Source organism: Phacochoerus africanus, chromosome 4 (assembly GCF_016906955.1).
Source record: "Phacochoerus africanus isolate WHEZ1 chromosome 4, ROS_Pafr_v1, whole genome shotgun sequence".
Lineage (NCBI taxonomy): Eukaryota > Metazoa > Chordata > Mammalia > Artiodactyla > Suidae > Phacochoerus > Phacochoerus africanus.
The window spans coordinates 9,958,344-10,084,987 of NC_062547.1; the positions used below are offsets into that span (position 1 = coordinate 9,958,344).

General features: G+C 56.6%; 3 protein-coding genes and 1 non-coding gene across 9 annotated transcripts; 1 reads left to right on the forward strand and 3 right to left on the reverse strand.

The window, feature by feature from the left end:
• Positions 1-2,577: 2,577 nt before the first annotated feature.
• On the forward strand, positions 2,578-66,055 carry SYT7 (synaptotagmin 7). 4 transcript variants are annotated; one of them, XM_047775567.1, is made up of 13 exons: positions 2,578-2,950; positions 28,735-28,838; positions 33,145-33,224; positions 37,649-37,780; positions 38,701-38,925; positions 42,337-42,705; positions 46,618-46,740; positions 51,601-51,736; positions 56,036-56,306; positions 60,573-60,742; positions 61,283-61,397; positions 61,867-62,066; positions 64,604-66,055. In XM_047775567.1, the coding sequence occupies exons 1-13, from the start codon at positions 2,920-2,922 to the stop codon at positions 64,706-64,708; spliced, it is 2,061 nt and encodes a 686-aa protein (XP_047631523.1). In that variant the 5' UTR covers positions 2,578-2,919; the 3' UTR covers positions 64,709-66,055. The 4 variants fall into 4 exon arrangements, with proteins under 4 accessions (XP_047631523.1, XP_047631524.1, XP_047631525.1 ...); XM_047775568.1 differs by lacking the exons at positions 42,337-42,705; positions 46,618-46,740 and having other exon boundaries at positions 2,762-2,950; XM_047775569.1 differs by lacking the exons at positions 38,701-38,925; positions 42,337-42,705; positions 46,618-46,740 and having other exon boundaries at positions 2,764-2,950.
• Positions 66,056-71,522: 5,467 nt separating this feature from the next.
• LRRC10B (leucine rich repeat containing 10B) lies at positions 71,523-73,775 on the reverse strand. Its single transcript, XM_047775571.1, has one exon. The coding sequence runs from the start codon at positions 73,572-73,574 to the stop codon at positions 72,696-72,698; it is 879 nt and encodes a 292-aa protein (XP_047631527.1). The 5' UTR covers positions 73,575-73,775; the 3' UTR covers positions 71,523-72,695.
• Positions 73,776-93,398: 19,623 nt separating this feature from the next.
• PPP1R32 (protein phosphatase 1 regulatory subunit 32) lies at positions 93,399-104,416 on the reverse strand. 3 transcript variants are annotated; one of them, XM_047775572.1, is made up of 14 exons: positions 104,349-104,415; positions 102,413-102,549; positions 102,128-102,245; positions 101,690-101,843; positions 100,609-100,737; positions 98,689-98,752; positions 98,130-98,242; positions 97,664-97,723; positions 97,437-97,523; positions 97,003-97,119; positions 96,817-96,911; positions 94,224-94,388; positions 93,721-93,812; positions 93,399-93,504 (listed from the first exon to the last, which is right to left on the reverse strand). In XM_047775572.1, the coding sequence occupies exons 1-13, from the start codon at positions 104,360-104,362 to the stop codon at positions 93,734-93,736; spliced, it is 1,332 nt and encodes a 443-aa protein (XP_047631528.1). In that variant the 5' UTR covers positions 104,363-104,415; the 3' UTR covers positions 93,399-93,504; positions 93,721-93,733. The 3 variants fall into 3 exon arrangements, with proteins under 3 accessions (XP_047631528.1, XP_047631529.1, XP_047631530.1); XM_047775573.1 differs by lacking the exon at positions 104,349-104,415 and adding an exon at positions 103,097-103,175; XM_047775574.1 differs by lacking the exon at positions 97,437-97,523 and having other exon boundaries at positions 104,349-104,416.
• Positions 104,417-112,292: 7,876 nt separating this feature from the next.
• Positions 112,293-112,364, reverse strand: TRNAE-UUC (transfer RNA glutamic acid (anticodon UUC)). Its single transcript has one exon. It is a non-coding gene; the product is annotated as a tRNA-Glu (tRNA).
• Between the last annotated feature and the right edge of the window lie 14,280 nt (positions 112,365-126,644).

Genomic DNA, 126,644 nt, shown 5'->3' on the forward strand with positions numbered 1-126,644 from the left:
ACGTGGCTCAGGTCCCATGTTACTGCGGCTGTGGCCTAGGCCGGCAGCTATAGCTCTGATTCAACCCCTAGCCTGAGAACTTCTATATTCCATGGGTGTGGCCCTTAAAAAAAAAAAAAAAAAGCTGTACTCTTTCCTCTTTCCAAGGACTCTGTACATCCTAGACAGAGTAACTGTCAGTAACTGAGGCCAGGAAAAGGGTGTCTGCAGAGCCTTTCCTGTGCCAGTGATGCAGGCAGGAAATAAAAACCCACCCGGAATTCCCAGTGCGCCAGAGCCTCAGATTCCACAACTGTTATCTCCTGGGGTTTAGCTAGTATGTCTGAGGGTCTCTTTGGCTCTAACATTCTGGCACAATGGTTGTCTAATGCCTGCTGGCAATGAATGAGATAGGAGCTTTTATTTCTATAATCGACAGTCCATAAGCTCTCAGAGGGGTCTTCTTGCGAATCTTGTGGTGCTGGGCAAAAGGCCAGGCGTCAGGACCAAGAATTCTACCCGTGGTTCTCTCACCAGCTCCCTGGGCTGTTAGCTCTGGGCTATTAACTTCCCCTCTAGAGGCCTCATCTTCACCATCTGTCACCTGAGGTGTGGCCTGGGTCATCTCTCAGAGGTCCTCTCTCCACCAACTCTGGAAAAACGCCACCATCCTAGATGCTTAAAAAGGTCTGTTGCGTTGCAGTGACAAATTCTGCATTCCTCCTTCTGGATTCTCAGGTTGATGGGTAGGGAGACTCCTGAACCGGGAGCCTTTCTGAGTGGTACCCATTGATGACAGGGGTGGAGGCAAGGGGGTGGAAGGGGTGGGGCTGGGAAGGGGCGAGCTATTTGCTCTTTACTAGGATGGTGAGAGAGGCAGCCGGGGGATGACAGCCAGAGCAAGCCAAGCCTGGAGATGCTGGAGTCCCAGCCTGTTGGCTTTCTGGGGTCTGCCAAAAAAGGGTGTGTGGATAGCGCCTGAATTCTTGGCCGCAGGTGAGTGAGGATGGCCACAGAGTGTGTGAAATATAATGGCCCCTGACCGGGGGATGAGGAGCTGAGTTTTCTGGCCACTAAGGAATTATGGGCTGAAACCTACAGATGCCTTTTTTCCTTCCATTTTTAATTAGAACATTCACTCCAAGGAAATCTGTTCTCCACCGGAACAGTCTTCATGGAGGTTTGCTTGGGGGAATTTCCTTGTCTATTTCTCAACCAGAAAAGCTGTGGGTGGAGGTGAATGTGTGTGTGTGTGTGTTTGTGTGTGTGTGTAACAGGCTTCGTGTGAGTTCAAGGGGATGGGGGGGGTGTCAACGTTGAGGAAGGCTTGAGATGGAGGCTTGTCCCTGTGGGTGCTGGCTGCCTGCTGCGCTGTGGGAAGGTGGAGGTGTGGCTGGGCGTGCGCCATGTAGTATAAAGTCCATTTCTGGGATGAGAATAGGAATCTTTGGTTCACCTGCGAACAGCATTCTCAGCGGAGGGGGGTAGGGGCAGGATGCTGCAGCAGCCCTGGGATTTTGCCCTCCTGTGTATCCCCTTCAGTTCAGGGTAGGAGCAGGCCCTGGATTGTGTGACGCTTCAGTGTCTGTATCTCATTGTGTAGGAGGTGTATTTGCGTGTGTGTGTGTGTGTGTGTGTTGGGAGGTGCTGTGGAGGAGGTGATGTAGGTGATTAGGTGTGTAGGTGTGTGTGGGGAGGTCTCTGTACCTGACATCATCAATGGTTTAGTTCCAGGCTTTTAAAATCCTTGGGAGATGGGCCCCTTCTCCTCCCTGCCCCAGAATCAAACATTCTGCAGAGAAAGGAGAATTAGGGTTCACCTGATTTGGACTGTGCTGAACTGACAGCGGGGCGGAGGAGGCCAAGGGAGCCCACGGATGGAAGGGGAAGGAGGCCTTTCTTACCCACTGAAGTGCTGGGGTCAAGGGAATTGGGGGGGGGGTGCAGGGGAGGAGAGGTGCAAGAGAAGGATGAGCAGAGGCTGAAAGGGCTCTTTTCTTCTATTGAGCGGCTGGGTTAAGTGGAGAGGGTCACTAAGCCTAGTCCCTCACAGAAGGTGGCGATCCTAGACCTTGGTTCCAGCTGTGGGCAAGATCTGGGGATGGCCAGAGCTTCGGACCAGGCTCAGCGCTGGCAAAAAATCCACTCCTGGTTTTCACACACGCCAGCTCCCCTTCCTGAAACCGCCGCGCTGTCGAGTCCCGAGCTGACGCCCTCCAGCCGCCACCGAGCGAAAAACCCGGAGTGGATCTCCTCGCCTTTTGGAATGGAGTCAAAGGGCGCCTCGGAGGCGGTGGCCCGCTCCGCCGCCCTGCCGGGTTCGAAGCCGCGGCCATCAGCGAGGGGCATCCGCCAGGCGGGTCGCGCGGTGCGCCGGGACTCGCAGGCTCGAAGAGCCCAGCCGGCGGGCTCCGTGCCCTCCCCCCAGGGGCTGCGGGCGGGTGGGGCGTGGGGCGGTGGCGGTGCCCTCGGGGCGGCTCCTGGCGGCGGTGGGCGCGGGCTGCAGTGCAGCGCGCGGCCGGCAGCGGGCAGCAGCGGGCACAGGCGGTGGCGGTGGCGGCGGCAGTGGCAGCGGCGCTCGGCAGCGGGCGGGCGGCGCCGGCGGTGCCCCGGGCGCGCTCACACACGCGCTCACACACACACATACACACGGCCTCGTACACACTCACACACGCTCCGGCGCGCACACGCGGCGCGCAGGCCAGAGGGAGGAGGCTCGGCGCGGCTCGGCGGCGGCGGCAGCGTGCTCGGCGGGCGGGCGGGAGGGGCTGGCGGGCGGCCCCCGCTCCCCGGCTCCGCGGCTCGGTGCAGCCAGTGCGGCCCCCGCCCTCGGACCCGCCCCCGGGGGTCGCCCAGCCCCATGCCCTGCAGCGGCGGCGGAGCAACGCGCGGCCGCGGGCGGCTCTGAAGAGCCCGGAGGGAGCCGGAGACGAGGGGACCATGTACCGGGACCCGGAGGCGGCCAGCCCAGGTAAGCGCGGCCCCGCGCGGGCTGGGGCGCCCCGCACAGGCGGGCAGGACGGCGGCAGCGCCGGGCGCCGTCTCGGAGCCCCAGCCCGGGGCTGCTGTCCACGGAACCGCACGGACTGCCCGCACTCAGGGTCACCCCAGCCCCGGGAGCACGGGCTTGAGCAGCAGCAGCCCGGACCCCGGCCCCCCGCAGTCCGGGCACTGCCAAGCTTGATGCCGGGGCGCCGGCTTCGCAGTGTCCCCACAAGGACCTCCCCCCCCCCCACCCCCAGCAGCCCAAGGACAACGTGTGTGGCGGAGCGAGGAGCCGCTGCCCCCGCAGTGCCCTCAGAGGCACCCCCGGGGCCCCAGCACCCGTACCCCTGGGGTGCCAGTGCTAGGGGGCCACAGGGCAAGGATCCCGAGCAGCTTTCGGCCAAGGTTGTGGGCACCGGGAAGCGGAGTGACACCGGCAGTGCCAACTGTGAATTGAGAGGGTGCCAGGGGGCGAGTGAGAATCTGGTGCAGCAGCAGGAGACGGGGGCTCTGGGGGGAGGGGGTAGCGAGGCGCAGGAGCGTGGAGGAGGGAGGCAGGGGTACCTGAAGGGAAAGAGAGCAGAGACTGGTGAGAATAAGGGTGAATGGGGGGAATGTTCTCCTGGGCTTGGGGAGGGGGTAAGCAAAGAACCCCAAACTCACTCCCGTCCGGGTCGGAGAAGGAGGGGGAGGGGCCGTGCTCCTTTGCATTTCTCCGGAGCCCAAGCCCGGGGAGTGGCCTGGGAGCCCACGGCTGCCTGGCCTCCTGGAAGCCAAGCCGAGGAATCTTTCCACCTTCCTGGGGAAATTGCTCTGCCATTTCCTCCTTGGCTCCTGACGCCTCCTCACACAGTGCCCACCTGTAGGCAGGTCCCCTGCAGCTCCTGCCCAGGCTCAGTCTCGGCTCCCACCTGGGGTGCCCCACCCCAGACCCAGCACCCCCTGCCTGCCAGCTCTGGCAGCAGGGTCTCATGCCTCTGGGTTTCTCTCTGATGCCAAAAGCACGACACGGCAGCCTGAGGACTTGCACCCAGATGAAGAGCCTCCAGGCTTACTGCTGCTGACCTGGGGCGGGGGACCACTAAGGCCCTTTACAGAAGGGGCCTAGAGCCCCAAGGCTTTTGAGGGCAGTCCAGGGGGAGCCAGCTTTGCCTGCTCTTGCCCTGGCCCCGCATCTGCTCTTTCCCTCTAGGGGCAGCCTCAGCCTGTCCCTGCCTCCGTTCTCACCCCTATCAAGTCATTACAGCCCAAGCCCCCTGAGGAGGACCTCCTGGGTGCCAGGCGTGGCACACACTCAGCACTTGCATACATGGGGCAGAACCTCATGCCCATCCACGAATGTCCTCTAGGTGACGGCCGAAGGGACATTGCCTTTGGAGACCCCTCCCCTCATCTCTCTGCACCCGGGTCACCTACCCTGGCATCTTCCCCCAAGAGGCCACCAGCCACCAGCACTTGGACCAAGGACAGAAGCGTTCTCTGGCTTGGATCACCCCCTCCGAAGCCAATGGCTTAGTTCAGAGACCAGCTCTGGGGTCTGCAGATGGGAGGGGGAGATGCAGTGAGGACACTCCCCTCCCCCACCTTGCCAGGCTGGCAGCCTCTCCTTTCCTATCAGGCCAGTGGCCTGGGGCTCTGACCTGGTCCCCTCTCCCTCCCTCCTCTTTCCTCCCACGCCTGGGCACCATGACATCACCACTCCTCCAAGCACCTCTGCCCTCTCCACAGAGGCCAACTTGATGTGCTTGGCATCTTCTGGGCAAAGGGCTTGGAACCCAGTCCCGCCCCTGGCACACTGGCAGCCCCCAGGCTTTGCCCTCTCCCCTTCCAGTGGGCCTCCGTGCCTGGGCTGGAGACCCATCTTGCCCACTGCGGCTGCAGGACAGTGGCAGTCCAGCAGGACAGGGATCGCTCGGACTGGGAAACAGGCTGGCCTGGGGTTTACTTCCTTCTCTCTGATGTGGACGCTGGGCTGGGGGGGTCAGAAGCTGCCGTCGATCCCAGGCCCCTGGAGAACTGTCAATCTGGCCTCTGAGCCCTTACCCGCCCCTCCACCACCACCCCCATGCTCCCTGCCTACCTCCTGTAATCCGTACAGCTCCAGGTCGGACTTCCCCTCCCCCACTCACCCTAGGCTCTCCAGGCTCTGCTCCCCCAGGCAGGTGTGTGTCCCCCGAGGCTGGCACGATATGCAAATAAACTCCCATGTGATTCAGGTCCACCCCTCTGGTTCCCCAAAGGCCGGTACCTTGTACATCCCAACCCTCATCCCACTGCCCAGAACACCTGCGGCCCAGTCCTTTAGAAACATCCTAATCACCTGTCCTCTCCTGCGCCCCCATGTCCCAGGCTGGTTTCAGAAGGTCCCTGTGGTACCCCCTCCTTCCTCCCAGGCCCTCTGCAAGTCCCCACAGGGCTCAGCCTTCTGCTAAGACCCTTACCCTGACAGGAGACAGGCGCTGTTCCCTCCTGCTGCAGACCCCTGGCCCCCAGGCCGTCCTCTCCCTGATCTATCGTGGCTGAAGCGAAGGACTGTGGGAAAAAGCCAGAGCCCAATGAAGACTGCCCCCCCACACACACACCCCCCCATCACTTCTGTTCCCGACCTTGCCCCGCCTGCCCCGGCCATGCCTGCCACCTCCTTTCTGCCCCTGCCATAGGTGTACACCCCTCTCCCTGCCCTCAGCCTCCATCCTCTGTTCCTCCCAAAGCTGGCCTGGCCAGGCAGCTCTGTGTCCCTTTCCCCGGGTAGGGCAGGGCCTCAGCAGGCCCGCAGGGGTCAGCGTTGCAGTGGGCAGGCAGGACGGTAGCAGGGGAGAAAGGGAGGGAGAGGTGACCTTGCAATGAGCGAGTGAGCAAGGCCAGGGAGGGAAAGTCTGGGCCAGTGCAGCAGCGCTGGGGGACAGTTCAGGTCCTGAGGGCCCTGGGCCCTGCCCCCAGCCCCCTGTGAACTTGTCCTTGGGAGTCGCAGTGCTTGAAGTCTTCCCTGTCTGTCCCACCTGTTCGTCGGCTCTGCTCCCTACAGCAACTCTGCCGGGCATGTCATTCCTAGGGAGTATGGGGGACACTCTGCGTGGGACGGGGTCGGGGGGGGGGGCTTGGCACAGTGGGTCTTCTCTCTCAAGGATCAACAAGATTGTCCGGGCCAACCCTCCACCCACTGGGCACAAGTTAGGGGCAGAGGCTGTTGGGAGATGTGGGGGGCAGGAATCACAGATCAGCAGTGTGCTATGAGAGCCATCAAGGTTAGGGACAGGGGATGGAGTATGGGACAGTCCAAGGAGGCCTGACTGTCTGACCACTTGACTGACAAAGTCTCCCCACCCCCCAAATGCCCCATCTGCACAGGCCCAGACCCCCCTGGCCTACCTCCTGGGCTTGGGTCAGAGTCTGGGACGGAAGATCCAGGGACCTCCCAAAGGGCCATGGCTGGGAGGGGGACTTGGGGCAGAGCAGGTCTGAAATGCAGGGCTGGAAGTATGACTTTGGTGGGGCTTGGGTCAGGGGAGCCAGTGCCCCCAAGCTGTAGTGCTTCAAGGAAGACAGCACCCCCCCGCCCCCGCCTTGGCCTTGGGTCCTGCTGTTCAATGGCCTCGTGGGGACAGCTTGACCGGCAGGCTGGGTGCTCAGGACTGGGGGAAGGAGGGGTGCGAGAGAGCCTCCTTCTGGTTGGGGAAGAGGGGCTAGAGCAGGCTGGATTGGTCTGGGGACACACAGGTCAGCAGGTGACAGGTGAGGGACAGCTGGAAGGCAGAGGAGCAGGTGGGTGTCAGGTGAACAAAGACAGGCCCTAGGCAGCTGGCCTACCCCAGCTGACCCCAAGCTCAGGCCCAAGGGACACTAAAAGCAGCACTGAGTGGCAGTGGAGGACTGTCCCCTTCTCACCCCCTCCACCCCTGCTGGTGCAGCAGGTCCTTGGGGAACCGGCGGAGGAGGAGTGGGTGGTTCCCCTCTTCCCGCTCCTCCTTCCCCCCCCCCCCCCCCCCGCCCACCACCCCTATTCTCTCTGGGACTTTGAATCCTTATGGAATCTGATAGACCGTTTTCAATGATTGCTTCCTCCGGGGGAGCGAGGCTAGGAACAGCGAGGAGAGGCGTTGGGGGGCGGGGGGGCTCGAGGTGTGTGTGTGTGTGAGATGGGGAGGTGGGAGGCCCAGTTCTGAGCAGAGGACTCTTGGCTGGAAGAGGAGTTGACTGCACAGGCTCCTCCAAGGCGCCGAGGCATCCCAGGTGGGCCCGGGTGGCCCTGCCTGATGCCAATGCCCTGTTCCCTGGGCAGTGCCCTGCAGGTGGCACATGCCGCCGGTGAGGTCAACACTCTCTGTTGGGGCGGTCACTGGTCTGGCCAGGTGCCGCAGCCAGCCTGTGCCAAGCCCAGCCCGGGTGCCCGCCTGCCTTGCCAGGGAACCCCAGCCAGTGGTACCAGGTAGATCGTGCCAGTTCCGTGGCCATGGATGTCCCTGACCTCCCAGGCATCAGGGGCAGCCTTGCTGGGCCCTGTCCAACTTGTGTCAGAAGGGCAGGCCTTCAGTCTCACCCAGCAGAATTCCCCAAGGGTTGGAAGGGAGTTGGCAGACAGCATGGGACCTGTGGAAGGGGCTGGATGGCGCCCAGAGCCTGGGCCTGGAACTCTGGACCCAGTTGGTTGGAAGGTGGGCTGGCACGTTGAGCCTCGGGGGGCGGGGGGGCGCTCTGCAGCTTCTGCCTGGAGGGGCCCCTTGGAAAAAGTGTCACCTGTGAGGCTGGGCTGGGAGCTGATTGATGTGGTGAACTGGGATGTTTGGGGACTTGATATACCCAAGCCATCGAGGGGCCACAGCGCCCGCGGAAAGGGAGGGCGGGGCCGGTGGGGAGAAGCGCGGTGCTGTGTGTACCTGTGCGCGTGCGCGGGCGGCAGCTGGACGGCGGTAAGAGCGGTGTTCATCTGAGTGCCAGGCCCGCTGTAAACAGCAGCTAATGAGTGTATTTGTGGCGAGGTGCGTCGAGGTGCACGGGGAGCTGTGACGGAAAGCTTTGGGGGAGGGCGCCTCTCCTGGCCGGGTACCCAGCCAGGCGGGGCCTGTGCCCTCCAGGGGCCCTGCCTGCCCCCTGCCACACCCTCCCACCTGCCGGCTTGGCTGCCTCCGAGGCCTCCATCTGCTGGGAGCCGGGCCTCACCTGGCTGTGTCGCCAGGGGCATACATGCTCAGGGTGGGGTTGGGGGAGCGGGTTGGAGCTTTGATGTGTACAGATATGGACACGTCCATGTCAGCCTGCGGGTCTGTCAGCGTGTGTGTGTGTGTGTGTGTGTGTGTCTAAGGGGGCATGCATGTGTTTGAGTGTGTGTGTGTGTGTGTGTGTGTGTGTGTGTGTGTGCACCTCTCCCCCAGGGCCCTAAGATGAGGACTGGCCCCCACCCCCATCTTGGTAATGACCCTGCTCCTTAAATGCCCTTCCTGGAGTGCAGGAAGCTGGGGTTCTCCATCTGGCTGGAGGAGAAAGAGGGGGTGACCCGTTCTGCCCATCAGAGGAGACAGGAGAGAGAGGTCTGAACCCCAGCCTGAATGGGGCGTCAGAGAAAGGGGAGAGCTTTGGGCCCACAGAACCCTGCCAGCCCTGTGGTTCTAGAGCCCTCAGGAGCCCCCAGAATGAAAGAGGCGGGGTGTCGTGGGGTCGGTCCTAGCAGGTCAGGGTCTCACAGTGCTGGCTGGTGCAGCACGGACCCCACCTCCAGCCAGGGTAGGGCGGCGTGGGGTGGGGGCAGGCCACGAGGGGCGCCTGCGTGAGGCCCTCCACCAGGGGAGCGGAGGAGAGAGCTGTGTGGCTAATGTGTCCAATTAAATTACTTCAAACCCTGCCGCGGCAGCTGCTCCCGGCGGGGCCCTGGGTACAAATTGGATCCGTCTCATTACCACAGGGTGGTGTCAGCGGGGCCCGAGAGCGATGGCCAGCTCAGCTGGCACTCGGCAGGCCCTCTCCCGCTCTGCCCAACCTGGGCCCACCATGCTCACCCCGGCACACCTTGGGCTCCTCAGGTCCTCTGGGTCCAGAAACTGGGGCTCCCTGTACCCCTCCTTGCCATCCTGACCCCCATCCCCGGCAGCCCGGGGGTCCCTCTGAGCCCTCGCTTTCTTTCTCCAGGAAAATAGGGGTCCCAGGCTTTATAGGGGGTCCAGCCCAAGGACACTGCTCCTGGGTCACCCAGCCTACCCTGTTCCCTCCGCTGATAATAACAACGGGACCGTAATAGCAAGTTCTTGCCTGTGGAGCAGTCAGTGGGTGCCGAGCACCTTATGGTTGCAGCAGGGGAGGGCTCGCTTCAGCCAGGTCTCCGGGGTCAAACAGCTTCCAGCAGAGACGCTGCAGCTGGGTCCCTGGAGCAAGTTACTCCAGCACTCAGGCCTCAGTTTCCCCCTCCATTAAATGGGTATGATGGTGGTTCTTAGTTCCCATGGGGTTGGAGAATGAGACGAGACAAGGCCGAAAACATCTTTAGCAGAAAGCCCGGCACATAGTAAACACTCAGCCAACGGCAGCTGTTATCAACGTTACCCTACACTGAGTGACTGATGTTCTGGATGAGGGTTCCGGAAGCTCGCGGGAGGATGGGCCTGCCTCAGCCTGGTGGAGGAGGAGCAGGGAGGGCTTCCGTGAGGCGGTGTTCCTCAGTTACCATCAGAACAGCCAAGATACGTGGATCGTTCAGCAGGTGCCAGGTACTGTCCTAAGCCCAAGACACCCATTAGCCTGTCCATCTTCAGACCACTCCGGGTCAGCAGTTGATTTGGGGTTCCAGCCACACTGGAGCTTTGGGTCCAGAGTCTGGGGTCTCAAAGGAAGAATAAGAGCTTGCCATGTGAGCAGGCAGGCTGGGCGTTCCGTGTGGCGGGGGACAGCCCATGCAATGGCCCAGAGCTGTGACAGGTCTCAGCAGTGAGTGTCTAGGTGTGCAAGGCTGGAAGGGAGGCCTTTGGGTGGCAGGGGTTGAGGCTTGGGAAAGACGGGTTGGGCCCCATGATGAAGGGCCTGGCATTCTGAAATAGGAAAGCTGGATTTTTTTATTTTTATTTTTAATGGGCAGTGGAGGATCATGGATGGCTTTCCAGCGTACCTCTACAAAGAACCTTAAGGAGTTCCCTGGTGGCTCAGCAGGTCAAGGATCTGGCATTGTCACTGCAGTGGCCCAGTTCCCTGCTGTGGCTTGGGTTCGACCCCTGGCTCCAGGAACTTCCACCTGCCTCAGATGGGACCAAAAAGACTAAAAAATTAAAAAATAAAGAACTTTTAATGCCGTGGCAGTGTGGATGGTGGGAAGCTGGAGGCAGGCAAGGATATGGAGCTGGAGTCCTAATTGTCAACATCTGTTCCCACCTCTGCCCAGCCCTTCTGCGGTCTCTCACCCGTGCTGGCCTGTATCCCCAGCATCCTTAACCAGGAGCCCCGCGCTCGTGGTGGGTGATGGGCTGTTAAAGGGATAGCCTGATGCAGGTGAACACGGATGAACACCCCCAGGGGGGCTTACCTGGGGGGCTGGGTATCAGAGAAAGGCTCCCAGGGAGAGGTGTAGAGCCAAGGTGGCCGGCCCAGGGCCCAGTGGACACAGTTATGGTTCCTGAGCATCAGTTCTGCTCCCCCAGCCCCCACCATCGGCATCAGGGCTGGGCCCTGGAGGAGCCACCCAGCTTGAGCTCCAGCTGCTAGGCCTGAGCTCCAGAGCCCCAGCAGAGCCAACCCGTCTCCACAGCAACTAGGCAGGCCGCCCCCCTCCGCATGCCCACGGCCCCTGGCACAGGGGCCCATTCACAGCAGGGCCTGGGTACGTCTTCCCACTTCCCTAGGAGGGGTCATCCCAGAGCAAACGCCCTCACGCCCAGGCACCGGCAGCCCGCGAGCATGTTGGCATTTGGGTCCGCGCGCACACGTGATGAGTATGTGCGCCCCACAGCCGGAAGCGGGGAGGTGGGGAGGGTCTACCTTTGCCACCCGCTTTAGCTGGGGATTTGTTTCCCTGGGGGAGAGGGCCAGGTGAGCATCAAAGAGCCAGGATGGGCTGTGGGCTCCTGCCCCTGGGGATTACGGTAAAGGAGGCAGCCCAGGGAAGGAGCGGTCAGAAGGATTTGCCAGTAGGGGAATGCAGCCAAGGAGAACAATCACTGCTGTACACATGAGGAAACTGAGGCCCAGGGACGTGGAGTGTCTCACCACATCACTCAGTCAAGCAGGGATGAGGAGAGTTCCTGCTATGGCTCAGCGGTAACAAACCCCACTAGTATCCATGAGGACGCAGGTTCGATCCCTGGCCTCACTCAGTGGGTTAAGGATCCAGCATTGCCGTGAGCTGTGGTGTAGGTCGAGGATGTGGCTTAGATCTGGTGTTGCTGTGGCTGTGGTGTAGGCCAGCGGCTACAGCTCCCATTCGACCCCTAGCCTGGGAACCTCCATATGCCGCTGGTGTGGCCCTAAAAAGACAAAAAAAAAAAAAAAAGAGCAGGGATGAGATTTCAAGGCAGCCTCACTCCAAAGCTGAGGTCTTAACCACTGGGCTACCCTGCTCAGTGCCCACGCCCCCATCCCGCTAGGATCTGAGCCAGAAACCAGCCCCGTGTCTGTGCCCCTCCCTCAAAAGGGAGGGCTGGGAATTGGTATTGGCTGCAGGGTGTCCCAGCCCCTCCTTTAGGGCTCAGGTGTCCCCTCAAGCCTTTGTTCTCAGGTCCCTGGAGCAGGCTGGAGCCTTTCCCCCACCCTATCTCCTCTCCCTCTCTCCAGGCACCGTGGAAGGATCCTCTTACTCAAGGGGAGGCACCCCTTACACCCTGCTTGGCACCTGCCAGCCCTGGAGAAGCCTGATGAATTGGCTGTGTGTACCCCCCCCACACAACCCCATTCCTCCCTCTCCAGCCCCCGCCTGGTTAGGGAGGTGCGAAGGGAGCGATTTCACAGCCTGTCAGCTGAGGCCTAAAAATACCCAGCACTCCGAGATGCTTGGGCAGGGGGAGGAGAGAGCAGGGACCAGGGATGGGGTGGTGGGGGCTGCAATGGTACCTTGGCCAGAGAAGCCCTCATGGCACCCCAGTCCTGCTCGGGAGTGAGGGGCAGACCCTCTGTCCCCTGGTCCCCCATCTGGCCCCATATCTGGCAATGACAAAGGGGAGCTGGCATCCCTAGGGTCTTGAGAGCGCAACTCTGGTGCTCAGACCTAAAAGAGGGCTTGGTCTCAGCCGGGAACCGTGGACCCTGGGCCCCCAGAGCCTCCGGTTGATGCCTTTTTCTCCCTCTCCACCCCCGGGTTGGCTGGCATCGTTGGGCTGTGGGAGCCCGGCTGGGCCTGTGCCTGCTTCCTTCCTGGAGGAGGTGCCGGCTTCTGTTAGGGGAGAGGCGTGAGGAAGGCAGCGTGGATGGGGGTGCCGGCAGGTGCGCCAAGTGACGTGCGAGCCACCCAGGCACTGGAGGGGGGGCAGAGGAGAAGGGGTGTGGCGGCCCACATCACCACCACGTGGCCATGTGCTGAAGCCTGGCACACGGCTCCCAAGAGCCAGCCGGTGCCCAGAAAGGGGGCCGTGTGTGTGCGAGCCGTGGGTCTGCCGGAGCTGGGCCATTCTTGGTGCCGGAATCCCTGTGGAAATGAATGGCCGACTATGGCTGTTCCAGACCGAAATTGGGTGGAAGCACAGGAGTGGGCGTGGAAGCATGAGAAAATGCGTGTCGTGTCAGGCGGACACCTGACATGTGTGTGCTTCCCAAGTGGAGACATGATGGCATGTGTGCCTGTGCAGGTGGACATAGGCAGGACTTTCTGGGGCACCAGGCGGGGGCTGAGAGAGTCATTAGGGGAATAATGTGGGGTGGCAGCCAGAGCATTGACTCTGGATCAAAAGCAGTGGGGTCCAAATCCCAGATCTGCCATGTATTGATTGTGACCTTGGGCAACTAACTTAACCTGTCATCGCTTCATTTCCCCATCTGTAAAATGGAGACAATAGTAGCACCGACTTCAGAGGGCTGCTGGGAGGGCTTGATGAGTTCATGTCCACGTGCCGCCTAAAACTGTGCCCGCCACGGACTTAGCACCTTGTGTACCAGGTCTTATTATCTGGTCCTACCTTTTGATGCCCTAGGTGGGAGCACCAAGGCCAGAGAGGGCAAACGACCTGCCCAAAGTCACACAGCTTGTTCATGGCAAAGCCAGGACCAGAACCCAGACTCTAGCACCTTAGAACAGGGCTTGTTCAAGTCTAGGACCGCCTTTGGGCCGCAAGAAGCCCCCGCAGCAGAGGACTTTTTAACCCCACTGATGTCTGGGGCCTAGAATCGGCCAGGGCTGGGCTGGGAGCTTGGGAACGCAGGGATCTGAGCATCTTCAGATAAGGCCGGCGTGGCGCGGTCCTCAGAGCAGTGGCCAGCCGCTTGAGTTAGAACCATGCCTCTGGTTAGCCTGCGGACTTGGCCAATTACTCAACCCTCCTGAGTCTCAGTATCTTCTCTATACTGGATAACAGCGATATATACTTTATAGGGTTATCGTGGGGCTTAAAAAAGATCTGCGTGTAGTGTCTTAAGTGGCTGGAACACGGTACCTAGTAAGTGCTCAATAATGTTAGCAGCAATTATAACCCATGCAGAACCCTCCCACCCAGTGCTCCCTAAATGGTGACTTCCTTTGCTTCCCTTCCAGCCCCTGGCAACCCTCGCTCCCTTCTGCCTGCCACCCCCCACTCCACGGGGCTTAGACAGATCAGGGCCTGATGTGCTGGCAGCTAAGACCTGTCTTTGTCTCCTGTTATTGGCTTCACCCAGGAGGGAACAGGACCCACCGCTGCCACTTAGCCCCTGAGCCCTCTTCATCTGGCCTCATCACTCACCTGCTGTATGACCTTGGACAAGCACTGTTTCTTTGCTGGGCCTTGGGCCTCCCTCAGTTAAGGGAGGGGCTGGACCACAAAGCCCCAGAGCCCCTTGGTCCTGTCGCTCTGTGACCCAGGAGGGTCCTGGCTTAGCCCATTGGAGGGGGTGGCAGGTTGGCAGGAAGGAAAGTCGGCGGGCTGCCCTGAGTGAGTGGAGCATCTGGGGCCTGAGCCGGCTGGTGCCTTCCATCATGCCCGCCCGCACCTGTGGCTGCGTAGGAGGGCGTGCAGGCCCGACTGGCTGGGCACTGACATTGGGGGAGGCTCAAGGACAATGACGTAGAGAGAGCCCTTCTTGGGGCCCTGGGAGCTGCCACTCCAGCCGTCCTCCCCCGCTCTCCTCCCCTTCTCCTCGGGGCTTTCCTTCAGCAGTTCCTCCTTCTCTCCTTCCCTTTCCCGGAGTCTCCCAGGATCTCCGGGCCTCTACCTCTTCCACTTCTATAATTTTGACCGTATTCCAGATTGCCTCCTTCCTTCCTCCCCCTCTGCAGAGGGGCAATCTCTGCCCCCCTCCTCCATCTCCCTGCTTCCTGAGATGGCTCCTTTTTCCTTCCTATGACGTGTCCCCATTTCTCTGGATCTTCCTGGCTCCCCCTGCTGCTCCTGAGCCTGGGTCCCTCTCTTACTCAGCACAGCACGTCTAGGCTCCTTCCAGCTTCTTGGCCCCTGTCTCTCTCCCACTTCAGAGTCCCTCTCTCCTTCCTTCTCAGCATCCTCACCTTCCTTCTTCCCGTCCCCTGGAGCGCCTTACTCCTCCACTAGTCCCCACCGCCACCCTAAAAAGTTTCCTGGCCTTCTTCTGATGATGGGGCCACCAGTTTCTGTGGCTGGTGCTGCTACCTAGTACCTCACCTCATCAATCCCCACCCCGCCCCCGGCACCTGCCATGAGTTGAGAAAAGGGGTCAGCCCAGGGCCCAGGGACTGGCAGTCTTGCCTCCTAATTAGCAGGAAGTAATTGCCTGGAAAAAAAAATTTCATTTAGAATGAGACTCGGAGACTCCAAGTTAGAGCTGAGCCAACTGATGGCCTCTAGGGAATAGGAGGAGGGAAGCATCTCAGGTCAAGGCCTCAGGAAGCCCTCAGGACATGAAGACCCTTAAGACGCCCCTTCTGGCTTGGCGGCAGGACCCCAACCTTGCAGAAGTGGGGAGAGGGAGCCCTAAACTGGGAGCCTGGGCATCTTCATCTGAGTTCTGGCTCCACTCCTCACTGTGTGACTTGGGGCAAACCACTCATTCCTTTGAGCTTCAGGATTTTTTTCTCCTGTAAAATCAAAAGAGGGCCTCAGTGTCATGGGGGTTGATTTGGACAGTGGGTATGAGTGCACTTTGGGGGCTGTAAAATGCCGCGGGAGTGTGGGCTCTTACTGCCTTCCTCCCTGTGGCTCTCAGCTGAGACATGAGGCTAAGGGGGCCGGGGGGGGGGGGTGGGGTGTCATCTTAGACACACCTAAGGGGAGGTGAGGCTTCCCCGAGAACATGGAGGGATGGTGAGGTAGACCCAGCTGAGCTGCAAGATTAAGGGCAGACAGATGTGGTTTCCCAGGCCAGTCTCAATACTTGCCAGCGGCACCACCCTGAGTGGTCTCCTCACCTCTCCCATCCCCACTGTCCTCATCTGTAGGATGTTGATTGTGATGCTTCCCTGGGGGAGGGGAGGTTGGTAGGGCTAAATGACAGGTTGGCAGAGCTCCTAGCACAGTGCTTGGCCTATAGTAAGTGCTCAATAAATGATATTAGCTATAGCTGCTATTGTGGAGGTCCCGCTGTGGCACAGTGGGTTGGAAAGCCAACGGCAGCGGCTCTGATCGCTGTGGAGGTGTTTGATCCCCCGCACTTTCGGCATAGGTGGAAGCTGCAGCTTGGATTTGGCCCAAGACAGCCATAAAAACCAAAACAAACAAAAAAAATTTTTACACTAAAAAGTCTATTCTTCTTACTCCCCGCCTGAATCCAGAGAAGCTCATTTGAGGTGTTGTCTTCAGGTTGTTTGATTTTGCTGCTTGTTTTTTGGAAGGACGGGAATTTCTACACCCAGTGAGGCTCATTTCGAGCAGTCCCTGGAAACACCAAGCAGATCTGCTTCTCGAAGAGCCCCCAACTGTGGGGTGGGGGAGCAGGAGTGGGCTGCAGCTGTTGGCCTTCTCCCCCAACCCCCACTTCTTCCTAGGGAGGAGCTGTGGGCAAGTTCCTTATTTGGGTGGGTGTGAAGTTGGGAGTCTCTGCCCCAGTGGAGGCGTATTACAGGTCTTTGCAATCATCTGCTTGCCAGCAGGAGAAAAGGTTGTTTGTTTAAACAGGTCTACCCCACCCCCCTTGGAAGAGGGAACAGGAAGTTTCACCTGGCAGGGTACAGCAACGTGGGTTGAGTCTTCGCTGCGCACGGGACAGCATGGCACCCCAAGGCGGCCAGAAAACAGTGGGACAGCCTGGAGCGTTTGGGTGTTGGGCAGTTCTGCAAGCTCAGAGCGCCAGATTGCCCTGGGAGGGGTGAGGGGGTGGCGGGGGCCCGAGCGTCTGCCGCTCCTTCCCCGCACGCCCTGGCGTCACCGCTGGGGACCTTCTGTGTTCCTCCTCTGAGCACAGTACCCGCGCCAGCCGCCAGGAGGCATTGCGGCGGGGCGCCCCTTGAGAGAATGGGATGCGGCATTTACATTACGGGGAAGCTCCTTTTGTTTGGAGTAGGGCTACTGACTGGGGTCCTTGGCATCTGCGCACCTCATCCAGGAAAAGGAGGTTCTTGAAGTCGGCGAGCAGGCTGCTCACCGCCGTGGCTTCTGCTCGGGGCTTATCAGGGAGTAATTAGCAAAGGAAGGTGGGACCGCTACTCTGCAGTCCTGGAAAAGGTTCTGGTTTCCTGAATTCAGCTCACCGGGGACAATGCGCGGGGTGGCCTGGAAGAGGGTTCAGCCCAGGCCCTGGGTTCCGTTTCAGCACCAAGGACAGAGGCGGCGTGCCGATCGCTGTTTCAGCACCGAGGACAGAGTTCAGAGCGCAGCGCTCTATGGATCCATCCAAATATTTGTGGTGCAAATAATATGCCCAGAATATGGAAGGATGGCACTTCTGAGAGGGAGCCTCAGACACCTTATATACTAACGAGGAGACTTAGGGCCAGAGAGTTGAGTTAGTTGCCACAGTGACTGTCGGTGGCAGCACTGGGTTCAGATCCTCAGTGGTCTCTCTATCCTCCTCTCTCCTACCTGGATTCCCACTAATTATAGCCCATCTTCTGGAACATCTCTGGGAGCAGCTCCACATGATGTTGCATCCCTGAGAACCCTTGAGCTGATGAAAATCAAGTACACCCCCTCCCCCACCAAAAGCTCAAGTCAAGAATTTGAGGAGTTCCCGTTGTGGTGCAAAGAAGTGAATTCGACCAGTATCCATGAGGACGCGGGTTCAATCCCTGGCCTCCCTCAGTGGCTTAAGGATCCGGCTTTGCCATGAGCTGCGGCGTGGGTCGCAGATGTGGCTTGGATCCCACATTGCTGTAGCTGTGATGGAGGCTGGCAGCTACAGCTCCGATTCAACCCCTAGCCTGGAGACCTCCATATGCTGCAGGTGTGGCCCTAAAAAGGCCAAAAACAAAAACAAAAACAAAAGAAGAAGAATTTGAATCCAAGGATAGAAGAGTCCTAGCCCCCGTGGCTTTGATGGATGGACCCAAGTTTCAGGTGGGAGGGTGTCAGGGCAGGACAGGTGCCCTGTCCTGTAAGGAAACCTGTGACTTGGGGAGGTAGAGTTGAGTCATCAGCTTGAGGAACTCTTAAGTGCTCTGAGATCGTCAAGTAAAATATAGCGCACCGTTCCAGCCCCAGCTTCTTTGCAGCCGTGTATTATTAATAACAATAAGATGCTGATTTAGGCCAAGGCACAACAATGCATTATTCATAGAAGTAACTAGTGGTCAAGGCCTGCACTTAATCATCACACGCCCGCGATCCTGCCCCGGCTCCACACTCCTGGTGAAGAGGCCCTCCAGCTGAGCTCCTCCTTTTCCTGGGCCCCTGCTGCTCTGATGGACATGGCCATTGTCATGGCTGCCCAGGCAGCTCATCAGCTTTGGGATCAGGTGGGTGGCAGGTTCCGGGCTCACTTCTGGCTGGACACCCTTCAGTCTGGACTCCCTGCTCTCGAGCTGGCACATGGCCCTGTCTGTCCTGAAGGCTTTGACCCCGGTGGCGTCCAGACTCAGCAGTTCTCTGGGGTCTGCAGATGGCCCACCCCGCCTCCCCAACTCCTTTTGAGGCTGAAGCCTGAAGCCAGACACACCAGGCTCCCCTAAGCCAGGAACTGTGGAAGGTAGGGGGGTGGCTGTGGTGAGGGGAGGTGGTCACCAGGCAGAAGCTACCGCCATCACCTCCTTGAAATATGATGATGGATGTAAAACCCTCCGTAAGCTCTGAAGCACTTTGTAAACTGTTCTTCACTGAACAAACGTAAGCCGCAAGCTGCTATTACCAAGGCCACGCTCACTCACTCTCTGAAGAGAGAGCAGAGGAAGGGAAGGTGTGGATGAGGCCCTCGTAACTCACCAGGCCCTGCTCCCTGATGAGGCGTTGGAGTGCTTGTGGATCCTGACATGTCCCCGTCCAATTTCTTGCTGGAACAGCTCCTGGCCCGTTCAGATAATCCTTCATTCGCTGTTTACTCACTTGGCATCTCCTCTGAATTCTAAACCGTCTGCATCCAGCCGGCCTCTGCGGCCCCTGCCAGCACACTCTCCCTAGCTCACTCACGCATTATCTGTTTTTATTACAGTCAAGGTTGAGGAGGCTGCTCGTGCTAAGCCCCTATTTTCAGCTACTTGTAACTTTCCAAAACAATTCCCCTCAGGCCTCCTCTTTTGCCAGCCTTATTCCCACCCTGGGTGAGGCCCGAGGCAGTGTGGGTGCCTCCACTGCTGTCTGAAGGACACGCAGAGAGACGGTCCGGAGGGAGTGGGGGGCAGGGCCAAAGCCCAGCTCTCCCGGAAAAGGAGTGCCAAGCTCTCTTCCCTCTCCTTTTTCTTTTTTCCTTCTACCTGCCCATCTCATTTTCTTTGTCCTACTGCAAGGAACGAGCTGCCCCCGTTCCCCAGGTAGGTGGCCTGGAGTGGGGAGTTTTAGAATGAAGAGAGGGCAGAAAATTCAGCATGACAGGAGGCCTGGAGCTTTGCCTGGCTGTCTGGGGTTCAGAGTTTAGCTCATTGGTTTTCTGTTGCTTTCTCTCCATAGTTTGCCTTTTTTCTGGCTTTCTTGTGTTGAGTCAAGAAGAGGAAGGGAGGTGAACTAGGCCCCCCAAATGCCCCCCCCCACTTCCTTGCCGAAATAGCCCTGGGGCTGGTAGGCTCTGCACTCGCCCTCCCACCTTCCCCCATTTCCATTTGCTCTGCATGCACATGGAGAGGCCCTTCCTATGGAAACCTGTGACTCCAGCTTTCACTGTTTTCCACCTCGAACGTCATCCTGCTGCCACTAAAGGATAGTGGGGGGAGGCACTAGGGCATGATACGTTGTCGTGCAGAATCAGGTGGGAGGAGGCAGGATCAGGATGGGAATGCGATGGCAGATGCAGCCCCAACCACCCCCAACCTCACTGCTTCATCTCTGGAATAGCAGTTGCACCCTCGTCAGTACCAGACAGGGCCCTGGGCAGGCACCCAGGTACCCCACCCACCCTCCTCTTCTTCCTGCTCCCACCTGTCCAGCCCCAGGCACCCAACCCCCAACCTTTTCTGAGACCATTTGGTGGACCGAGCATCTCTCTCATGAGGATGCTTTACTGAGGCCAAGGGCTGGACCGTGGAGGAAGGAGCCATGGTAAAGGTGCGGGGATAAGAGGGTCCCTGAAACGCTTGGAGAATTCCATGGGGGAAGTGGAAGCCCTTCCCCGGCTGCTCTTTATTTTGTGTTTGCTCTGTTTCTTTCTTCCCTTCTGCCGATCCTCAGAGTGACTTGTTTTAAGGCTCAGCTCCCATGGGGGCGGGGCGGGGGGGGGCAGGGTTGAGGTCTTCCAGACTCCGGGTCCAATTCTGGCTTTATCTCTCTTCGGCTGTGTGCTCTTGGGCAAGTGTGTACCCCCTTCTGAGCTTCAGTTTCCTCCTTTTAAAATGAGGATAAGAGGATTTACCTTCAGAGGGCTGCCGAGGACCATGAACATGCTTCAGTGCTGGACACACGTTACTTACTATGATTAAAGGTGCTCGGTGAGGAGAGCAAGGGCCTGGGATCCGAGGATGCCTCAGGAGGGGGGCAATCTGGGTTAGGAGGGTGTGGGGGTGATGGGACAACTTTAGAAGGGCTGGATGTGGGGAGCGCGTGTGTCACCCTCTGAGAGTGTAAGGACAAGAGGATTCTGGGGACAAAAGCCTATGTGCCTAGATTTCCAGCATTTCTGGGGGCTTCCCTGTACCGTGTCCTGGGCTATAGGCTGTGGGAGACCCCAGCAATGAGGAGAACCCCATTGACCCTGCTGGGGGACAGGCCTACTCCCCAGAAAAGGAGGCTGGACAGAAGGCCGGTAATTCAACTTTGGAGAAGGAAGAGGTCACTGTGAGCACTTGTCATCCGGGAGGGCTTCCTGTAGGAGGCAGGCTTGAATGACATCATGCATTTGTTTAGCACTTACTTATCCAGCTTCTCCAATGTACTGGACCTTGGGCTACAGAGATAAGTGATCTGGGGTCTCAGCCCTCCAAGTGTTCCCAGTGGGGAAAGACACAGCAAGTGCTACGTATTAATCCACAGTGATGAACTGCCATAGTTACAGAGGAGGCAGAAAGATATGCGGGAGGGAATGAAGGCCATCCTGGCCTGGGGATCTTCAGAATAGAAGGAAGGGCATTCCAGGCAGAGGGAACAGCTTATGTGAAGCCTCAAGGGTGAAAGAGGTTGGCCTTCTTGGAGGAAGAAAGAAAGTAGGGTGTGGCTGGGTCGCAATACGTAGCACGTTCTAGAATGCTGTCACTTGTGTCAGCTCAGCTCAGAGGGAGGCAGCTGCAGCAGGGTCAAGGACAAGTGGAAGTCGCCTTAATTCCCCATGCCTGTTTCTTCCTCTGTGACGTGGGGATAAGAGGGGTACATGGCTGTGGAGAGCACATGGGGTAATACATATAAGCTTCCTGGCAGTGTCTGCCACAAAAGACACATGCTCAATGACTGTGAGCTAATATTTGATCCTGACAGTACCCCAGCAGGGGAGGCCAGGGGTTATCATCACCAGCTGAAGGTAGAACACTGAAGCTCAGAGTGGCGCTTGCTCTGGGTCCCTGGCTAGAAGCAGAGGTGGAACCGAACCCAGGTCATTTGCCTCCAAGTCTATGGCTTGTCCCACGGCTCTGCCCCAGAGGACAGTGTGCAGAGAGAGAGAATTCCAGGCCAGAGGAAGTGCATGAACACATAGACCTCGTGGACGGCAGAGTGGGCTAGGTATCTGCTCGTGCCTGTGACCATGGGAGTGTATGCACATTTGTGTATGCGTGTGGGTGTCCATTCAAGGGGTGAGTCAGCATAGCTTGCCTGTGTGTGTGTGTGTGTGCGCGCGTGCATGTGTGTGCATGCATACACATGCGTTTATATGGGGGGTGGGGTGGGGTGGGCATAGGTGTGCATAGGCTGTGAGCCTCCATGGCTTGTGTATATATATGTGAGCCATGGGTGTCCATGTCCCTGGCTTGTGGACGTGTGTACCCGCTCCCTCTCTGGCTCCCCTCCTGTTCCCCCCTGGGCAGTGGGGAGCTGGCCCTCAGAAGTCCGTTCCCTCTCCGGCAGCTCCCCAGGGCATCCCAGCAGCCAGCGGCCCTGTTTGATTCTCTTCATCTATAAATCATGGCTTGCTGAGCAGATGAGAAGGAGTCGGGAGCCGGGGCAGAGCCCTGGCAGGGGACCGGGTCAGGTCTGCAGTTCACACCTGAAGCCCAGCCTGGCTTCCAGCTCTCGCCCCCTCTCCACACACACACACACACACCCACCCACACACACACACACACCCTCATACCTTAGCCCTCCCTGGTCCTTGCCATAGGCATTCACTGATGTTTGCTGTTGGTTAAGCCCTGGACCAGTTCCTGGGGCAGAGATCAGGGGTGCACAAAATTGAGTCAGACCCCTGGCCTCTGTTGTCCTGTGCGAAAAACTCAATGTGTATTCAGGATTTCTTTCAACACTCACCAAGGGCCAACTCTGTGCCCCAGATGTCTTTAATGGAGGGCTCGACACGGTAATGCTCAGATAATAGCTAGCATTTATTGCCTACTTATTCTGTGTCAGGCACTGTGCTAAGTGCATTATATGTGCTAATTTCTTTAAACCTCGCAATAGTCCTGTGAGGCCTGTACGGTACCAGCCCCTGTTTACAGATAGGAAGACCAAGGCACGCAGAGATTAGGCCACACAGCTTGGAAGAATCAGAATCAGAATTTGAGCCTGACAGTCTGGACCCAGAACCCTGGCACTTAATCACTGCACCAGAAAGGGAAGGTGCAGGCACAGTGTGGTGGGAGCTCAGAGGCAGGAGAAGATAATTCCCACTGGGGAGATTGTGGAAGGCTTCCTGGAGGAGGTGCTTTTCATCCGAGTCTAGGAGAATCAGGACTTATCAGGCAAAGATGGGCGTGGGGGAAGACTAGATGGGGTTCTGATGTGTGTGTCTTTGTGTGCGTGTAAATGGGAGGCTCTCAAACGCTGTCACTGCAGCCTCTCCCATCTCTTCTCTCTCATCTTGTTTGGGTGACAAGTGAGAAAATACATGCAAGCATTGGGCATCCAACTGATATTTACTGAGCACTTCCTGTGGGTGAGCGTTGTCACAGGGGTTATCAGAATGAACAAAGTGGATGTAGCCCCTGCCGTCATGGTCTGGTACACAGTAGGTGCTTAATAAATGGTAGCCTCTATTAGTATCATTATTGCTCGAGAGTCTGCCTCACGCTTGCGTTCAATAATCATTTCTCTATATGCCCAACTCTGTCCTTGGTGCCCAGCTCTGTCCTTGGTGCTGGGAAGACAGCAGTGAACTTGAGAGTGAGCCTTGCCTGCATGGAGCTGACATTCTACAGGGAAAGACCATTTGGCATCTTGTCCACCTTCAGAAGGGAGCCATCTCCTCGAGCACCCAGGCTTCATTTACCCTGAGAGCTGCTGGTGGGGTGGCATGGTCAGGACCACGGGCTCTGTCCACAGGACTCCACCAGCTCGTCATTCCTCCTGGGATCTAATTAGCTGACACGCCCGCCACAGGCCTGGGCAGAGGGGCAGGGACATGCCTGATTTCCTATCTCATGCCCTGGCCCCCTTGGGATGGGATCCCGGAGGCTCTCCTCACTTCCAGGTCTCCCGATGTCCTGTCTGCCCTTGTCTGTGTTTAACCCTGGGGGCCCAGAGGGCTCCTCTTCCCAAGGGTAAGTCATGGAACTCAGCTCCGTCAAAAGGCTGACTCTGGCTGCAATGTTTTCTCTCTGCAAATGTTAATATGCTGACGCTAAGGGGACTTGAAACCATGTATGTCATTGGAGGAAGGGTTAGAAGGGCTGGGGCGGCTTTGCCTGGAGAAGACTGGAAGGGGACATGAGAGCTGTCGGCAAGGATTTGGAGACCTGTCATGTGGCAGAGGGAGCCGGCTTGTTCCCGACAGCTCCAGGGGGCAAGCTTAGGACCAAGGGGGAAAGTTCTAGGGAGACAGATTCAGCTCAGCTCGAGGGACAGCAGCCCTGGCTATCAATGCCCATTCACGGTGGAGGGGGGTGTGTGTGTCTGCCTCTTACAGAAGCAGCTTCTCATCACTGCCAGGGCTGCCCAGGGGGTGCGTGCAGGGATGGGGCCTGACTCCATGACTTCTGAGGTCCCTTGCAGCCTGGGACACAGTGATTTTCTGCTCTGGGAATGGTTTCATTCCGGCTGGCAGGCATGAACACGCTTGCACCCCTTGATGGCAATATCGCGTGCTGGCTGAGGACATCGTGTCACTTTTGTTCACAGCATCGATGCAATTTGCAATGGCAAGCATTTGTTTCACCCTGGATTCAAGGGCTGTCTAAGGGATGCCGGGGGCGGGGGGCGGGGGAAGGTGGGCAGAGGATCTTGGGGGAGGGATAAGCTGCCTGGAAATGACGGCATCCATTCATGCTGCAGAGGCTCCTATGGTCACGGATCCTGGGGGTTCAGCTTTCCTTAGTAATATATCCCTTTCTTCAAATGGAACTTTCTGCAGGAACCCAAGATGTGAAACAAAGGAACAGAGCTGCTTTGGTTGAACAGGGCTTTGAGGGCACACAGCATCCATCTCTGTGCCCCTGAGAAATTCCTGGGAACTGCAAAGTTTCCAAAATGTTCTTTGGGGATTCCTGCTGTGGCGCAGTAGGTTAAGAATCCACCTACAGGAGTTCCCGTCATGGCTCAGTGGACACCAATCCAACTAGGAAACATGAGGTTGCCAGTTCAATCCCTGGCCTTGCTCAGTGGGTTAAGGATCCGGCGCTGCCGTGAGCTGTGGCATAGATCGCAGATGCAGGTCAGATCTGCGTAGGCTGGCGGCTTCAGCTCTGATTCGACCTCTAGCCTGGGAACCTCCATATGCCGCCGGCTCAGCTCAAAAAAGCAAAAACAAAACAAAACAAAAAGAATCCAACTGCAGTGGCTCAGATTGCTGTGGAGTCACGGGTTGGATCCCAGGCTTGGAGAAGTGGGTTAAGATACACCAGCTGCCGCAGCTGCAAAGAAGCTCACAACTGCGGCTTGGATTCAATCCCTGGCCCAGGAACTCCATATGCCATGGGTCAGCCATTAGAAATAAACCACACACTTTGGAGACCCCTGACCACCCGCCTCTGCAGTGGGTAGTATGTCAAGGGAGAGAGTGTAGACCCTGAGCCAGGCTGCCTGGGTTCGAACCTGGGCTTCAGCACCTCCTAGCTGAATGATCTTGGACAAGGCACTTGACCCCTCTGTGCCTCCGTTTCCCCATCTGTAAGATGGGGTCAGTCTTCTTGCTTGTCTCAGTTGTTGCGAAGACCAAGTCGTTGCTGCTAGAACTCCTGAGCACCTAGCTCATGGCCACACAGCCGGGTAGTGGCCAGAAGAGGGCCTCAGCCTCATTCTCCTAGACTCCAAGGCCACTGCTCAGGCTGCATGCCCACAGAATGCTCACTGCTTAAGATGGGCGTTCCCTGGGTCTCTGAGAACCTCTTAGAGGGACCACTGGCTTCTGGGATTGACAAGCTCTGTCGTTAGGGGTTCTCCCAACCTCCAGCAGAGGTCGAGGAGTTTTTTTTTTTTTTTTTTTTTTGCTTTTTAGGGCCCCACCCCTGGCATATGGAAGTTCACAGCTGCTGGCCACAGCCACAGCCACAGCCACTCAGGATCCGAGCCACATCTGCGACCTACACCACAGCTCACAGCAACGGCAGATCCCTGACCTACTGAGCAAGGCCAGGGATCGAACCTGCATCCTCATGGATACTAGTTGGATTCACTTCCACTGCGCCACAATGGGAACTCCCGAGGAGCAGTTTGTTTGTTTGTTTGTCCTTTTTAGGGCCGCATCCGTGGCATATGGAGATTCCCAGGCCAGGGATCTAATCAGAGCTGTTGTTGCCGGCCTATGCCAGAGCCACAGTAACACCAGATCCGACCTGCGTCTGTGACCTACACCACAGGTCACGGCAACACCAGATCCTTAATCCACTGAGCAAGGCCAGGGATTGAACCCACAACCTCATGGTTCCTAGTCGGATTCATTTCTGTTGTGCCACGACAGGAACTCCCCGAGGGGCAGTTTTTGATAAGGACCTTACTTGGCAAAGAAAGGAGGGAGCTCTAGGGAGGTGAGCCCTTGGAGAATTGCCCCATGGCCAAGAGATACACGGGGGAGGGTTCACGTAGAGAGGGCACCAGGCCAGAGGAATCTGTCCAGAGCAGGACCTCCTACCACAGCTCCGGGTCATGAGTTTGCTGACACCCACTCTGCTCCTGCCCCTCCCCTGCTCAGAAACCTTCCATGGCTCCCATGGCCTACAAACACAGGAAACCCCTCAGCCTGATAGACAGCCCCTCCCCACCCCCGCCTTAAGGCCCTACTCTCACTTCCCTCCCCACAACCTAGACCAGCTGCTCAAACACGCCTGACCCTTCTTCCCCTCTTATGCCTTTGCTCTTGCTCTTCCTTCTGCCGCCACTGTCCTCACCTCACATCCAACGCCCAGACCACATCAGGTGCCACCTCCTCAGGGAAGCCTTCCCAGATAGCTCCCTAGTCCAGCAGTCACTTCTCCACCTGTGCTGCCAGAGCTCTCTGTACCCCCGAGAGAAAACTAACACCAACAACCCTAATAATAATCCATATCTATTGAATACTAACAACAACCCCACGGGAGGCGGGGGCGGTGCTCTAATTATCTTAGTTTATAAGGGAGAAATGGAAACATGGAGTGGTTAAGACACTTGTTCAAGACCGCACCGCTATTAAGAGGCAGAAGCTGTCCTCACACTTGGGTCTTTTCTCGGATGTTTTGGAGCCTCAAGCTTCAGACTGGGTGACGTACCACTCCCTGGTTCTAGGACACCGCAGGCCGTGCTAAGAAATAATTAGCTGAATTCTTGGTTCTTAATAGACAGTGGTTGAAGAAAGATCAGCCCAAGAATGGAATTGACTTTATTTAAAAGTGTGTTCAAGGAGTTCCCTGGTGGCTCAATGAGTTAAGGATCCGGCATTGTCACTACTATGGCGCCGGTTCTATCCCTGGCCTGGGAACCTCCATATGCAGCGGGTGTGGGCCAAAAACACACAAAAAAAATAAAAACAAAAGTGAGCTCAACAAAGGAAAGGCTGTTCTCCAGCCCACATGGCGCCCCACACCCTAGACCTTCCCGTGGGGCAGGGGCTACTCCCATAGAGAGGGCTGGAAAAAGTGCTGGCCCCATTCTTAGAAGGTACATTCAAACATCTCTTTACCACAGGCCTGAGTCTGGGAGCCCCAGTGGTGATCCCTGGGTGGTATTATGCCTCCCCCGCTTCCACAAGGTTAAAGATGGAGGCCTGGAGTTCCCACTGTGGCTCAGCGGAAACAAACTCAACTAGTATCCATGAGGATGCAGGTTTGATCCCTGGCCTCGCTCCGTGGGTCGAGGATCCGACGTTGCCGTAAGCTGTGGTGTAGGTCACAGATGTGGCTTGGATCTGGCGTTGCTGTGGCTATGGTGTAGGCTGGTGCCTATAGCTCTGACTTGACCCCAGGCCTGGGAACCTCCCTATGCTGCAGGTGCAGCCCTTAAAAAAAATAGATAAATAAAAGGCCTTTGATTTGGTCTGTAACATACACGGCTCCTCCAGCCTTGCAGAGCTGTGCTTCTCCACCCGAGTGAGGGAAGGGCAGGACCAGTTCTTTGGCTTCTGCATCTTGTCCAGGTCCAAGCTGCCAGGGGCTATGGGCCCCAAGGCAAACAGTGAACTGGGTACAGTGGCTTCCTGGGGGCCAAGGCTGTGCACTCAGGACAGGAAGAAGCCTTGTTGGCCTGGCAGGTGGATAAGGAGGGACTGGGCGAGGCTGGCCTTTCCTCACAACTTGGAGGCTCAGCAAGTTGGGGAGGGAGAGGCGGGGCCCAAGCAGGATTCTAGGGAGAAGGGGCAGCGGACAAGCTGCCCAGAGCGCTGGAGCAGTGGTGGGAGGGAGCCCGAGGGGCCCTGAGAGCTGGGGTGGACCGCTGGGCCCGGCTCCATGAGGCCCCACAGCGAAGCGAGAGAGCATGGATGCCCAGAAGCTAAAACCGCAGGAACCCGGACCAGACAGATATTGTCAACTCTTAATTACCACCATCACTGAAGCCGAGAAGCCCACGCAGGCTCCTCTGTAAATAAACAGCGTCTCCTTGACTTTGACGCATCCCTGCGCACACATATTTACAGTGCACGTGTGATCTGTGCCGGTCTCTGTCGACTCACTCCCCCACATGATCATTTCTGGTCAAGTTTTGCCTTCCTTACGTTTGGTTTGGACTGGTGTTTACAACCACCTGCCAGGAGGGAGGGAGGAGGCTTAATCCGTGCTTACAGGGCGAGCGAGAAAACGGAGCGGTTAGCTAGCAAGTGGGGGGATTTGCACAGCAACCTGGGGGTTTGCTCCCAGGGCGGGTCCATCAAGGTTCCCACTCCTTGAAGCACAGGACCCCTGAACTCTCAGAAGGGAGGCTGGGGGGCAGCCCCTGGGAGCACATAGGACTCTGCCAGCAACGAAGGTGGGGCTGGAGCTGATGGAGTGGGCGCACCGGAGGTGGGCTCAGGGGGTAGGGCATGGGAGGACGGGGTGTGCAGAGGCCAGCTGAGTGGGCCTCCAGCCCAGGAAAGGCTGAGCTGAAGGGGATGAGGGCTGGTCTGAGGGGTCCAGAGATTGATGACACATGTGGCTCTTGAGTCTCGGGCAACACTTAAAAGGATCTGTTAGTGCCCATGGGACAGATGTGTTCAGAAGGACTGTGGGAATGAATAGTAACCCTTTGGGCTGATTCAGCTGGAGTTGTGGCTCAGAGCGTGTGCGGGGGGCAAGGAAAGGAAGCGTGCCATGCCGAAGCAGTGGCTCTTTTAGAGGCATTTGAAAGCCCGGTGAGGCCTGGCCAGGCCAGGGGCACACGTGGTCTCTCACTTCAAGGGTGTGAAGTTTGGGGGGATGGTGTGGACCCCATGCAGGGCCCCTGCAGTGAGGGACTGGGGCAGACCAGAGACTCCCATTTTACAGATGAGGGAAATGAGCTGCAGAGTGAGGAAGTCGCAAGGTCAGCCAGCCCGGCAGAACCGGGCAGAGAACTTGGGGCTCAGAGGCCCCGGTGTGGCTCGGGTGGTTCTTCTGGGGGTCTCCGGGCTGAGGGAGGGTGGCTGGCCCTGGCCAATGAGGGTCTGACCTCTGCATGTCCTCCCCAGGGGCGCCCACCCGCGATGTCCTGCTGGTCTCTGCCATCATCACCGTCAGCCTTAGCGTCACTGTCGTCCTCTGCAGCCTCTGCCACTGGTGTCAGCGCAAACTGGTGAGGCTCCCAAGGGTCCCGAGGGCGGCGCCTGGCCCTGCACCCCGCCCGCCCCCTCAATTACAGGCTCGTGAGCGCTCCCTAGGGCAGGTGACACCTGCTCACGCAGTCAGACACACCTCCGTAGAAATTCACGCCTCATGCAGGCACGCAGGCACCGCATATGTCTCTGTGTGTACGCAGAGTCACACACCTAGGGACACATTCGTGGACAGAAAGGGGTCTCACAAGCATTCGGACGCTCGTAACGACACGCACACAGGCCCCACCTCCTGCAGAAAGAGCCGCAGGCACACACGCGCAGATTGGGAATAGAGGCCCCCTCCCACCTAGGGCCGCGCGCCCCCTCCCCTCCTCCCGCGCGCCCGCCCCCAACCTCCCGGTCCCCGAGGGCTGGGCGTGGCCGAGCCGGGCCTTCTGTCCAATGGGGAGGTGCCGCCTGCCCCACCCCGCCCCGCCCCGCCCCGCCCCACCCCCAGCGCCCGCATATCCATCCTGGTTCTCCCGGTTTGTACAAGCACAAACGGCTCCTTTTCATTTTTAACGAGGGCTGGGAAATTAACGAGCAGGATTAGGCTATCAATAAGTAACGAGGCCGTCAGGAAGGACATTCATCACCGGAAGGCGCCGGCAGGGGGAGCCGGGCCGAGCCGCCCTTCCTGCCCGCCCGCAGCTAGCTCCTCGAGAGCCCCACTCAACCCCAGTCCTGCCATCCCAGCTTAGAAGTGTGATGGGGAATTTGGGGTCTGTAGGGCCACCTCGAGATAGGTCCAGAGGTGTCTCAGGTGTGGGGCCTTTCCGCGCCATAGGCGAAGGGTCCCTGGCAGGCACTTTCTGGGCCGCACATTGGGAATGGGGGGAGTGGGGGCAGGGTGCCATATCGGGGAGCCCCTTTCTCTCCCTGACCAGCCGCAGAGAGGCCGGAGGGGAGGCGGGGGCTATGGCCATGGGTACTGTGCAGGTGGAGCCTGCATGCTTCAGTCCTTTGGAGGAGAAGGAGCAGATGCCCCTGCGGAGGGCCCAGAGGGCGGGCACCCAAGCAGGCTTCTTCGGGAAAGACAAATGGGAGTGTGATTCTCTGTCCTGGGATGTTCAGCTTCAGGCAGCATCTTTCCCTGGGCAGGAGCCAGGGAGGAGGCCAGCCCTGGCCCACATGTGAATGTGTGCCAGTGTGTGTGTGTGTGTGTGTGTGTGTGTGTGAATGCGTGTGTGACTCAGGCCCATCTCCTTGCGTGCAGGTGCCAGGCTGGCTGCCCTGCATTGTTCCTGAATTTCCTGCCTCTGTGTCTGTCTCAGAATTTCAGGGGAAGTGGAGGAGGGGGCTTGGCCACGTGCCTGTATGTGTCCTCAGAGGCCTGGGGAGTGGCTGAGCCTGCACTGCAGCCCTGTGCATCTCATTCCAGGGCCCCTGGCCCTTTAGGCTGTCTGTCTGTCTGTACTTGAGGACAGAGGGAGGTTGTATGAACAGGTGATGCTGGTGACCTTGAGTGGGGGTCTTTTGTGCTAAGTGTGTTGACTTGGAGGGCATGGGTACAGTGTGTGTGTGTGTGTGTGTGTGTGTGTCTGTGTGTGTGTGTCCGCCCCACGTGGTGGGATATGGATCATCTCATCAGATCCCCATGTGAGCTGACACTTATGTCTGCCCCCACTGCTCCTTCGGTAAGTGCTGCAGCGTGTGTGTGTGTGTGTGTGTGTGTGTGTGTATCTGTGTGTGTGTTTGCTGAGAGCCCCACCCCCACTCACCTGGGGACAGGAGCTCAGAGATGGCAGTTTTTGTAGCAGGTGGGGGACTGTCAGTGCAGGAAGTGCCTTGGGAAGCTGAGAGCTGCAGAACCTTCCCTGGCCCGGCCTCCTCCCGGCCTCCAGCTGGGAACTTCCCCAGAGGGTTCTGCCCCTGAACTGCTGATAGAACGTGACTTGGCCTGGGACCCCCCCCGCCCCAATCCTGCCACCCACTTCCGCCTCCCTCGTCTCAGACTCCAGGGAGCTTTTTGTCCTGGCTGTGTCTGTGTGCTCCAGGGAAGGGGCTTTAAAATCCCCCTGCCACCCCCCCACACCAGTCACCGCACAGTTACTGGGCTCTCCCTGCCCGCTTGTCCCCTCAGCAGCAGTGACGTGATACCTGACAGCCCAGATCCCATTTCCAAACATTAATAACTTCCTTAATCTTCATCTGGATTTTTCCGGATCAGCCCGGCCAACCTCCTCCCTGGTAAGCAGTCTGGGGGTACTGGGCTCCTTTGGAGCCACCTCATGTCTCCTAGACCCCACCTGGGGTGCCTGTCATTGCCCCATTAGCTTCCCCGAGACCCCCAAAGTAAATCCTGCCCCGGTTCCTGCCCCCCCAATGCCCCAGCTCCTTGGCTCCTCGTTGCAGCTGGAGGGGACGCTGCTCTGAGATGCGGAAGGAAGAAGGGCAGGAAGAATGCCCTGGATGGACCAGGTGCTGGCCCTGGGGGAGGAGCAGATGACCAGCCTGAATATTAGAAAGAAAGAGAAGAGGGGATGGGGGCCCTCCCTGGGGGCGCTCCCTTCCCTGAGCTGCCTGAAACGCTGGAAATGGTGGGGGGCAGAGCTTCTGCCCAAGAAGGGACCTTGGCCACCGTGGAAGAGCCCCAGGCCCCTGATCTTCCCAGTCGGAACTAGGAATTTGAACTTGTGGGTAATGATGGGAGGGACCAGGGCTGAACGGAGAGAGGGCAGCTTTTTGCAGACCCAGGGGCTCCAGCAGCTCTGTTGTTTAAAGTTCTAGCTCAGAGGCATCGGCCTGAGGCTCGGACCCCAGGCTGGGGGTGATTGATGGGTTTGGGGAACTGCTGGGTATCAAATTCCACACCAAGTACTAGAGCCCACACAGTCCCTGCCACTGGGGGCTACGTTCCCAGGAGTGGGAGCCGAAGTGAGGAGAGAAATGATACCTGGGGTGAGAATGGGAGGGTGAGAGGCCCGGGGCTGGTGAGGGATGCCACACACACTCAGAAAGGAGGAAGGGGAGGCCGGAGAGGGCCAGGGACTTGAGAAGGGTGACACGGAGAATGCGGGCCAGTGCTGGGACAGGACCCTGGCACCCCTGAGACTGAGGGGTCCTGGAGGTGGCCTGAGGGCCCTCCCCCCAACTCCTTCCTGGGAGCTCCACTGTTCTCCCTGAAGAGGTGGCTCTCGTGCCCGGGCAGGGGCTGCAGCTGGCAGGCGCGTCGGGGAACGCGGCTGTGCAGCTTTTATTTTGCTTTGGGGAGGATGGAATAATTGACTGTTGTGGCTGTGGATTTGGCGCACATGACGGGGTGTCGGGGAATGTGTGCCCGAGAGGGCGTGCGCGTGCATGTGTGCATGTGTCCCTGTCCTTCCCGAGCTGGACAGGGCGGACCAGTGCCCAGTGGGGGGGCAGCCCCCAGCCGCCCACCACCTGCATCAGCCCTGGGCCTGGCCCAGGCCTGTGGCCCCTGGGTGCGCGTGAGGACGCTTGGTGGCAGCCAGGAATGTTAATGGTGCCTGGCTCTGCATGAGCTAAATTTAGAAACCCAAACCGAGAAGGTGAATGGTGCTCACCTTCCCGGCAGCCGGCCCAGTCACCGCGGCAGCCGTGGCCCTTCCTCCAGCCAGGGGACCCGGTGTGCCCACCCCACTGACCTGCCCTGCCCTGCCCCTGCCTCCACTTGCGCGGGTGTGAGGAACTCTCGAGGGGGCTGGCCCGCCTGCCCTCCTGCCCAGCCCAGAGTCAGTGGGCAGCCTCGCTTCCCAAGGCCGCCTTCCTACAAAGGAGAGTGCTCAGGCCTGGGTCTCGTGGGCCCAGGGCAGGAGGACCCCAGGGACTCCCGCCTCCAGCCTGCGTCCCCAGATAGTGAAGGACACAGCCTGGCAGGACTGGGCACAAACCCTCTCCCCGCCCCCGCCACTCTCATCACTGGCCACTGCCAACCTTGCCTTGCAGGAGGCCACCCCCACCATCTGGGGGCAGTGACGTGGCCAGTGTGACGTGGCCAGGCACCTGAGAGCCGTCTGTCCATGGCAGAGGGAGATAGGTTTCTGGGAGCCGAGCCAGAGCCCCGGGAGACAGGTGGACCAGAGGGGCCTCCTCCCTGAGGGTCAGGGATGGGGTGCAGGTCAGGGGGGCAGGGCAGGTCCCAGAGCCCAGTGGGGCCCAGGAGCTGCCCCCCGGGGAGCAAGGGTCAGTGGGGCTGGTACCCCAAGGTGGTGACACCCTCCCACGTTGGCCCCAGACCTTGATGCTGAGGCTGGGCTGCAGTCCACTCGCCTTCCCCGGGGGCCCTGTTCTCCAGGAGTGACCCTGGTGCTATCTCCACAGGGCAAACGCTACAAGAACTCCCTGGAGACGGTGGGCACGCCAGACTCAGGGCGTGGGCGCAGTGAGAAGAAGGCCATCAAGTAGGTGCCCGGCTCTGAGTTCGGGGTGGGACACGCAGATCACCCAAGTGGGAGGAGCCCCTTCCCCCCTCCCCAGATCTGGCCACACACACTCTCAGTTTCCCCCTCACGCCCTGGTACCGTGCTCTCCACCCCAGCTCCTTACACGCGCTCCCAGCACCTCAGGGTGGCCCCAGGGCTCTGCCTTTTCTGCCCGTGCCTCCCTGGTGCTCAGGGTGTCCCAGGGCCCCCAGCCCCACTTTCTGGCTGTTCTCACTGTCTGCCTCCTCCCTCAACCCCGGCTGCTGATTCCTCCATCCGACCCTCATATCACATACTCTATCCCCAACCCTGTCTAACTCCCCTGCACCCCCCAAGCTCCTCCCCGATCCCCAGGGCCAGGGAGCCCTCCTCTGGGTGGGGCGGGGTCCGGGGGGCTCAGATTCTCTTCTCAGACCTCACCCGTGTTCTGAGAGTAAGCTGGAAGGGGCACAGACCAAACCCATGTGGACCCCAGCAGAACCCCATGCTCAGCTACTTAGGGGAGCAGGGTGGGGTGGGGGGGCAGGGGGGTGCTCCAGTCCCCACTGCCTGTCTTGCTGCCTCTGACTCACCCCACTTTCTCCATTTTGCGCTCTGAGGACCCGCTTCAAGTAGCCAGGTCTGGCTTGCCCTGTAGACCACCACTGAGGGTCACTGGGAGACTGGGAGACGCTGGGAGAAGTTCCCCTGCCCCACATGGTGGATGGGGGTGTGGATGGGGGGAACCGTTCTCTAGAAGGCTCTGTGCCCTCCAGCCAATGGCCCAGGCCCTTCCTCTGCCCAACCCAGGCCTTCACTGGGCAGCCACCGGGCCCCCCTCCATCCTAGGTTGCCAGCCAAGGGCTCTTCGGGGAAGTGGGGGCTCCCCTACCCGCCCTGCCCCACTGCTGCCTTCAACTCAAGGCCCCCACTGCGCCTGCCCACACCCTCTGTTGTCTGCCTCTCCCCCTCTCTCTGTCTCCACGCCCCTCCTTCCTCTCTCCTGCTCCTGAGTGCTCCTTCCTCGGACCTCCGCCTCTTTTTCCATCTCTTGTTCTGACCCTGTTTAGGGCCCTCGCACACGCTGCGGGCGTGTGTCTGTCTGCGGGGGGCGGGGGGGGGGTAAGTGGAGGGGTGGGCCGGGCTGAGGTGGGAGGCGGGAGGAGGCTGGGAGGAGGCTGCGGGGAGCCTTTGAAGCTGGGCTTGGTTGCACACTCTCCAGTCTTCAAAGCCGAGGGCTGGCAGGTCTCAGGGGCTGTTGCAGAAACCAGGCCCCAGGCTTTCTGAGGAGGAGGGACCACATGGGGGGAGCACAGGGCGGGGGGGGTACAGCTCAGCATCTGTGCTGCCTCCAGGCCAGGACTCTAACCAAGTCTGCAGCCCCAGTCTGGGCCAGGAGGCCGGTCACTGCCAGGTGACCGTAACCTCCCCGGATGAGGAGGTGCGTGTCCTAGGTGGGCCTAGAGAGGAGAAGGGATTCCCGCAAAGGGGAGGCTGGGCGGCGGGGCAGGCAGTGGGCTCGCCAGGAAGGGTTCTTGAGGGTTCGCTAAGACAAAGTGAGGGCAACCGTGGGTGGTCCCTCGCTCTCCGTGGCCTGCAAGTCCCCGCCCCCTCCCACCCTGCTGAACTCTCAGACCCTCTGCCCCAGGGGACAAAAGCCACCTTTCCTGTCTGCATGCCCCCAGTTCCTGGGCCTTGGCCTGTTGCCAGGGCCCAAAGCCAGGCGAGTGCTGGGAAGCAAGGTTTATCAGCTGCACCGTCTCCCCAGGGTTCAGGACCCCCTCCAAAAGGATCCTGTTATCGAGGATTCTGGGAAACAGTGTTTCCCAAACTGGGTTCCTCAGCGCACTCGTGCCCCATCAGTGGTGACTAGTCATCCCAGGAATCAAGGGTTCTCAGACCAGCTAAGTTTGGGTAACACGGCACACCCCCTCCCTCTCTCGACGATACTGATATTCATTGGCCCATTGAAGGCTCTGAGAAGTCTTGCAGTAGAGGGATCGGTGTTTCACAAACTTCTTTAATTAAAGATCCTCTTTTCGGGGGAGTTCCCCTTCGTGGTGCAGTGGTTAACAATCCGACTAGGAACCATGAGGTTGTGGGTTCGATCCCTGGCCTTGCTCAATGGGTTAAGGATCCGGCGTTGCCGTGAGCTGTGGCGTAGGTCGCAGACGCGGTTCGGATCCCACTTTGCTGTGGTTCTGGCGTAGGCCGGCGGCTACAGCTCTGATTCGACCCTAGCCTGGGAACCTCCATATGCCGCAGGAGCGGCCCTAGAAAAGGCAAAAAAAGACACACACACAAAAAAAATTAAATTAAATTAAAAAAAAAAAAAAAAAAGATCCTCTTTTCAGAGTTCCCTGGTGGTGCAACAGGGTAAGGATCTGTCATGGTCACTGCAGCGGCCTGGGTCGTTGCGGTGGCATGGGTTCGATCCCTGGCCCCCGGGAACTCCCATATGCTGCAGGCATGGCCAAAAAAAGAAAAAAAGAAAAAAGATGCTCCTTTCTGGTACTTACTGCCGCGCACAGCCTGAGGGCCCCTGGACCTCCTTGCAACACAGGGTGGGAGACCAGCCTGGCGGGGATGACCCTGGGCGGCTCTTTCTCTCTAGGACCTAGGGTCAGAGGGCCCTCGATTTGGAGATCTGGAGGGGCAGAGGGGGGAGGCCTCCCAAGTGCTTCATCTCTCTGTTACACTGGGAGGGGGGAACCAAAGGGGGTGTCTGCTGAGAATAGAATCTCCTGTGGAGGGAGGCTCCCAGGGAGCACCCTTCCCCCCTCCAGGGGTCTGTTCCTGCGGCCCATCCTACCTCTCCCACCCGGGCCCTCACTGCCCTTGTGAGCTGGCTCAGGGCTTTGGCCTTGGATCCTGTGCACGGAGACAGCTCTAAGACATCCCCAAGGTGCTCTCTGGATTAGCCAAGACTGTCCACACCAGGGAGGCCCGAGGCAGCCCGTGTCCACCCTCAGGCCAGAGCCGCTGTCTCCTCCTGGCCTGTAGGTGCAGCTTAGCTTCTCTCCCTGGTTCTCTCCTTTGTTCCTGAGTCTGGGGCTGAAAACCAGGGTCCAGGTCAAACGCTGGGGGTGGTGCGGGGAGAAGCAGGTCAGCCAAGGACATGTTTGCTCCAGGCTCAGGGGCTGTGCCTCCCGACAGCACCCTCCTTCCTCGCCCTCACCTTGGCCTTGAGCAGCGGCACGGTCTCAGCACATGCCAGGCCCACCCTTGACACGTCTCTCTGAGCCCCTTTCTGTAGCCACGTTCCTGAGGGCTCGGGTCTGGCTCCTTTCTGGAATGTTCCTTGGGCCTAGGAGTTGCACGCCTCTCCCTGTGTGCCCGAGTTCTGCTCCTTGGGGTCCCAGGAGCCTGATGAGCTGTTGGAGTCCCTTGCCCTTGGCTCCCGGGATTTCTAGGCCATGTCTTCTGCCAGCCAAGGCTTCTGCCAACTACCCCAGCGAAGGTGGCCACATTCTCTGTGCTTCTAGCATATCTACTTCTTGGGTAGGACATGTCGCAGGAGGAGCAGGGTGGGGTGGGAAGACTGGGACACACGGTCCCTTACCAGTCCCAGCAGCTCCTCTTTGGAAAGGAACAGGGCAGGCCAGGTACATGCCACGGGCTTGAGGCTGAGCCTTGCCCTTCGTCCGCCCAGAGAAGGGCAGGCTCCCTCCACACCTGCCCCAGGCCTCCTCCACCCGAAGGGCTCCTGGTGACACTGCTCATGCCCGCCCTCAGCCAGGTCAGAGGCCTGGAGACACTTCCCTTTCCCGGGGGTGACCCAGCCACCACTTTTGGCCACCAGCAGAGAGTGTCTTCAGTTCAGCTGAGATCCAGCCAATCTCACACGAAGGCGGCACCCCAGCCTCTCCCAAGGCGGGGAGAGAGCAGAGGAGGCTGGGAGGACCTCAGACTGGTGAGAGGAGGAGAAGGACAGGCGGGGAGTTGAGCCTGTCCCCAGAGCAGCCCTGTGAGGTAGCTGGAGGAGGGGAGAACCTCAGGTCTTCCAGAATGGGGGGGTCTGATCGACCTTTCAGCAATTTCCAGCCAGAAACCAGCACCCTGTCCTCCTCCGCCCCCCCCCCCCCCCCCCCCCGTCATCACCATCACACCCCCGGCGGTGACCCCGACCCCCTCTCCTTCTCCCTTCCTCTCTCACCATCTTTCTCTCTCCCACCAGCTTTCCGGGTGCGAGGCTCCAGTCTGCCCGCCTGCAGCGTGCCTCCCTTCGCGTGCCTTCTCCCGCCCTCGAGTGTGTGCGGGCGTGTGTGTGAGTGTGCGTGTGCCGCCCGCCTCTCTTCCTCCCGCAGGAGCCGACCGGCCCGCCCCTCCCGCCGCGCCCCGGGCCCCTCTGCCTGCCCAGGACTTGTGGTTCTTGTTTCTTCTTGCATCTCCCTGTTTTCTCCCCTCTCTCTCTGCCCCTCCAGCGATCTAGACAGAGACTTTTGGAATAACAATGAGAGCACAGTGCAGCAGAAATGGAGCTCCTACCCTCCCAAGGAGTTTATTCTAAACATTTCACCCTACGCCCCTTATGGCGACCCACGACTGTCCCTCAAGTGAGTGACTTTACCTGGTTTGATCATACGTACGAGTATCCGCGCACACCCTCCCCCCCACCCGCCCGGCCCCTCATTTCTCCTGCCCCCCCTCCCCCCCCTCCCCGCGCACCCCATGGGCAGGCTGACCATGGAGACGAGCAACCCCTCCTGCCCCCCTCTCGCCTGCCTGCCCCTCTCCTGTCCCCTCCCCCAGGGCCAGCCACCAGGAGCGCCCCTCCCCCTCCTCAGCCGCACCCGGCCCCCCCAGCTGGTCCCCGTGGCCCCCCCACCCCCTCTGTGCAGTCAGGATGGGGTTGCCCGTTTTGGTTTTTTTTGGTTTTTCTTTGGTCCCCTCCTCTCGGTGTGGCTCGCTTCTTCCTCCCTGCTGTGTGCTGCTGCCCTGGCTGCTCTGGTGGTGGTCGGTGGTCCTGGCGGTGGTGGCGGTGATTGGTGGTGGTGGTGATGAACTCTGACTAACACGGCTTTCTCTCTCTCCCTGCCTTGGGGGCCTCCTGGCCTGGACAGCCCGCTCTTCCTCCGTCGTTAACCCTTCGTTGTCCTGTGGGATAGAGTTGGAGGTGGCTGCCCTCCCCCCACCCCCCGCCGCCCCTGCCCCAGGCGGTGGGGAGGGGGGTCCCCCTCCGTTGTCGTGGTGCGTTGTTCTCCGACCCTCCCCCCGGCCCACCCAGTCCCCTCTCTCCTCTCTGCAGGCTCTGCTGGTGACCCATTTGCAGTGCTCATGTCTCTCTCTCTCTCTCTGTCTGTCTCTTGTCCGTCTGTCTCTCTCCTCCTCCTCTCTCTGTCTCTTTCTTCCTTTTATCTGTCATTGTTTTTCCTCCTCTTACCCCTCCACCCCCACCCCCACGTGTGGCCTGCCCTCTCTCCCCCACCGCCACCCCCGGTGCCCCTCTGGCCCGGCTGCCTCGTGGTGCCTCCAGTGGCACCCTCCTGGCGAGCGCCAAAGTGGCCGCTGCAGCGGGGCTGGCGGTGGAGCGGGAAGGCCGGCTGGGGGAGAAGCCGGCGTCGGTGCCGCCACCCGGAGAGGACGCCTTGAGAAGCGGCGGGGCTGCCCCCAGCGAGCCGGGCAGCGGTGGCAAGGCGGGGAGAGGCCGCTGGCGGACGGTGCAGAGCCACCTGGCCGCCGGGAAGCTCAACTTGTCCAAGTGAGTGATGGCCCCACGGCCGCCGGAGCCGTGAGCTCGGGCCTGCCCCCGCCAGTGTGGACAGAGGGACCCCTGGCATGCCCACTGCTGCCCCCAGAGGTGCCGTCCTCGGCCCCTGGCTCATCCCATCCCTTCATGAGACTCCCATCGTCCTTGCCAGCCGCACACTGTGCATCTCCGCCTCCGGCCGCTGCCCCATCACTTTCTTTCTTTGCCAGTGACCAGATCATTCCATTTTCTGCCCCCAGGGCAGCTTCATTTCAGTCCTTGGGTCATCCCATCCTCTTTGATTGGCCGCCCCATCTCAGCCTCCAAGGGCAGCAGGCTGTGGTTATTAGCCATCGGACCATCCATCCCTGGGGAGCCGACCCACTCTCAGCCTGTTCCCTCTTACAGCCAGCAGAGGGCTCTAGACCCAGACGTTGAGCCATTTCATTTCGACCATCAGGTGACTCCATTGGCTTGTCCCAGTCTTGCTTGCACCATGACACCATCTGTTCCACAAGCCCACCATGAGCAGCCAGGAAGCCCCCATTGGCTCATCCTCATCTCAGCCATCCCCATGGGCTGTCCCCGTCTTGGTCAATGAGCTGTCCCACCATCACCTGTTGGGATTGTGTGTTCTTGGAGGTTGGGTTGCTGAGCCTCCGCTAACTTCTCTTTTCTAATGAGGGTGGTCTGGACATCAGCCAGAAGAGCCGTTTCCTTTGTAATAGCTGTCTGAGCTGGCCAAACAGTCAGTCCCTTCCCCAGAGCAACAGACATAGGGTCCGCCCCTTTTCTTAACAGCATGTTCCTTATCCCCGATGAGGCAGCCTGATTCTCATCTTGGCTCTTAGAACCTTCCATTTCTGTACAGCGGAGGCTTCCAGGCTCTAAATCCTTTGAACTATGACCGTTCTCACCCACTGGGACGTAGGTTCCATTTTCAGCCTTTAGAACTGCCTCGTTCCTGGCTAATGGAGCAGCCTCTCACTCAGAAGGCCAGCATCCCTGACCCCTTCTTCGCGGTTGGGCTGGTTCTCTTCGGAAAGCCTGTGGTTCCCGCCATCGGGACCAGCATGGGCCACCTTGCTGAGACCCCATCTGCTTGGTGGCCCGAGGGAGCACCAGCCGATTTCTCCGCTGACCTTGAGCCTCAGGAGGGCCCCCGAGGGAAGTGCCACACCCCTTCAGAGAGCCAGGCCCAGGGCCCCGCCCTTGCCAGGTTGCCCCAGCCACAGACTCCAGGCTGGCTCAGGCCTCCATGCCATCAGCTGGCTCCAGGCCTGGAGGAACCAATTTTAGTTTCCTGTGACTGAGAGGTTGTAAACTGGACTAATTTGGGATGTGATAGAAAACCAAAATGAGGTCAGCAAGGAGAAGGAGGAGGCTGCCACCCAAGGGCCGTCCTCCGCCTTCCGTGGCTGGCCCCCACGGGAGCTGTGGGCCTACCTGGCCAGCCAGGCCTGGGCCTGCCCCTGATGGTCACCCCGATTCCAGGCCTGAGCCAGGCAAGGCCGCTGCCTGTCCCAAGACCCCAGCTAAAGCCATGTTTTGCTTCTCTTTCTTTCTTTCTTTCTTTCTTTCTTTCTTTCTTTCTTTCTCTTTCTTTCTTTCTTCCTTCCTTCCTTCCTTCCTTCCTTCCTTCCTTCCTTCCTTCCTTCCTTCCTTCCTTTCTTTTTCTTCCTTTCTTTCTTCCTCCCCCCTTCCTTCCTCTTCTTTCTTCACTTGCTTTCTTTCCTCTTTCCTATCCTCTGTCTCTCCCTCTTTTGCTCCCATTCTTCTCTCTTTCTCTCTCTCAGCCCACAGGGGCAGCCTAACTGTTGTCCTTTTGGTTCCCAGGGTAGGCTCAGGGGGTGAGTCGGGCTGAGGTCTGGTTGCAGTGGTGAAAGTGGCTCCAAGGGTCCTGGGGGCCCCCTCAAGCAGCTCAGGGGTACTGGCTGCCCTGTGGCCCTAGACCAGGAGGTGGTCTGCCATCTCCATAAAAGGCCGGACAGGAAATACAAGTCACATTGTCTCTTTTTATCATGACTCAACCTGGCCCCTGGAGCCCCATAGCAGCCGCAGACAAGATGCAAATTAGTGACAATGGCCGTGTTCCAGTGAATTTTTATTTACAAAAGCAGGTGGCAGGCCATATTTGACCCACAGGCCACAGTTTGCCGACTCCTGCCCTCGACCCCTGGAATGGGAGATGGAGGGAAGGAACCGAAAAAGAGGAGATTGGGGACCTCTGAGTCCCTGGCCCTGCCTGCAGCTGAAGTCTGGGGGGAGACAAAGCAGGCAGATTGCCCCCGGGAAGGCCAGGGGTCTCTGCCTCCTTCTGCCTCCACCTCCTGAGACCCTGGCAGCATCCACAAGGGAGAATTGACCAATAGCACACTTCCCTGGGCCTGACCTCATTAGGTCCCCATGGCAACCCTGTGATGGAGGCAGCTCAGGAATTTTTTATCCCACTTTACAGATTCGACTCCCTTTTCCAAAGTCCCACAATTAGGAAGCTGCAGAGGTGGGGCTGGAACTGGGTCTCTCTGACTCCATACGGCCTCCTGTCTGTCCTTGCCCTGCTCCCAGCATGGTTCAAAGATGCTGGTGGCCCACGAGGCAGGAAAATGCCTAGAGGACAGGATAATGACCCCGTTCTTCATCAGAACCGTGGCAAGGTGGCCCAGTGGTTGCCGGGTCCCCTCCTCTGACCGGGAGTCCGTCCTTCCCCAGATACCAGGAGAGGTCATTAAGGCTCAGAAACAAGGAACCCCAGAGGGAGGGCAAAGATCGTGCCACAGCCCGAACCCCGCGAGGCAGCATCAGCCACAGGGCGGAGGTCAGGGGGCCTGAGGACATGCCCCAGCCTCTGAGGACAAAGCCTCACAATTGCCATCCCCGGACTCACGGCGCGTTACTAGGCCAGCTCTGCGCTGGCCTGGATTTCCTCGCGTCTCCAAAGGCCAGTAGGACTGAGAACACAGAGGCAGACTTTCCTGGGGTCCCCCAGTGAGACGGCGGGAGGGGGTGGCCCAGCTCCCTCCACCCCCTCCCACTCCAGCATGACAGGCAGCCGCAGGGCCCCGGGACCCGCCTTCACCACGCAGCCTTGGCAGCTCCCACCACCCACTCAGACCAGCAGAGAGGTCGGCTCAGATCAGACAGGAGGTACCTGGGCTCTAGCTGAGCGAGGGCCGGGGTGGGGGGCCAGGCGGGGCCGACCTGGGGCCTCAGGGTGGGCGCAGGGCTCTGTGGCCTCCTGGGTGTGGTGGTGGTGGCGGCGGCGGCGGTGGCAGCGGCGACAATTGCGATGGAGGTCCGGCGAGGTCCGGCAGAGCGCGCCCTGCACTGGGGCCTCCTGGTCCTGGCCCTAGGCTTCTTGCTCCTCCACTGTGATCCCTTCACCTGCTTCTCCTTTCTCTCCTCTCCTCCACCCGCCCCAAGTTTCGAGGACTCCACCCTGTCCACGGCCACTACCCTTGAGTCTATCCCCAGCTCCACGGGAGAGCCGAAATGCCAGCGACCCCGCACCCTGATGCGGCAGCAGAGCCTGCAGCAGCCGCTGAGCCAGCACCAGCGGGGCCGGCAGCCCAGCCAGCCCACCACCAGCCAGAGCCTGGGCCAGCTGCAGGCCCACGCGGCCTCGGGGCCAGGCCCCAACCCCCGGGCCTATGGCCGGGGCCAGGCTCGGCAGGGCTCCTCGGCCGGCTCCAAGTACCGGCCGGCCGGCGGCCGCAGCCGCTCCAACCCGGGCAGCTGGGACCACGTGGTGGGGCAGATTCGAAACCGAGGCTTGGACATGAAATCCTTCCTGTAAGTCCCCCCCTTGAGCGGCCCGGCCCCCACCTCCCCGACCCAGCCTCTTTCCTCCCCGTCTCCTTGGGAGCGGCTGGCCCTGATCGACTCCGAACCTTCCGTCTTCCGAGGCAGGGTGCCCAGCAGACTCGGCCGCCCCTTCCCCCGTCTCTCGTGGCTCGTGCCTGAAGTAGCGCCCCCACCCCGCCCCCCCATGAAGGACTTGTACCTGAGCCACCCTTCTGAGGACCCCAGTCCCCTCACTCCCCCTAAAAGTCAGTGGAGACAGTAGAGGATGTTACTGAGGTCCTCGGGTCTGTCTCGGCTTCGCGGCCAGTCCCAGGCTGCTCCTGGCCTCCCTGAGCTCCCGTGACCTCTCTCCTCTCCTCCCTCACCTGGCCTCCTTCACCCCATCGCCCAGGCTTTGCCTCCTCCCCTCCAGTTTAAAATCTTCCCTGTAACCGGACTCTGCTCATCGCCCTGCCCCGCACTTCCTCCCTCCCCCCCCCACTTCCCCTGTCCCTTCCTCGGGGCCCTGTCCTCCACGCTGCTCCGACCTTCTAAAGCCACCTGCCCTCCAGCGCCTGCCAGGCTCTAGCCGTGACCCATTCCCTGAGGACAAACCTCAGAGGTTGCCCCCAAAGCTTAAGAAAATGTGCCCGAATCAGAGCTTTCTTTCACGTGGACAGGTCAGAGTAGTGACAACACACCTGGTAGGAGCCTGGCCTTAGCCCGTCCCTCTGCTTGCGTGTCCCCTCCACCCCCCACCATGTGCCCCCTTGCCCCGCCCCCACTGGCAGGGCCCTGCCCTGGTATTCCCCCTGGGCATCTACACTCACTCTCAGAGCCCAGGACAGGCCTGGGCTCTAGTCCCTGACGTTACTGGCCTAACATGACCTTCCTTCCAGGCTCTGGGGATTATTCCCATCGCCTAGGTCTTTCCTGGGAGCACTTTTCACGGAGCAGGAGACCGCCAGCACCCTAAGCCTGGGACAGGAGAAAGGGAGGAGGAAGGGAGAGGCCAAGGTCAAGGCCCAGCTCCCTGGCCAGATGTGGGCATTCGGAAGGCAAGCAAGTCCCTTGGAGCATCCTGCCTCTCGGGCTGGAGCACCGAGAGGGCGGTCAGGAGTGCTGCCCCTGGGAGCATCGCCCGAAAGGAAGACACTTTTCCACGCCAGCTTCCCATCACCATGCAAGTGGCCTGTGGCCCTGGCCAGACAGGACATGCTGCCTGTGACTCTACCTGGCAAAAGCGGGCATCGCATCTACTGGGGCTTTCCCCACCCAAGGACCCCCAGGAATCCAGCCGGATGCCAGCATGAGACAAGGTGGCCAGCAGAGCCTCCTGCCTTCCAGGCGGTGGTTTGTTCCGGGACGGATGCTGTGGTCCTGGCATGGACAAGGAAAGTGGTGGAGATTGGTTCTGCTGTGGCTTGAACAGAACCGAGAGCCAGCTGGAACCCTGCACCCCCCTGCGCCTCCTGACCTCAGGCTGCTCTCGGCAGAGCCACCCCCCTGCATCTCAGTCCAGCAGCCATCACACAGGGCAGGGGCTGTGCCCAGGCTCTGGGAAGAAAGGAGCCAGCGGCAGGAAAGCCCTTGGGTACTATCTCTTCCCCACCTGCAGCCTCTAGCCAGCGGGATTTGATGAGCATCACTGCCCTTCTGCCCACTCCAGCTTTCACATCCCTCCCTTACTGGCCGCCTCCAGGGCTCACCCCAAGCCCCCACCTCCTCCTCCACTTGCAGCCCCTCACAGCAGGGGTCGGCAAACTTTTTCTGTAAAGGGCCAGATTATAAATAATTCAGGCTTTGAGACATGTGCTCTCAATCACATTTTTTTTTTAAACAACCCTTTAAAAATGTACAAACCATTCTTAGCTTGTGGGCTGTGCAAAAACAGGCCACCAGCTGCAGTTGCCATCGGCCCCTGACCCCTGCCTGATGGTTTAGCTGGCGTGCTTCTGACACCCTTCTCTTGCCCCAAACGCTGGGAGCTCAGGTAGAGAGTCAGGGTGAGACGTGCCCCCCAACATCCCCCCCCTCAGAGGGAGAAGGCATTCCTTGCCTCGGGATGTGACCCCCCCACCCCCAACGCCGCCAGCTGCTCCCCTCTGTCCTCCTCTTGCCCCTCCCTCTCGCCCCTGTGGCTGGTCAACGCCAGGGAGGATGACAAATCAGGAACTTAGGCAGAAGAGCCGGTTCGTTTTTAAGAGCAAAAGGAGTATCTGAAAGATGCATTAACCAGGGAAAAACATGTTTTCGTTGGCTTTGCCTTCCCCCAGCACAACCAGCTCCCAAATAGCCAAATGGAATTTTCCCAACTCTGAAACGGTACCGGTGGGCAGGGACTACAAAGAAAATGAAGATGCGGTCCTGAGGGAAGTGGGGGGGCGTTGTTTCCCGAAAGTTCAATGCCAGTGGGAGTGTCGGTCTGGAGCGACCACACCAGGACAATGATGCAAAGACAAAGCAGACGCTGTCACCGAGGTCTGGACCCCACGGCCACCGCCCGTTTTCCAAGAGCCCAGCGCCCCGCCCCTCCCCTCAGACATCATGTCTCACTGGTCGGCTTCCCTTTTTGACCACCTCTCTGGGAAGTAGCCATGGCCAGGAGTTCCTCTCTGAACCTTGCCCTCCTGCATGGCGGTTGAAGTGCCCGACTTCCTGACCTGGGACCTCCCACCTTCCAGAACATTCCATCGGGCTTATCATCTTTTTTCGAGGCCCTTCTTGGGACATGCTTTCTCACCTGCCCCATCCAAGAATTCCTGTCTCTTTGTTCAGATGAGAACCCATTGCTGGAGGAGCTTCGCAAAGCACCCAGAAGACGCCCGCAAACTCAGCCGACGGTTTTGAGGGGCCCTTTCCCCCTGAAAAGGGCAGGCAGCCCCGCAGTTGCCCAGCGGTTCTCTGAGAAAGCTCCACACTAAAGATGTCATGCCTTGAGTTCTGGCCCCACGCTGCCACCCGCATGTCAACTCCTGGTCCACCTGGACGGTGCCTCCCGCAGAGCAGGGTCCCTCTGGACGGTCCTCGCTGTGGACACAGGCTCCCTCGAGTCCTGCCAGGACTGCTCCAGACCTTGCTTGCTTCCTGCACTTTCTCTCCCTCCTGAACCACTTCTCCAAGGAAAGATCCCTCACCGGGACCCCAAAGCCTTAGTGGTTCCCAAGATCCAGGAAGGGAGCGTCCCCATCACCAGGAAGGGGACCGTGGAGAAGGCCTGTGATGGCCAGCACGCCACATGCCGGAAGAGGCTTACCTCCTCCAATGGGCCCTGTGTCCACAGACCTGGGGGAGGGCGCTCCTGAGACCCGCTCCTGGCATCAAGCATCCCTGGCTAACCATGACCCCGAGATGCCCTTCGGAGGGGCTTCCCTGGGTGCAGTGCCCACTGGATTGCCAAACTTTCCGAGAACCTCCCGCCTGGCAGCCCAAACCTGCCCGCGCATCCTACAGCAAGATGGCAACAGAGCCCTCCCTCTCCTCCCAGGGGCCCAGGTGGTCTGAGCGAATAGCCTCTGGCCTTTGTTCAGCCGGAGGTGAACCAGCCTTTGGAAATGGACCACATCCCAGGGCCCGGGCTCCGCTCCCCACAGCCCCCAGCCTTCCCCACGTGTTTCCTCGGGACGTCCCCCATCCCGGGCCATCTCCCAGGCCTCTGCCCAGCCCCTTCCCTGTGGCGAGCTGGGGTCTCAGGCTGCGGATGCCTCCCCTCCGTCCCTGCCTCCCGCCTCCCCCTCTGCTCTCCAGCTATCCGCAGTGCTAAAGTTTGGTTTCTCTTCCGCAGGGCCAGTTTCTTACGCTTTTTTCTTCTCTCTCTTTGTCTCTGTCTCTCTCTCTCTCTCTCTCTCCTTCCCCTCCCCGCCCCCGCCCATGGGGCCTCCTCCTTTCACCCCGGCTGGTGGGCTGCCCACCCCCGGGCAGGGAAGGCCGGATGGTGGTGCTATCCTTGGTCTTAGGGCTTTCGGAACAGGATGACTTTGCCAATATCCCTGATCTGCAAAACCCAGGAACCCAGCAGAACCAGAACGCTCAGGGGGACAAGAGGTACGAGCACAGGCGAGGGCCTGCGGCGGCGGCGGCAGCAGCGGCAGACACGGAGGCGCGGAGAGGCTGCCGGCCTCAACCGGCCAGCTGCTGGATGAGGCGGAGGCACCTTCAGCGGATGCTGGAGCAGGAGGACGGCCCCCTCCCCAGCCGGTGCCCTCACACATGCCACCTCGGTGGTGTCCCTTGGGTCTGAGGCCAGTGTGACTGTCCTGGGACCATTCTGGATCAAGCCTGCTCCCTGGGCATGCCCGCCCTTGCCCGGAGCAAGCCAGCCTCTCTGGCCCATCCTCCTGCTTGGCTCCCCTCTGCTATGCCCTCATCTTTCATCTCTGCCCCACCCCACCCAGAAATCCCAGTTTCTCCGGCGGTTGGTGGGCGGCGGGGATGTTAGGGAGGGGCCCCTGGCCCGTTTGCCCTCATCCCCACCACCTCAACCTCCCTCTTGCCTGGGGGTCCCGCCGGGGTGATGGTCACACACACCCCACCCCACCCCACCCCTGCAGAGATGTGACCTGGCTGCTCTCGGCTGATGGGGGAGGAGCCCCGGGTGGGGAGGGTCAGGGGCATGGCAGAGGCCTGGGGACCAGACAGAAGCAGAAAGACAGCCCCTGAGCCCGAGGGACCAGGAGAGGGAACGGGGTGGGGGTGGGAGGTGAGAGGAGCGGGCAAGTGCTCCTGTCGCAGGGAGCCCTCCCCCAGGGAGTACCCCGTGTGGCCACAGCAGAGGGCCGGACATTCAGCCATCCATTGCCCCACCATCAGGAACACAGGGAAGCACCTTCTGAGGCCCCCGTCTCGGGGAGCAAGTGGAGCTCTCTCATGGGGAAGGGGACGTGGCACCGTCAGAGGTCCCAGGGTTCAGGCAGCATCGCTAGCTAAGGCCAGGTGTTCCTGCACCTGGTTTGGCCGCCTCCTCTCACCTGGCCTTGCGCTGGGCCAGCCACACACCTGCGATCATGGGAGGAGGGCTCACTGTCGTGGTCAGGTGTACTTTCCATCAGACCAAAGGCCCACAGAAGAACACGCGGGCTGGCGGTCAGACCATCTCCTTCTAGCTGTGGCTTTGCCAGCGCCTCGTTCTGCAACCTTGGGCAAGTCACAGCCCTTCTCTGGGCCTCTGCTTCCTCATCTGTCAGATGAAGGATTGGCCAGGGTGACCCCTTCTAGCTCGGACATGCTAAGCCTCTAACGAGGGAGCAGGCCCTCGGGCTGGGGCACTTGTCAGAGCCTGTCAGCCAGGCAGGGACCCTGACACTCGCTCATTTAGAGGCCCGAAGGTGCAGGAAGGGACCGTCCCAGGCTGCTGCCAGGGGCCTGTGGGGGTGGGGGGGAAGGACAGGCCGAGTTAGCTGACCTGCCTATCCCTCCAAGTGGCTTCTGAAAACCAAATCTCTTATTTCTCCCCATCCCAAGTTCACAGTTGCATGCCAGGGCTGGGCCAAGCCAGAAGTCCGCAGAGAGTGGGAAGGGAGAGTGGGACCAGCTCTTTCCCTTGGTGGCACAGATGGGGGCCACACCCTGAGCCATGGGATGTGGGAGGAATGGCGCCCAGAGTAACCGCTTCTTGGGCCAGGGGCTCAGAGCTGGGCCCCAGGCAGGACAGAGGGCCACGGGAGAGAGCCGAGGGCCCACGGGCCCGAGGCTGCAGGAGGGGGCTCGAGCCCTCCGAAAGCCCGCTAAGAACCCCAGCCCCTTGCCGAGAAAGGTGCGAAGCGTGAGGGAGCAGGTGCAGGCTGGAAACGAGATTTCGCATCACCCACGTGTTAATTAACTGGCACCATTTTCACCCACGGCCTATTTTTACCTCCTTGCCACTTGGGTCTCACTCCATATTTTAACACTCTCATCCTGTCCAATCATTACATCCGTGGTCCTCTGCCTTCCTGGGAAAGATGGGTGGGGAGGTGGAGGCCCCTGGCCCTCTCCTCCACCCAGCCTGACTTTCCGAGTAGACACAGGCCATTGCCACCTGGTCACACCCACCCCATCCTGGAAGCTCATTTCTCATGGCTGTTGAAGGGTTTCCCAGGCGACTGGTCACTGCCAGGGTGCTTCCTGCCCAGCACTTTCTCCATCCCCAACCTTGGCATTGGTACCACCTACCAGGCACCAGGCAGTTTAGGCGCCACCCTGCGGGGTCTTGGCTGCATGGACCTTGGAATGTGGGATTGGGTCAGCTTCCTCCTCAGCTTCTGCCTCCAGACCCAGGGGTCTGCCCTTCGACCCCGGTGCCCTCTTCTCCACCCAGCTGACCCCTTGGTCCGATGTCTCTGGGGTAACGGGTGGGTGGCCCATGGCCATTGTTGGGAAGGACATTCTGTCCCTGAGATCTGTCAGCAGCAGGCTCCTGGGAGACAGGAGGGTCCTGGACCATGTGGCCACTCCAGGTCCCAAGCAAGGTGGGGGTTCATCTAGCAAGTCACTGCCCCCTATTCCCTGGGTCCTTGGTGGCCCTGGAGCCCCCCACCCCTATCCAGGATTCTGCTGCGCCCCAAGAACTTGAGCATGTTCCTGGTCCCGGGAGGGAGGGCGAGAAGCCCAAGCTGCCCCTGGCTCCCATGCCTGCTGTGCCCCTTCTGTGCCATGCTGTGTCCACCTCACCCCTTTGGCCCTGCACCCATGCACATCGTGCTCTCAGCCATTCCCCTCCTCCCTGCTCCTTGGGATCCAAATGGTTTCCACCGTGGCCCCCCCCCCGCCCCCCGCCACTGGAGTGGGGGGCGAGGCAGGGCGGGACCTGGCCACCCCATTGCTCCCCTTGCTCCAAAGCCACCATGTTTCTTCCGTCCCGGTGTGTGTCCCCCGCCTCCTCTCTGCCTCTCCTCTCGGCCGCCTTGCTCCTCCTTGTCCCCTTGTCCACGCTGCAGCCTCTTCACTCGTCTCCAACTAACCTTTCTCGGCCTCTCTCTCCCTCCCCCTCCTTCCTCCCACCTGCTCCTCACAGGGATGTCCCTGGGCCAGTGACGGGGCCCCTCCGTGTGTGTGTCTCTCTCTCTCTCTCTCTGCCTCTGAGCTCCTATCTCTCTGTCTCTCTCTGTCCTGTGACCTCCGAGAGCTCCCGTGGCGCTGACCATCTTTTCCCAGGCTGCTTTGCAGCTGTGCTGACGCTGTGGTGTGGCCAAAATAACTCCGACTTTCTCATACCTTCGGCAGTCAATCTCGGCTCTCTCCTCCTCTCCCACTCTATTTTTAACCTGACTTTACCTCTCCAGCTATTTCAGTCTCCTTTTCCTCCCCGTGCCTGTCTGCGTGAGCACGTGTCCGCGTGATTGTGTGTGCGCGTGCTCTGCTGTGGCCACGCCTCGGGGAGGGGGCCCTATGTGTCCCAGGTGGGGTGGGACGTTTCGGTGTCATCCGGGCAAGGCCAGGTCCTCACAGCAGGTGCATCGTGCATCTATTCTCAGGGTGTCTGTCCCTGAAACCGCTCCCTGCTTTTTCTGTTTCAGTGTGTCCCAATTCACATGCCCACCTTGGCATGCCCGCCGCCCGCCCCCCCACCACCAAATGTGTTTCCTCTCAGGACCTAAGTGTGCATATCGCTGTGTGTGTGTGTCATCTCGCTGCTCTGGTTGACCTGCCTGGTTGCCCCACCGCCGCCCCCATTCTCTCCCTGTTGCCCTGGGGTGTCTGTGGGGCTTGCGTGCATCCGTGTGTGTGTTTGCGTGTATGTGTGTGTGTAAGTGCACGCACACCCTGCTGTTGGGTCCTGGCGTCTCCCCTCCAGGGTCTGGCATATTACGTGCATGTCTGTCTGCCTGCCGAAGCCAGCTGTGTGCTGGCGGCTGGTCCATGCCGAGGGCCATGGCTTGTGTCCAGCCTGCGTGTGTTTTCTGAGTCTGTGTCTGTAGTTATCTCAAAGCTATTCTGTTGTAGCCTGTCCTGAGCCCCATGCTCCCCATCTCCTCGTCTCTTCCTCACTGCCTGTCCCCACCTCTCCTCCTCATGGGCTGTTCCAGCCTGGTCCCCCCCGGGCAGGCTTTTAGTGCCACCTTCCTGAGCCCCAGCTAGATGGGGCCTGGGCTCACCACTCAGCCCCTGGGCCAGAGAGCCCAGTTTTCCGGGGATGCATAAGTTGGGGTGCCGATGGGGCCTGGATTCCTGGATTGGAACTGTCAGATCTGGGGCTTTTCGGTGGTACCCCGTCTTTCTCTGACCCTGGGTGAGAGCTTTATCCAATGTATAGTTCTCAGGGCTGAAGGAGTGTGGGGACTGGGGAGCGAGGGGGAATCGACTTGCCCTATCTGATGGGTGGCTGTTTAAATTAGTTTAAGTCAAACCAAAGTAACGATTCAGCTCTCAGTTGTACTGGCCACATTGCCAATGCTCAATAGTCACATGTGGACATAGAAAGTTCTACTGGACAGAGCTGTGTACACAGTGGTCCTGGCCTCATCCGATCAGACTCGTGTCCGAAGGGCACCTGTGTGTCCTGCTGAGCCTGAACAAACAGGTGGGGCCTCTGGGAGACCGGCTCTGGGCGTGTTTACCGAGGATAATGACGCGGTGATGACCTGGACACGCCATCTCAGGAGCCTCCCTCCCAGGCTGGGACAAGCAGGGGCTGGAGGAGGCCTCTGGGGAGGGAGGACGCTCAGTGGCCACCGCACAAGCAGGGGCTGGAGGAGGCTGGGTTCTGGGGAACAGGAAGAGTGGGAGCCCTGCCCCAAAAAGCACCCACGGGGAAGTCAGGCGGAGGCAAGGGGGACCGCGGCTGCTTCCACGGACAAAGTCTCCCGCTGGCCTGTAGGAAGGGGCAGCTGCTTGGGTCTCAGAAGGTCTTGCCGCCACCGAGGCCCCGTGGCGCCCAGCCCAGCCCACGTCTGTGTCCATCCTCATTCGGGCTTCGTCTGCCCCCAGGTTGCCCGCAGGAGGGAAGGCAGTGAACACAGCCCCGGTGCCAGGCCAGACGCCCCACGATGAGTCTGACCGCCGGACCGAGCCTCGCTCCTCCGTCTCGGACCTCGTCAACTCCCTCACCAGTGAGATGCTCATGGTGAGAAGGGCTGGAGGGCCGGGTGGCAGGGGAGCATGTGGAGCCTGGGGACAGCGTGGGAGTCGTGCAGGGGAGCCCGCGTGGTGGCTGAGTGAGCCCAGCCTGGGGTCTTTTCCAGCTCTTTTACCCAAACAGCCTTTCTGTGCCTCGGTTTCCTCATCTGTCAAGGGAAACAAAGAATCCCCACCCTCCTCCAGTCCCCTTCTGAGTTGAGCCAGGGGCTGAGAAAACCTGCGTGATCCTGGAAGGAAAGGCTAATGGACCAAGGACTTGGGGTGAAGAGTGTCCCCTTTCTTGGAGCGGAGGGGAGTTCTCAGGTGGCGCTCCCAGTGGAGCTGGTCATATATTCCCATTGCTGGGGGTTCAGCTGAGATCCAAGGAGATGAGGAGAGGAGTTCCAGTTGTGGCTCAGCGGTAACAAACCCACCTAGTATCCACAAGGACGCGGGTTTGATCCCTGGCCTCGCTCAGTGGGTTAAAGATCCGGCATTGCTGGGAGTTGTGGTGTAGGTCGCAGATGTGGTTCGGACCTGGTGGTGTTGTGGCTGTGGTATAGGCTGCCAGCTACGGCTCCAATTCGACCCCTAGTCTGGGAACCTCCTACGCCGCACCTGTGTCCCTAAAAAAGACAAAAAGAGAGAGAGAGAGAGATCAGGAGAGCAGAACCCCTCTGGTCCTGGTCCCTGTGGGGGAGCAGCTGGCTGGGGTTCTCTTGTCCACACCCCACCCTCCCAAGATCCCAGCTGGGTCTGAGGTGTTTTCACGAAGGCAGAGATTGTGGTTTCATGTGGCGCCCCCTGGTGGCAGTAGTGAGTCACGGCCTTTTGCCCCACCTGTGCTTTCCAAAGAGCTCCTGGGTGTGGTCGCCAGGGCCCCAAGCCAAGACTGCTGAGTTTGGGCAGCCGGAGGTATCAGGCAGGAGTCAGTCAGAGGTTTGGCAGCTCAAAAGTTCCAGGAAGGCTTGGAGAAGACATGAGGGGGGAAGCTGGTGCCTGCTAGTTCCTAAGGGGAAAAGTCCTTTCCTCTCCCTGGACCTGGGCCCCCTTCCTCCTCCTCCATCCCTCCTCCCGGTCTCCCCCTCCCTCCCACGGAGACAGAGAGAGGGAAGGGGGCTTGGTGGGCTCTCAGGCCTTCGCTAGTCCTGACATCATTCAATTCAGAGTTCCCTTGTCCACTGCTCAGATACTGCAGCCCCCACCCTCCCTGAGGTCCCTGGAGACCCAGGCCCGACCCTCCTGCCATTTAGGGTTCTGGCCGCTCTGACCACCAGTCCCCACTGCTCTGGTCTAGCCCAGCTCCTCCTAAATTGTGACAGCACCCAAATCACCAGAGGATCTTGTTAAAATGCAGATTCCTAGAGTTCCCTGGTGGGTGAGTGGGTTAAGGATCTGGCGTTGTCGCTGCTGTGGCACGGGTTTGATCCTTGGACTGGGAACTTCTGCATGCTGGAGGCACAGCCACGAAATGCAGATTCCCAGTCAGCAGGCCCAAAGTCTGCATTTCTCTTGGAAGCAGCTTAGAGCGTCAGATTTTCCCTGTGCCAGATCTGGTCTCCCTTGGGCCTCCCACCTCCCTCCTTCTCGCTGCCCCCTGCGTGCCTGGTCCTCCTCCATCTTCCTGTCTGTCTTTCCCCACCCGGGGAGATGAGCCCAGCCAGCCTCTCCTCTGGATGCGCCATCGCCACCGTCCATCCAGCCTCCCTGCGCAGCCTCTTAATTGGTTACAGCTTCCCGGTAGCCAGGTTCCCAGAAGGGACGGCCCTTTCCCAGCCAGCTTGCCTGCACCCTTGCTGCCCCCAGGGAGGAACCAACTGCTGCCGCCACTGTTGCCACTGGCAGAGAGAGGAAGTGCCAGCCCCCCCACCCTCTCACCCACTCAGCGGACGCTCAGAGGTGGGCAGGCGGGGTCTAATGGCCTCGCCCTTGGCCAAAGCTGGTTCATTGGCATTAACAGCGATGATCAGGACAAACTGGGCCAAGTAAACCATCAGCTGATCTGCAGGCCCCAGGCTGGCAGAAGCTGGCGGCGGGGGGAGAGGTGTTAGGAAACAGGGGTCAGGCACCCATGGCCTCACAGGGACGGAGGGGAGGGCGCTGGAGAGGAGGCCTGGCCACACCCCCATCCGAGCTGCTTCTGCCCTGCTGGCTTCTACCAGAGCTGGGGCTCAGGCAGCACCTCCCCCAGCCCATAGTGGGGGTGGCTGGCCTGGTTGCCACGGAAACAGATCCAGGAGCTGCCCCAGCTGGTTAATTAGGGCCCAGGGCTCTGGTTTGGGAAGGCTGGCAGTGGGCACAGGGCCGCTGCCCCCTTCGGAGGCGAAGTCCACTGGCCCAGCTCGGGCCTCCCACCCTAGACTACCTTGTTTGGGAAGCAAGAGCCAAGAGACCCGAGGGACCTCAGGTGGGGCTGGGGCCACCTGGGCTCCAGTTGCAAGGGTCTCCCTGCCTTTATTTACTTATTTATTTACCTTGGCTGCACTCATGGCACGTGGAAGTTCCCGGGCCAGGGATCGAACCCAAGCTGCTGCTGTGACAACGCAGGATCCTTAACCTGCTGCACCACCGAAGAACCCCAAGGGTCTCCCCAACTCTGGAAGGAATAGCGAGGGGCAAGTGGTCTTGGCAGGCACTGCCTATTCACGCATGTCCCAGGCTTTCAGTCCATTGCCAGAAGGGGTCCATTGCACAGCAGGACCACAGAAGACATGTGGACCCCCTTAACCTTCCCTGGAACCCCATAATATAACATAACATAACATAACCCCATAACATAACATGTCTTGCGGTGCCATTCTACAGATGCAGAAACAGAGGCTCAAAGGGAGTGGGGCTGTTTGGAGAAGAGGGAAGGAGCATGAGGGGGAAACTGGGGCTGGGTAGGAAAGCCAGATGCTCAGTGGGCCTGGGTGGAGCTAGCAGGGTTGCCTGGATCTGGCCAAGGGGCGAGGCTGGAAGGACCCTTTCCACCGTGAGAAGAGCGGGGGAGGCAGTGCAGCCCACCTCCAACATCCTGGCGGGCCCAGGTGTGTGGCCGGAGCTGTGTGAGACATTGGATCTGAGGGTGAGAGTGAAGGCAGCTGGAAGGGCACCTTTGATCACAGCCTCAGCCACAGCAGTGCCAGATCCAAGCCACATCTTCGACCTAAACCTCGGCTCAAGGCCATGCCAGATCCTTAACCCACCCCACTGAGCCAGGCCAGGGATCGAACCTGCATCCTCACAGACACCAGGCCAGGTTCCTAACCCACTGAGCCACAAAGGGAACTCCACTTCAGGATCTTTTAGAGACAGGAGTGCCTGGGCCATGTGGACCCCTGTATCTGGGGGGGAATCTGGGATGGAACCTGGAGCAGGACCCACGCCGCTGGGGGATGGGCAGAATGCCAAAACCTAGAACCAGGCGTCGCAGACGAGCAGCCACCGCTGAGAACACACTGGGATACTCCCCCCCCCACCCCCGCAAATACTTCCCATTATTTCAACATCATCCTGGGAATGTGACGCCCATGCCGCTCCCCATGACTGACAGGTCTGGGTCAGCCCCTAGGGCCAAAGGGCCACTGCCCAGGGGACAGGGACTGAATGCAAGTGTAGCCTCCCTTCCAGGAGTCCTCAGCCCAGGGGCAGTACCGTCATTTGAGGCTCCCATGAAACACTTCTGATAAAAAGAGAGAGAGAGTTCCCGTGTGGCTCAGTGGTAAGGAACCCAACTAGCATCCATGAGGATGCAGGCAAGAAAACGTGCCTCTCTGGTTTTGTAAATCACATCATCCCCAGAACTCCAGAGAGTCGCTTTCCAAAGAAATAGCATGGTAAACTCTTTCGAGATGAGAAATCCCCCTCATGTTTTGTAGCCCGGGTTGTGTGTGTTGGTGTACTTCACAGCAGGGGTCCCCAGGGTCCTTCCCCCTGATGGAAGGGTGGGAGGGCGGAGGAGGGGGCTCAGAGAGGCAAAGCAGCCAGTGGTGGTGGAGCCAGGGGTCGGGGAGGGGCAGACCCCGGATTTGAAGGAGAGAGAGGCTGGGAACAGGGGCACACCCTGCTCTGGGGGTCAGGAAACGGGTGGTCCTGGCTCTGCCCCGCCTTCACTGTGAAACTCTGGGTGAGGCCCTTGCCCTCCACTTCAGCATCCTCAGCCAGATGCCAAAGCGCCATGTGCCCCCATCAGCCCCACACGGTGACTGGGGGGGGAGAAGGCAGCTCTCGGTGGCTGGACTGGCCTTGGGCATGGAGGGGGGCTTCAAGGAAGCAGAATCCGCCTCAACCCTGCCTGTCCCCCCCCCACCCCTCGTGCCCCCAGCTCTCCCCAGGCTCCGAGGAGGACGAGGCGCACGAGGGCTGCAGCCGAGAGAACCTGGGCCGGATCCAGTTCAGCGTCGGCTACAACTTCCAGGAGTCCACGCTCACCGTGAAAATCATGAAGGCCCAGGAGCTGCCAGCCAAGGACTTCAGTGGCACCAGCGACCCCTTCGTCAAGATCTACCTGCTGCCAGACAAGAAGCACAAGCTGGAGACCAAGGTGAAGCGGAAGAACCTGAACCCCCACTGGAACGAGACCTTCCTCTTCGAAGGTGAGGCTGTGCCGCCCCTGTCCCCAGAGTCCCCTGTCCCCCTCTGCTGCACACCCGCACACATGTAAGCCACAGGCACGTGCACACACACACACACATACACACACACACACACACGAACAGACCCACCTGCACCCACACAGGAGAGTATCTCAACCTGAGGCATTTTGTGTCCAGCTGGGATGAGCTTACATCCAGCTGAGCGAAGGCAGCATCACAGCCAGAGGCCCAGGAGGAAAGCTGGGCCCCTGCCCAGATACAGGCCCATCCTCAGGTGGGCAGGAAGGAGGGGAGGTAGCCACAGCGTCTCCCGCAGCGACCATAGTATAGTGGGTAAGAGCCCCGGCTGTGACCCAGGCTGCTTGAGTTTGCATCTCAGCTCTGCCACTTCACTAGCTGTGTGACCTGGGACAAGTTCCCAGCCTCTCTGTGCCATGGTTTCCCCATCAGTAAAAGAAAGATAATAGGGAGGGTCAAGGGAGTTCCTGCGGTGGCGCAGCATAAACAAACCTGACTAGTATCCATGAGGACACGGGTTCAATCCCTGACCTCGCTCAGTGAGTTAAGGATCTGGTGTTGCCATGAGCTATGGTGTAGGTCACAGATGCAGCTCGGATCCCGTGTTACTGTGGCTGTGGTGTAGGCCAGCAGCTGCAGCTCTGATTTGACCCCTAGCCTGGGAACGTCCATACGGCACAGGTGCAGCCCTAAAAAGACAAAAAAAAAAAAAGTGAGGCTCAAACAGATCAGTAAAAGCACTAACAACACCCAGAAAACACTTTATACCCGACTGATAAACACACTCCATCTGCTCCCATTTTCTGACCCCTCCCCCACATGGACAGCCCCCGCAGAGGCCCAGGACAGGAGCTCTGAACCACAGCCCAGGGTCCCAAGGCCACGGATGCAGACATCCTCCCTCTTTCCTGCAGGCCCAGCTTATCTCTTATCTCTGAAGCTTCCAGGTAACCAGGAAACTGGGCGCGTGATCAGGGAGCAGTTTCTGTCCCAGGCTCTTTGGGTGCCTAGACCCCGCTTAGAGAAGCCATTAGGCTTTCTTGACAGCCCTGTTCAACCAGTGAGAATAAATGCCCACTGTGCCAACTGCCTGGTGCCCTGGCTCTCCAGAACCTGCAGTGTGTGCCCCAGGAAATCAGCAAACTTCTCCATCTGGTGTCCCAGCCACTTGACGCCCCACCCCTTCGGCAAGGTGACAGCCAGCTCATTCACGAAATAAATCATTGAGGGTAAGCTAGTGGGTGCCTGTGTGTTTCTCCCCTCCTCGGTTCCGCAAGGGGAGCAGTTTAGAAATGGCACAACCTGGAGTTCCCGTGGTGGCGCAGTGGTTAACGAATCCAACTAGGAACCATGAGGTTGCAGGTTCAGTTCCTGCCCTTGCTCAGTGGGTTAACGATCCGGCGTTGCTGTGAGCTGTGGTGTAGGCTGGCGGCTACAGCTCTGATTCGACCCCTAGCCTGAGAACCTCCATATGCCGCGTGAGCGACACAAGAAATAGCAAAAAGCCAAAAAAAAAAAAAAAGAAAGAAATGGCACAACCAGCGAGAGGCTTGGCTATCTGCAGGTGTAAGTAGCCAGCCACTGGGGTGAAGTTTATGGGCAGAGCCCCAATCCACTGATCCCTCTGGAAGCATTTACCCGGCATCAGCTATGGGCAGGGCACTGTCCTTGGTACTGGGGGCACAGAAAAGAGGCACCATTATGACCCTGAGGGCCTTCCTTGGAGGACACAGATGTGTAAGTCATTAAGCCATACCCCTGTGTGGCAGATGCTGCAAGAACCCAATATAAACTCTCCTTGGTGATGCTAAAAAACATTTCCCAGAAGAGCGGTCATTCAAGACAGATTCTTTTTTTTTTTTTTTTAATGGCTCCACCCATGGCATATGGAGGTTCCTGGCCAGCGATTGAATCCAAGCTGGAGCCGCGACCTATAATGCAGCTGCCACAGTACTGGGTCCTTTAATCCACTGCACTGGGCTGGGGATCGAACCTGCGCCTCCACAGCGACCAGAGCTGCTGCAGTTGGATTCTTAACCCACTGCACTACAGAGGGAACTCCCAAGATGGGTACTGATGGATCAATAGGAGTTTGCCTGATAAAAGCCTGCCTCTTTTGGTGTTGAAAAGAACTGGCTTAGGTGCAGGGACCTCTTGGAATCATCAGTATTTCCAGAACACTTGTCCTTGCCCATGTCACCTGAATAGATGCCAAAGGTCACTTGGATAGGTCCCTGGGGTATTCCAGGGTGAGCAAGGCATAGCCCCCTCAGTGTGAGGATAGGCCTTGAAGAAATTTAGAGGCTGGAGGCTCGGGGAACGTAGGATTTCCCCTTCCAGCACACCAGCTTCAGGCAGAGGCAACTCCATGTTTCTAGTGTCTCTGGCCGAAGGCACTAGAATCCTCCAGAATGCTTCCTCTCCTTTCATCTTCCCCACCGGTTGAGCTAAAGTATTCAGTCTCCTCTCTCCTTCTTGCTCACACCCCGGTCCAGGATCTCACCACCTCAGGCCTCCAGGCTGGCCTGTTGCCCCTGCACCTCCCAGGCCAGCCTCTCCTCCAACTAAGCCTCCCAAGGCCCTGGAATTGGGCTTCAGACCCTCCCCTGGCTCCCTGGGATTTTCCATCCATCCAAGCTCCTCCTGAGGGCTCTGCGCTCTGGCCTCACCTCCCGCTCCAGCCTGGCACACTCCAGCCGCTCCATCAGGCCCTTTCATGGGTATTTATTCATTTGTTCCATCACTGACTCACTTAACAAATATTTAATCGAATGCCTACTGCGTGCCAGAAACAGTGTTAGATGCTGGGATCCGGTGGTTGAGGACAGAGGCATCTTCCTGGAAATCCTAGCCTGGTGGGAGAATCAGGCTCAAGGAAACAGATCAATCTCTACTATAGCCTGGAATACGTGCTGAAAGTAAAGGGCTAGTGTGAAGTTCCCATCGTGGCTCAGCGGTTAACGAACCCGACTAGTATCCAAGAGGACTCGGGTTTGATCCCTGGCCTTGATCAGTGGGTTTACGGATCCAGCATTGCCATGAGCTGTGGTGTAGGTCGCAGACGTGGCTCGGATCCTGTGTGGCTGTGATGTAGGCTGGCTGCTGTAGCTCCCATTTGACCTCTAGCCCGGGAACCTCCATACACTGAGGGTGCAGCCTTAAAAAGACAAAAAAAAAATGAAAGTGCTAGTGTATCAAACGGGGGGATCTGACCCCATCCGAGGACATCAGGAAACAAAGCTGAAACCTGATGGAAGAGGAGAGGCCAGGACAGGGTGTGATGGGACTGAGGCAGGAAAAGCTGGGGTCGCCAGAGCCCAGCCATTGAGGGAAGAGTGGTCGCAAGATGAGCGGGGAGAGGACACTGGGCCAAGTTGTGGAAAGACTTGAAGCCAAGGCAGGGCACACGGCTTTTATTCTAAGTGCACCGGGAGCCATTGAAAGGCTCTAAGCCGGAGAGTATCGATGCGATTTCTATTTTTAAAAGCTCACTCTGGCTGCTGCATTGAGAAGGGGCTGTAGGAGAAAGCAGACACGTGGGGAGAGCGGTTTGGAAACTCTTGCAACTGTCTAGGCGAGAGGTGCCAGCGGCTTGGGATGGGAGGTGGCAGTGGAGCCCACGGACAGCGGCAGATCTATTAAGGAAGGGCGGAAGGACAGGCTGATGCGTTGGCAGCAGACGAAGGGGAAGCAGAGCCCTAGGACAGGTGACTACCGCTCTTTCTTTGCCTTTGCCTTTTCCCTCTGTCCTGAGTCGTCCTGGGGCTGCTTTCTGGCAGCTGTGATGCTCTCAGGCAGGGCCACTCACCCAGACTTGTTTTGGCATGATTGACAGTGGCAGCACTGCCTGGAGAGTGAGGGGGCCGCTGCCTGGCCACCGAGACAGACACGCAATGAATGAATGGATGAATGGTCCCGGTCTGCTCTGTATTAGCTGTGGGACTTTGGGCAGGTAATATAAGCCATCTGAGCCTCAGTCTTCTCATCAGTAAAATGGGCAAGATACCAGCCATCCCACAGGATGGTCAAGGGGGACATGAGACTGTGACAGCCCTTGCTAAGCCTTCAGAAAAGTGTGAATGTGGGTGCTGCCTGCAGTGCCCAAGGAGGGCGGCAGCAGGGAGGCACAGGGCCAGCCCTCCTCCTCCTCCTCCTCCTCCTGCGATCTTCCTGCTCAAGAGCCATGCCCTGCGCAGGCTCCGTGTGGCTGTTCCGTCTGGCTCTTCACCTGCGCTGTCTGTCCCCCAGGTTTCCCCTACGAGAAGGTGGTGCAGAGGGTCCTCTACCTCCAGGTCCTGGACTATGACCGCTTCAGCCGCAACGACCCCATCGGGGAGGTGTCCATCCCCCTCAACAAGGTGGACCTGACCCAGATGCAGACCTTCTGGAAGGATCTGAAGCCATGCAGCGATGGGAGTGTAAGGCCCCACCTGGAGCCCTTGGCTGACAGATCCTGTTCTGTTCCCTCCTCAACCTGACAAACGCGGCACAGAGGGAGGGCAGGGAACGGCCGGACCTGACAGGGCAGCGTTTCCACCAGCTGGCACAGCTTCAGTGCTCTGCCTTTGGGAGCCTGAGCTGTGACAAAGAGCCTGGGGAGCAGGGCACAGACCTACCAGATGAAGGAAGACCTTCATCTTCATGCGTGCGCAGCCGCGACAAGCAGAGGGGGTGGCTAAGCACCCAGGCCTGAGTAGAGGGGTCCTGGTGCAGGGGGGCCTGACCTAGCCCCGAAGCCCTCTTGTTCTCCCTCCCAGGGGAGCCGAGGGGCGTGGCCCGGTCTCAGCCCGCCTTTTGCCCTTCCCAGGGGGTGTCAAGGGGCGTGGCCCGGCCTCACCCCGCCTCTTGTCCCTCCCAGGGGAGCTGAGGGGCGTGGCCCGGCCTCACCCCGCCTCTTGTCCCTCCCAGGGGAGCTGAGGGGCGTGGCCCTAACTCACCCCTCCTCTTATCCTTCCCAGGGGAGCCGAGGGGAGCTGCTCCTGTCTCTCTGCTACAACCCCTCTGCCAACTCCATCATCGTGAATATCATCAAAGCCCGAAACCTCAAAGCCATGGACATCGGGGGCACGTCAGGTACTGGCGCTTCTCACCGCAGAGGGCGGACAAGCCGGCCGGGGAGGTTCTGGTGACATGGGAGTCAAGCCGCATGTGGACAGCAGGGTCTGGGCTGTGCCCTCACCCCCACGCCCCACCTCCAGTCTCAACACCTCTACCTTAGAGCTCTGGTGGCCATGTTTGGCGCACCCCTCAGGGTCACCATCACCTTAGACTCCGTCCTTTCCAGAATGGGGAAGAAAGGGCACAGGATGGTGGGCAGACCTGGGTTCTAGCCCCAGCTCTGACACGCCTAGTCTGTGACCTCAGGTGAGACCTGGCCCCTCAGAGTCCTCATTTGTGCAGGTGATGGCTAAATTCCTCGCAGATCTTCCTCCCTCACGGCTTTCCTCACCCTCTGGGGACAGCACACACAGCCTCTCCTGCCCCCGCTCCCCCCCCCCCGACCCCCGCTGCTCCTCTGACCCTTCCCCCACCTGTGCCCCAGACCCCTACGTGAAGGTGTGGCTGATGTACAAGGACAAGCGGGTGGAGAAGAAGAAGACGGTGACGATGAAGAGGAACCTGAACCCCATCTTCAATGAGTCCTTTGCCTTCGACATCCCCACGGAGAAGCTGAGGGAGACGACCATCATCATCACGGTCATGGACAAGGACAAGCTCAGCCGCAATGACGTCATCGGCAAGGTAGGGGGCGCCCGGCAAGGGTCTGGCCTAAAAGAAGCAGCAGAGGCAGTGGGTGAACACGAGGCTGGATGGCAGGAGAGAGAGGCAATCCTCTCCCCGTCAGGGCCTCTGTTTTATCTGAACATAAGAGGACTGGGCAAGATCTTCCCTCAATGTCCTACCGTGGATCCGTCCATTCAGGATAGACCTGGAAGAGCAAGGAAGGAGGAGGTGGTAGGAATAAGTGCCCTGGATCCTCAAAAGATGGTTTTCTGGACAGGACCCTCTGACAGGGTAAAGACCTCAGAGCAATGTCATCAGGGTCCTATCTGCAGAGGGTGAGCTGCGCGGGGCTAGAGTTGAGAGCTGTAGTCAGGCTCCAAAGAGCTGGCCTCAGGAGTTCCCGTCATGGCCCAGTGGTTATTGAACCTGACTAGCATCCATGAGGACACTGTGGGTTAAGGATCTGGCGTTGCTGTGAGCTGTGGTGTAGGTCGCAGATGTGGCTTGGATGCTGCATTGCTATGGCTCTGGTGCAGGCCAGCAGCTATAGCTCTGATTGGACCCCTGGCCTGGGAACCTCCATATGCCATGGGTGCAGCCCTAAAAGACAAAAAAAAAGAGCTGGCTTCAGTTCCCATCTCATCTGCTGTTAAACAGCTGTATGACCCTGGACAAGTCCGTGGCCTCTCTGAGCTTCAGTGTTCTCATTTGTAAAATAGAGCTGCTAATACCAACCCTACAGCACTTCACAGGCTGGTATAAGAATTGCCTGAGACACGTGGGCATTCTCCTTATAGAAAGTGATCTCTTTTCATCATATATTAACCAAAAATCCCTGCCTGGCCTTGAGTTTTCCCAGGATGCGATTTTGTGACCTAAGTCCATTCGCTTTTCTGCTTTGAAATGTCTATTCTTGTGTTTGTTTATGGCTTAGCATTGAGAGTGTGGGCTTGAGAGTCATGCTGCCTGGATCCATGTCCCAGTTCCACCTCTTAACAATCATAACCTTTAAGAGCTTCATTTCCTCCTCTTGAAATGAGAGTAAGACAATCCTAACCTCACAGTGTGCTGGGAGGAGTAAATAAGATAACCCAGGAGAGATGCTTAGCCCAGCACTTGGAACATATATGTTAGCTACTATTATAATGAAAGTTACTTTGGAAAAGTTCCTAGCAAGGGCATGTGTGTCCATTCTGGCATCGAGGTTTGACTAGGAACAGGCTGTAATCCAGTGATCAGGGCAGGTGGAGGGGAAGGATGGATGCCTAGCCTTTTGAAGCTGGATGTTCTTTGGATACCACCTATAGCTCCTTTAGAAAAAGCCCTACTATGGGAGTTCCTGTTGTAGCTCAGCAGAAATGCACCCAACTAGTATCCACGCGGATGTGGGTTCAATCCCTGGCCTCACTCAGTGGGTTAAGGATCTGGCATTGCCATGAGCTGTGCTGTAGGTCACAGACACGGCTTGGATCTGGCGTTGCTGTGGCTGTGGCGTAGGCTGGCGGCTACAGCTCCGATTGGACCCCTAGGCTGAGAACCTCCACATGTCATGAGTGTGGCCCTAAAAAGACAAAAGGACAAAAAAAAGAATGAAAGAAAAAGCCCTACCTTCTGTTGACTAAACCAAGGGGAAGGTGGCTTTGTTCTCACTTTGGACTGGGTAGCTGAGGGCTTTTGGTGTATGACCCCACAAGGCTGGGGTCAGCTGGGGGATCATGCACACAGCCCCCTGTGTGAGACCCCTAACACAGAGGCAGGTAGGATTGAGCCAATGGTACAGAGCCCAAAAGACCTCGATTTAAATCCCTCTACACCGCTCATAAGTTCTGTGACTGTGGGTCAGTCTCTTAACCTCTGCACCTTAGTTTCTCCATCTGTCAAATGGGGATAATAACATACCTGCCTCACAGCTAAGGATTTGATGATCTAGGTAAAGTCCCTAGCTCAGTGCCCAGGACTAAGTGCCCAGGAGGTGGGATCGATTGTCAGTAAGGGGGAGATAGACGGTGGCCAACAGGTGGGGCAGGGAAGGGCATGGGAGAGACCTGCCTCCATCCCATCAGCCCCCCAGCACAGGAGTTCCCGCTGTGGTGCAACAGATCAGTGGCAACTCGGGACGCTGGGACACAGGTTCGATCCCCAGCCAGGCACAGTGGGTTAGGGATCCAGATCTGGCGTGGCCACAGCTGCATCATAGATCACAACGACAGCTCAGATCTGATCCCTGGCCTGGGAACAGCCAAAAAAAAAAAAAAAAAAAAATCCCCCAGCACAAAATAGATCGGGAGTCTAATCTGGATGGACCAGCCGTGCCTAGACTCCCGAGCGGAGGCCCAACAAGGAAAAGAGGTCAGGCTGGTGGGAGACATAGGAGGGGGCCTTGTGGGGTAGGTTGTCGCTACAGGCAGAGTCCCCCCCCCCCCGGCCCGCACCCCCGGTCCCCATGATCCCAGGCTGGGGCACCACTGGGGAAATGCAGTGTCACCAAGTGGTGAGGGCAAGAGGCCATGCCTCAGCGAGTGCCACTAATGCTGTCCTCTTCCCTTTCTCCCCAGATCTACCTGTCCTGGAAGAGTGGGCCCGGGGAGGTGAAACACTGGAAGGACATGATAGCCCGTCCCCGGCAGCCTGTGGCCCAGTGGCACCAGCTGAAGGCCTGAGTGGGGCCAAGGGAGGCCCAGGGGGCCAAGGGCCCGGGTCCCCATCATGCCCTCACCACTTTATGCACAACACCCGGCCTGGCCCCCCTGCCATGGGTCAGGGGAGGATCCTGAGGGCTCAGCCAGGGAGGGGACCCAGGAACCAGTCGGGCCCCATGGCTAGGGAGAACCAGCCCCATCCCCCACCGGCCCAGCCCTGGGGGAGGGGCTCTGGAAGCCATTTTCCTGCTTTGCCCCTTTCCTTCCTGACCCGCCGATGCTAAAGAAGTGGGGGGCGGGAAGCACGAGAGCCAGACGGGCAGACGGGCAGATCCCTCCAGAGGCCCGCCAGGTGGGCACCGTCCCCCGTTTTCTTTAAGGCAGTGCCTGGAGTGGAGAAAGGCCGCCCCCTCCCCAGCCCCAGGGTGGGCCCAGGAGGGGGGAGGTCGAGGCGTTTGGCCCCGGCTTGGCCAAGAGAGGCCCGTTCCAGGGCAGTTTCAGGGGCCGGCTGGGCCCTGAATGCCGAGGATAGTATATAGCCCGCTCCAGGGTCTTGGAGCCGCAGCCCTGTGTACTTGTGTTGTGTCCACAGTGTGTGTGTATACGTGTGCGTGCGTGCGTGTGTGGGGGTGAGGATACTCGCTCCCTGTTTCCCTGGGCCGGCAGTACTGAGGAGGATGCAGAGAGGGCAGGGTTTCTGAGGTGAGGTCCGGCTGGAGGCTGGGAAGTCAATACACAAAGCCAGCAGGTGGAGAGGAGAGGCAGCTGAGGGCTGAGCGGGGCTGGGATGGAGGAAAGGTAGGCTCGACCCTGGAGGCGGGCTGAGAACTGGGCTGCCTCCTTCTGTCCCCACCCCGCCACCAGCGCCCCTCTCTGTGCTGAGAGCTCCCCACAAGCTCCTTCCCCAGCAATTTCATCTCTTGAACATTGTTTCACACCATTTAGGCACCTACTTTGTGTATCAGATTCCACCAAGGACTCCCCTGCTCCCTTCTGTCTCAGGGGTCCCAAGCCCCCCTAGCTCTCTTTCCTAATCCCCTCAACCTTCCCACACATCCGGATCCCAGCCACGCTGGCAACCTTCTCCATCCTTTCCAGCTCCCTCCCCTTCCTCCTCTCTCCGTGTCTGGACAGACCACCCCTCCCTCCCCACCCCACACATCCCACACCCCTCCCTCCCCTCGTTCCTTGACCTTCCCCTCATTCCATCATGGTCTCTGATCTTCCATCACTTGACCTCTTCTGGGGCTGTCCTCTGATCCCCCCGCACCGCTCCTGGTCCCTCAGAGCAGCTCCTTCTGCCCCCTCAGTTCAGGTAGAGGAGGAAGCCAAGGAAGATTCCAGAATTCCATGAGTTCTGAGGTTGCCCCACACGAAGCAGCTGTGGTTTCTCTGCCTCAGCTGCTACAGAGACTAGAACTGGCATCCCCTTGGAGACAGAAGATTTGGGAATGATCCCTGCTTAAGCCCAATCATCCCCACGCGGGTACTGGTATTGATACAAGGCAGCTGGCCACCGTCTAGAATCCAGGGGTCCCCAAGCCTGGGCCTGACATTCCCGGCACGCACCGCCAGGTGGCGTCCGGACACTACAGTCTGTGGACCAGATCCGGAACCACAGCTCCATTCCCAATGGGCCTGACACCCCGATAAAGAGACTCTGGAAAGGGTCCCCACTTAGAGGACACGGCAAAAGCTTAAGCCATTTGGAGCCCTTTCCCTTCGGTAGGCTTCCGTTGAGCTGAGCATTCTGCTCTGTGCAGTAAGACGCTCACATTCTTGCCCGTATCAAAAGTTTCTGACATAGAATCTCACACCCTCACCCCCACCCCCTACCCCAAGGATCTGGAGGAATATACAAAGTAGGTGAGTCATTTTGCAGAGTGAAGAGTGCTAACGTAAAGCAAATAGTGACCCACATTCTTGTAAATCCCCATTTTTCTATATGGTCGCTTTGCTTAAAATCGGGGTCTGCCCCAACGAACAGCACGGTCTTTATCTGGCAGGCTGGGGAACCAGCTCCCAACGGGGATGGGAGGGCAGTGACTGCGGAGTGTGTGGAAGCGAAGAAAGGGTGCTGTTGGAAGCTTTGAGAAGCGGAGGGAATCTCCCATCCTGCATTCCTCCCTCGAATCCTGTGCCGCTCCACCCCGGAAGCTGGTGACGGATCGAGCCCCGCCCCAGGCGCCTGGGCGTGCGGCCGGCCGCACCTTCTGGGATAGAACCGACTTGCATTGAATGGGTGGGGCAACTGCATCCAAGTTTTCCGAGCCCCGCCCACGAAGCTCTTAGCCAACCATAAACTGAGAGCATCTCCAAGCAGTGCCTGCTCCAAATCCGACCCTACCCAGGCCCATCTATGAACCCGACCTCGGGTTCTCCAACACCTGACTCGCAGCCTGAGCTCCGGGACGTGGGGTAGGGGTGGCGAGTGGTGGACCAAGGGCTGGGTGGGCTGGCAAGGAAGGAGGCTGGTGGTATGGGGCGGGGGCGGGGGAGGGGGGCGTCTAAGGCCAAAGGAAAACACGGAAATGGGGAATTTGAGGGTGGGGGGAGGGCACTGGAGCCCTGTCACCATCCTAGGACCTTGGACAAATCACCCACACTCCTGGGGCCTCAGTTTCCCCATCTGTAAAAAGATGGTAATAATACTTCACCTACCTCATAGGGGAGGTTGTAAGGCTGCCGTCACCTGGGGGTCGAGGCAGGATTCTGAAGGTGCTACCGGTGAGCAAAGTATTATTACCGCAGCCTGAAAGCAAGGCCCACCTGCCGCTCCCCTCACAGGGCCTCCAGGGATAGCCGAGGCCAGCCTGGGCCCATCTATCTCTTCTCCACTGTGTCCCCGGTCCCTTCATGAGCGCCATCTGCCATCTTTGTGGGCACCCTAGACTTAGTCGTCATCTTGTTCAGGTATCCTTTCTTGTGACATCTCCTCTTGTAACTGCTGTACAAATTCCACCCGCCCCAGGACCCCGCACCTGCCCACCGGCGCCAGACGCCAGGGAAGGGACAAGGAAAACAGCCACACACACACAAAAAAAAAAGCCAAGGGGGGCCCTCAGAGTCCCCAGTCCCGCTGGGGCCCCAGGGGTGGGGATTGGTGGTCACTGTTTGTATTGTGTTTTGAGTCCTTGAGCGCAAGTGTTTTATAAAAAACAAAAACCCACCATCACCAAAAAAAAAAAAAAAAAAAAAAAAAGAATTGCAGCAAAGAGTAATGAAGACAAACTGAAGAAAAAAAAAAGGGAAAAAAAAACCATACAAAAATTTTCCACTACACGCACCCTCTAAGCCAGCAAGATTTCCTCTTTGCAAAATCATATTTTTGTGGGAATGGGCCCCGCTTTTTGTGGCAAGGCCCGTTCTAATTAATAAAGGATCGTGAAAAAGTAGGGCCTTGGCTGTGTTCCTCCGTGGGTCCTAGCTCTCCCTTACCCCCCAGGGGAGAGGCAGTGGGGTGAGGGGGTGGGAAGTGGGGGGCGGGGGGGGGGCTGAGTCTCCCCTCACCTGTCACCTTGGGATTTGGCTTCACCGGCGACAAGGCCCTTCCAGCCCAACCTCAGGTTGAGAATATGACTGCCAGCTACCCTGAAAGCAGAGGAGCGGCCGCACCCCCTGGATCAAGCTGAAGCAAGTCTTATTGGGAGTGGAGTCTCCTTGGGGCTTGAGGGGTGCCCCTCTAGCTCACCCAGCCTGACCTCCCCTCCCTCAGTTCCCTGGGGAACCTCATTCCCCTCCAAGGCAATTCAGACCAATCAAAAGAGGACCCTCCGCCTTCCCCAGCATCCCCTGAACTCATGGGACCCCTGTGCTTTCATCTCCTCTTCCTTCTGTTCCCTGTGGAATTCTGGGCCTGTTGGCTGGACCTGTGGCTTCTCTCCATCCTGTTCTGGTTTCATCCTTTAGGACTGGAAAAGTCTCTCCAACTCAAAAGAGCCCATCGCCAGTCCCAGCCTGAGAGCCTGGGAAGCTGGGCCCCAGTGTCTTTCTTCTCTGGATGCAGTGGCCCCGAGGCGAGCTGTTTCCTCCCTCCTGGTCTCCCTTCCCTCCACCGGCAAAAGAGCAACAACCATTCCAACCCTTCCCCTTCCCTCCCACACAGCCTAGGGGAGGCCCAGGCCTGGCCCATCTCTGGCTGCTTCAGCATGAGGGGCTACATCTGTAATAGGCACACAGGACAGGAGTCTGTGGTCCTGCATCCACCTGCCACCCGCCCTGCCCACGCTCCAGAGTGAATGCCCCTGCCCCCAGCACCTCCTGCTCCCCAGCACCTGGGGCCAGCAGCCGCCTCCCGCACTGCACCAAGTACGCCCACTTGAAGCTGCCCGCCCTCTCCCTTAAAGCCCCATTAATTTCTGACTGCTTGGTTTAAAGGTTCTGATCTCTGTCTTAGAGATTGGAGGGCGCCCCAGGGTCAGGTAAGTAGCCTCAAGAGCACTCCTTGCCAGGACTTCTGTTCAGGCTCACTCTGGAAAAACTAGGCTTGAAAGCAGGACAGCTGGGCCTGGCCGTGGGCTCAAGGCCTCACTTTGGACTTTGTTGCCTTTCCCCGTGGGGTCTGTCTTCACCCACGGCTATGGAGACCCACCCATCCCTCCCTGGTGCCTGGGACCACTGCCCTCTGGTATTCTGGCTCTCCTATAAGTCCCTCCTTGATTCCACTGCTTTCTGGAAGGCCATCTCAGGCCATGTCCTGCTCTCCTCTCCTTCCTCCACAAAGACCACCAGAAGGGCAATGCTTGAATGCACTGTACGTCCCAGCCTGTGGCTCCCCTGACCATCTGTGTCCCTGGGAGATGGATGCCCTGCTCCCTGTGTCTCTGTCTTGCGTGTATGCGTTGTGTCTCATTTAGATTGTGAGCCCCGCTGGGCAGGGATCCCTGTCCAAATCCATGTTCTGTGTGGCACACCTGGGTGTGCTAATAAATGTCCATCCTCAGAACAAGAGTGCTGAGTGTCTTAGGGAAGCTTTGGGGAGTTCCTGCGGTTCAGCGGTCGTGAACCTGACTAGTATCCATGAGGAATCGGGTTCGATCCCTGGCCTGGCTCAGTGAGTTAAGGATCTGGCATGGCCATGAGCTACAGTGCAGCTCACAGGTACGGCTCAGATCAGGCCAGAAGCTGCAGCTCCGATTGGACCCCTAGTCTGGGAACTTCCATATGCCACGGTGCAGCCCTAAAAAAATGGGGGGGAGGAAGTTTGGGGGCAGATGGTCAAGCAAGCCCATGTGGTGGCAGTGGGAGCAAGCGAGGTGCTCCTGGGCAAGGCCCCCAGCCCCTGAACAGCCCTGTTCTCCTGTTTTCTGAAGCCCTGCAGCCTGGAGGTCTGGCTGCCAGAAGGTTCCAGGAGGAAGATGGGCTACAATTCCCACTTATTCCATCCACACCCAGTCCTGATCACCAGCCACGTCAATGGTTCCGGGGGTGGGGGACAGTCAGGGGTGGGTGGGCCAAAGGGGAACAGGGAAGGGTTAAGTGTTTGTGCCAGGCGCTCAGGGCAGAGGCCAAAAGGAGACAGGGGACCAGAGAAGGCAAGGCAGGCTGTGGGGACGGTGAGGTGACAAGAGCAGAGGTTGCGAAAGGGCAAGGAACAGACCCAGGTAAGTAAATGACTTGCCCATAAATAGGTGTTAGGCCCCCTAACCCAGGGCTCGACCCACGCTGGGAGGGACAAGGTCTGTAGCCAAGCCTCAGACTCCTCTTGTTCCTTGAGAACTCAGCCTCCAATCTTCCCCACCCTTCGAGCTCTTTGTGCCCATTGGAGCCCGTCACTCTTGCAAGCTGACGCCTCCAGATCCATCCCCAGCCTCCCCCACCCCCGGGCCCAGCACAGAGGCCAGAGAGCTGCTGGGCCAGGCCTGACCTTTGGGTTTCCTATGACATCAGCCCTGTTGCCATGGTGATGGTGGCCTGGCAGCAACTTCCCATGGGAGAAGATGGGCCTCTAGGCTTGAGGTTTTACCATTTTCAATTTTTAAACTTTTTTTTTTTTTGGTCTTTTTGTCTTTTAGTGCTGCACCAGAGGCATATGGAGGGTCCCAAGCGAGAAGCCGTGAAGGGAACGCCTAAATTTTTTTTCTTCTGAATAATGAGGGAAGAAAGTAATGACTGAGTTAAGGGGAAAAAAAAAAAAAAAAAGGAGAGACAAAGAAAGAAAAAAAGAAGGGCGCCAGGGAGAAGTTCCCGTTGTGGCGCAGTGGTTAACGAATCCGACTAGGAACCATGAGGTTGCGGGTTCGATCCCTAGCCTTGCTCAGTGGGTTAAGGACCTGGCATTGCCGTGACCTGTGGTGTAGGATCCCACGTTGCTACAGCCAGTGGCTACGGCTCCAATTCGACCCCTAGCCTGGGAACCTCCATATGCCACGGGAGCAGCCCTAGAAAAGGCAAAAAACAAACAAACAAAAAAAAAACAACGGAGCCAGGGAAATGGATAGAGGGAAGAAGAGAGTCACAGATGGGGAGGAGGGTGGATCAATTCCAGCGAAAGAAGAGATAGACGTCAGCCCAGCTTGAGCTTCAAAAACATACTAAGAGTTCGAGAATCTGAGAAGGAAGCTGGAGGAGACCAAGCAAGGAGGCCTGGGGGTAGAGGGGCAGGGTGACGGGCCTGCAGAAAGATTCAGCCAGACGAGACAGCAGTCTTGAGCCCCGAAGCCATCTGTGACTGAAGACAAGCCCTCATTCCCCAGACGGGACACAACAGTTGGCCAGGGTCACTCTGACGCAGAGCTGGGGCACATGGACAGAGGGCAGTGCCAGAGGGAGCCCACGGTCCCCACAGCTCTGGGACCCAGTGCTCCCAGGGCTTATAAATAAACAGGCATGTGGGAAACGCACATTCTTTCTCCAAGAAATATAATTTATGTTTACGGCCAGTTTTTTTTTTTCTTCTTCTTCTTCCTAAAGAAAACACTACCATGTGGGGGCCCCTGCCCCGACAGTGTCCCTGAGTGTCCCTGGCCCTGGGCCCTCCTTCCATTATTGCTTGGATGGGAAAGATCTGGCCCTGGGAATTGCAGAGCAAGGCCCCCACTCCTCACCCCCGGAAGGCTGTCCCTGGTGACGGAGTGGAGACACACAGTGCTCGTCCCATGCCCCATGCTGTGCCAGCCACCCTGATGGTGCCCATTTAAGGGAATGGAGAATGCAGGCAGGGAGGGAGACGCTGGAGCAGCCTCCCAGAGCAGAGAGCCTCTCTCTCCGGTGCAGGAGGCCCTGGAGGCACAGTGGCTTCTTTTCAAACTTGACAGCTGGAAGGTTCGTGCTGTGGGGAAGGGAGGGAGAGCTCCCAGCAAGATTCCAGGTACAAGCTGGGAGAAGAGAATAAAAGGCGGGGGTAGAGACCTTGCCTTCGGAGTCTCCTCTTCCCCACACAAAATTGAGGGGGCTTGGGGAGGGAGGTATGTACCATGAGCCTCGGTGGAAGGGCAAGGGCGGCTACGGTGTTACGGGCCCCATCCCAGTTCCGCACACCTGTCTGTCCTGCGCAGCAGCCCTAACTCCAAGCCCCTGCCCCCGGGCCAGGCCTTCCTCTGGGGGCAGTTCTGCCTCACATCAGCATGTGGTCCACCCCGGAGGTAGTGGCTCCAGCACCGGGAAGGGTGGACCCCGAAGATCCAAACTCCAGAAGGAGGGAGGTTGGTGGGCGCCCTGGGCATCCAGACAGCCAGGGTGATGATTCCATGGTCACTGGTGACCCTGGTCCCAGGAGGAAGCTGGTACCTTGATTGTGCAGTGAGTGACCCCATGAGGGACCAGACGCAGTCACAGGAACTGGACGGGGCTGGGACTTCTTGGCCTGCCGGCCACCCAGAGACCAGCCAGGAGGCAGTCTTCTGGCTACCCTGGAATGTCTGAAAATGGCCCCCAGGGCTGCCTGGCCCCGGCAGCTCGACCAAAGTGACCCCTCCTCTGGCCCTAGTAGGGGCCCAGAGTTCCCACAAACCTTCCCCGAGCCCCTCCTCCCAGAGTGGCCAAAGCCCATCACCCCCGGAGCACAGGCTCAGGTGCCCAGTCCTGGAGCTGCTTCCAGGGCGTGGAGGCTGCCCCGGGGGGGGCCCAGAGCCCGAGAGCCACCGCCCCCTACGAGCAGGTCTTCTTCCTCCTCATCCTCAAAGGTCCGCACGGGGCGCCGTGGCGGCGGCCGGGGCGTGGGCTCGTCGCGCTCCGCCATGCGCTCGACAGCGCCCTCGCCCACAAGGAAGACGGTGTCGGCGACGCGCGGGGGCCCAGTGACCGGGTTGTGATCGTAGGAGAAGACGCGCAGGGCGCGCAGCGGATGCAGGTCCGGGAAGCCGCCCAGGCGGTTACGGTCCAGGTCGAGGATGTGCAGGCGGCCCATGCGTAGCAAGGCGGGCGGGAACTCCTCGAAGCGGTTACCGTAGAGCCAGAGGCCGCGCAAGCCAGTCATGCGCGGCAGCTCCGCGGGCAGCGCGCGCAACCGGTTGTCGCCCATTTGCAGCGACTGCAGCGCCACCAGGCGCAGCAGCGGCCGCGGGAATCGCCTCAGGAAGTTGCCCTCGATCCAGAGGCAGCGCAGGCTTTGCAGCTGCGCGAAGTCGGCGGGCAGCGCCAGCAGCCGGTTGCCGCCCAGGTAGAGGCGCGTGAGGCGCGGCAGGCGACACAGGCCGTCGGGCAGACGCTCGAGTTTGTTGAAGTCGAGCGCCAGGATGCGCAGCTCGCGCAGCTCCTCGATCTCCTCGGGCAGCTCGCGCAGCCCGGTGCCGCTCACGTACAGTTTCTGCAGGCGGCTCAAAGCGCACACAGCACTAGGCAGCCGCCTCAGCCGCCTCCCGCTCAGCTCCAACTGTTGCTCGCCGTTGCGCAGCTGCTCCTCCGCGTCCGACGGCAGCTCGTCCGGCGTGGACTCGGCAATGCCCATGGTCACCGGCCCCGGCTGGGGCCGCCGCCGCCGCCCGGCATCGCCCCGCCCTGGCGGCTCCCCGGCCTCCTCGACGGGACCGAGGCCGCGCGGGCGCCGGGGCCCCCCGCCCCGGCCTGCCCCTGCGCCGGGAGGGGGGCCGTTCCGGGCCGGGAGGAGGCTCCCGCCCGGGGCCCCGCCGCCGCCGCTCTCCGCGCCCGGCCGCCCGCCCTCGAGCTTCCCCCTCTCCCTCCGCCGGAGGCCGACTGGCTTGGGTTAGCGCTGACTCGCCGCTTGGAGACCCGTCGCCCTGGCAACCCCCGACGCGCGGGCGGCTGCCAATGAGGTGGCGGGAAGGCGGGGCGGGGCGGAGCCAAGGTGCCGCCGGAGCAGGGTCCCTGCGCCCAGTGCCCTCGTCCCGCGTTCGCAACCGACCAGCCCCAGAGCCCGCGCTCTCCAGGGAAACTTAAGATACCTTCCTGCAAACCTGGCGCGGTGTCAACACAGACCCGACGACCGACGCTGTCTACACTTCCAGCCGCAGCAAGCTCTTCGGTGTATGGTTGTGTGGGTCCAGAGCTGCAAGTCTAAGAAGGAACTGAGGACCAAAGAAACCCCGGCCCGCGACCCAGGACTCTGGACAGTGGCTCTGGTGGAGGGACTGAGGGGCGTGGTCACTGCCGGCCGTTTGTGTCCAGCGTCGTGCGCCCAGGCTTCCCGCCGCGCTCAGTTTAGGATAGTAACTCAGAAGTGTTCCTTTATGGGTCACAACAGAGGATCTGCGGAGACCGGGTTTGGCTCTGCCGCGCCCCTCCCCGCCCCGGACACCCTCAGTGCACAGCAGGTTCCGGCTCTCCTGCCATGCCCCACAAAGCTCGAGGTCTGTGTGTCGATGCGGTGGCAGACTGGAGCGCCTGAGTGCCTTTGAACGCCACTGACGGTGACCCCTCTCTTTCCATAATTCTTCCTCTTGCACATGTTCCCCAACAGCCTTTTGGCCCCCTCCTTCTCCGCTTGAGGACACTCAGAACTCCCCTGCCAGAGCTGCTGACAAAACACTCCCTCTGGTTTATTGCCATCCTGCCATGTGCCCAGCACTGTGCTGAAAGCTTTGCATTGACTCCTTGCCACAGCCTATGAAGTGGGTACCCTCATTGCTCCAATTTTAAAGATGGAGAAACTGAGGCTCTGAGAAGTTTGACATAAGCGGAGTGACTTGCCCAAGGTCACCCCACAGGCTAGTGGCTGGGATTGGAAACCAGGCAGTCTGATTCTCCAGCTGGTGCTCTGAACCAGGTATCACGCCAATAAATGGAAACAAGCATGACTCTACCTGTGACCGTGAATTTTCTCACAGCAGAGCCTCTAATTCATGACAAAGGCGTTATTAATGCCATATGAAAGATGAGGAAGGAAAGTGACCCCAGAGGGATTAGGCAACTTGCTTAAGGTCACACAATGAGTAGAGGATCCAGCCAGGGAGTCAGGTCTGCAGGCTCCATGCTTCCACCATCCTGCCTTCCCACCTCCCCTTGAACCCCAGCTGGTGGGACCATGTAATTGGCTGAAGGGACAGCCCTCTGGACAGCACCTCACCCTTTGACTCCCCCCCACACCCACTCGCTGCAGGGAAGGAAGAAGGCCAGCTCAAGGGCGGACTGCAGCAGCCAATGCAAGGAGAGGGTGAAAACCACACACCCCCCAAATGTAAGCTGCCAGGGCAGGCAAGCTTGTCTCTTTCCTGCTGGTGCCGTGTCTGGCATATAGTGGGCATTCAGTGAAAATTATTTTAAAGTATGGAGGCAACTTCACATGCAGGGACATGCATAGGTTTATAAGTATACAGTTTGGTAAGTTGTTTTTGTTGTTTTGCTTTTTTTTAGAGCCACACCCATGGCATATGGAAGTTCCCAGGCTAGGGGTCGAAGTGGAGCTACAGCTGCTGGCCTATTCCAGAGCCACAGCAACACGGGATCCGAGCTGCTTCTGTGACCTACACCACAGCTCACGGCAACACCAGATCCTTAACCCACTGAGGGAGGTCAGGAATCGAACCCACAACCTTGTGGATCCTAGTCGGGTGGGTTAACCGATGGGAATTCCTGTTGAGTTTTGATAAATGTATACACTGTGTAATAGTTCCTTCACTCCGAGTCCCCCCGAGCCTGCCTCTTCCAGGCAGCCCCCAACTCCCAGAGGCAACCACGATCCTGATTTCTATCCTCATGGATCAGTTTCACCTGCTCTTGAATTTTGTATAAATGGAATTATTCAATGTGTATTTTTTTGGGGGGGGGTGTCCTGGCTTCCTTACTCAGATATTATATATTATATACTATATATATGTTGGCTAAAGAAATGAAGAAGCAGAGCAACAGCAGTTGTGATCTGGCAAAGGGTGCCATGGGGTGAATAGGTGGACGGGGGACACAGAGACAGAGGTTTTGCTCTGAGCCAGGAACTAGCCTCGGACCCCTGTCCTGGAATGAAGACTAACCGAATGCAAGCTGAGGCAGAGGACCCAGGCAGAGAATAAATGAAGCCCAGATACCAGATCTGGGGTGTAGGAGGACTCTGAGCCCCAGCCAGAGGGGCTTCCAGTTCCTTCCAGACCTCGACTAAGCCCCAAACCAACTCTCTCCCTTCCACCCATTCAGGAGAACTTCTGGGATGAAGCGAGACCTCAGTGCCCAGGAAGCAGAGGAAAGCGCAGCCAAGTGGCCGGAACAAGAATGAGCACCTCCCCTACCCCCACCCCCACCCATTGCTGCGTCCCCTCCCCCAGCAGCTTCCCCGAGGGAACATTTGCTGTGGAGGAGGAAGCCCAGGCAGCCCCCCTCACCACATGCTCCCAGCTGGCACTCCAGCACCAGGCAGCCCTCTTGGGCTCCGCCGGCACAGGCAGGAGCCACACGAGAGCCCCCACCACCCCAGCGCCAGCCGTGGCAGAGCTTCCTGGGTTCAAGGGTACAGGGGACCAGCCCTCTTCTTTCTCTAAGTCTTTTTCTTGCTCTCGGTAGAAGCTGTACCTTCGCCTCCCACCAGGCCCTTCTCAGTGGGTAAAGGTAAAATGCGCTGTCGTTCTGGGCCCACGCAGGCTGGCAGCGGGGCAATCGTGTTGATGAATCATGCTGGCACCGCGGGTGCCCAGTCCTTGTCAAGGCGTCACTAATGAATTAGCTTCGCCCCCAGCACGGGGCCTCTCAGCCGCTCGCCACTCCCCGGGAAGGCAGGAAACTGAAACCTGGGAGGGGGAACGGGGAGCAGGGGGCCGGGAGGGGTTCCAACAGCTCCAGGATCCACCCCGGACCCCAGGCAGCCCCTCTGCCCACACACACTGGGAAGACCATCCAAAAACTGGGCCCCTCGGACCCCAGAAACAGCCTCTCCATTCCTAACCATGAGCTGTAACTAACTGTCCTGCCCACCTCCAAATCTGTATTTTTGAATTTTTTTTTTTGTCTTTTGTCTTTTGTCCTTTTAGGGCCGCATCCGCAGCATATGGAGGTTTTCCAGGCTAGGGGTCTAATTGGAGCTACAGCTGCCAGCCTACAGCACAGCCACAGCAACGCCAGGTCAGAACCGCATCTGCGACCTACACCACAGCTCACAGCTGGATCCTTCACCCACTGAGCGAGGTCAGGGGTCGAACCTGCAACCTCATGGTTCCTAGTCGGATTCATTTCCCCTGCACCACGACGGGAACTCCGAAAGAAATTTTTGAAATGCAGAAAAAGTTCAAAGCTCTCAGGTATGACAAATACCCCTGGGCCCAGAATCCAGCGCTAAGAGTTGCTCGCATTTTGTCATACTTGCTTTCAATCTATTTTCTTTTAATTTTTTTTTTTGTCTTTTTTGTCTTTTGTTGTTGTTGTTGTTGTTGCTATTTCTTGGGCCCCTCCCGCGGCATATGGAGGTTCCCAGGCTAGGGGTCTAATCGGAGCTGTAGCCACCGGCCTACGCCACAGCCACAGCAACTCGGGATCCGAGCCGCGTCTGCAACCTACACCACAGGTCACGGCAATGCCGGATCGTTAACCCACTGAGCAAGGGCAGGGACCGAACCCGCAACCTCATGGTTCCTAGTCGGATTCGTTAACCACTGCGCCACGACGGGAACTCCATCAATCTATTTTCTTTTAAATAAAAGGAAGAAAACAGCAGTTGTAATACAGAAGTCTCCTTTGTCACCCCTCCTGTGGCCCCACAGGTACCCCAGCCAACACCCACCCCACCCCCCGCCTTGTTGACCCCTGCCAAGGCCCCTCTGTTTCCCAGTGCCCCCACCCCACCCCCCGCATCTGGGGACCCAGGACCACTGTGGCTGCTGAGATTTGAATGAGATCATGGCGTGTTAGCATCATAGGTTCTTAGGAAGCAAGGATTTGAGGACGTTCCCCTCGTGGCTCAGCAGTAATGAATCTGACTAGTATCCATGAGGACACAGGTTCAATCCCTGGCCTCGATCATTGGGCTAAGGATCTGGCGCTGCTGTGAGCTGTGCTGTAGGTCACAGACACAGCTTGGATTTGGTGTTGCTGTGGCCGTGGCATAGGCCAGCGGCTACAGCTCCGATTTCACCCCTAGCCTGGGAACTTCCATATGACACAGGTGTGGGCCTAAAAAGACAAAAGCAAACAAAGAAAGCAAGGATTCGAGCCCATTAGAGCCAAGCACAAAACGTCAACACTCAGAGGGTGCTTGCCCCTGGGAAATCACAGGGGCTGTTAATCGTCTGTAAGGCGCCAGGGACCCTGTCCCAGAAAAGTGCATAGAAGCAGGAACTCACTCAATGTCCAGTGTCACACACAGTGCCCAAGGTCTTCGATCTCCTGAAGAACTAGTCCAACGCCCTCATTTGGCCAAAAAGGAAAGTGACAATGTCCTTCACGCCATGGCCCATTCCCTTTACCTTCATCAGCCAAAACTTGAGTCCTCACATTCATTCAAGTATTCATTCAATGAACAGTAAGCCCCTATTTGTACGCCTAGGCGGTGGAGATTGCTATGAACGTGAACATAATAGACAAAAACAAAAAACAAACAAAACTGTCTTTGTAGAACTCATAGTCCTATAAATAGAGATAATCCACAAAATGCTTTTCCATGTGTTGGCCAATCAACCTGGCTACAGAGGAGAAAAAGCAAGGGAGAGAGGAGGAGCTCTGAGGCTCCCATTTAAAATGGAGTGGCTGAGGAGTTCCCTCGTGGTGCAGGGGAAATGAATCCAACTAGGCACCATGAGGTTGCGGGTTCAATCCCTGGCCTTGCTCAGTGGGTTAAGGATCCGGTGTTGCCGTGAGCTGTGGTACAGGTGGCAGACACGACTCGGATCTAACATTGCTGTGGCTGTGGTACAGGCCGGCCACTGTAGCTCCGATTTGACCCCTAGCCTGGGAACCTCCATACGCCATGGGTGCAGCCCCAAAAAGCACAAAATAAATAAATTAATTAATTAAATAAAATAAAATGGAGTGGCTTAGCAGCTAAAAGGCCTCGGTTAAAGAACCTGGTGTTGTCACTGCTGTGGCACAGGTGTCTTGATCTCTGACCTGAAAACTTCTGCATACGGTAGGAGCAGCACAATAAATAAAATAAAATAAAACAGAAGTTCCCATTGTGACTCAGTGGGTTAAGAACCTGACTCGTATCCATGAGGACATGGGTTCGATCCCTGGCCTTGCTCAGTGGGTTAAGGATCTGGCGTTTCCGTGACCTGTGGTATAGGTTGCTGATGCAACTCAGATCTGGAGTTGCTGTGGCTGTAGTGTAGGCTGGCAACCACAGCTCTGATTTGACCCCAAGCCTGGGAAATTCCATATGCCTCGTCTGTGGCCCTGAAAAGAAAATAATAATCATAATAATAAAATAAAATAAAATAGAGTGGCCAGGAAGCCTGCATGGACAGGATGGCATTTGAGCAAAGATGGGAAGGAGTGGGAGTAAGCCAAGCAGACAGATGTCTGGGGAAGATGCGTTCCAGGCAGAGGGGATGGCAAAGCCAAGACCCCGGCGCAGGAGTGTGCCTGGGCCTTCTGGAGCCGCAAAAAGCCCGGGGAACAAGGGGAGCTTGGCAGCAGGTGAGGACAGAGAAAGGGTGGAGGGTGTGGACCCTGGAGGGCCTCTCTGAAGGTTTGACTTTGATTCCGGGTGAGACATCACTGGGGGACTTCAAGCAGAGGCGTGGCACATGATTTGACACAATGTTTTAACAGGATCCCTTTGGCTGCAGCTGCCGGAAAGGTGTGTGCGTGTGTCAGGAGGAGAGCAGGGCTAGTTTGTGCAGCCTGTACCCCTCCCATCTTGGTTCTCTGCTTATCACAACTACAGGTCATCTAATTTATCTTCCTCCACAGCTCTGCCAGGCTGCACTACATCCGCCTCCCCTACAGATGAAGAAATCGATTCAGAGAAGTTAAATAGTTTGGTCAAGGTCATGCGACTGGTTAGAGCCAAAGCCACGATTCCAACCCGGTCCATCTTACTGCAAAGCCAGGCCTCCTCCTACCATGTCTCGTTGCTTCTTTCAGCCGGGGGAACACCAGCGAAACCTCCTACGATGCCCCAGTGCTTGTCCCCATCCTGCAGAGAGCTGGAGGATTTCCAGGACTTCCCGCTTTGCAGGTCTCGATGTCTGGTCCTAGGAAGGACCAACTGGAGGTGTCCTAGGACCCACAGGGCAAACCTGGGGACCCCGGGCTCAAGAGGGCAGAGCAAAGAGGTCCCTGTGATCTGGGCTCAGGGTTTGCCCTTGCACAAATTCCAGGCAGTCTCTGGGTCCCCACGGGTCCAGAGCCCTTCGCTGGACAATCAAGCTGACAAGGTTAGCTCGGCCTCTGCACATATGCTCCCCAGACTCTCTAGAAACTGGAGCCTAGATACACCCTGGGGTTCACATTCCTCTGAAACCTGAGCTCTGTCAGTGACCTTCCTGGTCCTTTGAAAGCTGAGGGTGTCATTTTCCATTCAGTCCTCCCCAAACCCCCTCATCCCTCCTGAGGACACCGGAGCTGAAGGAACAAGGCCAAAGGAGCGAGGCTGACTTGATGCCCAGGACCCCGCCTCCATGCCCTGAAAGGGAACCTGACCCTCCTGATGAGTTCTGATGGGCTTCCACGTTCCAAAGTGGCTTCTGAGCATCCTGGCTCCTTCCTTTTGGAAGAAGCCACAGTGGTCATGGCTCGCAGCTGTCCATACGTTTTGGGGTCTGGGGGAGGAGGTTTTGGTTTTTGGTTTTTTTAATGGCCAGGTGCATAGGGACCTTCCCAGTCTAGGGGTTGAATTGGAGAGGCAGCTGCCGGCCTACACCATAGCCACAGCAATGCCAGATCTAAGCAGTATCTTCAAACTACACCACAGCTCATGGCAGCACCAGATCCTTAACCCACTGAGCGAGGTCAAGGATTGAACCTGCACCCTCATGGATACCAGCCAGGTTCTTAACCTGCTGAGCCACCATTGGGAAGTTCTGCCTATATGTTCCTACTGTGTTATAGACCTGTGACCAATGTTCTGCTCCAAGACCACAGACCCAGGTCCCAATCATGGCCGCCAAGGACGTCCCTGCCCTGTCCCCCTCCCTGTGGCAAGGGCTGCTTTTATTTTCCCTTTCTTCTTCCTGAGCACTCAGGCTGATGGGGTGGGACCCTGGGATGAGCATTGGGCAATGGATGTGGGCAGAAGACATAGATGCCACATCCCTGCACGTTTTCCACTCTCTTTTATTTCCTGCAGTGTTAAAGGCAGAAAGAAACTGGATCCCTGAGTCACCACTTGGAGACGAGCTATCTGACCCACATGATGTGGGATTTCAAGGCCTCTCCAAGGAGCTAAAACACAAAAAGCCTCCCAGCTGAGATAAGAATTACCAGACCCTTATTGTCCCACCTGTTGCCCTGTAATTGTTAGAATGTCCCTAAGGACCTCCCCACCCCAGCAACCTGGCCTACTCCTTCCTGCCCCCTACTAGGAAAGGTATGTGGCCCACTCTTTATTACCCCACCCCTTCAGGGGCAATATATACCCCCAACCAACCAGCAAGTGTACACTAAGACCCCATCCTTCCCAACCAGCCAGGAATTGTATCAGAAGAGCCCATTCTTCCCCAACCTATCAGCAGGTCAACAGGTGAATGACAAGACCTCTCCTCCTACTCCTTTGTCTCTGGGCTATAAACACAGACACACCCAGAGTCCCCATCACAGCTCAGTGGTTAGCAAATCCATAAGGACGCAGGTTCGACTCCTAGCCTTGATCAGTGGGTTAAGGATTTGGTGTTGCGTCAGCTGTGGTGTAGGTGTGAGCTGTGGTGTAGGTCGCAGACATGGCTCGGAGTCTGCATTGCTGTGGCTGTGGTGTAGGCTGGCAGCTGTAGCTCTGATTCAACCCCTAGCCTGGGAACCTCCATATGCTGGGGGTACTGCCCTAAAAAGACAAAAACAAACTAAAACAAACCAAAACCAACCAACCAACCATGGGCCCAGGATCTGCTCTCCTTGTGTTAACAGGCTCTTGCGTCAATAAACTTGTCTACACCTTGCTTTGAATGTGGGAAAGTTCTTTTTCCACGCACGTGCAGAGACCACAGCATACTAGACTGCGAAGCAAATGAGAAATACATTTTTAATATGTTGAGCTATTTATTTATTTTATTTTATTTGCTTTTCAGGGCTGAACTTGTGGCATATGGAAATACCCAGGGGTCGAATTGGAGGGGCCTACACCACAGTCACAACAACATGGGATCCGAGCCATGACTGCGACCTATACCACAGCTCACTGAAATGCCGGATCAGATCTTTAACCCACTGAGCAAGGCCAGGTATCAAACCCACATCCTCATGAACGTGGATTGGTTTCCACAAAGTTGGATTCGTCTCCGCTGCACCTCAACAGGAACTCCTGTTGAGCCATTTAGACTTAAGGACTGCTTGTTACAGAACTGACCTGATCTAACACTTCCTCTCAGTTTTTCAACTGCACCCACTTCTTTCCACCCCAGGAGCTTTGCATGCATTGGTCCCTCTTCTTCCCATTCTACTTGGCTCACATTGCTTATGATTAAGATTTCAGGAGTTCCCGTCATGGCGCAGTGGTTAACAAATCCAACTAAGAACCACAAGGTTGCGGGTTCAATCCCTGGCCTTGCTCAGTGGGTTAATGATCCAGCATTGCTGTGAGCTGCAGTGTAGGTTGCAGACACGGCTCGGACCCCGCGTTGCTGTGGCTCTGGCGCAGGCCGGTGGCTACAGCCCTGATTCGACCCCTAGCCTGGGAACCTCCATATGCCACGCGAGCGGCCCAAGAAATGGCAAAAAGACAAAAAAAAAAAAAAGATTTCAGCTGAAACCTCTCTCTCTCATAGAATACTTCCAGATCCTCAAGAGCACATCAAGGCCCCCATGTTAAAGGGGTCTTAAACTCCCACATTTCTCCTTCAAAGTACTTATTGCAATTATCACTAAATAATTACCTGTGAATTATTTGAAGTCTGTTTCCTCTGTACTCAGATAGAAGCTCCATGAGGGCAGAGACCTGGTTCACTGCTGTTCCTTAGCACTCAGCCCTGTGCCCGGTGCCCGCTGCATTGTACCTACTCAAGGAACAGGTTGTGCTGAATAAATGAACAGGAAGTGTTTCTCCCACAGATTCCCTGGGACCATCTGTTTCACTTGAGCTGCTCACCCTGTCTGAATCTCACATTTGGAGAAAGAGTCCGAACAGCAGTGGACGAGGGGGGTGGGGGGCAGCTAGGGTGAAGTGAATAAGGGGGTGCCCCCCAAACTCAGTTATCAAGAAAAATAATAGTTTAAGGCAAAAAAAAAATAGTTTAAAGCAATAAAGGAAGCAGGATTGTACCAGTGCCGTGTGATGGGATGAGCCATATTGGAGCCTGTGGCAAAAGAAAAACTCAGTGGTACAAATCCTGTCTTTCTTTTAAATTTTGATATTTTGTTCATCATGAGTTTTTGTGCATTAATTTTGATTTTTAAAACTATTATGATTTTTTTTAGGGCCACACCGGCAGCATATGGAAGTTCCCAGGCTAGGGGTTGAATCAGAGCTACAGCTGCTGGCCTATGTCACAGCCACAGCAACATGGGATCTGAGCCATGACTGCGACCTACACCACAGCTCCCAACAAAGCCAGATCTTTAACCCACTGAGCTGGGCCAGGGGTCGAACTCGCATCCTCATGGATACTAGTCAGGTTTGTTACCACTGAGTCACGAGGGGAACTCCATTATGATTTTTTAAAAATCATTTTGGCCACACCTGAGGCATGCAGAAGTTCCCAGGCAGGGATCGAACTTGCGCCACAGCAGCAACCCAAGCTGTAGCAGTGACAATGCTGATCCTTAACTCCCTATGCCTCCTAGGAACTTCCGAGTTTTTTAAATTATTGCATTAAACTATTATTTATCTGCATTCTTTGGTTTGGGGGCACTTTAAATTTTGTGCCAGGAAATTGCCTCCCTCTCCTCACCCTTGTCCCAGCCCAGGAATGGTTGCAATCTTCTTCTCCCCAAAGGATTATAGCCTCCTTAAGATAACAGGGAGCTGGGCATTATCATTTCGAGATATTAATGGATGCCCCTCCGTAGGCAATTTCCTTATATTGCTTCCCCTCCATTCAGATGCTAAATTGGCTTCCTATATTCCACTCTCCAAAGGAAATTCAGAACAAAGAGTCAAATCCTTGGCTTTGAGTTGCAAAAGAGCCTTTGAAACACAGAGCAAGCTTTAAGAGGGAAATAGTGTTTGTAAGTAGAGAAGCTGGGCTTTGAACTTGGAGAGCTGGAAGCTGACAACGTAAGCCCTGGAGTGGGGATGCGTGCGTACTCACGGATGCCAAGAGCCCACCCAAATGGAGAAAAAGCCTCAATCAGCAGGTAGAAGAGAAGGGGCAGCTTTCCTCGAAGTGGCTGCTGACCTGCAAAGGTGTCCCCACTTACCTTAACAGGTGTGTCCTGAAGATGCACCAATCTTCCCACAAACCCCCGCTGGCTGTATGGAGAAGCCTCAGTAAAGCAGAAACGGAGGTGAGCTGGCCCCTCCCAGGAATCCTCTATACACCCTGTGTCATGAGGGGGAGCATCCAGATGGTGGATTTGTACAGTGGACAATGGGTTAAGGATCTGGCATTGCCACAAGCTGTGGTGTAGGCTGCAGGCATGGCTCTGATCTGGTGTTGCTGTGGCTGTGGTGTAAGCTGGCAGCTCTAGCTTGGATTCAACCGCTAGCCTGGGAGCTTCCACATGCCACAGGTATGGCCCTTAGAAGACAATCAATCAATCAATCAATCAAAGAGGACAGACTAGGACTGGTAACCAAGTGATGGATGTCTAAGTTCAGTTACAGAGACACCAAGGAGCACGTCTTAGCTCTCGAGTATGTGCCTGCGAAACCCACACCTGTGTGCGCGGCTGAGAGGTGATGCTTCGCCCGCTGGAGCCACATCCTAGGGGCCCCGCCTGCATCAGGAAAACCTCATAGATTGGTCCACTGTTAGGGCAGCAGAGGGAGTCTTCTTCCATGTCTCCCAAAGGGCCTTAAGGGCCAGCAGCATCCCTGCCAGGTGAGGAAGGCACCTAGCTCACGGGAGGTGCCCCACGAATGCTTATTCCCTCCCCCCCTTTTTTGGTTTTTAAATTTTGGGGGGGGGTTGGTTTGTTTTTTGTTGTTGTTTGTTTTTTAGGATCATACCTGCGGCATATGGAGGTGCCCAGGCTAGGGGTCGAATCAGAGCTACAGCTGCTGGCCTACATCACAGCCACAGCAGCGCCAGATCAGAAGCTGCGTCCGCCCGCTACACCACAGAGACAGCATGATTAGTGAGAGAGTGAAGGAGAGCGAATCAGAGAGAGAAAGAGTGTCTGTGTGTGAGAGAGAGGTAGGAAGAGCGAGGCCAGGGATCAAACCTGCAACCTCATGGTTCCTAGTCAGATTTGTTTCCCCTGCACCACAATGGGAACTCCCTAGGAGTTTTTTGGTTTTGTTTTGTTTTTATTGTAGTTGATCTACAAAGCTATGTTAATTTCTACTGTAGAGCAAAGTGATTCAGTTATACATATATATTCCTTTTTTTTTTTTTTTGCTTTTTCGGGCCACACTCAAGGCATATGGAAGTTCCCAGGCTAGGGGTCTAATCGGAGTTGGCAGCTGCCAGGCTACACCACAGCAATGCAGGATCCTCAACTCACTGAGCGAGGCCAGGGATCGATCCCTTAACCTCCTGGTTCCTAGTCGGATTCGCTAACCACTGAGCCAGGACACAAACTCCTATACATATATATTCTTTTTCCTCCTCCCTTCCTCCCTTTCTTTCTTTTGCTTTTTATGGCCATACATATGGCATAAGGAAGTTCCCAAATCAGGGGTTGAATAGGAGCTGCAGCTGCTGGCCTAAGAAGAGCCACAACACCACCAGATCGGAGCCACACCTTCAACCTACACTGCAATTTTGGGCAATGCTGGATCCTTACCTCACTGAACAAGCCCAGGGATCGAACCCGCATCCTCAGGGAGACTATGTCAGGTTCTTTTTTTTTTTTTTTTGTCTTTTTGCCTTTTCTAGGGCTGCTCCCGTGGCATGTTGAGGCTCCCAGGCTAGGGGTCGAATTGGAGCTGCAGCCACAGGCCCACACCAGAGCCACAGCAACTCGGGATCCGAGCCACGCCTGCAACCTACACCACAGCTCACGGCAGTGCCGGATCCTTAATCCACTGAGCAAGGCCAGGGATCGAACTCGCAACTTCATGGTTCCTAGTCAGATTCGTTAATCACTGCGTCACGATGGGAACTCCAGGTTCTTAACACACAATGGGAACTCCTACGTTCTTTTTTGAAATATTATTTTCCAGGGAGTTCCCATTGTGGCTCAGTGGGTTACAAACCTGGCTAGTATGCATAAGGATGCTGGTTCGATCCCCGGCCTCATAAGTGGGTTAAGGGTCCAGCGTTGCCTTGAGCTGTGGTATAGGTCACAGATGCGGCTCGGACAATGTGTGGCATTGCAGTGATTGTCACTGTGGTGTAGGCCAGCAGCTGCAGCTCAGATTCAACCCCTAGCCTGGGAACATCCATGTGCTACATGTGCAGCCCTAAAAAAAAAAAACAAAAAAACCCCCAACCTTTTCCATTATGGTCTATCATAGGATGTTCCCTTCCTAATGGTAACCCACATGTGAAGGACATTTGACTTCTTTGGGCTTCCCAGCATCCTCCTAGATTGGAGAATCCCAACTGCTTTACAAAATAGAACTCCCAGCTTCCCTTACAAGCTAGATGGTGACCTGGGAGCTACCCAACAGAAACACCCATCCCAGATTTTGGAAATGAGAGATGCAGAGCAGAGGGGAGTGTGTAGAATCCCTCCTGGGGACAGGTGGAGGCAGTGGCGGCAGGAGGAGCAGTATCCAGTGGCCCACGGTGGGGGGGTCGCATGCACACTCCATAGCCATAGGTCCCTGGGACAATTTCAGTCATGGCTCTTAGCCGGGTAGCCGCTAAGCTTTGTTCTCAGATCCACCTGAAGATGCTGTGAGGTCCGAAATCCTTTTGATAAATTCCTTTTCTGCTTCAATGAGCTGAAGTTGCTTTCTGTTGCTTGCGAAAGCTCTGACTGCTACCCCACGTGGTCAGAGCACTAACAGAGTCATGTGATCACAGTGGCAGGACCACAGCCCCATGTCCCCACGGCCCCATCATAGCCAGGAGGCCCCACACTGTCAGATGCCTTGTAGATGCTCAGGAATAAGTTTGCCTGTGTTTTTCATGCCAGCATCCTGCCACTGGCGCCAGAGCCCACCAGGAGAACATGGACCTGCTACAAGGCTGTCCTCCCAGAGGGATGTAGGGACCACACCTTGCTGCTGGGCCCAGAGCCTCCTCAAGTCTTTCCTGAGCACAGCTTTTTCAGGATCTCGCCCAATCTCTCTCGGAGGTGCCTCTCGTAGATGCCTTTCTGGCCTGTCTCTAGACCTGGGGACCTCACACACACACACACACACACACACACACACACACACACTTTTTCAGCAAATGAAAACAAATCCCCATGCTTTTCACTGGTCACAAATGTGATGCCTGGCTCTTTGGGGAGCTTCCAGGCCCCCACTTGAGATCTTCCCAGCCCAGCAATGTGAAGGGCAAGGCCTTGTACTTCCAGCAGAGACTCAAGCTCTTGCTCACTAAGCCGAGGCTTTAGGAGCTGCTGGCTCAGGCTGACCTGGTTTTCACCAAGGTCCTTCCAGGGGTGAAGTTTTATGACTCAGAACTTTCTTGGCAAACTCTGTCTGCAGCAGCATCTCGAGAAGCAAGGAGGATCAGCAGGCCTGGCAGACCCCAACAGGCCTGCCTCTGACCTTGAACAGAGGCCCTATGTGGGGGTGTCCTGGGTCGGATCCCTCTAAAATATTTGCGGTTCAGGGAAACTTTCCGTGGGAATGGGTGACCCTCCAGATGGTGAGAGAGGAAAGTGGGGATTGGAGTCTGACTTTCCGGCCTTCCATCTGTCCTCGTGCAGCAGACCCACTGTCCTGCAGCCTCCCCACCCCCGACCCGGGCCTCCAGTTCCCACGGGCAGATGCCTTTTCCCAGCTGGCCAGCCATCAAGCCTGTGAACTGGTGGCTCGGCCGGTCACCATGTGACCCGGGCCAGATGGTGCTTATCAAATCAGCGGTCATGGTGCCATGTCAGGCACCAGCCTCACACGCATCCACGTGCGTCACAAGTAGGGCCCCAAAGGCGTGGCACCCAGCGTCTGTCCCCATCCTGCCTTCCCAGCAGCCCCCGGGCTCCACACCCCCACACCAGTGCCGGCAGCGCAGCACCCACCTGTGTCCCCAAACTTCCCCCAGAGGGAGGCCTCTCTGTGTTCTTGCTGCAAAGATGAATATTCCAGCACCCAGCAGGCTGTGGGGGCTTAATAAAGGTTAATCATCATTATTGTAGCTCTCAGAACTGTTTCTAGAATATCCGGGGGGTGGGGGTGGGGGGCAGGCAGGAAGCTTTTTGTAGCAGATTCAATAGGCAACTGTTAGAAGGAGAGACCTTCCAGAAGAACCGCCAGAAAGAGAGACCTTGTCTGAACACCTGAAGCCTGGTTACAGGTGAGCGGGGAGGCAGGCAGATTCCAGGAGGTCCTGGCAGAATTGACCTCAGAAACAGAGCCCCCCTAGAGGGGCAGCCTAGGCCTTCAGGTGAGACTGTGCAGGTGGCTCACCCACCCCAACTCTCCCAGACCAGAAACCTGCTCCCAGGGAGGAATTGCCAGGGGCTGGTCTAGAGCCAAGCAGGAGGAAACAAAGGCCTGACCCTGGGACCATTTGAAGTCCCCACTCCTATCTGGGACTCCTGTATCCTCTGCTCCAGCATCAGTGCAGCATCCATACAGCTCTTTGCATGCCAAGCACTTGACATGCGTCATCTCATTAGCCCACAGGGTGGGCAGTGCTATTGGCTGTGATTCAGATGGTCGGATGGAGGCAGGAGGCATCCTCCAGGTAGGGAGAGCTGAGATTTGGACCCAGCCAGTCTGACTGCAGAGCTCAGGGCAGGACAGCTACTCTCTGCAAACAGACCAGGCCCTGGGCCAGGAAAGGGTGCTGAGCTGATGCTGGCTGGGACAGGCTGAAAGCTCAAGCTTCAGAAGGGTCCTAAAAATGAAGCCATACTGCCAGCCCCCACCCTCCCTTGCCAGCACGGAGGAGAGTGACAAAGGCCAGTCCCTCCCAGAGAGTTTCAGTAACCACAAGTAGCCGCAGGGCCGGATGTGTCCACTTCTCCGGCCCTCGTGACACAGAGAGGATTGATGGACACTGATTGCCATGGTCTCGGGACCCGCTGGGGAGTCCAAGTTGGCATGTGGGGCCCTCAGGCCACTGCTGGGAAGCCTGTGGTGTCAGAGGCTGGGCCAGAGGGGAGAACAACGGGGCGCATGCAGAGAGAGAAGGGGCAGCCTGGAAGGACACAGGCTGGACGAAACACAGGGGACAGCATCCAGGCAGGGGGGTAGGGCTGCAGCTGGGTCTTAGCCACTCGGCTGCATGGAGGCAGGGAGCCTGGGCAACTGACATCCTGGCATCAGGGCAGGTGGCGTCAGAACCCACAGCCGATGTCCCTACTGGCAGGCAGAGTTCATTCATTCATTCACTCCATTATTTAATATTTACTGAGCACCTGCAAGGTGCCAGGCACCACTCTGGGCTTTAGAATGCCAGTGTGAATAAGAGAGACATGGAGTTTCCTGGTGGCTCAGCGGGTTAAGTATCCAACGTTGTCACTGATGTGGCTCAGGTCATTGCTGTGGCATGAGTTTGATCCTTGAACCCAGGAACTTCACATGCCACGGGCCAGCCAAAAAAGAAGCAAAAAGACATGGGCTGTGCCCTTTTTGAGCCTCATATTGGAGGAGGGGGACAGAGAAGGGCTCCCTGGCATGGCCATCAAGTCCCATGACGTTTCCCCATGGGGAAGCCTGTCCCTCAGTCTCACTCGCTCCCTGCCCCCTGATCAAGCCTTGGACGGGCCCCGCCCGTGGGGCCCACAGCCTTGGCTCCTTCAGTGCCTACAACTGGCCACTCTGCCCGTTTAAGTCAAGGTTCCCTCCTCCAAGGGGCCTGCACTGAGTGAGTCGGCGGGGAGGGCAAAGGTCAGGAGATTGGGTATGACTTGGAGTGTGTACACGCCCCCACCAGGCTACTGCCACTCTGGGTTCCCAGCCGAACCCTTATCAGCAGGTCCCCCCCACCCACAGTCCTCACTGGCTGAGGGACCCGGGCAAGTTGCTCCTCCTCTGTGTCTACGACCTCGAGAGATGGGGAAATCCGAGTCCTGCACCAGCCAGGGGCTCTGGAACCGCCTAGGTCTGCCCTCGGACCCCCTTCCTGCCACCCCAAGCCCTGGGCCACCCCATCCTCACACAACCTCTGGGGCTGGAGCCTGGGACACAAACAGGGAGGCCAGGATGACCGGCAAGACACTGCAGGGAGAGAGGTAGGAGCTAAGAGGCGCACAGGGCAGGGTCCACGGCGCCAGCTCAGAAAACTTCGAAGGGTGGCTTCCAGGTCACGTGGTTTGGAAACCGGATGCGGGAAAACGGGACGGGGGTGGTGACCGAGAGAGGGTGCGATCCACCTCCGGTTTCCCCGACACCGACACGACACCGTATCTCCTGTTGAGCCAGCAGAGGTAGAGTGAGCAAGAAACGCGAGCTGTAACAGGACACTGGTGGGGAAGGACATGGAGAGGTGAAACGGGGTGGGGTGGGGGGGTGCACGATCGTGTGTGCGCGTGTGTGCGCGCACCTGTCCCGAAAGTCTCTGTACATCTGGTTTTGTGTGTCTGTGTGTCCAGGTCCGTGGTGTGTCTGTAGGTCTGCCTGTGTGTGTGTGTGTGTGTGTGTGTGTGTGTCTGCGTGTACAAGCATCTTGGGTGTTTATGTGGACATCTTCACTTGTTTGTCTATGTATGTGTTTTGTGTTTCCATATGTTTCTATGTGCGGTTGTGTTAGTGAGTCTATGCATGCTTGTCTGCTGGTATTTCTCTGTCTGGATATGTTTCTGTGTGTCTTCAGGGGTCCGTGTGTGGTTTTTTTGTTTTTGTTTTTGATCAATCTGTGACCTACACCACAGCTCACGGCAACACTGGATCCCCAAGCCAGTGATCAAGACCAGGGATCGAACCCACATCCTCCTGGATACAAGTTGGATTCGTTTCCGCTGCACCACAACAGGAACTCCCTGTTTGCGTGTGCTTCTGTGTGTGTGAGACTGTGGCTGGGGCTGGCTGACTCCCGTTATGCTCTCCCCCACCTCACTAGGGCCAGACCACTGTTGCAGCACAGCCCCTGCGGGCAAGTCTCTGATTTGGTAACTTACCCCTAAGGCTGGCTGGGGGCCGTGGACCAGCAAGCTCCACCCGTAGTCTGGGTCCTGAATCTGCTGGGTCTGCAGTTGAAATACTGCATGATGTCCCCTCGTCCCTCCTCCAATGCTGGGGCCAGCTGGAGCCGCCCACACCCCACATGCAGCCCCTGCCAGGCCGTGGACAGCCCCCAACCTGCTGCTCAAGACTGCTGGGTACAGCCAGGCCCCGGGGCAGGCAGAGCTGTTCCACAGGCTTCCACTAAGGGGCAGGGGTGGAGGTGGGAGGAAGGGACACCAGTGGCTGGACTGCTGAGTCTGTTCCTCTGCAGGTTGGGCTGGGCTGCAAGGTGCAGGGCCATCCCCAGCCTGGGGCTGCTGCTACCTTTCTGTCCTTTGAGCAGCTCATGCACCCTCTCTGGGTCCAGGTTCCTCATTTATAAAATAAGGGACTGGGGCTAGCAGGTGTACGGTTGTATAGTTGCTCACTGCACAAGAGCACTGGCCCTGGTGGAGGTGACAGAGGGCTCTGAGAGGCAGCCCAGATTCTGCCTTACAGGCTGAAGGCCCTGGTCCTAGGCTACACGACTCGGAGAAAGGGAGGCTTTTTTCTTCCCATGAGATTTTTGCTCTTTAGGTCCTGTGCTCATGTGTGCTGTGCTGTCCCCTAGAGGGTGCACTGAGGCCCCAGCTTTTGGGACCAATCCCCCCCCCAACCCCCGACAGTGTCACTGTCCCGGGATCCATCCATCGTGGATCCTCCTTCATCCTTCTCTGGACTAAGATCTCTGCAACTCTTCCTCCCCGGCTAACCTCTCCTCTCAGTTTTTTCTTTTTTCTTTTCTTTTCTTTTCTTTTTCTTTTTAGGGCCATACCCGAGGCATATGGAGGTTCCCAGGCTAGGGATCGAATCGGAGCTATAGCTGCTAGCCTTCACCAGAGCCACAGCAACTCCAGATCTGAGCCACTTCTGTGACCTACACCACAGCTCACAGCAACGCCGGATCCTTTAACCCACTGAGCGAGGCCAGGGATCAAACCCACAACCTCATCGTTCCTATTCAGATTTGTTTCTGCTGTACCAAGAAGGGAACTCCGCCTCTCGGTTTGTTTATTTATTTATTTATTTTAGGGCGGCACCTGTAGCATATAGCAGTTCCCAAGCTAGTGGTGCTATCGGAGCTGCAGCTCTTGGCCTACACCACAGCAACGCCAGATCCGAGCCGCATCTGCGACCTATACCACAAGCTCATGGCAATGCTAGATCCTTAACCCATTGAGAGGGACCAGGGATCGAACCCATGTTCTCATGGATCCTAGTCGGGTTCGTTACCACTGAGCCACGAACTCCCTTCCCTCTCCTTTAAACGATCCAATACGGGACCCAGAAGCACCCAGATATCCTGCCATGATCTCCTGCCCCATTTTATAGACCTACCACCTGCCCACCTCTGCCTCCCTACTCTGGCCCGCCTGTCCTTCCCTGGGGCCTCCTCCTTTCTGCACTTTACCGACGACAGGCTGTAGGAGACCCCTTCACAAGAGAGGAAACTGAGTCTTTTTTTTTTTTTTTGTCTTTTGTCTTTTTAGGGCCGTACTTGCGGCATATGGAGGTTCCCAGGCTAGGGGTCAAATCGGAGCTGTAGCTGCTGGCCTACACCACAGCCACAGCAACACCAGATCTGAGCTGCGTCTTCGACCTACACCACAGCTCACAGCAACGCCAGATCCTTAACCCAATGATTGAGGCTGGGGGGTCGAACCCGCAACCTCATGGTTCCTGGGTGGATTTGTTTCCACTGCGCCATGATGCAAACTCCGGAAACTGAGTTTGAGAGCAAAGTGCCTTATCTGCAGCATAATGGTGAATCCAGCCAGGCCTCCCTGACTCCAGACCTGGCCGGATCCAGCCCTGCACCCCCGCCCCACCCTCACCCCTCACTTCCAGCTGCCTCTGATGCTGCTGACACACTGCTCGGCCTCACTGCTCTTTATTTCATTAGGAAAGTAACCTGGGAGGCCCCCGGGGTTATGTGGGAATAGGGACAGTCACCGGCTCCTGTCCTCTGGGGTCGGCAAACCTGTGGGAACAGAGATGAGGCCTGAGGGGCTCCGTGATCTGTGCATCAACCCCCCACACCCCTGCCCTGAGACACCCTCATCTCCCACTCCTGACACTGGGGGCCTGGAGTCCCCGGGGCAGGGCTGGCCAGACCCAGGGCTTTGGATATGGGGCTGTCCTGTAATGGTCACCTCTGCATGGGAGCAGCTGTGGGCTGGGGTCCCCCGTCCCTTACCCAGGTCTCAGGCTCAGTTGGGTGCAGTGAAGCGGCTGCCGTGGCTGCTGTGAGGTGAGGCTCGGTAGAGGGGATCGGCCGAGATCAGGGATCTACAGGTAGGAGGGGGGTGCGGGTGAGGGAGGGGTGGGAGCAGCGAGCCGGGAACCTTCTCTTCTGCCTGCCCCTGCCCGCGGGGCCAGCGCTCCGCCAAGCCACAAATAGCCTTTGCCTGCCAACTCTGGGCCATTGTTGGTATAAATATAATTTTGGAGGAATTGAATGGAGCAGAAAAGAATCAGAGTGAGGCAGAACCACAGTCATTCAGCTTTGTCCCCCCAATACCCCACCGCCAACAGCCTGGCAGGGAGCAGGTGGGAGCAATGGGGGGGGCGCACGGGGAGCAGCTATGCAGAGGGAGGGGTGTCTGAAAGAAAAACGGCCTCTCAGAGGGACAGCAGGAGGAAAGAGGGGCTGGGAAAAGGACTGGATGCAGCAAAGGACTGAGTGGGGGGGCGTGTTACCTGCCCACATGGGGGTTCAAGCGCCGCAGGCTCTCTGTGGGGCTGGGCACAGCTTCTGTGCAGGTGACCGGCTGGTTGAGGGCACGGCTGCCGGGCTTCTGGGGCTGGATGCCACCTCGAGTCCAGCCTTCTCGATCTAGACCCTTGGGGATGTTCTCGAAGTATCTGTGGCACAGGGAGAGTTTGGGGGGTGAGCTGGCCTCTGTACACCAAGGCAGCCCGTCTGTCTTTCTCCAGCAGGAATCTTGGCTCCAGCGGAGCACAAACGGCCCAGATCTTCCAGCCTCCTTGCCTTTGCCCACGCTGTTCCCTCTGCCAGGCCCTCCCAAAGGCCCTGTCCACTCAAGCTTACCCTGGACACCTGCCCTAGCTCTGCCCTGAGCTGGACACCCCAACTTTGCATCACCCCTGATGCTTATTTTTTGGGGGGGGTCACACCTGCAGCATATGGAAGTACCAGGCTAGGGGTCGAATCAGAGCTGCAGCTACCAGTCAACACCACAGCCCCAGCAATGCCAGATCCAAGCTGCATCTGCGACCAATGCTGCACCCTGAGGCCACGCCAGATCCTTAACCCACTGAGCGAGGGCAGGGATCAAAGCCGCATCCTCATGGATACCAGTTGGGTTCTTTAACCTGCTGAGCCACAATGGGAACTTCTGTGCTGCTCCTGATGCTGAGACAGTGCTTTGGAGTGTAGGGACTTTCAAGAGCTGCCTCCCCCTCTGGCCTGTGAACATCTAAGGGGCTGGGAGAGGATGGGGGCGGGCACTAAGCGAGGCCAGGGGTCGAACCCGCATCCTGCCTCATACATTTCTCTCTAGGCATTCAAATTTTCTTCTGTTTTGCCAGTTTTCACGGAGTGCTGGGCCAGGTTCTGAAGGTGCCAAAATGAGTAAGATGTGGGCCCAGCCCATGAGCTTACAAAGAGGAGGTGCAGGTAGGTACAAGAGAAAACCAGTGATCTCAACCCCTGGGGCTCTGGGCACACCAGAAGGAACAGTGTGCCTGACGCCTGGCCTGAGCTGGGGACACCAGACAGGTGGGTGGGAAGGACCCGGCAGAGATGTGTGTGGGCCTGAGGGTCTGCCAGGGCCATAAGAGTAGGGCATGTGCCTAAGGAGGGGCACGGACACAGTTGTCCCCCAGTGTCCCGGAGGGAGGCTCTGCCCCTCCCCTCCCCCATGTGGGAACTGGAGCAGCCGCATGCGTCAAGGATCTGCCGTGAGGCTCAGGCACCACTGCTCCCCTCTGAGCTTCAGGGTCTCCAAGGATCAGAGGGGTGGGGAGAGCACCCTGGGAGGTGGAGGAGCTTGGTGGGCAGTGTGGACACGGATGACATGTGCTTACGCGCTGATAACAGATGCCATGAGGTGGGAGTGCTTTTGCCTAGAAATTACACCCCCTTTATCCAACTCCTGCAATGTCCTCCTCACTCAGTCCTGGCCCGGGTGGCCTCCCCTGTGGCTCTAGGGCCACTTCCTCCTGGAAGCCCTCCCTGATGCCCTGGACACTCACTCCTTGCCAAGCACTCACAAGACAGAGCTTCCCTTCTGAGGGCACATGGAACCCATCTGCCACGGACTGGATACAGTGTCTTAGACGCCCTATTGCTCCACCTAGACCCCGCTATGCCCCCTTATTCCTCCCTGTACTGCATCTCCAGGAAGCTGCCCTTCCAGGTGGTTGGGGCCTGCTTTGCCTGAGCAAGTAGGTACCTGGGTTTTCATATTGCCCTTGGGGACAGTCCTTAACCAAGGACTGATGGATAATGCGGTATGAATCCCACAGCTCTCTGGCTCTTTGGCTGGGATCTTTTTTTTTTTCCTTGCCAAACCCATAGCATACGGAAGTTCCCAGGCCTGAGATGGAATCTGAGCTGCAGCTGTGACCTACGCCATAGCTGCAACAATACTGGATTCTTTTTCGGGGGGTGTGTGTCTTTTTAAGGCTGCAGGTGCAGCATATGGAAGTTCCTAGGCTAGGGGTCTAATAGGAGCTACCGCTGCTGGCCTACACCACAGCCACAGCAACGCAGGAGCCAAGCTGTATCTACAACTTATACCACAGCTCACGGCAACGCCAGATCCTTAACCCACTGAGCGAGGCCAGGGGTCGAACCCACAGCCTTGTGAATACTTGTTGGATTCATTACCGCGGAGCCGCAATGGGAACTTCAACATGATTCTTAACCTCTTGCGCCAGCCCGGGGGACCAAATTGGTGCCTCCAGCGACAAGTCAGATCATTAACCCACTGAGCCACAGCAGAACTCCTGGGATCATTCTGAGTTGGGTATTTTGCACTGTTTTCTAGAGTCTCCCCTTGGGATAGCTGGTTTAATAACACGCTCTCATTGGCTGCCATCCCTTCGCCATCCCACTTCCCCGCTCCCTGATACCCTGACACCCTCAGTAAAGGGCTCGCACCCAACTCCCTGGCTCAGGGTCTGCTTCTGGGGACCCACGTTAATCTAGTGTTGATCCTCTTCGCTCGTTACTGTGAGCTCATTGTTGTCCCAATCTCAGTCTCCCTGTCTGTAAAATGGGTACCAGCTTCAGAGCCCCAGACGTGGGTAGGGAAGGGGGACTCACCCTTGGCTGTAGGTGGTCAGGTAGCGATTATCCAGGTCAGGGTCATAGGGGCTCCGGACGTAGCTGGGGTTGTTCAGGCTGAACCCTGTGGGCTCCTGGACGAGAGGGATAGAGAGGGGTCTTGTCAGGTCAGGAGGGGGTGGGGATTTGGTGGTGGGGGGTGTTGCTGGGAACCTCAGGCCGTACCTTGTTCCCCACAGTCTCCCGGCCAAGCAGGGCCACGTTTGTCTGTTGCACCCGCTTCGGGGGCTGGAACTGTCGGTGGCTCATGCTGCTGGGTTCTGGGCCACTGGGTGGGGGCACCTGCAAGGGACAGAGCCACAAAGGAGGTGGCCAGGTGGCCAGGGTGAGGCAGCAGGATGGAAAGAGGGCAGGCAGAGGCACGTGCAGCCCCAGAACGGCCTCCCCCTCCAGCCCAACAGGGACCCAAGTCACTGTTTTGAACCCCCCATCACTTTTCAGCCCCTAAGCCTTGCTCCCTCCACCCAGGGGTCTTTCTTCCACGTCACCAAATATCCTGATTGAATCTTCCCATCCTGCAATGCCCAGATCAAGTGCCACCAGGTCCAAGAAACCTCCCTGTCTCTCCCCCTCTCGGAGGGAGCCCCCAGGCCACTCACTCTGGGGTTCAGAGTCCTCTCATTCCCTCGGCTGAAGCCCGTCTCCCGCTCAGAGCCTCTGGCCATCACAGGCAGGAACTCACCCCCCTAAAGCAACAGGGAAGCCCCTGGCACCAGAGCACGGCTGCCCCTGGCTTTCTAGCACCCTCCTGATGCCCCACAGGAGGACCTCAGCCTGTGCGACAGGCAGCCCGCCCTCCCACCCCGGCAACTCTGGCTCAGCTTACGTGAGGGTGGGTCACGGGGGTAAAGTCCGATTTGGTGACACTCCGGCTGGGGAGGAGGACCTGGAAAGAGGCCACAGAGGGGCATCAGGCCCACAGAGGCAGCTGCTCCTTTGTCTGAGCGCAGAGGAGGGCTCAGCACAAATGCGGGTAATTGGACCAACCGAGGAAAGGGGAGAGTTTGGGAAGAAGGGAGGGGAGGGCAATATGCTGACTGGGCTCCAGCAGGCCAGGGTCCCTGTTGGAACGCTGAGTGACCTTGGCTATGCTGCTTTTCCACTTTGGACCTCAGCCTTCTCATCCCTAAAATGGGCAAGTTGGAGCAAAGGGGTGGTTTTCACCCAAGCTTTCATCTTGGGTTTGAACAAAGTTTTCTGCAGCTCAAACATGTATTTTTTTTAAGCTAGAAATCCCCAGACTGGAGGGCTGCAATCATCTTGAGGTTCTAGTGCGGCCCAGCCTGACTTACTGGGTCCCCAGGAAGGGCCTGAGAAGGCGGCTGGAAGACGATGGGGTTCTTGTTGGACTCTTCCGTGAAACCAGTCTCCTCCCTGGCCCCGATCGATTTCTTCTGCAAGAGATCTGCAAAAGACACCCCCTGTGCTGGTGGAAGACCAGCTGGCCCCACCCACGCGGCCACCAGCAGCTCAATGTCCCAAGTAGGTGGGGAGGGAGCCAGCACCAAGGATCTGGAGGTCTGAGCCACCAGCACCCTGGGCACCAGGAGGAGCCCAGAGACCAGGGCAGAAAGCAAGACAGGTGAGCAGAAGGCAGGGCAGGGGCCGTCAGGGGCCGGCAGGCTCGGGCAGCCCTCCTAAGCCAGCAGGTTGTCCTTTGGGGATCGGCAGCCTAAAGCACAGAAGTCAGCCCAAGGAAGACGTTTCTCCAAGCTGCCTGTATGTCCTTTCATCCGCTGGTGCCTTTTCGTCCTGGGCCAGCTCTGGGGCCCTGAGGTCTCTTGCCGGGGCTGGGGGTAGGGAGGCATAGTGGAAAGAGGCCTGAGCTTTGTGTGACCTGCGCCTGCCTACCTGGCTGGTTTGAAGGCTCCTTGAGATACTTGGAATTATACTCGGAAGTCATGAAGCGAGGGCCCTGCAACACAGACAGTGGAGCAATGGGATGCGCCAGGTAGACCAGGGTCAGAAGGCGGTGGGGGCGGCGCTGGCCCTTGGGGCATCTGTGCTCTGAGCAGACCCATATGGTATGTTCTGAGATCGGATGGCCAGGCAACATCGCCCCAAAGCCCCCGAGCCCCGCACACAGATCTCTCTCTGATCAGGTAGATCAGAAATTCCACAGAGAGATGGAGTTCCCGTTGTGGTGCAGTGGTTAACAAATCCGACTAGAAACCACGAGGTTGCGGGTTCGGTCCCTAGCCTTGCTCAGTGGGTTAAGGATCCAGCGTTGCCGTGACCTGTGGTGTAGGTTGCAGACGCGGCTCGGATCCCGCGTTGCTATGCCTCTGGCGTAGGCAGGCAGATGCAGCTCTGATAGGACCCCTAGCCTGGGAACCTCCATATGCTGCAGGAGCGGCCCTAGAAAAGACAAAAAATAAAAATAAAAATAATAAAGAAATAAAGAAATAAATTCCACAGAGAAGAGTTCCTGTCCTGGCTCGGTGGTTAATGAACCCAACCAGCATCCATGAGGACGTGGGTTTGATCCATGGCCTCACTCAGTGGGTTAAGGATCTGGTGTTGCTGTGAGCTGTGGTGTAGGTCACAGACATGGCTCAGATCCTACGTTGCTGTGGCTCTGGTGTAGGCCGTTGGCTACAGCTCTGATTGGACCCCTAGGCTGGGAACCTCCATATGCTGCAGGAGCGGCCCTAGAAAAGACAAAAAAAAAAAAAAAAGAAAAGAAAGGAAAAGAAATTCCACTGAGAGCGCACAGTGCCCCTGTGTCAATGAAAACTAAGTCACATTCATATATATATACGTATGACTGGGTCACTTTGCTGTACAGCAGAAATTGGCAGAACATTGTAAATCACCTCTAATAAGATTTTTTTTTTTTTTGGCCTTTTTGCTATTTCTTTGGGCCGCTCTCGCGGCATATGGAGGTTCCCAGGCTAGGGGTCGAATTGGAGCTGTAGCCGCCGGCCTACACCAGAGCCACAGCAACGCGGGATCCGAGCCGCGTCTGCAACCTACACCACAGCTCACGGCAACGCCAGATCCTTAACCCATGGACTGAACCCGCAACCTCATCGTTCCTAGTCGGATTCGTTAACCACTGCGCCACGACAGGAACTCCCAGATTTTTTTTTTTTAAATAAAATAAAAAGGGAGTCCCCACTGTGGCACAGAGGAAATAAAACTGACTAGTATCCATGAGGACACAGGTTCAGTCCCTGGCCTCGTCCAGTGGGTTAAGGATCTGGTGTTGCCATGAGCTGCAGTGTAGGTCGCAGACACAGCTTGGATCTGCCATTGCTGTGCCTGTGGGATGGGCCAGCAGCTACAGCCGATTTGACCCCTGGCCTGGGAACTTCCATATGCCGCGAGAGCGGCCCTAAAAAGAATAAATAAATAAATATAAATGAATAAGTCACATCCCACACTGAACAACAGGGCCCAGAGTCCCTGGGACCCAGACCAGGAGGGGCCCAAAGAGGGGAGAGAGGCTGATGGAAGGAGTTGGGTGCTCACTCCGCAGTGCACCACGTGCGGCTCAGGGCGCCTCGGTGCGCTGTAGAGAGAAGGGAGCTAGGGCATTAAATCCTCAGATGCGTGTAAGGAAGCCCCGAAGGACCGCTTTGATGCTGTCTTGGAAATACCAAATATCAAATCTGTTGCTCTCCCCAGGTTTTTGTCTTTTGCTGCCCGGGGCCCACCTTTGGGCTTCTCAGGTGAGCCAGCACAGAACCTGTCTAGAGTTAGGAGGAGGAGGAGGTGGGTCTGGTCCCTCTGCCCAGCCCCAGGCCCCCGTCGGGGCCGCCCACTCACGTGCCGGAAGTTTTCCCACTCCAGCGAGCCCTTGTTCTGCTGCTGGTTGAGCAGGGGCACATCCTTGGGCTCCAGCCCAGTGATGGCCTGGGGCCCATAGTCCTGGGTGTCAAAATGGACCTTCCTGACCTGGGAAGAGGGAGCAGTCAATTACCCTCCAGGTGAGGGGACGGCAGTCACTTCCTGACTCTGATTCTGCCCTTGACCCTGTAGCGTATCTGCACAGCAGCCTGAGGGGTCCCTTTACAATGAAGCCAGACCATGTCCCTCCTCTGCTCAGAGCTCTGCAGTCTTCCCATCATACACCAGGGAGGATCCCAGGTCCTCACAGGGGCCCCCAAGGACCTCTGCTTCTTGCTTCACTCTAGCCACCTGCCTCCTTGCTCCTGCTGTCCCTCCTCCATTCGATGCTCCAGCCTCAGGGCCTTTGCACTGGCTTCTGCCCTGCCTGGAATGCGCTTCCTTCACACAGATGCATCCGGAGGAACACAGACCTCCCTCACGTTTCTGTCTAATGTCTCCACAGCAAGTTCTCTCCTGACGCGCCTGACTTGCAGGTGCAAACCTTTCACTTCTGCTTCACTCCCTGCCCCTGCCGTTAGCACTTTCAAATATAGAAGAGGTGTCTCGAACATATTGGTTGGATGAATGAATGAAAGACAGCATCCGTTCTGGTGGTGTGATGATAAGGATGATGGTCATACGACAACAGAAATGAAGAAGAGGGGGATGTGATGACAAAAGGGCAGGTGACAATGGCAGTGACGATGGTGAGGTGGGCTTGGAGATGTGGGTGGGATGGTGGCGATTGTGGGGATGGGGTTGGGGTTAGGATGGGGAGGGAGCTGGGCTGGAGGTGGGGGTAAGAGAGCTGATGGTGGTGACAGGTGGGGGTGGAAGTGGAGGGGGAGGTGACAAAGGTGTAAAGATGAGTGGATCCCAGCCCTCGCTCTGGCTCCTCCATGCCCAGTCATCTCAGCCTTGACCAACTCTTGGCAGTGCAGCCCCACCCTCTCGCCAGCCCTTCCTCCCCACCCCAGCCAGAGTTTCCCTTCTCTGCTGGCCCTGGCCCAGTACTGACCTCCTTGGTGGGGGCCACCGTGCTAGGCTTCTCCCGGGAGTAGCCAGAGTTGGTCTGGTGCACGTTCCAGGACAGTGGATATTTACCATCAGGCACTTCCAGGGGGCGATAACTCTGACTGGTCACAGTCTGGAAATTGTTGCGGACTTGGTCCCTGGAGGTGGGACAGAAGCAGGTGCTATTACCCCCAGGGCTACCTGTCTTTGTCCTCTGGAGGCTGCAAGGCTTATTTCCAGAAACTTCCCACCTCCCTCAAATCTCCCACAGCTGCCTCAGGAGTCTGCTTGCCTTTGGGCGCTAGGCTGAGCCCCACAACCTGAGTTCCCCCGGGCCTCAGACCCCATTCCTGGAGCCTGGAGTGGGTCTGATGAAGTCCGATGGCCCTGAGGGCTCAGGCCCCGGAGGGCAGGGGATGAGCAGGAGTCGGACAGACCGTACCCCATGGCTGGGTTGTCCAGGGCATCGAGACTGGGTTGGTATGAGACCACGGGCCGGTAATTTGATTTGTAGCCTGTGCCTTCGTGACTGCCCACACGGGGCCTGAAATCCTCTCGACCTGCCAGAGGGGAAGCGGGCAGACAGGACTGAGAGTCAGCAGAGTAGGAGAGCAGTGGCCAGGGCTTTCCAGGCAGGGGGCCAACACTCCCCCTCCAGGAGTCTAGGAGGGCACCCCCACTCCTGCCCCGTGTCCCGAGGGTGGATCCCACACAGAGGTGCCCTCACCATAGGCTGTGCAGTAGCTGGTGGCGTAGAATTTCAGGGGGTCTGCGCAGCCCCCCGAACTCATCTTCACATACGGGGAGACAACCCCAAGGGGGAGTTTCCCCATCATGATGCTGTGGGGCAGGGCCCCAGGGGGCCTAGGAAGGAAGCACAGGGAGCCCTGTAGGTCGGGCAGCCCAAGGTCCCTGCCTGCCCCAGGCGTGGGCTGCAAGAACACAGAGGAGGTGGCAGAAGCCCACTCGGTGGCCCTTCCCCCACGTCTGTCCCCCTCCACCTAAACCCACACCCCAAAGTGAAGAACTAGTCATGGTCCACGTGTACCTCATGCACCCTGCGTCTCACCTCACCTTCCCCACACCTTGTCATCACCCGTCCCCCATTTTACAGCTGGGAAACAGGTTCCAAGAGGTGAAGGACACGCTCATAAGAGGTGACAGAGCCAGGATTCAGACCCAGGGTATCTGACTCCTCAGACCCTGGGCTTAACCCCCATGCGACCTCTTCTGGGGACTGAAGGGCCAGACAACCTCCCACCCTGAGAATTCTTGGTTCCCCCCAGCTTGGAAGCTCACTCCCAGCCCCAGGCTCCTTGTCCCCCGCTGTGCTCCCTCAGCCTTGCCCGCCTCTCACTAGCAGCTGGCTCGCCTCTCCGGGGGGCCCAACCGCAGCTGGCCCCACCCTCACCTGCCCTCCGCAGGGGCTCTGAGCTCGGGCCAGAGGCTGCAAGGAGGCAGGAGCTGCTCCAGAGAAGCCTGAGCCCTTGGGGAGGTGGCCAGGCCAGGAGAAACAGAGCATCGCCTAGCAACGGGTGCCTAGCAACAGCGTCCCCACCTCGGAAGCCCTGCTAGGGCCAGGGCCCACTGAGGGGCTGACCTGGCCAGGAGGAGAGGCCAGACGCTGCCCAGGCAAGGTCCTGCCCCCATGGCTCCAGCCCCGGATGTGGCGAGCCTCACCAGGGCCAGGGGGCAAGACCGTCTGAGGGACATGGAATAAGAGATAATCCCGGAGTTCCTGTCGTGGCGCAGTGGTCAACGAATCCGACTAGGAACTATGAAGTTGCGGGTTTGATCCCTGGCCTTGCTCAGTGGGTTAAGTGGTGTAGGTTGCAGACACAGCTCGGATCCCACGTTGCTGTGGCTCTGGTGTAGGTCGGTGGCTATGGCTCCGATTAGACCCCTAGTCTGGGAATCTCCATAAGCCGTGGGAGCGGCCCTAGAAAAGGCAAAAAAAAAAAAGAAAAAAAGAAAAAAAAAAGAGATAATCCCGAACAATCACGGCCATTTATTGAGTACCCACTTCTCACCCGACACTTTACATCTTTTATCTCCAAGCTTCCGAGTAGCTCTTTCAGGTAGCTATTATTATCCCTCTTTGCACATGGGGAAAATGAAGTTTAGACAAGGAAAGTGATGTGATTGGCCGGAGAGCTTACGATCAGAAAATAGCCGAGTTGAGGAGTTCCCGTCGTGGCGCAGTGGTTAACGAATCCGACTAGGGTTCGGTCCCTGCCCTTGCTCAGTGGCTTAAGTATCTGGCGTTGCCGTGAGCTGTGGTGTAGGTTGCAGACGCGGCTCGGATCCCGCGTTGCTGTGGCCCTGGCATAGGCCGGCAGCTAGAGGTCCGATTAGACCCCTAGCCTGGGAACCTCCATATTCCGCGGAAGCGGCCCAAGAAATAGCTAAAAAAAAAAAAAAATAGCCGAGTTGAGATTCAAACATGGGTGGGTCCAGATTCTGCTCTTAAGCCTCTCGGTAAATTAATGTTTACGTTGTGCGCCTAGGGCCAAAGCTGTGCCAAGCTCTTCTACACACTTTTTCTCATAGAAGTCCCCCAAACCACACCATGAATTGGATACTATTATGTTAGGGCCAAGAAAAACCACAGCAGTGACGAGTATGGTTCAAGCCTGATCTGTCACCTTTGATAAGATACTTACCTGCATTTTCTCATCTTCACCAAGGGTCGTAGCTGGACCGGCCTCCTAGGGCTGTTGGAAGATTTAATTAGAATGTGGATTCAACACCTGGCAGATAGTTAAGGATAGATTTTTATCTGTTGATTGATTGATTGATCTTTTTTAACCCGCCCACGGCATAAGGAAGTTCTCACGCTAGGGGTAGAATCAGAGCTACAGCTGCTGGCCTACACCACAGCCACAGCCACACCAGGTCTGAGCCAACTCTCGTACACACTACGAGAGAAAGTGTGTGAAAGAGCTTGGCACAGCTTTGGCCCTAGGTGAACAACGTAAACATTAACTTACCGAGAGGCTTAAGAGCAGGATCTGGACCCACCCATGTTTGAATCTCAACTCGGCTATTTTCTGATCGTGAGCCAACTCTGTGACCTGCCACAGCTCACGGCAACACTGGATCCCTGACCCACTGAGCAAGGCCAGGGATTGAACCGGCATCCTCATGGATGCTCGTCGGATTTGTTTCTGCTGAGCCATGACGGAAACTCGGAAGCTCAGTTTTTAAAAGCCCTTCTTCTTCGCTTTTTTTTGCAGATAAGAAAGGTGAGGCTCAGGCCTCACAGTTGGCAGAGGCAGAGCCTGGCTTAAAAGGGAGTGAGAGGGAGTGAGCTGGACTTCCCTGGTGGCCTAGCTGTTAACTGGCATTGTCACTACTGTGGCTCAAGTCACTGCTGTAGCGTGAGTTCAACCCCTGGCCCTGGGAACTTCTGTATGCTGTAGGACCTGGCCAAAAACAAACAAACAAACAAACAACAAAAAAAAGGAGAGGGCCAAATCCACAGGCTCTGCCCCTTCCGTGAGGACCCATTTGCCTGACCTTGGCTCCAAGGCTTGGGAATGTTTAACAGTCGGATCTCTGGGGCGGGGGCGGGGGGGGGACAGTGGGTGGGGGAAGAGTCCTGACTTGCAGCCTTTGTCAATTTCTTTGGTGTAAGTGCTCCCATCATAGCTGCTTTCAAACTACCATCGCACCGTTACTCAAAAGGGAATTGAGAAGAGGGCCAGCTGCTCACCGCTGGTATTTCTACCCTACCAATACAGATAACGGTAGACGGAAGTAACCCCAAGAGCATAAGTGGCAGAAAAATGTAAGAACATAATGAGGGAAGTGATGTATTTACTTTGAAGTATTTGGTAGCTTTGTTTTTAATATAATTGATCAAATCATAAGTTTATAGAACTGAATTTCTAACAATGGCTGCATTAAAAAATCAGCTGATAGGAGTTCCCCGTTGTGGCTCAGTGGTTAACAAATCTGACTAGGAACCATGAGGTTGCGGGTTCGATCCCTGGCCTTGCTCAGTGGGTTAAGGATCTGGCATTGCTGTGAGCTGTGGTGTAGGTTGCAGACGCGGCTCGGATATTTCGTTGCTGTGGCTCTGGCGTAGGCTGGCGGCTACAGCTCCGATTCGACCCCTAGCCTGGGAACCTCCATATGCCACGGGAGCGGCCCTAGAAAAGGCAAAACAAACAAACAAACAAACAAATCAGCTGATACATTTCCGGAAGTTTCACCTTCAGCTGTCGGAAGCATTGTGAGCTGGCTCCAGTGCACCCCTGCTCTTAGCAGGGAGTGAGGAATGAATAAAGGGGAGGCCGAGGGAAAAGAGGCTGCCCTCACCCAGAAGGGGCCCTTGTCCCACTTAGCCTGCCAGGGTGGGGGATTGTGTCTTACACCTGACCCCCACAGAGACGCCCTGGACTCAGAGGTGACCAGGGCCTGGCAGAAGTGTGGCAGGTACCCACCTTCCAGAGGAATGATTCTATTTGGGGATCAGAAGCTGCAAGGACAGAAGTGAATACGCAGTCCAGCCCTCCAGCCAGGAGCTCCCAGTCTAAAGACAGACTCCCCTGAGCACCGCACCCAAAACACAAGATAGGGTACCAGAGGTGGGGGCTCACCAAGGCCAGTGGGAGGGAGAGGCTCTCCTCAAAATGTTTCTAGGGAAATTCCTATTGTGGTTCAGCAGATTAAGAACCTGACTAGTATCCCAGAGGAGGCAGGTTCGATCCCTGGCCTTGCTCAGTGGGTTAAAGGATCTGGCATTGCTGTGAGCTGCAGCATAGGTCACAGTTGTGGCTTGGATCCTGTGTTGCTGTGACTGTGGTATAGGCTGGCAGCTGCAGCTCCAATTCGACTCCTAGCCTGAGAACTTCCATATGTTGTGTGTGGCCTTAAAAAAAATTTTTTTCCCCTACGGAAGGCGTTACAAGAGCTCAGATTCTGAAGCCCGATGGCATGGGCCCCGGCTCTGACACTTAATACCTAAAAGCCTGGGTGCATGTTATTTGTCTCTCTGTTTCCCCTCCTGCAAAACGGGGATAATAACAGTAGCTACCTGTGGGGCTGCAGCTGGCACACTGAGATACTAAATGCCATCTGAGAGTTAGGTAAAGGTCTTGGCAAAGGATTGGGCTCAAGGGTTAAAAACAGGAACCCCACATGGCCCCGCCCTCAGGGAGCCCACAGTCTACAGGAGTCTCAGAACGCCCAGTGTGGTGTAGCCAAGAAAGCTCAATTCAGGAGCCCATGAGGACGGAGCTCAAAAGCTTCTCTGGGAGTTCCCGTTGTGGTTCAGCGGTAACAAAGCTAATTAGTATCCATGAGGACTCAGGTTCGATCCCCAGCCCCACTCAGTGAGTGAAGGATCTAGCATTGCCGAGAGCTTCAGTGTAGGTCGCAAATGTGGCTCGATCCCACATTGCTGTGGCTGTGGCAGCTACAGGTCTGATTCCACCCCTAGCCTGGGAACTTCCATATGCTGCGGGTAAAGCCCTGAAAAAGACCAAAAAACAATAACCAAAAAAACCCTGCTTCAGCCACTCCCTGGCTGTGCAGCCATGTTGCAGGATTGCTGGAGGATTTGAAATACCCTTTGCACAGTGTCTAGTAGGCAAGAGGCCTGCACCAGACATGAGGGAGGGCACTCCAGGTGGAGGCCCAGCAGGGGCAAAAGTGGTCCCATGCGGCTGGAGCATAGGATGGAGGGAGGTTGCTGGCTCAGCCAGGGAAGACTGGGGCCAGGTTTTCCTTTATGCAGTTGATGAGGGCCAAATCGGGTGGTGAAAGCCTTGAAATCATCCCTTGACACTGTGAGGGGAGCTCTTGGGTTGAGGGGATTCGAAAGACTGGGAGGAATTCAGGGGGGCCCGCGGAGTTCCGCCTCGTGGCTCGTGGTTTTTTGCCATATGGCGACACCAAGCGGCCACCACTCAGAACTGCAGGTGATCTACCGGTGCTGCCCTCTCACCTCAGACTGTGGGGCTCCAGGCAGAACATAATGACAGGGCAGAGCTACTAGATGGCCCCAGTCACAGGCCACCCCTGGATGCTGCAGGACAGAGGGGCCAGCCTGAGCAAGGAGTGCTAGCTAGGACGGGCCCGGAGCCCACAAGGAGCAGAAGCCCACCTGGTGCTGGTCCCAGGGCTTAACTCAATCGCGCCATGAGTTTTGGACCTCTCAGCCCGGGGCCTCAGTTTCTCTAACTCCCCATTCTCCTCCTGCCATCCCCTGCCAACCGCTAGGCGACTTTCTGTCTCTATGAATTTGCTGTAGGAACCTCATATAAGAGCAATCAGGGAGGAGTTGCTGTCATGGTGCAGTGGTTAATGAATCCGACTAGGAACCATGAGGTTTCAGGTTTGATCCCTGGCCTCGCTCAGTGGGTTGAGGATCTGGCGTTGCTGTGAGCTGTGGTTAGGTTGCAGACTCGGCTCGGATCCCATGTTGCTGTGGCTCTGGCATAGGCCGGCAGCTATGGCTCTGATTCGACCCCTAGCCTGGGATCCTCCATATGCTGCAAGAGCAGCCCAAGAAGTGGCAAAAAAAAAAAAAAAAAAAAAGGGAATCAGGGAGTTTCCGTCGTGCCTCAGAAGTTCCATCTACGAGGATGTGAGTTCGATCCCTGGCCTCGTTCGGTGGGTTGGGAATCCAGCGTTGCTGTGTGCCATGGGGTAGATCTCAGACGTGGCTTGGATCCCGTGTTGTTATGGCTGTGGTGTAGACCGGCAGCTGCAGCTCCAATTAGACCCCTAGCCTGGGAACTTCCATACGCCACAGATGCAGCCCTAGAAAGCAAAAAAACCAAAAAAAACAAAAAAACAAAACAAACAAAAAAAACCCAAAAAACCCCTAAAAACTAAAAAACAATAAAAAGAGCAATCATACCATATTTGTCCTTTTGTGTCAGGTTTATTTCACTTAGCATAATATCCTTAAGGTTCATCTGCACTGTAGCACAGTAAGAATTTCCTTCTTTTTTAAGGCTGAATAATAGTCCATTCTATGTATATGCCACCTGTAGTTTATCCACGTGTCTGTAGACGGACATGTGGGTTGTGCACATCTTCTGATTATTGTGAACAAATACTGCTGGCACATGAGTGTACACATATATTGTTGCGTTCCTGCTTTCAATCTTTTAGGGGTGCATACCCAGAAGTAGATTTGCTAAAATTTATTATATTCATACATCTGAAATCCCTGTACTGGAGGTTGTGGCAGGCACAAAGGGTAGTGCTACCTGGCTTCATGTGGGCCCTGAGGCAAGGGGGTTGCTGGGGGAGGAGAGATGGAATCAATTGTTGCCTCCTTAGGTTAAAGAGGAAGAGGCAGGGGTGTTAATGTCTTGGGCGAGTCAAGGCCACATCTCTGCTCCTTTCTGAGTCTCTTCTGGAGCTTGGGTTTGAGGTCCGCCTCTGGCACAAATAGTGCTGTGTGACTTTCCCTCAATTAACCACCCTCTCTGGTCTTGCTGCCTGTGAAAGAAGGAGCTGGGCCCAGAACAGTAAGTTAAGCTTGATAATTTTTATTTTATTTTTAAAATTTATTTATTTATTTGTCTTTTGAGGGCCACATCTACGGTATATGGAAGTTCCCAGGCTAAGGGTTAAATTGGAGCTGTAGCTGCCTGTACAGTGGGCCCAGTGAGCGACAGGGGCTGCAATTATTATGAGTGTAAGATTGGGTCCAGCAGCCAGGCCAGAATGACTTTGGTGGTTTTTTTTGTTTGTTTTTTGTTTTTTGCTTTTTAGGGTTGCACCCATGGCATACGGAGGTTTCCAGGCTAGCGGTCTAATCGGAGCTACAGTTGCTGCCCTACACCACAGCCACAGCAATGCCAGATCTGAGCTGTGTCTGCAACCTACACCACAGCTCATGGCAACGCCAGATCGTTAAACCACTGAGCAAGGCCAGGGATCGAACCTGCAACCTCATGGTTCCTAGTCGGATTCATTTCTGCTGCGCCGCTCCAGACTCTGGATCTCACTATCAATTTTGCCCATTTCTAGCTTCTCTGCACTGTGACTTGGGCCTCTAGGAAGGATGGCTGCTTTAGTGGGGCAGGGGAGGTGCCCAGGACATGGACCTAAAACTCCCAGCTTTAAAAAATGCACTGCTAAGTTCCCATCATGGCTCAGTGGAAACAAATCTGACCAGGATCCGGGAGGACGCAGGTTCAATCCCTGGCCTCCCTCAGTGGGTTAAGGATCTGGCATTGCCATGAACTGTGAAGTAGGTTGCAGACATGGCTCAGATCTGGCATTGCTATGGTTGTGGTGTAAGCCAGAAGCCACAGCTCCAATTCGACCCCTAGCCTGGGAACCTCCATATGCCATGGGCACAGCCCTAAAAAAGAAAAAAAAAAAAAAAGAAAGAAAGAGTGCACTGGGAGTTCCCGTTTGTGGCGCAATGGCAATGTGCCTGACTAGTATCCATGAGGATGCAAGTTCGATCCCTGGCCTCACTCAGTGGGTTTAGGATCTGGCATTGCTGCAAGCTGTGGTGTAAGTCACAGATGTGGCTCAGATCCCGAGTGGCTGTGGCATAGGCTGGCAGCTGTAGCTCTGATTCCACCCCTAGCCTAGGAATTTCCATATGCCACAGGTGCAGCCCTAAAAAGACAAGAAAGGAACCAAAAAAAAGTGCACTGGAGGCTTGGCTTGCTGTGCTGTCACCACCAGGATCTGAAATAGCCCAAGTCTAATGGCCTAAGTCTCCAGTCCCTCTCCGTCTCTGTCTTTCCTGAAAGGAAATGATTCCTTCGCCGGTCTGAGTGCGCTCCCCCACCTCCCACCAAGTTAGCATAACTTCCAGTAGTTCATTTCCACCCCCCTCGGGTGGATGTTTCCTGGAAGAATTCTGCCGAGCTTATTTGATGGCTGTTCTGTTTCTGCCTGTTCTGTTCTTTTACCGTCTCCTCTGGGTGAACTGGTTGATCTTGCACAGGGTTTAAAAATTCATGACTCCTGGGGAAGATGAAAAGAGACGGAGCAGAAAATAGGAATCCAGTCCCGGTTTTCCAGTGGGACAGAGATGAGGCTTGTTGGTGAACGGCAAGAAATCGAGGACAGGGGTCAGGAGGGTGGGTTCTGGTGGATACACAGAGATAACGGTTTGACTCTCTAGCCCCATTTGGGGGATCTTCCTTAACTCCTTGAAGCCTGTTTCCTTAGCTGTGTGATGAAATTACAGTAGAACTCACGCCGTTAGGCTGAGGATTCCGAAAAGACAATATTTAAGCGCTCAGCACATAGCCTGGCGTAGAGAACGCAATCACTATGTGTTTAGGATTATTTTACATTTCCCAGCCTCCCCGCAGTTAGAGAGGGGACCTGTGGCCAATCCTGGAACTGAAGAGCGCCCCGCCCAGTCTGAGGAAGTTAACAGTGGCCTCTCTGGAGGTGGAGCCCCTGTGTTGGGAGGGAAGAACGGAAAAGATGGAAGCTGCCTGGATCACTGAGTCACCGCATGCAGGTCAGCTGCCGCGGAGAGCTGCCTTTCCCTCGGCAGCCAGGGATGTGAGAGAGAAAACCCCCTGAGGTCTGGGATTTGGTGTGCTACTGCAGCATAAACGAAGAACTGGGGATAGGAGGACTTCTTGGGAAAAATATTTGGATGGGATTCTGTATCCTCGCTGGGGTTCTCCAGAGAAATGGAACCAAGAGAATGTATAAGGGTTCCTAAGTGTGTCTATATAGTGGAATATTATTTGGCCATAAAAAGAAGGAAGTCCTGGAGTGCCCGCTGTGATGCAGTGGGCTAAGAATCCCATTGCAGCAGCTTGGGTCCCTGCAGAGGTTGCTGGTTCGATCCCCAGCCTAGCTCAGTGGGTGCATTGGGTTAAAGGATCTGGTGTTGCCACATCTGAAGCCAGCTCAGATTCATTTATTATTTGTTTTGTTTTGTTTTGTTTTGCTTTTTAGGGCCACACATGCAGCATATGGAGGTTCTCAGGCTAGGGGTCTAATCAGAGCTGTAGCTGCTGGTCTGCGCCACAGCCACAGCCACGTGGGATCCAAGCCTCGTCTGCCACCTACAGCACAGCTCACAGCAACACCAGGTCCTTAACCCACTGATCGAGGCCAAGGATCGAACCCTCAACCTCATGATTCCTAGTCAGATTCGTTTCCATTGTGCCATGATGGGAACTCCCATAGGCCAGCTTGGATTCAGTCCCCGACCAGGGAATTTCCATATGTCTAGGGTGCAATGATTGGGGGCGGTGGGGGGGGGGGGAGTCCTGCCATTTGCAGCAACATGGGTGGATCTTGAGAGGATTATGCTGAGTGGAAATAAGGCTTTCAGAGAAAGGCAAATACTGTGTGATCTCAATTATATAAGCGATCTATGGGAAAAAAAAAAAAACACCTCAGAGATACAGAGAGTAAATTGGTGTTTGTAAGAGGCAGGGGATGAGGGGTGGGGGAAACGAGTGAAGAGGGTCAGAAGGTACACGCTTCCAGTTCTGAAATGAATAACTTCTGATGATTCTGGGGACCTAATATGCCGCTTGATGCCTACAGTGAAGGGTACTGTATTGTGCACTTGAAAGTGGCTAAGAGGGTATTTTTTTGGGTTTTGTTTTGGCTGTGGGGTGCATCGGCTGGATGTGGGCTCTCAGTTCCCAGCCCAGGGATTGAACCTGGGCCGCAGCAGTGAAAGCACTGAGTCTTAACCACTAGACCACCAGGGAACTCTCAAGAGGGGAGATCTTAGAAGTTCTCACCAGGGAGCTCCTGTTGTGGTACAACGGGATTGGCAGCATCTTGGGAGCCCAGGGACGCAGGTTCGATCCCCGGCCCAGCACAGTAGGTCCAGCACTACCAAGGCTGCAGCTTAGTTCTCTGCTGTGGCTTGAATCTGATCCCTGGCCTAGGAGCTCCATATGCCTTGGAGTGGCAAAAAAAAAAAAAAAAATTCTCACCAGGAGTTCCCTGGTGGTGCAGGGGGTTAAGGATCTGGCATTGTCACTGTTGTGGCATGGGTTCAGTCCCTGGCCTGGGAACTGCCACATGCTTCGGGTGCAGCCAAAATAAAAAGTTCTCACCGTAGACCCACAAAAGGTAACTATGTGAAATGACAAAAGTATTAACTAACCTTATCGTGGCAATCATTTTGCAATATATGACTGCAAAAACCGTGACGCCGTACACTTTAAACTTACATGTTATATGTCAATTACATCTCGATAAAGCTAGAAAAATGATAGGTACCATCTTTAAATTAAAATATAAAAAGGCCCAGTGACTATTTGAGACTTGAAACATGTTATGTGCTTGCTTAGAACACTGCCTGATGTGTGGCAAGTGCTACACCACACACACACACACACACACACACACACACACACACTCATGCACTTGCTCCAGGCCTGGCTGACCCCAAAGGCTGCAAGCTAGCCCACCCTAACTTTTAAGCATTATAACAGTTTTTAAACATTATTTTATTATTTTATTTCAGAATTAAGTGCAAAAGTTGTACTGCCATCCTCCCTGTCAAGCCTCACCTCTAACCCTTCCCACCAGAGGCGCTCTGCACCAGCTTCACTTCCAAACTCTGCAAACACGCCCTGTGCTGTCTCAACTCCTCTGCACGCCCTGTGCTGTCTCAACTCCTCTGCCTGGAAAGCCTGAGCCCTGGCCCCCTGCTCTCATTAAAGCACAGATCTGAGTAAGTCACTTCTCCGCTTATAGCTCTCTGAGAGTTCTTGGAGGAAATGCCTCGAGGACGTCACTCTCAAACTGCATTAGAGGGCTTGTTTTCATAGACAGAGGCCATTTTATTAAGTGGGATCTTGTGTGTTACCTCCACTAGCAAGCAAGGCAGAGAATGCAGGGCTAGTTGCTGGAGCAGGCGGGGTTGCAGAGGATGGGAGAGAGACAGATCAGAGTGCTAGGCTGCCGGGCACCTGGCAGTGACCTCAAGAGGCCATGATCGTGACCCGGAGGATACAGGCAGTGGGTCCCAAAGCGCAGTAGGGGTCCCAATGCCCTTCCTGAGATTTTAGGCTGGGATGTAGATCAAACAGGTTGTTGTGGTGGTTTATTTTTTCTTTTTTGGCCATCTTGTGGCATATGGAGTTCCTAGGCCAGGGATCGGGTCTGAGCCACAGTTGGAACCTACACTGCAGCTGTGGCAATGAGGGATCCTCCCTCCAACCCACTGTGCGGGCCGGGAATCGAACCAGCATCCTGGTGCTGCGGAGATGCTGCCAATCCCTTTGTGCCACAGCAGGAACTCTGACGAACAGGTTTTTGACACCTTATATCCTTAAACTGCTGAGTAATGGAAACAGAAAACACAGGCAGTGCATCAAAGAAGAAGCTGGTGATACCGCAGGGGGTGAGGAGGGCTGGTTGGAACCAGCCGGCTTCCGGTCCCATCTCCCCTCTCACCGGCTGAGTGGCCAGGGCCATGATTATTCCGTGCTAGTTTCCCAGTTAAAGTAGGATGGTCGGATTGCCTCTACCTTTCTTTATGAGAAATAAATGAGCTAAATGAGAAGCGTGCCTCACATGATAAGCACATCTATTCTTAGTCTCAGGATAAAGCTAAAAGAAGCATGGCGATCTTCCTGACACTGACCAGGACACCGACCACGTGACCACTCAGCGCCCCTGCCATGTGGTCGGCGCACATTTGTAGGTGGCAGGGATCGCCACAGCAAACACTACTCCTGGACGCTGACAACCAATTTTTTTAGGGGGAAAGCTGACAGATAACTGCATTGGAGAAGCCAGCTGATATCTTTCAAACTTTCCACCTACATACATATGACTGTCGGCTTTCGCAGTACTGCTTAATGTCACAGCTTAAAAACAGAATTGCTTTTTTTTTTTTCTTTTTTCTTTTTAGGGCTGCACCTGCAGCACATCGAAGTTCCCAGGCTAGGGGGTCAGATCAGAGTTACGGCTGCTGGCCTATGCCGCAGCAACTCAGGATCTGAGCTGCCTCTGCGACCTACACTACAGTTCATGGTGACACCAGATCCTAAACCCACTGAGAGACCAGGGATCAGACCCGCATCCTCATGGATAGTAGTCTGATTCTTAAACCACTGAGCCACAATGGGAACTCGGAGAATTGCTTTTTTTTTTTTTTTTGTCTTTTTGCTTTTTCTAGGGCCGCTCCTGTGGCATATGGATGTTCCCAAGGCTAGGGGTTGAATCGGAGCTGTAGCCACCGGCCTATGCCAGAGCCACAGAAACGCGGGATCCGAGCCTCGTCTGCAACCTACCCCACAACTCACAGCAATGCTGGGTCTTTAACCCACTGAGCAGGGCCAGGGATTGAACCCGCAACCTCGTGGTTCCTAGTCGGATTCATTAACCACTATGCCACGACAGGAACTCCGGAGGATTGCTTTTTGATGGAGAATTTCACCTTCATTTTAGATTTTTTTTTTTTTTTTTTTTGCTTTTCTAGGGCTGCACCCAGGGCATATGGAGTTTCCCAGGCTAGGGTCTAATCAGAGCTGTAGCCGCTGGCCTATGCCAGAGCCACAGCAACACCAGATCTGAGCCATGTCTGCGACCTACCCCACAGCTCACAGCAACACCAGATCCTTAATCCACTGGGCGAGGCCAGGGATTGAACCTGCAACCTCATGGTTCCTAGTCCATTTCGTTATCTACTGAGCCACGATGGGAACTCGCGTTTTAGATTTAAATGATATTAAACTAAGTATTCTTTGATGACAGATGAGTCTAGCCAGTTCCGTTTTCTCAGTGAGAACTTTTTTTTTTTTTTCATTTTTGGCTGCACCCATGGCATCTGGAAGTTCTGGGGCTACAGATCAAACCTGAGCCATAGCAATAACCAGAGCCACAGCAGTGATAACACCAGATCCCCAATCTGCTTGCTGAGCCACCAGGGAACTCCTAATTTTGACAAGAGACATGCTTGATATGATTTTTTTTTTCCCATTCACAGTTGTGATGTAAAGTTTCCTTTTAAAGTTAATTTGTTTAGGAGTTCTGTGGTGGCTCAGCAGGTTAAGGATCCCACCTTGTCACTGCAGTGACTCAGGTTTGATCCCTGGCCTTAAAAATTCCACATGCCACAGGTGTGGCCAAAAAAGAGGGGAAAAAAAGGACTCGAGAAAGATGTGGAGTTCCAGTTGTGGCTCAGTGGTAACGAACTTGACTAGTGTCTATGAGGATTCGGGTCTGATCCCTGGCCTCGCTCAGTGGGTTAAGGATCCTGTGTTGCTGTGAGCTGTGGTACAGACTGCAGATTCGGCTTGGATCCCGCGTTGCTGCAGCAGTTGCGTAGGCTGGCACCTGCAGCTCCAATTCGACTCCTAGCCTGGGAATGTCCATATGCTGCAGCTGCAGCCCTAAAAAAGAAAAAGGAAGAAAGATAGTAAGTGATTATCAGTATAGATGATGCATGAATACAGGGAGGCCCATGATGGCAACAAGAGACCAGGCTAAGTCTATGACAAGTGGGGTGCTGAGAAGGACACCAGTTCCGGGGGCAACCTCAATTTAAATGCTGTCTTGCTGCCTCCCAGCGTTGTGGCTGTGGGCTAGCCGCTCTGAGTTTCAGTTTCTTCATGCAGAAACTGGAGCATGCAATTTCCTCCAAAGGGAGGCTGGTTGTGAGGCGACCCAGGGACAGCCTAGTTTGGGCAGCCACAGTAGCTGCCCCTCCCTCCCCACATCCAAGAAGGGAGGAGAACCCTGCTCCTCAGGAAAAGAGTTTGAAGGGTACAACCTCGGCAGGGAGCACAGGTGCCTGTGTGGGGCTGAGTGGTGGGGAGAGATTCTTAGAAGGTCCACCATGCTGAACAGGGAGCGGAAGGGCAGAGAGGGAGCCAGTGATGAGCACCCACGCAGGTGCTGTTCCTGGCGACTTCCGCCTCCCAGCACACCCTCCTCATGGGAAATGGGAGGCCCACCCTCATCAGGGGTGGGGGGACCCCAGTGGCCTGGGCTCCAGAGCCCTCTATTTCCTGAAGCACACAGGGCTCCGAGAGCTTCGTGTAGCATCCCAGGTCTTTCAGAGGCTGGGCAGAGAACCAAGAATGTTCTGCTGTCCACAGTGAGACACAGATTGAATGCATTCAAACCCTTCTCCCCAGTCTGAGGGCATCCAGTCACCTGGAAAGAAAAGGACCAATCCTTCCAGCCCACTGAGCCACTGGAACTAGAGAGAGGGAAAAACAAACCCTCAGGACAGTAGGGGGCTCACAGGCTTCTGACTCCTGTAGACCCACAGCTCTCACAGTTGGGAAGGAGCACTCTGAGCTCTGCAATCAGATTGACACTTTTTTCTTTTTCTTTTTTATAGCTGCACCCAGGGTATACGGAAGTTCCCAGGTGAGGTGACAGCAGCACCAGATCCGAGCCACATCTGCGACCTACCCCGCAGCTTGTGGCAATGCCAGATCCTTAGCCTCATGGACACTATGTCGCGTTCTGAACCCGCTGAGCCACAAAACGGGAACTCCTCATTTCTTAAATAATCAGGAAAACCTTCTACATGCCAAGTGTCGTGCCAGGTACGAGGGATCGCAGGTGCACAAAAACAGATCTGGTCCTTGTCCGCGTGGAAGTTAAAGTCCAGTGGGAAGACAGACATTGATCAGAGAATGATTTAAAGTGGAGAGGTTAGGGAGGGCTTCTCCGAGGAAGTGGCACCTGAGCAGAGGTCTAAAAGAGGAAAGGAGTGAAGAGTGAAGAGGGAAAGGGAGCATTCTGGGCAGCGGGCACGGAATGTGCAAAGGCCCTGTGGTAGAAGGGGTTGTGGAGAGGATGAGGGTCTGAAGGGGCCTCGTAGGGGCTGGAGCACAGAAACTGAGAGCGGGGCCAAGATGAGGTTTAAGATGTGGGCACCCCATGCAGGATCCTTATAGGCTACATTGAGGATTTTTTTAAAAGAACAATTGGAAGGTTTTAAGAAAGGAGAACAGTGCATTGGAAGACACTGATTTCAGGGCCTCAGGAAGAGAAGAGACTGGAAAGAGGTGTCACGTGGCCATTGTCCAGCTGAAGGATGGGAGGAGCTCTGACCATGGTGATGGTGCTGGAGGCAGAAGGAAGTAGATGGAGAGTTCCCGTTGTGGCTCAGTGGAGCGAAATCTGGCTGGTGTCCATGGGGACTCGGGTTCGAACCTTGGCCTCGGTCAGTGGGTTGGGGATCTGGCGTTGCTGTGGACTGTGGTGTGGGTCACAGACATGGCTTGGATCTGCTGTTTCTGTGCTGTGGCATGGGCCAGCAGCTGCGGCTCTGGTTCTACCCCTAGCCTGGAACCTCCATGTGCCGAGGGTAGGGCCCTAAAAAGACCAAAAAAAAAAGAAGAAGGAGAAGGAAAAGAAGAAGAAGGAAGTAGATGGATTCAAGAGCTACTCTGGGATTTCCCGTCGTGGCTCAGCAGTAACGAACCTGACTAGTATCCATCGACTAGTAACCTGAGGACTTGGGTTCCATCCCTGGCCTTATTCGGCGGGTTAAGGATCCTGCATTGCCGTGAGCTGTGGTGTAGACCGGCAGCTGAAGCTCTGATTCGACCCCTAGCCTGCGAACATCCATATGCCGTGGGTGTGGCCCTGAAGACAAAAAATTTAAAAAATTTAAAAATAAAAAGAGCTATTCTGGAGGTAAGTCAACAGGTCTTGGTGATGTCAGGGAGGTGGGGAGGGAGGGTTTAGGACAATTCCTAGCTGGAGTGGCTGTCTCACTACTTGTGTCCTTCACCGAGAGACCACAGAGGGCAGGGAGGGGGGAATACCCTGGCTCCCTTTTGGACATGCTGCGTTTGCAGGGCCTTTCAGACACACTGCAGGACTCAAGCTGGCAGGTAGATGTGCAGGCTGGAGCTCAAAGGAAAGCATGGTTTGAAACACAAATTTAAGAACTCTGCACATACAGGTGTAATGGAGACCTGGGTGTGGGTGAGATCACTAGAGAGAGTACAGAGGAAAAAAGGGAGGGTTCCTAGGGCAGCATTGTGAGAACTTCGTTTTTTTGTTTTTTGTTTTTCTTTTCTTTTTTGGGGGGCATGCCTACGGGCCGCAGACTTTCCCGGACCAGGGATTAAACAGTGACTTGAGCCACGGCAGTGACAATGCTGGCTCCTTAACCATTAGGCCACAGAAAACTACAGGAATTTCCAATGTCATGACGAGGTGGGGGGCGATGTGCCTCCAAAGAGGCAGAGGTGTGGCCGGAGAGCAGATGGAAATCCGGGGAAATGCTGAATCATGCAAACCAAGGGATGACTGGGTCACTTGGCTGTACAGCCGACATTGACAGACCGTTGTAAATCAACCATAATGGAAAAAATAAAATAAAAATCTTTTTAAAAAAGCAAAAACCAAGGGGTGGGGAGGTTCCTATTGTTGGTCAGAGGGAAAAGTAGAGCTTTGAATAATGTCCACTGGATTCAGCGACGAGGAGGTTGCTGGGTGAACTTAGTGAGAGATGCTTTCACAAAATAAGGAGGTGAAAAGCTGGAGAGGTGAAGACAAGGAGGGGATGAGAGATAAGGAAGTGGAGACGCGTGTAGTCAACCCTTCGGAGAAGACGGGTTGTGAAGAGCAGGAAAGGAAGAGTTTTCCCAGCCCAGGAGCCACACTCACCCAGTCTTTTCCTAGACCAGATTCTTGAGCCTGACTTGTGTGTTGCTGCTTCCTCTCCATACCGCTCCCTTTGCCCTCAAAGTCTAACTTGAGGCTCTTTGGAACAATAACTAGGAGGCACGCCTTTGACCTGATCCTGTCCTGAGACAATTCATTCAAGGGAAGAGTTTTGTTGGGCCTTTGTTGTCCAAAGCTTTGCTTACATCTCATCTTTTTCTACTTTAGATGTAGATCTGTAACCCCAGAAGGCCCAAGATTTCTGGATTCTATTTCCTTTCATTTCTACTTAAACACCAGGTAAGGTAATTCTTTTTTTTTTTTTTTTCTTTTTTCTTTTTAGGGCCATACCCAAGGTATATGGAGGTTCCCAGGTTGAATCGGAGCTGCAGCTGCCAGCCTACACCACAGCCATGACAATGCAAGATCTGAGCAGCACCTGCGAACTATACTGCAGCTCACAGCCATGCCAGATCTTTAACCCACTGGGTGAGGCCAGAGATCAAACCAGAATCCTCATGGATACCAGCTGGGTTTGTTACCACTGAGCCACAAAAAAAACTCTGAGCACCATTCTCTGCAGAGCTCATCTCTTCCTTGTAAAGCCTCACCAAATGCAGCCAACAGTAGCCAACAGGGATAACTGGTTTTCTGCTTTCCAGTCCTCTTCCTTGTGAGATGCCAGCCTGGAAAACACATGTGGGGCAGCCCCCCTGTCAGGGCATTCGTTGTACCCGACGTTTTGCTGTGCAGAACACAGATCACCTACTTTTCGAGGGTCCCACATCAGTTCCTTTGATCACTTCTGCCCAAGGTCTAAGCCAGTGTCACCACAGGAAAGTAATTCAATTCCTCTGGGCTTGGTTCCTCATTGGCAAAATGAAGATGCCAGCACAAGCTACTTCATAGGGCTGGTACAGGAACTGAGTGAGTCAAAGCAGGTCCTCTGGTAGCTTGATGTGTGGTCTAGAGTAAGTATTAGGTATATGTTGGCTGTTACTGCTGCTATTCAAATAATGTGTGTTCGTATGAGACCAATCCTAAGTTCAGAGGAATCTGATACACTAAACTGCCACCTTTTAAAAAGTATAAAGTGAGGAGTTCATTTGTCCAGGGAACAGGACACTCACTCATGCTGGCCAATTGGTGATTTTTTTTTCCTCAATAAACAAATCTGGAGTTCCCATCGTGGCGCAGTGGTTAACGAATCTGACTAGGAACCATGAGGTTGCAGTTTCGGTCCCTGCCCTTGCTCAGTGGGTTAACGATCTGGCGTTGCCGTGAGCTGTGGTGTAGGTTGCAGACACAGCTCAGCTCCTGCATTGCTGTGGCTCTGGCATAGGTCAGCAGCTACAGCTCTGATTAGACCCCTAGCCTGGGAACCTCCATATGCCACGGGAGCAGCCCAAGAAATAGCAAAAAAAGACAAAAAAAAAATCTATGTGGGAAGACCTATGACCATCTCTATCAGTTACTGATGGCCATACTAATGCTGTGTAACAAATCACCCCAACACTTGGTGGCTTAAAATACTAAGCATTTATTTAGCTTAAGGGTCTTTGAGTTTGCGGTTTGGACTGGTCATGGCTGGGTAACTCTTCAGGTCTCAGCTGGGCTCCCTACCCTATCAGCTGACTTTGGCTGAGGGCAGGGGAATGATTTGAAAGCATCTCTCATTCTCTGGAAATTTAATGTGGACAGGCCTTCAAGTGGTGGCAGAGGTACAGAGCCTGGGCAAGCCCAATTGTGCAAGTGCTTTTCAAGGTTCTTCCTGCTTCATGATAACCAACATCCCATGGGCCCAGCAAGCCCCTGGCTGACTCAGAGTCAGAGAGGAGGGCCCTACAGAGTCACATGGCAAAGGGCATGACTACAGGGGCTAAGAACTGACCAGGTCCTCAGAAAATTGATCGGGGAGTGAATTCAGAATGAGGGAAGTTATTTCGAGGATACTGAAAGTAGGTGTCAGAGTTCCAGTTGTGGGGTGCAGCGGAAACAAATATGACTAGGATCCATGAGGATGAGGGTTCAATCCCCGACCTCACTCAGTGGGTTGGGGATCCGGCGTGGCCGTGAACTATGGTGTAGGTCGCACACATGGCTCGGATGCCACGTTGTTGGGACTATGGCGCAGGCTGGCAGCTGTAGCTCTGATTCAACTCCTAGCCTGGGAACCTCCATAGGCTGTGGGTTCGGCCCTGAAAAGCACAAAAAAAAAAAAAAAAAAGTAGGTGTCTCAGGAGTTCTGGTGGCCTCTTGGATTAAGTATCCAGTGCAGTCACTGCTGTGGTGCAGGTTTGATCCCTGGCCTGGAGGCTTCTGCATGCTGTGGGAGGAAAGAAAAGAAAAGGAAAGGAAGGGAAGGGAAGGGAAGGGAAGGGAGAAAGGAAGGGAGAAAGGAAGGGAGAAAGGAAGGGAGAAAGAAAGAGAGAAAGAAAGATAGAAAAGAAAAAAGAAGGAAGGAAGGAAGGAAAGAAAGAAAGAGAGACAGACAGATGGAGGAAGAGAAATAGAAAAGAAAAGAAAAGGGCAGGTGTCTCGAGCTCTACAGCCTGGTGTGGGGTGGGCCCACCCCATGAGGCATGGGCATAGGCTTGCTTCCTTCCTTCCTTTCTCCCTTTCATCTCTCTCCTGGGCCCAGCACTGGGCCTACAACCTAGAGCCAGGGGCAGACAACCTCTGCTTGTCAATGGGTGAAACAGTGAAAGAAGAAACAGCGAATTCCTCAAGAAGAGACAAGACACATGCATCTCTGACCCTCAGCATCCAGTAGAGATGATCACAGTGTACCTTTCAAATCAGATTTCTGAGCTTCACTTTTCCTATGTGGACCAAGCCAATTGCCTATTTCCACCTGCACTTGAAACACAGTATCTAGTGCAACCTCTACTAAAACTGTCTCCCTGCTGCATGACTCTGCTGAGGGGCAGGAGCAAAGGGAAACAGGGAAGGAGGGGTCCCGCTCACAGGGAGCCTGGCATCAGAGACTCCGCCCTTAGAGGAACCAGCACTGGCTTGTCGGCAAAAGTGCTGGAGCCAGTGGGTACGAGGGAGGTTGGCTGGCTCACCTAGGGGACCTGGGATGCAATTCCCGTGGTCTTTCTGACCAGCCACATCCAGCTCTCGGAGACAGCCTGTGGCTTACAGGGAAAGGACAGACCATGACAGCAAGACCCAGAAAGCGTCCATCCCCACCTCTGCTGCTCAGGGTGAGGATGAAAGGCTTGAAGCAGGGCAGGGATTGAGCCCTGCCCCCTGGCTCCCTGCTGATCCGAAGGCAGTTTCTCTGAACTCCAGACCAACCCCTGGAGAGCGAGGTTGTGCTTGTCCTGCTTGGAGGGCTCCGGTGTTACTGCAGGAGCTGCTGAGGCTGCGACGTCATCTCTGCAAGAGTCAGGGCCCAGGGGGGCCTAGAGGGAACCGAGAGCCGGTCTCTGCAAAGCCCTCCACACAGCAGTCCTCCATGGACCAAGACAGGGTGCTGGTGAGGGGTCGGGCGCAGAAGAATGACGACAATGGTTTTTTGGGGCGGTTGGGGGTTTTTTTGCGTTTTTTTTTTTTTCTCCATGCCCTTGACACGTGGAAGTTCCCAGGTCAGGGATTGCTCGAACTTGTGCCACAGCAGTGACCTGAGCCACTACAGTGATAACACTGGAACCTTAACCTACTTTGATACAGCAGATGAGGCCTCTGTGCACAGGCCTTGGAGGCCCACTGCCCGCAGCTTCAAATTCCAGCTCCTCCCCGTCCCGCCTGTGCCTTCAGGCAAGCAGCTTAATCTCATCAGGGCTCACTTTCCTCCTCTGTGAAAGGGGAAGGATGGCTGTGCCCGTCTTTTATTCCTGTTGTGAGGCCTGAGTGACATCATCCTTGGAAAGCTCTCAGCGGTGCTTGGCACGCCATCGGCAAACGACACTGTCAGATGTGATTTTGAGTGTCACACGGGTGCCAGGTGTGGTGCTATGCAGTTCACACTCGTGACTTCTTTAGTCCTGACACCCACAGGGAAGGTGAGGTGGGGTTCTTTTACCTTCCTTCTTACAGAGGAGACCCAGGAGCATGGAGAGGTCGAAGGACGTGCCCCAGGTCCCCCGCTGACCAGTGCGAGAGCCAGGATTCTACGCAGGTCTCCCTGCTGGGCTCTATTTCTCCTCCACACGTGTCCCAGGGCATCCCCAAAGGTGAACGTTTCATTACATACTAACTAACTGAAATCCACTAGGAAACAAAACGTACATCCTAACATCATAATTGGCCTTTTTTTGGCCACGCCTATGGCATGCAGAAGTTCCTGGACCGGGGATGGAGCTTGTGCCACAGCAGTGACAACGCTGGACCTGGAACCACTAGGCCACCAGGGTTTTTCAAACTACATGCTGTAGAGTTCCCTGGTGGTGCAGCAGGTTAAGGATGCGATGTTGTCACTGCTGTGGCTCCAGTCACTGCTGTGGCATGGATTCAGTCTCTGGCCCAGGAACTTCAGCATGTCATAGGTTCGGCCTAAAACAAAAACCAAAAACTACATGCTGTGATGTGCAGTTATGTAAAACATTCATATTGTCCTTTTGAAAGAGAAGATTTTTTTCTTTTCCTTTTCTTTTTTTTGGGCTGAACTCGAGGCATATGGAAGTTCCCAGGCTAGGGGTCAAATCAGAGCTACATCTGTGACCTACACCACAGCTCGTGGCAACACTGGATCCTTAACCCACTGAGCGAGGCCAAGGATCAGACCCACATCCTCATGGACACTGTGTTGGGTTCTTAACCCACTGAGCCACAACAGGAACTCTAAGAGAACAGTCTTCTTGGCATGAGGATCTGGATCCAGGTGAGACCTGGGACCCAGCGAAAGACTGTGCCTCTCAGGTTACAAGGCAGTAGATGTCTCCTCCACCCGTCTTCTCCTTGGAGGCCTGATGTTATTTCTCTTGGACGCCTTCAGCTTTTCTACCACCGCCCTGCAGGGTCTGATTGCTGACAGCCATTTGTTTCTTAAAGGCGAGAGTGCTCCTTGCCTCAGGTCACCTGACTGGGGAAGAACCTCACACAGGTCCTCAATTCCAGAGGGTTCCCTGGGAAACCAGGTGGTTTAACTGGAAGCAGGTCAGCACCCTCAGCCCGATGGCAGCAGGACGGCGGCTCTGCCATCCTCTCGACCGGTGGGCTGTACCCATGAGAAGGGCTGTCAGCGCTAGTCTCCCAGACCTGCCTGCCCTTTGAGGCTGCGTGACTCCCTCATCACGGACCCTCCCTCTCTGCGTGGCCACCACAGCAGCAGATGGACCGAAGGATAAACATGAGACTCTCAACTTTCCCAGGGGAATCTTTCCTTGGGAATGTTTAAGAACATGAACGAGGTTTGTGCCAGAATCAGAATCAGACCTCCAGGCGATAGCCAATGCCAGGCAGAGGAGGCTCTGTGAGGACCCCCAACAGATAGACCCCATCTAAGGCTCAGGGCTCGGGTAAAAGGTGTTTGGCTTATGGGGTTTTTTGTTTTGTTTGTTTTGCTTTTGGGGGCTAATCCTGCAGCATATGTAAGTTCCCAGGCTAGGGGTTGAATTGGAGCTGCAGCTGCCAGCCTGCACCACAGCTCACAGCAATGCCAGATCCTTAATCCACTGAGTGAGGCCAGGGATTGAACCTGCATCCTCATGGATACCAGTTGGTTTGTTACGGCTGAACCACAATGGGAACTCCTGGCTTATGGATTTTACAGACAAGATGGTTAAGAGAGGAAATGATGGGGAGAGAACAGCCTTTACTGTTCCAGTTTGTGTCCCAGGGGAGCCAGATCTCACAAGACAACTTCAGATGGGGTGGGGTGGGGGGGGGCCGTGCAGGGCGGGACTCCCGTGTGCCTGCGCAGGCTCCGAATGAGGTCAGCGAGCAGCGATGCATCCGGCGGAGAGGAACGAGCCCAGCTTCTGTTCATCACGGATCCTTGCGGGGCTGTTGGCCCTTGCTCTGTGTTTATTAATTTTTTAAAAATGTCCTGTGGCCGGCCTAGTTTTACTCAATGCCTAATAAAGGGGAAAACTGTTTATATGGCACCCCCGGGTCTGACACTGAGCAGCTGAAGTTAGCAGGATCCTTCACTTTCAGAGATGACACAAGCCAGCAGCCTGGGAAGAAAACTGCTCCTTGAGAAGCATGCCATGCCGGGTGACAGTGGCAGCGGCCGAAAGTCACGTTAACTACGGCAAAGATCAGGGTAAGGAGCGCTCAGACGACAGGGGGGAAAAGCCCAAGCTGCTTACTTGGCGGCTGGGGCTTGGGTAAGAGTCCAGGGTAGACGGGTAAGTCACTGCCTAACCCAGCTGCACTTTGGACAGTCCAGGCGTCCCTCCGCGTAAAGCCTGTTTAACATTCTCCACACAGCACAGCAAACAAGGCCCGAGAGCTTGGCCAGCGTCTGCAGTAAGCTCCCAGAGTGACAGCCACGTCTGCCCCCGCGCTCACTCCCGGGCCCTGCTTAGCGGGGAGAGCCACAGATTTTGCCATCAAAGGCCCCGACACTAGGGTCTGTTTTCTCTCCAGCCTTCACCGGCTTGTAAGACCCTGTGGGTCTTGACCAGGCCCTGCTTTCCCATTTGCAGAGGACTCTGCCTCAGCATGAAAGCGCCCGTGACCTTGCTGACATGCCAGGCCATTTGTTAGGACAGGTTTCCAAACTCGGGCTGAGGCCATGACCAAACGCTGACACCTAATGTCTGTCCAGGGCTTACTGTGCGCTGGGGACCACGGAAGAGCTCGGTGTGCTTTATCTCTTCACGTCTGATCGTCACAAAGAGTTAGGTCAGGGAGCGTCACTATCTCCATGTTACAGAGGAGGAAACGGAGGCTCAGGCCAATTCATTTACCCTACAAGGAAGCAGCAGAGCCAGGACCTAACTTGTAACCAGTGCCAGCACTGCTTCCTCACTTTGAGAGCTACCCTGGGTGACCAAGCGCTCACTTCAGGAAGGAACTGGTGGCTTCCTGTCCCCTATGTGACACACAGGCCATGGCTTAGAACTAACAAGTTTCTTTGTCCTAACTTCCCGAAGCGTAGACTTCTGTGAAGTATCCACCAGGAAGGCGGTATGTTCCAGTAGACAGTTCATGCGCTTTGGAGGCAGATGGAACTAAGAAAGATTCTGCCTTTCTGACCAAATACAGTGACCTGATCTTGGACAAACCAGTCTTCCCCGAGCCCACTTTCTCATCTACAAGATAGGTGTAACCCCACTTGTCTGCAGGAGAGCCATGAAGCTCTGCTGAGATCACGTGGGTAAACACAGGCTGCTTCTCTCCTCTCCTCTGCCAGGACACTGAGGCTCTGCGGGAACCCCATAGCTCGACCCCGGGGGGTGTGCTTCCTGCCTGCGTGCAGCCCTGGGCTCACCAGC

Coding starts and splice junctions, on each gene's coding strand:
- PPP1R32 (XM_047775572.1), bottom strand. Junction 102,246..102,412: donor CAGCTACTGCACAGCCTATG/GTGAGGGCACCT, acceptor CCCCTCTGGCAG/GTCGAGAGGATTTCAGGCCC. Junction 97,120..97,436: donor AGAGGACTCTGAACCCCAGA/GTGAGTGGCCTG, acceptor TGTCCCTTGCAG/GTGCCCCCACCCAGTGGCCC.
- LRRC10B (XM_047775571.1), bottom strand. CDS start 73,574: ATGGGCATTGCCGAGTCCACGCCGGACGAGCTGCCGTCGGACGCGGAG.
- SYT7 (XM_047775567.1), top strand. CDS start 2,920: ATGTACCGGGACCCGGAGGCGGCCAGCCCAG. Junction 37,781..38,700: donor GACCCACGACTGTCCCTCAA/GTGAGTGACTTT, acceptor TGGTGCCTCCAG/TGGCACCCTCCTGGCGAGCG. Junction 56,307..60,572: donor CGAGACCTTCCTCTTCGAAG/GTGAGGCTGTGC, acceptor TCTGTCCCCCAG/GTTTCCCCTACGAGAAGGTG.